We start from the raw sequence: 144,179 nt of genomic DNA, 5'->3' as shown, positions 1-144,179 counted from the left end.
CTCTTTAACAAGGAAACAGTGTCCATGCATCCTTAACAAAATTAAGAGTAAACCCCGGAATATTGGTGAGTCCTTATTTTTCAAACTTTTTAACTGTCGGCTGAACTATTGACTGGAGAATGACTACATCAGGAAGGAGTAGGGGAAAGACGCCTCACCAAGATGGAGGCGCTCCAAAACTGAAACAGATAGTTTGTTATCTGGGGTGAAGGGAACTTTTGTAGCCCCAGCTCTCTGAACATTCAAGCCCTGGCAAGTACAACTGAAGGCTTACCGGCTGGAGAGTGGCGAGACTGTGTGTGTGTGGGGGAGCAAGAGCGGAGGGCAGAGCATAGCTCTTTGGGTGCCGGGACTGGGCGTCGGGCAGGCACGGTTGTGGAGTCGGAAAATGGTGGGAGAGTGTGTCTGTTGGTGGGCAGGAATGGACACTGGAGTGGTGTTTATTGGGTCCTGGGACCGGGCGCCATGGAAGCTCACATATTATTAATACCAAAAGACGAACAGGACAGTTACTCCCCTCAAGCATACAGACCAATTTGGTTACTCATGTTGATTATAAAATCTTGGCGACAATTTTGATGGAAAAACTCAAGAGATGTATTCCAAAAATAATAGTTGAACGGAAAAAACCCGCCTTTGGAAAAAAAGGGGAAAAAACAGGGTTTCCCCCCAATTTTTCCGATGTTTTTTCCAGGCCTTCCCATCTCTACTCATAATACAAATTCTTGAAAAGAAACTAAAACAGTATTGCTAATATAACTAAAGTTCCCATAACAGTGAACCAAGCGATACTCTATCTAAAATCCACATGATTGTTACATCACTCCCTCTCTGCAATTTACACATTGTAGAGTTTTTTCCATCCTTGAAATGGTTAAATTCCAGAAATGTCCAATTCTGCCGCATTTTTGTCATTGTTATAATATGTCAACTTAATTAAAGTATAGGTTTCTTTAACCTTATCCAGCCAGTTATTTAAATCAGGGAATTTATTGTTTTTCCAATATCTTGCAAAATTTGTTCTAGCAACCTGTAGTATATGGAGAAACATAACTTGAATATCCTTTGATTTAGCTGGAAAATAATTTAATACAATTGTTTCCGGTCTTACTGGAATAACAATTTCAAGGCCACTGGATATTATTTCAATTACTTTCATCCAATATATTTGGGCTCTACTGCAACTCCACCACATGTGTAGAAAAATTGCGCCAGCTGAATCACAATGCCAACATTTACTAGAATTTTTATCACAGTTACACATTTTTTGAACTCTACTTGGGGAAAGATGCCACATATGTGTCATCTTAAATAAATTTTCTCTGAATGCAAGACTTATTGTAAAATTTAGACCTTTTGTGAGTATAAAGTTCCATTTTTTTCGTTCAACTCATAACCTAATTTTTATTCTATTTCTCTTGAAAAGGGGGGTTGTCCTATTCTTCTGTACTAATATTCCATATATCTTACAGAAATTTTATCTGATTTTAATAATTGGTTATATTAATTAAGAGTTCTGGGTATCAACTTATATTAATTAAGAGTTCTGGGTATCAACTTACCCTTCTTAATTAATTGTACTAAATAATTTTTTATTTGAAGATACTTAAAGGGGGGCAATACTTTTTTACTTCCTCTGGGATCTCTGTGTAAGAGATTATTTGTAAGTTTTTAAACCAATGTAAATACTTATCAAAATCTTTTAAGTATATTTAATCCATAAATGTTTGCCAATATTATCAGCTGTCTTATCTGCCATTATTGACGCTAATAATGATTTCCCTACTATTAATCTGTGCTTAACCTGATCCCACAGTCCAGTTAAGGTATTTATAACCCCAGTATCATAATCATAATAATTTCCTTTATTTTTTTTATCAATCCACAGCCATTTTCCAACCGAGAACTTTATAAAATCTTGTTCCAAAGCTACTGAGGAAATACTATTTTCTGGAGCCAACCAATCCTTTAAACTTTCTATTTTAGCGGCTAAGTAATACGAATAAAAATTCAGATATCCCATTCCTTCATTCTCTTTACAATCATATAAACTATTCCTTTTTTACTTGTGCTTTTTTGTTTTGACAAATAAACCTGTTACAGATTTGTTGCCATTCCATAATAATTTTCTTTGGAATTTCAATAAACAGATTTTTAAACAAAAAATTTAACTTGGTTAAAATTTTCATTTTGATTAAATTGTTTCTTCCAAAGAAGGATATATTTAATTTTGACCAGTTTTGAACTTGTTTTTTCATCTCACGCGTAACTGGGTCACATTTTAATTTTAGATTTTTCTTTGGGTCTCCATTAAACCATATGCCTAAATATTTAACTTGGTCCTGGTCCAGATCATGGCGGGGTTTGCTTGCCTCGGAATGCCACACTGTGGGCGCCATAGACAGTTGCCATATTCCCATAGAATCCCCGGTGAAAGATGGTCGAATACGGCAACCGGAAGAATGTCTCCACCTTTCTGTTGCAGGACACAGTTGACCATACTGGGAGACTCATAGATGCGGTTATGGGTTGATCTGGGAAAGCACACAACGCTTGCATGTTTGCCCAGTCAGAGCTCTGCAGATCCATGGATTGTGGAGTCTTTATCCCTGGCAACCTAACACTAACATTCAAAGGGTTGTCTGTGCCCGCCATTATGATTGCTGATGGGGCATACTCAATGAGGCGCTGGCTGATGAAGCTATTTGGGAGGGCAAGGGACTTCAGAGAACGGACATTTGATTATGCCTTATGCAGGTCATGAAATGTGGTGGAGCGAGCCTTTGGCCATCTGAAAGCATGCTAGCACTGCCTTTATGGGCCCCTTTGTGTTGTCGAGGTAAATGCCACCCCTATCATAACCGCGTGTCTTATTCTGCACAACACTGCGAGCAGAAGGGGTATGAGTGGAGAACTGGGGAAACCCAAGGACCGGAGCTTGCAGAGTGCAGTGATGCCCCACAAATTGTGGTGCACAGACAGCAGGATGAGAATTACAACCCCCATGAACAGCACCACTTAAACAAGAGCAAGGCAATTAGGGAGGTTGTGGCCAACTACATGCTAAAAGAAATGCCGTGTTGAGGGGATTAAAAAAAACCTGTATAACCTTGACTGAAATAAAGATTTCACAACTTCTACTAGCTGTTCTTCCACTGGGATATTTCTCCCCTTAGAAAACCCAAAGGAAGTCCTGTGTAGCACATGTCTGGTCTTAGAGCAGTGATGGCGAACCTTTTAGAGACCGAGTGCCCAAACTGCAACCCAAAACCCACTTATTTATTGCCAAGTGCCAACACAGCTAGAAGTCCACATGGGGCTAGGGGTTGCCAGGTCCCTCTTTGCCACCTTCGGGAGGTTTTTGGGGTGGAGCCTGAGGAGGGTGGGGTTTGGGAAGGGACTTCAATGCCATAGAGTCCAATTGCCAAAGCGGCCATTTTCTCCAGGTGAACTGAAATAGCAGATCTCCTGCTACTACCTGGAGGTTGGCAACCCTGCATGGGCGGCTGAGCGGGGGAAGGAAAGCAGCTGAAGCATAGCCCCCACCCCTTCAGTTTGGTTCTTTTTCCAACTGTTATCTTCATACGAATTTAAAAAGACTGTTATGCGGAGGGGCTGATGGTGGGAACAGCTCTCTGCACACGCTCAGAGGCACCTTCAGTTGCATGAACGAGTGGAAACCCGAGCTAAGCAAAGGGCTTGGCTCCAGCACAAACACCAGGCGGTCCCCCGTTCGGCCCTCACCAACAATCCCCTGTGCTGCAGTCACCAACCAGCCTGCCGCAGACGGCTGCCCAGGCGTCCCACTCCCGGTTCAGCCCCGTCCTGGCTCCACCTCTTCCAGTCCTCGGCAGAAGCTCATTGTTGTCTTCACTTCTGGAGCGCGCAGCCAGCGACTGCGGAGAAGGCGCTGGGAAGGATGACGCGGAAGCCAAGCGGATTAGCAGTCTTGTCCAGGATACCCATCAGAAAGTCCACGGCCACATAGAAAAAGTGTAGTTTATTAGTACAGTGCAGAAATATATACAGATACTCCTTTCACACTCTCCGCTCATAACATCCCGCATAGAACTGCGGTTTCACTTCAATATATACACCTGGTGGTTGCAGCCACCAATCACAGTAGATATCCAATTATCCTGGCATTGCTACTGCATTGCATCAGCCACCTGGCTATAGCTGGATCAGGCCAGCTTTCTCTAGCTCCCCAGGTACTTTCCAGGCTGATTACATCATCCTTAGATCTCACTGATCTATCCTGCACCTGTCAAACTAACTGACAGACTTGTAATCTTGACAAAGGAGCCTGGTGCTTCCCAGAGGAGCCGGGAAGGCACCGCTGGTCCCCAGCCTCCTCAGCCGGGGGAACGAACTCAGGCGAACTCTGTGCTGTGGCGACGGCGTGCGTGCCCACAGAGAGGGCTCTGAGTGCCATTGGCACCCGTGCCATAGGTTCGCCACCACTGTCTTAGAGCAATCAGAAACACTGGGAAACGGGAGAGTTGGAAGCCATTTGTCCTCTTTTGAAATGTGGTCTGTAACAAAATGGGGATGGAACAAAATGGAGGCAGGAAGAAAAACCATCTTAAAATTATTCTGGTACGGGGGGGGGGGGGGCGTGTGCAAAGTGTGTAAATTCCCCACAAGTCCTAACACCACACCACCTTGCAAGTTATTTGCACCCAATTCTGCCCATATTTTCGATGTCTAGAGAAATATAGTCACAATCAAGAGTGGGAGGCTAGCTTTCGATTCTTCCTCCTTGGGGAAGAAATAGCATTGCTCTCACTATGATTTGTCCCAAAATGGACTCTCCTGAAAACAATAACCACGTTTACCCTAATAATCTGCCCGAATAAAAATTTGAAACTTATCATGCATTGCAGCAATGGCCCGTTCGAGATGCCATATTCGGCTTAACGTTGAAAAATAACATTCCTGGTTGCTAGGGAAGAGGTCCTGCCTATCCAAGTGGCCATTTGTGGAGTTGGAGGTATGGGTAGTAGAGTGTCAGAGGGGAAAATGCCAAGGAAAGAACTGGCACTTTCTGGCAATAGGAAGAGGAGTGTCAGGATCAGGCGTCTGTCCCTAGCATCCTATAAGCAAACTCATCCAGGCAGGTATTCCTGAAGCAGTAATACTTTATTAGGAGCAAAAAGACAGATTAAAGGATTGACTGCCTAGAGGCAGGTGAGGCTAGTGATGAGGAAAACATAGGCAGGTTACATGTTTAAAAGCAATACAGGCTGTGAAAGTAAACATAGCCAAGCAGCCCCGCGATAAGCGGTTCCCAGGAAGGGAGACTAAACATCAGCACAGCTGTGGAAAACAGGATGGGTGAAACTGTACACAGACGCTTACAGGCATGAGAACCAGGACTTGACATGTAGCCAGAAACCGGCCTAACTCATGTCAAGAGCCTTTACCCCTGTGGCAGGGAGCAAGGCCTGACAAGGAGCAGCGGATGTTCTCCTTCATTGAGAGAAAGGGGTATGCTGGCCAACTTCTCCATGTATGTGAGTGTTGCCAAGCATCTGGCTGATGGGGGGGGTTTCCCCAAGACCCTGGAGCAGTGCTGCTCCAAGTTTAAGAGAATAAAGAATGCCTTCTTTGAGGTAATGGAGGCCTGGCAGGGGATCCCCAGGGTCAGTGGGTGCCCTCCCCACTTTAATATTATGCACCGGCTCTGGGAGGCTGGTGGCAAGCCTTGCTGGTGGGAAGACCACCGCCATGATGGTAAGTTGAGATGTGTCTACTGAAAGCAGAGTTGAAATGCCACTGCCCAAAACTACCCAAGGCCCTGCCTTTGTGTGTGGGGGGGGTTGCTCCCTCGCTGTGCACAAGGCTGATCATGTGTGTGTGTCCCCCCACCCAGCAATTGCATGTGAAAAGGGGATGAGCCCATCTGCATTTGCAATTTCTGCTTATCCAGTCTTCCATTTTGGGTTTGCCTTTTTTAGTCACCCCACACCTTAAGGAGGGCAAGGCAGTTAGGTGATACCTCCCCTTCCCAACTAAGGGAATAATTCAAATCATGCTTGGAATAAGGGAATAAGAGAAACCATGGTTGCCCATAGGGAGTAAGGCAAAGCACATTTGGCCATCGGGAATAAGGCAAAGCACGCTTGGCCATATGGAATAAAGGATACCACGCTGGCCCATAGGATTTTCATTATTCCCTATGGGCAACCATGGTTTCTGTTATTCCCTGTGAGCACCCATGAATTCTCTATGGGCAATTATGTATTGTGTATGGGCAATTGCTTTCTTTAATTTTAGTATGTCCCAGCATGACATTATAATGATCTTTGACCACTTCTGCAGGCAGCCTTCCACCACCCACCCAACCATCCCTTCAAAAATTCCTCCCTGAAGTACTTAAAGAGGATTTACAATGGCTCCAATATTGTCAGATTAAATCAGTTTTCACACAAGATTTGAGAAATGGATTTTCTAAAGAAAAATCGCTTTTTCATAAGATATTATTAGACAATGACACTCAACTAATATCTAAAATGTATAATCTTCTTTTAACAATATATTGTGAGCAGGAGACAATTAAACCAACAATGATTGATTGGGCTCAAAATGTGGGACATGATATTGTTTTAAATAAATGGGAAAGACTATGGTCGAAAGACCTGAAAGGAATAAATGCCCAGTCAGTTCGAGAAAATATCTATAAAATGATGTATAGATGGCATTTAACACCTAAGAAGATTGCAAGAATTTATAAAATGACGTCCCCTAAATGTTGGAAATGCAATAAGGAAGTTGGTTCCTTTTATCATATGTGGTGGACCTGTGACAAAGCCAAGGATTTTTGGGATATGATTTATAACGAACTAAGACTGATACTACAAAAAAATATACCCAAAATACCAGAAATGATGCTACTAAGTATGATACCTGATGACTTGTCAACACAAAGAAATTTCTTGATTTATGCTACAACAGCTGCAAGATTGCTCTATGCAGCAAAATGGAAAGGGGCAGATATTCCTGGGGAAAAAGACTGGATTACGAAAATGTTTGAACTGGTGGAAATAGCAAAACTTACAGCTATTATAAATCAAAAAGACAATGTTCGATTTATGGGGGAATGGGAGGTTTGGATGAAATATTGTGAAAATGAATTAAAACTGGGAAAAATGGAAGAATATCTTTTAATCTGATCTAGATGACACTATTAATACTAAGAAATATAACCATCTATATCAATAGAGTAAAGTTAAATGAAACTTAAATGAGTTTTAGATTAATTAAGATCAGATCATATCACGTTGGGATAAAAATACTTTATTAAGAGGCGGACAGAGGTGATGGGGAAGTCAAAGAAATTTCCTTTATCTTTTTTCTTTCTTTGTAATGTTTATATGTTCTTAGCTATTATGGAAAATTTCTATTATAAAAACCAATAAAATTTTAATAATAATAAAAAAAATTCCTCCCTGAAGTGGGAATAAATTGTCTGGGGTGAATCAGGTTGGGTTTTATTCCCCTTTTCCTTCCACTACTTCCCTCACCCACCTGCCATGTACACATATGTTCTCCTTTTGCAGTTTGCATGATTGGGAGCATTGTATCAACTTGTGGTTCCACTAATCTACCACTTAGGCTCCCCCACCCCAACAAGGATAGGAACATTTTCATTTGCCAGGGGAAAAGGCATGGAGTGATGGCTATCTCTCTGCTGGTCAAATGACTGTAAATAAATAAAACTGAACTGATGGCTATCTCTTGACCCAAACAAGAGAAATGATGGATATCCCAACCAAGTGATTGTTTCTGCCACAGCAACACCATGCAGACCGGTGGATGAACCCATGGAGAGACCAGCTGCGGCTGGAGGTGGCTGGACCTGGAGAGCAAAAGAAGGCAGAGGAAGTGGCTCATTCACCAGGGAAAACAGAGGAGGAAGAGGATACCGGCCAACCAGCACAGGATGAAGAGGAACTATCCTCCCCACTGACTGATAAGCTTGCATCTGGCAGTCTCACCCCTAAGATCCAAAGTATTACCAGACTGGAGATATAAAAGAGTGGAAGAGTAATTTGTCAAGCAGATATGCTGCTATTATCTCACCTCAGTTCACCCCCGCCCCAAAAAGTATTACGAAACTGGGGATATAAAAGGGTGGAAGAGTCATCTGTCAAGCAGATAAGCAGCTATTGGCTCACCCAGACCTCCAAAGGTTCCCTGATTTACTGTTTTTTATTCAAGGTTAATGGTTTTTTAAAGGTCAGGTGTTGATAGGGCCTCCACTGGCCCACTATGTCTTTTCTAGGACCATCCATGCAATGGGAACCTGCCCCCACAGAGCAAGGAGAAGGTGGAGGGGAGTCTGACATAGGGAACGAGGCAATTCTTGCTGCCATTATAGATGTGGATGGGCGTCAACGCGCAGCAAGTGGATGATCATATGCATGGCCAGTAAAGGCACACGCAGCAGTGCATTGACAATGATTCAGAACACTGAATCTTCCCCATAGTAAGATCAATGCACAGAAGACAGGACACCATGTGCCATCATCTCTCTCTTTTTTTTTTTATATATAAATTTTATTGGGTTTTATGATAGAAATTTTCCATTGCATTAAACAACATCTATAACAATATCGAATTTCAATTCTAACCTAAAGTTGTTATAATTCCATATCATATAATAAAAAGGAGAAAAGAAAAAAGAAAAAAAAAAGAAATGGAAAATTTTTTGACTTCCCCATCACCTCTATCTGCCTCTTAATAAAAAGTTCATCCCGTCATAGGTAATCTAATCTTGATAAAATATCAATACCATATATAAAAAACCATAATCTGTTAGTAAATATAATTATGCTTATTCAATATAAAAAAAAAATCAAAAATAATCCTCTGGATCAGATTAGAAAATATTCTTCCATTCTTCCCAATTTTAACTCATATTCACAATAATGCATCCACGCCCCCCATTCCCCCAAAAACCGAACGTCATTTTCTTCATTTAGAATAGCTGTGAGTTTTGCCATTTCTGCCACTTCAAACATTTTAACAATCCAGTCTTTTTTCTCTGGAGTTTCTAGCCCTTTCCATTTCGCTGCATAAAGCAGTCTCGCAGCTGTTGTGGCATAAATCAAAAAGGTTCTTTGTGTTGCTAAGTCGTCTGGAATCATACTCAATAACATGATTTCTGGTGTTTTGGATATATTCTTTTGTAGTATTAATCTCAGTTCGTTATAAATCATGTCCCAGAAGTCTTTGGCTTTGTCACAGGTCCACCACATGTGATAAAAGGAACCAATTTCTTTGTTACATTTCCAACAAGTAGGGGACATCGTTTTATAAATCTTTGCAATTTTCTTGGGTGTTAGATACCATCTATACATAATTTTATAGATGTTTTCTCGCACTGACTGTGCTTTTATTCCTTTTAAATCTTTAGACCATAATCTTTCCCATTTATTTAAAACAATATCATGTCCCACATTTTGAGCCCAATCGATCATAGTTGGTTTAATCGTGTCCTGCTCACAGTATATTGTTAAAAGGAGATTATACATTTTAGAAATCAGCTTTGTATTATTGTCTAGTAGAATCCTTTGAAAAGGAGATTTTTCTTTAGAGAAACCTTTTTTTGCATCTTGTACAAAAACTGATTTGATTTGGTAGTATTGAAGCCATTGTAAATCATCCTTAAGAAGTTGAAAGTCTTTTAGTGAGCATTTCTTTCCTTCCCAATTAATTAGATCTTGATAAGTAATAAATTTGTCTGGTCTAAGTGGGCGCAAAGTTAGCATTTCTTGGGGCGATATCCACATCGGTGTTTCTGGTTCCAAAATGTGTTTATATCTCATCCAAATACGAAGTAGAGAGGACCTGATTATATTTACGGAATGTTGCTTGTAATTTAATTTTATCATACCACAAATAACCATGCCATCCACTTAAGTTATTATAACCTTCCAAGTCTAGCAAACGTACATTTGACAAATTCATCCAGTCTTTTAGCCATACTAAAGCTACCGCTTCAGCATAGAGTTGAAAATTAGGCAGTGCTAAACCTCCTCTAGTTTTTAGATCCACCAAGTATTTATAAGCAGTCCTTGGTTTTTTTCCTTGCCAGATGAAGTTTGAAATGTCTTTCCTCCAAGTTTCAAAATATTTTGTTTGTGATATTATTGGTAAATTTTGGAATAAGAAGAGCATCCTCGGTAAGACATTCATTTGGATCGTTGAGATACGTCCCATTAATGACAATTTTTTGTTTGACCATATAATCATATCAGTTTTAATCTTACCCCATAACTTGAGGTAATTGTTGGTTAACAGATCTTTATTCTTTGCAGTGATCCAAATTCCCAGGTATTTAACTTTGTTAGCGTTCTCCCAGCCAGTATATGATATAAATTCCTGTTGTTGTATTTCCGATAAATTTTTAAATATTATCTTTGTTTTTTCTTGATTCACTTTAAAGCCTGATACTTTTCCAAAATCATCCAAAGTCTCCTGAAGTATATTCATTGACTGTGTTGGGTTTTCCAAAATTAGCAGTAGGTCATCCGCGAATGCTCTCAACTTAAATTCATGTTTTTTAATTCTTAGCCCGCGGATGTCCTCCATACTTCTTAGTTTCACACATAGCGGTTCCAACACCAACAAAAATAAAAGTGGAGACAAGGGACATCCCTGTCTAGTCCCTTTCGTGATTTGGCAGTTATCTGACATTGATTCATTAACCAAAATTTTAGCTTGTTGGGAGGTATAAATAGCCGATATACCTTTCTGAAAACGATCTCCAAAATTCAATTTATCCAAAATCCGTTTCAAAAAGTTCCAAGAGACCATATCAAAGGCTTTTTCTGCATCCAAAAATACAAAAGCCGCAGTTTGTTGAATATTATGGTCATAATATTCCAGTGAATCTAATAAAATTCTTACATTGTCTTTTATTTGCCTTCCTGGTATAAAACCTGCTTGGTCCTCATGTATAAGATCCTTAATAAATTGCTTTATCCTACATGCCAAAACCGAAGCAAAAATTTTGTAATCAACATTTAAGAGCGATATAGGTCTGTAATTAGATGTTTTTTCTGGATCTCTTCCTTCTTTGGGTATCTGTGATATAAATGCGTGTGACCAAGTCTCCGGGGATGTTCCCTCGTCCAAAATTGCATTGTAAAGTGAACCAAAAAATCCAACTAAATTGTCACTAAATGTTCTATAAAATAGTGCAGTAATTCCATCTGGTCCAGGTGTTTTATCCGTTTTTTGTCTCAGTATTGCTTCTTGTATTTCTTCCCTTGTTACTGGAGCTTCAATACATTCTCTCTGGGTCACTGACAAAGCTTTCATCTGTATTGAGTTTAGAAATTTATCTATTTTCTGTTTTGGAGTATTTTCTTTCTGATATAACTTAGAGTAAAATGAAACAAATTCTTTCTGAATTTCTGAAGTTGAATAAACTGGTCCTTTAGCAGTTTGGATTTTTGTTATAATCTTCTTTTGAAATGAATCCTTCAGTTGTGTTGCTAAAAATTTTCCTGGTTTATTTGCATATTCAAAATACTTTTGTTTAGCAAGTTTCAGATTTTTATTCATTTCCTCCATTATTACCAAATTTAATTGGTGTTTAGATGCAGAAATCTGTATTTGAATTTCTCTTCTCTCCTCTTCCTGTGTTACCATTACCAATTTCTGCTCCAAATTTTGTAAATTCCAAAGTATGTTGTTTGTAAATTGCAATTGAGTCTTCTTCCAGGCCGAGTGTTTCTGTATCATAAAACCTCTCAGAACAGCTTTGAATGCGTCCCAAACTGTATTTAAAGAAGTTTCCCCATTAAGGTTAATTTCAAAAAAGTCTTTCATTAAAACCTGTAATTCCATTTGTATCTTGTTGTCTTTTAAAAGTTTATCGTTCATTCGCCATCTAAATGCTTGTTTATTGTTCCAATCAAAGGTAACAGGATTGTGATCAGAAAAAGTTCTAGGTAAAATATGAATTTTACGTAGTTGCGTGAAAATTGATTTACTGGCCCATATCATATAGATTCTGGAGTGTGAATCATGTCTTGCTGAATAAAAGGTGTATTCTTTAGCTGTTGTATTCTTTGTTCTCCAAATGTCTTGTAATTCTAATTCTGAAGCCATGGCAAAGAAAGTTTTAGGCAAGCATCCATCATTGATATCTTTTGCTTTTGATTTTTTGTCCAGAGATGGGAGAATAATTCCATTGAAGTCGCCCATCAATAAAATTTGGTCTTGTGCGTACTGGGTTATCAGATCATGTAATTTTTCATAGAAGGATTTTTTCCCTTCATTGGGTGCATAGATTCCAACCACTATTGTCCTTTGTCCCAATATTTTAGTTCTGATAATTACAATTCTTCCTTCATTGTCTTTATATACTAGTTCTGGACAGAGACTGGGGTGGGCATAGATTACCACTCCCTTTGTTTTAGTTTTAGCAGAAGCAATAAATGCTTGTCCAAGCACCTGTTTCTCCAAGTATTTTTTATGCTTTGAAGCTATATGGGTTTCTTGTAGGCAAATTAGGGAGTATTTATATTTCTGTAGATATTTGAAGATTCTGGCCCTTTTAGTTTTCTCATTCAGTCCATTTACATTCCAAGAAATTGCTTTTGCCATAATGTAGTGTTTTTTAGCAAAATAAAAAGTCTATAGTTTGGTACCACCTTCTGCACCCTGTACCTCTTCTTCTTCCTCTTCTTCTTCCTCCTTCTCTCCAGGTAATTCTTTAAGGTGCATTTTATATTTTCTCAGAAATTTCCCCACATCTGCTTGGGATAGAATTGTCGTTTTCACTTCCTTATAGGTGAAAGCCAAACCTTGTGGCATAATCCAACGGTATTTGATGCCATTAGCTTTCAGTATAGACACAAAGTCTTTGTAGTTATTCCTCTGTGAAAGTAGATGCCTTGGAATATCCTTCAGTAGTATAAGAGAGGAATCTCCTGCTGACACTGGATTTTCATAATGAATCTTCATAATCTTGTCTTTAACTCTGGTGTCATAGAACACTATCATCAAATCTCTTGGCTTAGATCTTCTCATTCTAGCAGGTAGTGGTATCCTGTATATTCTATTAATGGCTTGTTTTAATTCTTGTTCATCTATCTGAAATAAGTAGGCCAAATTTGGTATTGCAGATTCTTTATTGTCTCCCATCATATCTGGAAAATTGCGTATACGAAGGTTGGTCTCTTTCACTCTCATCTCCATCATTGCCATTTGATTTTTTGCCGCCATCTGATCCGCTTGTATTGTTTCAATCTGTTTTTCTTGGCTTGTTAATTTTTTCTTTGTGTCCTTGTGCTCATCCATCACTTTCTTAATTGATACATCCATCGCTTGCATATCTGTCTTCATAACAATCATTTGAGTTTTTACTTCTTTCAAGTCTCCAGTGACCACATCCAACTTCTGATTAATAGCTTGGGATGCTTGACCAAGATTTGTCATCATAGAAGTCAACTGTGCCATCTGTGTAGACATCTGTTCAAACTGTTTATTTGTTGCCTCAGTTTGTTTAGTTAGCATATCCTGTAACTTTTTTTCCATGGTCGAGGTTTGTAAAGAGTCCCTTAGTTTAGTATAGGCAGGGCTGTGTAGTGAGCCAGAGCGGGGTCGAGACATTTACATTCAAAAAAAGCTGGTAAAATACATGTCCACCGACAGGGCCTTTAAGGTGCTGGTTAAAAGATGATAGTTCAAAGATCAGCCTAATAATTTTTTCGGGTTGAAAAGAGTCGAAATTGGCTTTAAAATTGCATTTTAAAGTTTTAAAATACCAGTGAGTTTTTTCGGTCGCTCTAGATCGGATTAATCAGGAAGTAAACAGGAAGTTACTAGTGCTGCAGACCTTCTATCGCCTCTTCTCGATGGTTATTCCTTCAGGAATGATTTGAAAGTAACTCGAGTGCGACGGATATTCAGTCCCGCGGCTACTTCCTGTTGTTTTAGTTCCAATGATAGAGAGGGTGTTATAGAGAGTCTTCCGTTCCAGGCACTCCCTTACTGCAAACGTGGCAGGAATTCGCCGGAAAATCAGGAAGAGAGATCACCCTCCCCTTCCTTCGGACCTTCTCATTGGTGATAATTCTTGTCAGTCTAAAAGGTATCCTTCCGACTCTTTGTTATGGTTTAGGCTGATCTATCCGATAAGGCTCCTGTCGCTAATCCCGATGACTAACTCAGATCAAACTTTTTCAGTTCGGATTATGGAGGGGTGGGGGTTCCAGAAATATTCTTATCAGCCCCCCGTCTGTTCAAATTTCTAGTAAGTAGACGAAGAGTTCTTTTGTACTCACTTGGGTGTCAAGAGGTGAGGTTCTTTTCTTTATGTAGTCCTTATGTTGGTATTAAGGCGGTGGAGGGTAGAGCTTGCTGCCAAAGTTGCGTTTTGGCGATGTCCTTCCCTAGTGCCCTCGCAGGACCGGCGTCTAGGACTCCGAGGGGCTTAAAAAAGCCCCCTCAGAGTACCTAGGAGGTCAAACCGCGTTTGCGGGCTGCAGGGAATTCCTGCTTTCCAACCCACTTGCAAGGGTCGGATTGGGGTATCTATGTACCCCAAAAATAACGCAAACTTGGATTTCTCCCAGGACAACCTGGGGAAATGGAGTGCTCTCTCCAACGGCACCACCGGAAGTCCACCATGTGCCATCATCTCAATAGCCTAGAGAATGATGTCCAGGCGATCAAGGCTGGGGACAGAATAGTGTTGTATTTGGATGTTCTTATATATTTGAAATCTTGTAAATAGTTTCTGTGGGGATGTTGACTGGGTGGGGGGTTGTGAATGTTTAATTTGAAAAGGGAAAAATAAAAGTTTACACATCAAAGCATGACTAACATCATAACACAACTCAAAAAGGCTTCCTTTTATTCCTAAGTAAAGATGTAATTGCAGACAAGTAGTGAGTACACGACAACTTTGCCTGCAAAGACAGCAGCATGAACACTTTCTTCAACATGGTTACCATCCAAGGAAGTGAAAAGTGGGGGGAATAACAGACTGAGCATATCCCTGACATAAGCCTGTGTAAACCAACACTTTTCCTGGCTGGAGAAAAAGGCAGCAGCCTGCCATGGAATTGCCCTTAAAGGTTGCCCTTAAAGGTTGTCCAGCACAGGAAAAACGTCAGGCAATGCTGCCGTTGTTGGTTGGCAGCTAAACCTACTGTAGTCCTCACATCTTTGGCATGGAGGGCAGGCAAACATGGAATTAATCATTTCCATGTATGGAAAATTGCACATTGCATGTGACATTTCAAGGGCAACCTTTGCATTCACCAACAAACAAAAGAAAGCAGAAAACTAAGTGCATGTCACTGTGTGGAGGCATTGCAAATTACTGGAGTGCCAAGGTGTAAACCAAACTTAGTAAACCTTAAAACAAAGTGCACTTTGCAGTGTTGTGGTACGCAACGAGGGAGACCATAATTCTGCTGTATGTCCATGTACTGCCTCTTTTTACCTACACAGGAATGTTTGTGATGCCCAGTCATATTCTCGTCAGCCTGTGAAAGAACCCTAACATTATCATTAGGCGTACAAGGAACCCTTAAATTCTCATCTGGCTCAGAAAAGAACCATTTAATTCTCATTATGCTGAGCAAAACCCTAACATTCTCAGCAGGCTAGGAATGGGCCTTAGTTGTGCAGGTGTTTCTGCCACTCTCAGCTCCCTAATTAAGGTTTCTCCAATAGTTTTTATGGAATTCACCATTGCAAGCATAACCTCAGCGCTCCTCTACATTGCTTCCCTGAATGCACTGCGATCCTCTCTGGCCTCGTCAAAAAACCGCTCACTGCGCCACTCCTCTGCCTGGAAACATCACTCCCATGCCTGGAAGAGACACTCATTGTCCATCATCAAGTCCACGTGGCAATGTGATGTACTGCCATCCTTCCTGTCACCTTGGCACAAAAGTTGATTGGCAACATCAGCCAGGACCGCAATACACCTCTTCCTGATCCTTGCATTGGCCAAGTGTCTGGCTGGAGACTGTACCCGAGCCATCTGCTCAAACTGGGAATCACTGGGTTCACCTGCAAATAAATCACCCCCATTAACAGTGGAGTGCAGAGGTTGTATTATCTAGCTATTACAGACACCACCAAAACAAGACACCAACAAACCTGGTTAATTTGTCAGCATCGCCGCATAAAATGTGTACTTTGGACTGGGTGGACACTTCCAGCCACCTGGTCTGTTTAGTCCATGTTGTCAAATGGGCATCACACCATGCTTCCATGTTGCTGCCATGTTTTGGCAGTAGGTTTGTTTCATTGATTGGCAACCACAGACATTACCAAACCCAAGACAGAGCATTGCATTGTGAAACACCTGGGAGTAGTCTTACCTCCGGTGTTCCATGGTGGGGAGAAGACTGAGCAGCTAGTCCCTGGAACATTGTCCTCTTAGGCATCAGTCACTGTCAGGGAAGGCATGCACAGGGAATAATGTTTGTGGAGAAGGAATTATCCACACGTGCCTACCTGCTTGTTAAAATTAAAAACTACCTGCTAAGATTGAACAGACCCCCACAATCTATGTTATTCTCTGGTTCTGCATTGTTCTATAAGGAGGGATATTAAAGATGGAGGAATACAAAAATGCCCTGCTGCTAGTGAGTTGTTAAAACCACCTACAATAATGAACAAACATCCACAGTCTGGGGATTATCAGGTTGTGTTTTGTTATCTTGGCAGAGGGAGTAAGGGTTACTAGCAAGGGACTAATGTCCAGTTGCTTGTGAAAGGTGAAAATTGCCTTCAAGAATGGACATATATCCACAACCATGCATAAAAAAATCTCAGTTTTTGTTGTCTTCTCTAAGAGTAGAGAAGCTTGCACAGCAAGTTCGAAACTTGGGGATTGCCATCACCTTAGCTGAGAATGAAAGATCTCATACCTGGTTTTGCAGTCCCAGGGGACTGAGGCTCAGCGTGGAAGGAAAGCACTGTGTCATCTTGGTCCCGGGGTGGTCCACCTGTGCTGCGGGGGTTGGGAACAGTCACGGATCCGAGCCCAGTTCCTTGCCGTGATGCTGTTGGAAAAAATGGTACAAAAGCAAAGCTGAGGGGGCCAGCATGCACTGCTTAGATGCCAGAGGACATAGTGAAGCAGCCAGACAAGGATCCCCTTCAAAGACTCCAAAACAAAGTTTTTTGTCTCAAAGAGGAAAGGGGAAAGTTCCACGGTGGATTTGCCCAGGGGTCTCTCTTCCAAAACAAGGAAATCCTCAAGAAAACACCATGGAGGAGGGAATGCCCATTTAGCAAGACCATGGCCAAGCTCCAAGCCAAATAGGGAAGACTACAGTTGAGGGGGGACATGTAGTTGGGAATTCACCACTGCGCACTGGGATACAGGAACGAATATGCGTAGGACCGATTGTTGCCAGATCATGAGGAAAAAATTCTTCTGATCTCTCAGCCACCACCGCAGTAGCAGTGGGGTAATCTGTAACCACTATCATGTTCATGCTGCTTGCGAGGGGCCTTGGTTGTATGCTTGGATCCTGTCCCGCTGCTTATAACACGGGCAATAGCGGTGGGAATTTCCTGTGATGCTGTTATGGCCCACTGATTTCTTATATTCCTTCCAAAGCAATTTAGATTTGGTTTGACACTCTACTTCTAATCTATTATAGCCCCTCTGCTTCATCTGATCCTCAGTTTTTTCAAAAACATCCATATCACGGACACCATTTTCAGTAACACAACATGTTGACTCACAATCTACCACATAAATTGTCCAAGCCACTTATTCCCCTTCCTACATTGTGAATGCACAACATGAAAGTGATAAACGCACACAACCTTCACAGCAGTCAGTGTGTTTATGCAAAGCTGAACACGAAACATTAAACATAAAATGGGATGCTGTAGACCAGGGACCTCATTCTACATTTCATTTTGATAATAAATCGATCTTAATAGATTTAAATAATAAAATAATAAACAGGAGGGGGAGGATGGAAAAGGGGACAACCGGGGGAGGGGGAGAAACCCTAAGTGATAGAAGATAGCATCATGTGTGGTGGGGTGGTTTAGCAGAAAGGTGGAGTGGCTGGAGAGGGTTGGGAGAGAAAGAAAAGCTTTTTTCTCATTTGATCAAATGGTTGATTTATCAAAAAAATGATTTTTTTAAAAACAGGAAATGCAGGACTAAGGTGCAGGCAAGGAATGGCAGACACAAAAGGGTGGAGATTCCCCCCGAAGGTCAGGCAGGAAGGGAAATGGGAGGAGGAGGAGGAGGAGGAGGAGGAGGAGGAGGAAAGGAGAATGGGGGCATGTTGGGATGTGGGAAGATCAACCCGTGGCTGAACCATGCACCTACCAATGTCTACGATGGGTGCAGAATGAAACTAAATAACATGATAAAACAGGAGTTGGAAAACTCAGGGAAGTCACAGGACGGAAGTAAGCTGGGCCCCCAGGGTGGAGAACATCATGCATAACCCCAACGGAGAACTGAAACAATCATGGGAGAATCATGAGACAAAGCAACCATGCATACAAGCCCTATCAGTTACTGGGCTGAAGTTAAAATATTGGCTATCACATTCAAACCCCTTCATATCTGTGAGACCATCTCTGCCCATATGTTATGCCACGACATCTTTACTCAACTGAGCAAGGCCTTCTGTAAGTGCCAACTTGCAAATGGGCAAAATCAACAACTGCCTGTACACATGCTTTCTCTGTTGTGGCCCCCACCTTGTGGAAATGCCTGCCTGAGGAGGTCAGGAAGGGTTTCACTCTCTTGGCTTTCTGCAAACTGCAAAACGGAATTATTCAAGAGGGCTTTGCTATGCAAGCAATGGCATATCACTGTACAAAAGACTTCACAAAGTTATTTGGATAAATTATTGGAAACTGTGGTCTGTACTACTGTGTATAGTTTGCTATGGGTTGGGTTCCATTGTATAATTTTGCATCATTTAATATGTCATACTAACACACTTTGCTTCAGTTCTGTTTTGTAGACTTCTGGTTGGTTCTACAATCCAAATCCTATTACATTGCTTATTGAATGGCCCATCTTGTTGATTGTATCACTCTATGTAATCCGTCTTGAGTCCCTGTGAGAAAGGCGGATTATAAATAATGTAAATCAAAATAAATAAATAAACAACTCTGTATGTGTTTACTGGGGGCTTGCAAATTTCAACAAAGGAGAAGCATTCTTGGGGCTTAGCTTCAAAATTTGAAGCTCAAAATAACTATGTTTAGAATAGTAACTGAAGAAAGCAATATATAGTAAAACAAAAACATCTATAGCTACAGTTCATTGTTTATGGCTTCTACTTATAGAGCTATTGCATCCAGTAACTCAGACATGTACACCACACTACACACTGCTATAGAGGGTAAAAATTCCCCAGTTCCCCTGACCTAGGGGGCAAATCATTTCTGATTTCAAATACAGAAAATTACTCAACTATAAGATGGACAATGAGGAAATTGAAATTGTTCAAGACTTTTTATTCCTTGGCTCCATCATCAACCAAAAGGGAGACTTCAACCAAGAAATCAGAAGGAGATGGAGACTGGGAAGAGCAGCAATGAAGGAGCTAGAAAATATTCTTAAATGTAAGGATGTGTCACTGGCGACCAAGATCAAGTTAATTCATGCCATAGCATTCCCTATTAGTATGTATGGGTGTGAGAGCTAAACAATGAAGAAAGCTGACTAGAAGAAAGTAGATTCCTTTGAAATGTGGTGTTGGAAGGGTGTGTTACAGATACCATGGACTGCCAAAATTAAATAAGTGGGTTCCAGACCTGAGCACTGCTATGAACAATAGGACGTTTTGGAGGACATTGATTCAGAAGTAGGGCTTAAGTCAGAAGTAGGATCGTGCAAAAAAAAAAATTGGTAAATTTTGGGTTTGGGTTTATTGGGCCCAATTTTTTCAGTAAACTCAAAATAAGTCAAATGCCCATACCAGTAAATATTGGCATTCAGTTGTTTCCTGGTTTACCGAAAAAGTTGAGTCCATTATAGTCTATGGGGATTTTTTCGAAGCTCCTGTGAGGGCATTTTTGAAGGTAGAGTCCCCAGATTTGCAGCGTGGCTGCGAGGAATGCTCCTTAGACACTCACCGAAGTTGGGTGAACTTTGGGACAGGGAGTCCAATTTTTTGGACCAGCAAAGGGGTTGCCCCCATCCTCCAGGCATTTGCGAGCCGCGATGTCCGTTGGTTTTCAGAGTTAGAGGTTCAGCATTGCTGAGGACTGGTGGAAAAAGCCACTTGGCAGGCTGCCTCAAAGTCTAGGGGCTCCGTTCGTATCTGGGGCACATAGCATGATGTCCATGCAAATTAGCTTCCAAACTGAGGGAAAAGGCTTAAATGCAAGAGAAATAAGGCACGGAAAACATTTTTTTTGGTGGCAAATGACATCCTGTGATCAGTCCTTTATTATGGTCATCAAAAATCTGATTTCAAGAGATGGTCACGGTGCGGGGAAACGAAGCCTCTATTTGGGGCAACCTTCAGTTTCAGAGCATTTTTTAGGAGGAGGGGTGATATAGGAGCCAGCCAAACTCTCGACCACTGGGGCTGTCTGAAGGAGATTGCTCATCCTTGCGGGTGAGGCAGTCTCCTTCGGAAGCCTGGTGGAGTGAGCAGCTGTTGAAGCCGGTTCTTTTTAGTTGGAACTGTGGGGCCCTAACAAAACCAGAAAAATGGGAGAAAGCATAGAGCCATGCCTCTGAGCAAAGGCAAATAGCCAAACCCGAAAAAGTTGGATTTTTATTCGGCTGTTTTGGGAATTGCCTATTCGGCATAAGGGAGATCCCTAAGTTTTGGCATTTGGTAAACCCTGATACCCGAATATTGCCGAAACAGCTAATTTCAGGTTTATTTTCGGTTCAGGTTTATCGATATGTACAACCCTAGTAGGAAGTGACTTGACGGTACTTAACATTCACGGTAAGTCAGAATTTAAGCACAAGGAAAGCCCCTCAGCTAAGAAATCCCTAAGGAGAAAAAACTTAAACCCAAGTCACAGCACCCACAGTCTCGTCTCTCATTGTGGCATTCTTTGAGCCCCTCTTTTCTCCTCCAAATATGGGATAAGGAAGATGGTTCCAAAATCGTATACTGAAAACATAATTTGTATAAGATGTGTTTCTTATCAGAAAGAGGACTGCAAGAACCTTGGATCTTTTTTGACACCATTCCTGGTCATCTTCATGGACCTTCACATCCTGACTAGAGCCAGGATGTGGTTAGAGTGTTGGGCTAGGATCTGGGAGGCCCAGTTTAGAAGCTTGCTGAGTGTTCTTGGGCCAGTCACTTCCTCTTAGTCTAACCTGCCTAACAGGTTGTTGTGAAATAGGGAGATGCCAAGTAACTGTCACCTAATTTAAAAAATTAAAGTAAGTGACAGTTATATATTGCTCTAGAATGTATTTCTTTCACAATCTGTTTTAATCCATAGCATTATTCTCATGGCCATAAGAATTGACGCCTAAGGCTGCTTATATTCTGTATTCTTGTGAATAAGTACTAGTGACTCAAGAGGAAGTATGAAATTGAATACAACCTATGATTCTAGTCCACATCACTGCAAGGGAAAGAATGTAGGTATAACCATGAAATGTTGTCTCCCTATCTTTCTGCAGGCCTTTGCCAGGCAAAAAAATAAAAAGTTATTCTCTTTCCGAGAACCTTTGTTTAAACAACAGTACTGTTGTTTTAAGATGACAAACTGGTTTTACAATTCCTACGTCAATTTAAAGATACTAATATTATACTGTTAAGGTACTATGTCAGCTGCTTTTATTATCAGTTTCTTATTTTAAAAATTTATTATGAGCTACTTGCAGTCTTGCTTTAATGATTAGTGTGACTTTGCTCTACATCCCTCTCAGAGAAAATAGTTTATGCCATTTTTAAAAACTTCTATTTGGAGAATTGTGAGGAGCAACCCACATTAAAGGTGTGAGGAATTAACCTGGAAATGCCTCAACGTCTCTTGTTCTTCACAGCCTTCTCCAACAGGCCTTCCTGAGCAGTAGCAGCCCTGTATTTCAGGAATGGCTCCCACATCTGGACTGGGTCTCTCTATCGTTGAAGGAAAGTTTTAGTGGAATGCAAGTGTGAGTACATAGGATTATTCACCCACACAAGGAGTGGTCCTTCTGCAGTGGCGGACCTACATTTCTGGGTCCCTGAAGCTTGAACTGTTATGGGGGCCCCTTTGCAACCAGCAACAATAGGGTAGCATAAAACAAGGTCCAAAGGGCCTTGCTGCCCTTGCAAATTTACTATTGCAGTAAACAATAACTTACTGTACATACAGTAATAATAATAATATAATAACAATAATAAAATAACAATATGGTAATAATATACATACATACAAACACACACATATAGATACAGGGGGAAATTGTAATGATTGATCAATGAAATATAAAATATACCCAAAGGTCAAAGCATTAATACATAAAAAAGAGATACAATTACAGCCTTAAAGTTGCTATTAGTTCACTTTAGTTTATTCCTTATCGAATATATATTTTATTCAAACAGTACTGTCCCAAAAAAATGCCCCAAACCAATCACATTCTGCAAAGTAAATATTGAATGGAGAAAATGTTGTAGAAGTGGAACAATAGTTATATAAAAACTCAGTAGATGGCACTGGGGAGGACCGAAGATGCCATGAGAAAGAATGACTCAGATAAACCATTGACATGACCCACATGAATGTTGAACTGTCTACAAAGAATTCCACCACTAGAAATACAGTAAATAAGAAATAAGCCAGGTCTGCCACTTCCAAAAAACTCAACTGAATAAGCAAAATATACAAATTTTACTCTAGAAAACGTAAATATCTCAGTAAATATGGGAACTGAAGCACTAGTTGCTGGTTAATGAAACCACTAGGAATATACACATAAATCTCCTGCTATTACAACTGATTTCCAGCCGATAGAAATCAGTTCACCTGGAGAAAATGGCCGCTTTGGCAATTGGACTCTATGGCATTGAAGTCCCTCCCCTCCCCAAACCCCGCCCTCCTCAGGCTCCACCCCAAAAACCTCCCACTGGTGGCAAACAGGGACCTGGCAACCCTACACATAAACGAAAAGTCACATCACCCAACATCAATTAGCAGGAAAAGTACTGGATCATTCTCTAAAAGTATGCGGTTGTCCTCAACAAGGGCCAGGGCTTTTTCGGCCCTGGCCCCAGCCTGATGGAATGTTCTTCCGAGTGACATCAGTGCCCTGCAGGACCTTCAGAAGTTCCGCAGGGCCTGTAAAACAGAGCTATTCCGCCAGGCCTACAATTGAGGTCAACCACAGGCTGTCATCATTACTGGCCTCCCTCCCCTCTCCTCCTCGGGGCTTTTGATATGAGGATTTGGCTGCGTGGCCTGTAATTATATGAGTATATATATATATAATTACGGCCCTGTAATTATATGAGTACCATCTTGTTAACTGTATTAATTGTATTGAATGGTTTTATGAATTTTATTGATTACTTATGAATTTTAGAAATATATGATTTTATTATGATTGTTGTTACCTGCTGTCGGGTAAGGGAGAGGAATGGGGATCTTCAGTAGCTGCCATCACTCTGGTGTGGGCCTAATTCAGGAGGGCCCAGAGCACCCTCCCTGCCCTTGGCTTCTTCTCCCAACAGGGTAATACTTTCTAGGTATGAGGCATGAGGACCCAGGCAGAGTAACGAACAGTTTATTAAAGAGGTCTAATAATGATAACTCAAGTCACAAGCCAGTAAAGGGAGGCAATCAAACAAATAAAAACCCTAACGTGTCTATCTTTACTGTCTCTAGCCATCTCCTGGCACTAGGCCTTAGTTAACTCACCTCTTCCTGGATGAAGAATCCCTCCATCTGCAGCAGCCTCTCCCCAGCCCTGCTCCTTAGGAGTGAACCCCCTTCCCTTTTCAGGCAAGGCCTTTTATTCCTTCTCCCCAAGCACCACTCCCTTACCCCCGATTGGCTCTAGCCTTCCCTCCAAATTTTCTTCCACCAATCACAAGGCCCAGAGGCCTCCTTAGGGTCATGACACCTGCCCTGAACCCGGCTTTGACTGGGAATGAGGGCGGGCTATAAATTTAACTAATAAATAAATAAATAATAATAATAATAATAATAATAATAATAATAATAGGTAGAAAGTCATCAGAGGGGGCTCGTTAGGATAAAGAGGTGAAAATCTGATTTTTGGTGTTAAAATGTACAAGCAAGACAAGTGTAGCCTGAATTGAGAATTCAGATGTCTTTTTATGGTCCCGATTGGCTCTAGCTGTGCACCAATTAAGGACTTGAGGATCCAGCTGCCAAAATGTAGGCTATGAATAGATTCAGAGAGCCCTTACAGCTAGGGGTTTGAGCGCTGTGCATAGGGTTGCCAGGTCCCTCTTCACCACTGGCGGAAGGTTTATGGGGCAGAGTCTGAGAAGTGTGGGGTTTGGGGAGGGGAGGGACTTCAATGCCATACAGTCCAATTGCCAAAGCGGCCATTTTCTCCAGGTGAACTGATCCCTATTGGCTGGAGATCAGTTGTAATAGCAGGAGATCTCCAGCTAGTACCTGGAGGTAGGGCTGTTGAAAAAAAAATTCGGTATAGTTCGGCTTCGGCAAAATTCAGCCCGTTTTTATTCGGGCCGTGCTGAAGTCCAAACTCCCCCGCTTTGGATCCCCGGAAATTCGGGGGGATCCGGAGTTCGGGGGGAAGGCGCGCGGGGGGGGGGCCTTTAAACAGATCTGCGCCTTCCAGCTGGGAGATCTGTTTAAAGGGGCCGAATTCGCTGAATTTATTCGGGAACACCCTGAACTCGGCGAATTCGGCTCCCCAGTTTCCCCCCTTTTTGAGTTCGATTCGTCCGAACCGAAAAACTGCCGAATTGCGGGAAATTCAGCTGTTTTTCGGTTAAGACCGAACCGAATCAACAGCCCTACCTGGAGGTTGGCAACCCTAGCTGTGCACCAAAATGTAGTCTATGAATAGATTCAGAGAGCCCTTATAGCTGGGGTTCGAGCGCTGCAAGCCCCCGAGAAAATTTTGAAATTTGACCAATTACAGGGCCATTTTGAGGCCATATGAAATGGGTATTAGAGCACATTCTAAAGTCAATATTAAGTACTTCAACCCATTGGCTTATGATTCTATCACTAAAAAAGTCCATCGATTTTGTTGAGAAATTCACTCATTAAAAAATAAGTTGCTTCAGGGGCCCCCTCTGGGATTAAGGGCCCTGAAGCTTAAGCTTCATTAGTTTCACAGTAGATCCGCCTCTGTCCTTCTGTCCAGACAAGTATTACATCTTTGTTCCTAACAAAAATGGCTGAAAGAGAGTGGTTGGGAAAGAAAGTTGCATTTGGGCTAAACTAGTATTCCACTTGTTTATAAAAGAATCCAGGGAAATCCATGTAGAAACAGCTGTTTGGTAACCTAAGCTACTACTATTACATGATGTTTTCCACTTGTAATTAAATAATTGTAACGATCTTTTTAGTAGCAGGAAGAAAGTGGAGCTACTGGGTTCCCTTTTCAGGCTAACCTGGCTGTGGGACCAGCCTGCCCAAGTTCAAGAGGAAATGAATATGATTTCTAGGCATGTGGCATTGCTAAGAAAACGTCAGATTGTTTCTTGCTGTGTTGTATTTTCTCTCCTCATTTCACTTATGTTTTGTACAATTCTTTTGTGTAACCACATTCTTCCAGCATTCCAGTCTCACACTGATTAAAACCCCCAAAGTACAACCCAGTGATTATCTTGTACCATAGCAAACTCAATACCTCCTTTTTCTAATTAGGCTAAACCAAATTCCAGGGGAAAGGGATTAGCATAAAGGTTGTTCATGCTTAAACTCTTATTAAAACACAAGATTCAAAGTAATATTTCTTAGTGGCACAGGTTAAAGATACTTCCAGGCTGTGAGGATCTTTCTCATTTCCTTTTGGTTTCATAGCCTTAGCCAAAACATAATTGCTAGCTTGGTTTTATTTGTGGTGCTCAGATAGTGATTTAGCATAATAGCTAAATTTTCTCCTTAGAGTCACATTGGAGGTTTGTCATGTAAAATAAGCAATCACTGCCTTTCTGAGTTTCTGACGCATATGTCAAACCACAAAACAGAGCTGGGTTCAAATAACCTCCCCAACATTCCTTTATACAAAATTAACCTAATGGAATAGTTTTTGGATATCGTTGTAGCTCCAAACAAATGACTTAGTTTGAAGTGAAAAGGCATATAAAACCAGTCATGAGGGTAGAAATCCAGCATGGCGAATGGGTGTTGCATGTATGACTGCCTGTCTGCCAGGAACAAGTTGTGAGGTGTGTGGTCATGCAATGAGCTCCAGGCTTTCAGGGATGACCCATATACATAAGTCAGGCCTGCTCAGAGGTCAAGAAGAAAGCTGGGCTACTTCAGTTTTTTGAGGCTCCTAGCTAGGGTTGCCAGGTGGTGGCTGGAGATCTCCCGCTATTACAACTGATCTCCAGATGACAGACATCAGTTCCCCTGGAGAAAATGGCCACTTTGACAATTGGATTCTATGGCATTGAAGTCCCTCCCCGCTCCAAACCCTGCCCTTCTCAGACTCCACCTCCAAAATCTCCAGGTATTTCCCAACCTGGTGCTGGCAACCCTACTCCTACCATAACAAAAATTAAAAGATGGCATATGTTGAGCATAAAAACAAACTTATCAAATGCAAAAAAAAAAAAGAGCAAGCGAGGCCCCCTTTGAGCTTGGGGCCCAGGACAAATTTCCAGCCCTCTTGCCCTTTCTACCCCTCCTGATTGGTCCTGCCTTGAGGCTAAGGTTGCTGACTCAGAGGAACTGAGGGATGTCCTGCTCCTACCATCCCTCCTCTCTACTATCAGGGAGAATTAGGGATTTGGGGTCAGGATGGGAGTAGGGATGCCAACAATGGGTTGGGAAATTCCTGGAAATTCCTGGAAGGAGTAGGGATGGCAGGGTTTGGGGACGGGTGGACCTCAGTGGGGTACAATACCTTAGGGTCCACCCTCCAAAGCAGCCATTTACTCAGAGGAACTGATCTCTGTAATCTGGAAATCAGTTGAAATACTGGGAGATCTCCAGGTCCCATCCGGAGGTTGACAACCCTAGAGTGGAGGCATCAGGCTGAGGAGTGAAGAAATTAAGGGGTGAATCAGTATCCTCTCATGCCCCTCTGGGGTTCTGATGAGGGGGGCTCTTGGTAGTGGGAGATTCTCCCCTTAGGGATGTACACAGTAAGGTCTCTGAAGAGCAATTTGACCACACAGTGGCATATGCCTGCCCAGGGTGAAGGTTGCAGTCTAGAAAGGCTGGTAGGTGCAGTGGAGGAGCCAGCTGTGGTTGTGACACGTCTGTACCAGTGATGCTAGGGAATGCAGTCTTGGAGTCCCAGAGGAAAATTTTAGTGTGCTAGGCTGGAATAGTGGTTAATGTTGGACTAGGATCTGGGTGTCCCAGGTTCAAATCTCTGCTCTGCCATGGAAGATAGCTGGGTGACCTCAGGCCAGTCATACACTTTCATCCTAACCTACCTCACAGGGCTGCTGTGAGGACAAAATGGAGGAGAGGAGAACAATGATAGCTACTTTGGTATTACACAAGTTATAAAGCCCACGATCTATAAGGCAGCACACCTAGGAGTCATTCACACATGCCAAATAATGCACTTTCAATCCACTTTCAGTACACTTTAATGATCATTTTCAAGTGGATTTTGCCAGTTCACATAGTAAAATCCAGCTTCAAAGTGCATTGAAAGTGGATTGAAAGTACATTATTTGGCATGTGTGAAAGCAATCTTAGAAATGCTGTCATCTAGACAGGCAGAAATTAGGAATTCCAAGTTATAGATGAGTCAGTTGTGCTGGGTGGAAGGATTTAAATTTGTTAGGCACTGGGGCACATTTTGTGAGACGTTGCCCAGAAATAATGGGATACACCTGAACTGAAATAGTACCAGACTTTTGGCACAATATCAAAAGGCTGCAGAGGATCTTTAAAACTAACTCCTGGGGGAAAGCCAACAGGAGTTGGATGACTAATCCCAGAGAAAATATAAATTAATTTGTTCAAGTAATCTAGATGGGAATAAGCTAGAATGTGATATGAGAGTGTGTTAGGGAAAACTGATAGCCATTTAAGGAGCCCCAATAGCCATAGAGAAAAAGCATACACTGAGGTTCCTTGGAGAGGAAAGTTATAAGTCTCTGCACTAATGTGGGAAAGCTGGAGTACTTGGTGTTAAATGAGCACATAGGTTTAGATTCATATTCTCAAGCCTACTATATTAATGAAACTAGGGAGAAGTGCCATTTGTTGTGTTGATGGGTTGTTAAGCACATGTTAAGTGTTCTATGTGACCACTAATGGAAGGAAGTCCTCATGGATGGATGTCAGACTCTTTACAGACTCTTCACACATTTCTCAGGGCAAACCTAGATTTGCTGCAATATCTACACTTAACAAGGTGATACAACCAACCCTAGCTCTCTGAGAGGTGGTGGAGTGGTGCTGTATGTGAGGAGAGGGAATGTTTGTCAAGAAATACTGGAGTAGGAGAATAACAGCCCAGTGGAAAGTATCTGGGTGAGGATAAGGGAATGAGGACAAACAGTATTGTGGTTGGAGTCTGCTGCATACCTCCATATCAGGGTGAGGAGGTGGATGCTGCCCTCTTTGAGCAGATTGACAGGGTATCCAACAACAAAAGCTGGTAGTTATGGGTGATTTCAACTTCCCTGATGTGTGCTGGGAGTCAAACTCTGCAAAGCGACCCCAGTCACGCACGTTCCTCACATGCCTGGCCAACAACTTCCTTCATCAAATGGTGGAGGTAGCTACAAGGGGCTCAGTCATACTCAACTTAATATTGACCAACAGGCAAGAGATGGTAGATGAGGTGAAGGTGGTGGGGACCTTAGGGGGAAGTGAGCATGTCCTCCTAGAATTCCTTTTGCTGTGGAGGACCAAGGAAGTTTGTAGCCACACATGTCTGTTAGATTTTGGTAGGGAAGATTTTAATAAACTCAGAGGCATGATGAGAATCATTTCATGGGAAGGGAAAGGAGCAAGTGAAGGGGGAGCTCTCCTTAAACAAAAGCTCTTGCAATCTCAAGCCCTCACTATTCCAACAAGAAGGAAACATAGTAGAGGATCCAAGAAGCCAATGTGGATGAATAAAGAACTCTTTGATGAGCTAAGAGAGAAAAAGGAAATGTTCAAGAAATGGAGGCAAGGATATACCTCTAAAGAAGAGTATCTGCGGGTTGCTTAGGCACTGTAGGTCAGCCATCAGAGAGGCCAAAGCTCACAGTGAGCTGATGCTGGCCAGGGAGGCTCGCTTCAACAAGAAAAGTTTCTTCAGATATGTGAAGAACAAGTGAAAGAGAAAAGAGGCCATAGGCCCACTGTCGTGTGAGAATGGAGAAACTCTGACAGAAGACAGAGACAAAGCAGAAAGGCTCAAACCTATTTTGCCTCAGTTTTCTCCCTGAAAAAGAGAATGGGCTCTTCTAGAGAAAATAGTAGGCAAGCCACAGCATGTGGGCTGCTGGTTGACATGAACAGGGAGGTAGCTGAGAAACACCTGGCTGCACTGGATGAGTACAAATCCCCCGGGCCAGATGGTATGCACCCGACAGTGCTCAAAGAACTTTGTAGAGAGCTTGCTGAGCCTTTGTCCATCATCTTCCAGACCTCTTGGGGGATGGAAGATATGCCATAAGATCGGAGGAGGGTGATCATTATCCCAATTTTCAAAAAAGGGAGGAAGGATGACCCAGGAAACTACAGGCCAGTCAGTTTGACCTCTATCCCAGGGAAGATACTGGAGCAGATATTAAAGAGATCAATAGGTGAGCATCCTTGAATCTTTGGATCACTTCTTAGTCTATTAGCGAGAACCTCCAGTGCCACATCAAACAAAAGTGGGGATAGTAAACAACCTTGTCTGGTTCCTTTCTTGATTTGAAATCCATTTGCTAATTTCCCATTCACCAATAGTTCAGCATGTTGCTTCTTCTATATACTGCAAATTCATTTGGGACATCTTGGGCCTATAGTTAATATCTTACATGTTTCCAAGACAAAAGTCAAAGAAATGTTATCAAACGCCTTCTCCGCATCCAGAAAAACAAGAGCTGCTTTTTGTTTCCTAAATTTACTATGTTCAATTGTGCCCAGCACAAACCATACCTCTCATCTGTCTCTTGGGAATAAATCCCATTTGATCTTGATGGACAATTTTTGTAACTTTCTTCTTAAGCCTCTCTGCTATTATTGATGCAAACAGTTTGTAACCCACATTTAGCAGTGAGATCGGTCTGTAAGACTGTGGCAATAATGGATCATTCCCTTCTTTATGTATCAGTGTAATATAAGCTTCTTCCCAGGACTGTGGAATTCTGTTGTGTTCCGTTATTTCATTCATCACTTTTTGTAGATTTAATGCTAGCTCCTCTTCAAAGCATTTATAATATTTGGCAGTAAGGCCGTACGGTCCTGGTGCTTTGTCCAATTTGAGTCTATTAATAGCTTGGGTTACTTCTTGCATTGAAATATTTTGATTCAAAAAGTCCCGATCTTCCTCTGAAACGGTGGAAGTGCTGCACCTTTTATATAGTTTTCCAGTCCTGTCTGTTGTAATGGTTTGGGTTATGTCGAAAAATACTCTTGAATACCTTTTTCTTGAAAGCTGAAACCCTTTTCGGATTTAACTCCAATTATTGTCTTTCTCTCCACTTCTTTTCTTAAGCAATGTGCAAGATATTTCCCATGCTTGTTAGCAAGTTCAAAAAACCTTTGCTTTGCGAATTTAATTTTGTTCTGTAAATCTTCTGTTACTGACAAGTCTATTTTGTTCCTCAATTTTTAAATTTCTTTTAACAATTTCTTCTTATGAGTTTTTGCATGTTGTTCCTCAAGCTTCTTCAATTCCTCCCTTAGTTTCTTTTCCTGTTCTTTGTTTTTTCAATTTTGCGTTTATTGTTATTATTAATTTACCCCCATGAAGGTGTTACTAGCATCCCAGACTGTAGCGCTTGACACCTCTGCTGTACTGTTTAGTTTGAAGAATTCTTGCAGCTCCTTTTTACATTGTTTTATCGTCTCTCTCAGTTGTAGTATAAGATCATTCAATCTCCATCTCTTCGCCCCTGTTCTGCCGAATTTCCAAACCAGCTCTATTGGATTATGATCTGCAAAAGTTCTGGGAAGTATTTCCTCACTCTCCAAATTATTTTTCAGGGTTCTTGAAATCCAGCATATGTCTGTCCTAGAATGTGAATTATGTCTGTCTGAATAAAATGTAAAATCCTTTCCCCCTTCATTCATGCTCCTCCAAGCATCTTTTAGTTGCAGCAAATCCACATATTTTTATACATGAGCCGGAAGCTTGCCACCTTTGTGATTTTTCAATCTATCTAATTTGGGGTCCAATACACCATTCATATCTCCGATTACATTTACTTCTCCCTCATGGAAATCAAGAATTTATTGAAACAGTTTTTAAAAAAATTGTTTCCTTGCATTGCTAGGTGTGTATACCACCTCAAGTGTATATATGTTCCCTTCTTCTGCTTGACATTTCAGCAATAAAAATCTCCCATTTGTGTCTTTTACTTCTTGGATAATCCTGATTTGGGGAGTCTTCACATATACTGCCACTCCTCTTTTTTTAACTGATGTCAACGAATGATATAGTTGGCCAAGATTTCTACATTTCAGTAAATGATCATGTGTGGTCTTAATGTGAGTTTCTTGAATGCAAATTATATCTGCATTGTATTTCTTCAGGTCATAAATGTCTTGGATCTTTTTGAAGGAGAATTCATACCATTAATGTTTAATGATGTTATCTTTAGCCTCTCCATCTTTTATCAATATGCAGCTGCTTCTCCCAATTTATCTTTTCCTTTCCCTTTTTCTTTCTGTTTCTCCCTCTTTCTCTGTTTCTCTCACTTGATCAGATAACATCTCTCCTTTTTTTTCTGATGCTTTCCCAGCCAAGTTTTTCAATTTTCTTTTTCCTCCTTGTCCTTCTGTTTTTCCACTTTCTCCCTTTCATCTTGTTTCTTCTTATCTATTAATTCTTGTGAGCTCAACTGTTTGGCAAGAAGATCAGCCTGATCCATATTTGAGATTATTTTTCTGCCCAAGGGTAGGAATACTTCTAACGCCAAAGGGCTCAACCACCGATATGTGATTTCCTTCCTAATAAGGATCTGTCTCAAAAAATTGAATTATTTTCTCTTCCTCACAACACTTGCTAGCAAATCTTGGAATATTTGAATCTCTTTGCTTTTGTAAGTCAGTGGGTTTTATCTTTGATATTGTAGTATCTTGTATCTCATATTTTTCTGGGAGAACCTCACCAGAATATCTCTTGGGAGGTTATTCCTTTTTGCAATGTAGGAGTTAATTCTATAAATCTTGTTTATTTCAGGAAAATTATCTTCCTTTTGCATAAAATCCTTACTTAGCTCCGTTCTTCCCAAATTCCTCCATCAGGCTACGAATTCTAAGATTTGATTATCTGTTTTCAATTTCCACCGTTTCCAATCTTCTTTCTGCACTGTCTTTCCAAATATCCTGTCTCTGAACCTGTGCCGCCACTGTCTGGTGTTGACCTTTTCAGTCTTTCAGCCCCTCTGTATTTTGATTAATTCTATCTTTTATCTCCGCATGAGACTCTTTCACCTCCGCTTTGAATGATTTTAGTTCTGCTCTGAAAGTTTGTTCCAAATCTGCATTTGAATCTTTTAGTTCTTTCGTTACTAGTCTTAACTCCAACTTGACTGATTCTCCCAAATTAGTTACTTGCATAGCCAGAGCCTGTAATTGATTTTCTAAAATTGGCTTTGAAGGACTAGCCATAACTTCTTCTTGCTCCTCTTCCCCAAGTTCTTCCTCACTTGCTGATTTTGGTACTGGAACACCTTTTCTCCTTCTGCCCATCTGTTGCTGTCTGCTTTTTTTCCTTCTCAACCACATTTGACTATACAATTTTTCCATAAAACATTCACCACTACATTTGCAACCTTGTTACATCAAAAAAGAATCACCAGCTCCCAAATCATTATTATTTTCATTAAAAAAGCCAAATCAATGATCAATTCAAGTCACCAAATGGTTATTATTTATTAATGGTTAGTTAATTATTGTTTTGTACAGAAAAATAGAAACAACAACAACAACAAACAGAAATTCCTTCTCTCAATTAATTAGGTAGATTAGTTATTATTAATTATTAGTCAGATGAGTTAAGTCCAGAAAAAAATTTATTTGAAGAAAGAAAGAAAAAATATATGGTACAAAATGTATCTACTATGCCCCAAAATCCAAAACATGAAGTGATATCCAAGAAAAGGGAAGAAAAAATGTATAATGCTCCGAAAGAAAGTACTTTTTGTAACTTGAGCCTTCATCACCTCCAAACACTCCATAAGGTATCCACCAAATTAAAAAAAGAAGAAAAAAGATAAAAGAAGCAATGTCCCAAAAAAATAATAAGAAAAGATTAACCCATTAATTCCAGTAATTTCGAGTTTTTCAGGGACAATCAGTATTACCCTGCAATCACAGAAGCTTCTGCCTACCAAATGGCATTAACCAAATTTCTGTATCTATTCAGTTACTGTTCAGGTTGTTTTCACCATTGGTATAAGAAAAAAAGACCAGAGTCCCTGTAATTTTACTACAATCCACTGGATGTCACTCTTGCATGAGAAATTCTATTAGTGTCCGGGTTGTCTCCACCAATATTAAATGAAGAAAAGCAATATTAAATGAAGAAAAGCAATATTAAATGAGTCCTGCATTCTTACTATTATCCACTGGGTGTCACTTTTGCTTAAGAAATTCTTCCTGACTGTTGCTTTCCTCAGCCTTGCCAGATAAACATGCCAGCTCCAGAATTTTCCCCAGCTTTTAAGACAATCAATGCATAGCCAGAAGATCCATTCCCAGATCCACTCAGCAGAATCTTATTGGGGGGATTAACCTCAGGCACCCTCCTCTTTTAGGCAGATCAACAAAACAACTGCAGAGTCCACCAAATAGTTTTGTTTTCCCAGTTAACTATGGCAAGCCAGATTATGCGGGGGGGGGGGCCTTCGCCCTTCCACCATGTTGCCTCCTCAAAGGAGTAAGTTCATCTATTTCTTTCTTCACCCCCTCTTCCCATGCCCCCAATGACTGGGCTCACAGCTAGGACCCTCCACCAAATAAAACTCAAAATTGAACTCTCCCCCCTCCTTTGTTTTCTTCTCACCCTTTCAGCTTCCATCTTCTGTTTTCTGCTGACCACAGTGAGGGAGGAGAGAGAAAAAACTCTTGCAAAGTCAATCACTCTGCTCTATTCCTGCTCTTTTTCTCTTTAGATCTTGTCAGCTTGTTTCAATTTGCCCCACACACCTTCAGTCACTCAGACTCTTATCCAAACCAATGTTAAGTCAAACAGGTATTCCACACAGACATATGAACAAAACACTCAGTGGGGGCAGGGCTGAATTGGGATCTCTCCTGTGACTCTCCCAAAAGATTCCGCCACGCTCAAACAGCAGCGATTGCTGGCAAACCAGGGCCTCCAAAAAAAGTGGGGGCTCTAGGAAATCTTTCCAAGCCCCACCAGTCCAGTACAGGATCAGGACCCCAATACCAGGGAGGCTTGTGCCAGGAGAGCTTGTCCAAGCACTGTTTCATCACCCACCATTCACTGAAAGTCATGTCAGACTAATCTTATCTTCTTTTTTTGAGAAAGTTACTGCCATGCTGGATCAGGGGAATGCTGTAGTTTATCTTGAGTTCAGTAAGGCTTTTGATAAGGTTCCACATAATATTATTGTTGACAAATTGGGAAAATGTGGTTTAGATCCTATTACTGTTAGGTGGATCTGTAACTGGTTGACAGATCGCACCCAAAGAGTGCTTGTTAATGGTTCCTCATCCACATGGAAAGAAGTGACTAGTGGAGTGCCTCAGGGATCTGTCCTGGGCCCTGTGTGTTCAACGTTTTTATAAACGATTTGGCAGGCACAGTTGGTGAGTCTCAATGCGTGGATGAGACGGTGGTGCAAGGAAGAGGGCTTTAGATTTGTAAGGAACTGGGCAACATTTTGGGACAAGCCGGGCCTATACAAAAGGGATGGGCTCCACTTGAATCAGGATGGAACCAGACTGCTGGCGCGTAATATAAAAAAGGTGGCAGAGCAGCTTTTAAACTGAACCTGGGGGGAAAGCAGACAGGAGCTGAGAAGCATCCGGTTCGGGCAGACTCAATGCACACGGACAAAGGGAAAATTGCTTCAGATTGCCCACATGGGAATTACTTGGACGTGAAAGGGAATGGGAAAAAAAATGATGGATAGCCACTTAAAGATGCCCAAAGGCACGTGCCAGGCAAGTCGAAAGAAAGAAACAGTGTGGAGGTGTCTCTATGCTAATGCTAGAAGCCTCCAAGCAATAATGGGGGAATTAGAGTACATGGTTTTAAGAGAAAACATATAGTGAGCATTACAGAAACCTGGTTGAGGGGAGAGAACCAGTGGGATACAGTCATCCCTGGTTACAAACTGTATAGAAATGACAGGGAAGGGCGTATTGCTATGTATATCAAGGAAGGCATAGTGTCTAATAAGCTAGAGACCATAAAAAGGGCAGACTCATCCACAGAATCCTTAGGGGTGACGATTCCAGGCCCCAAAGGAGATTTAGTACTGGGGACGTTCTACCGGCCCCCTGACCAAATGGCTCAGGGTGATCTTGAGATGGAGAATGAAATTAGGGAAGCATGTAAAGGTAATGAAGTAGTAATAATGGGAGACTTCAACTTCCCTCATATTGATTGGATAAATGTATGCTCCAGTCAAGCCAAAAAGATAAAAATTTTTAGACATCCTAAATGACTGTGCCCTCGAACACAGTCATAGACCCAACCAGAGGGGAGGCGATCCTGGATTTAATACTCTGTGGTGCTGCCAGTGATTTAGTGCGGATGTGGATGTAGTTGAGTCAGTTGGCAATAGTGATCACAATGGCATCAAATTTAATTTATATGCAAGTGGGAAAGTGACTGGGAAATCTCACACAATTACCTTTGACTTTAAAAGAGGAAACTTCTTTAAAATGAGAAAACTGGTAAAGAGGAAGTTGAAAGGAACAGTTAGGAGGGTTAAATCTCTTGTAAAGGCTTGGGGGTTACTCAAGTCCACATTACTAGAGGCTCAGCTAGCTTGCATACCACAGGTCAGAAAAGGTAGTAATAAGTCCAAGAGGTCACCACCGTGGCTAACGGGTAAGGTGAAGGAAGCAATTAGAGAAAAAAAGTCTTCCTTCAGAGACTGGAAGGTTTGCCCAAACGAGGCGAACAGAAGCAAACACAAACTTGCACAAAGGAAATGCAAGCAGATAATTAGAGATGCAAAAAAAAAAAGATTTTGAGGGACATATTGCTAAACACATCAAAACAAACAATAAGAAATTCTTTAAGTATATTAGGAGTAGGAAACCAGCTAGGGAAGCGGTTGGACCATTGGATGACAATGTGTCATGGGCCCTGCCTTCGGAGCTGAGGACCCGGAGGACTCTGAAGCTGAAGTGGAGGAACATGTTGCCTCTGGGCCTTCAGTACCTCCATTGCAGTCAGTAGTACAGGAGCCTGAAACAACTCAGCAGGAACCACAGCTAGGCAGAGAGATGGAACAAAGGCAGACAGAAGCTACTCGTCCCCCAACTCCTGCAGTGGAAGCTGAGAATGGCAGCCCTCCAAGCTCACCTGAACCTGATAGGCATATCAGGACTCGCCAGCGTATAGTTTTGCAGGGTAGGCGAAGGAGTGCTCACCTGGAAAGCCTAAGTAGACAGAGAACTGGTGCTGAGTCGTTGCAGGATGAAGCCTAGCTTGGAAGTGCACTGACTGATAAAGGCAGTGCAGGCACGCATTCACTTTGCGGAAACAACCGTGCAATTTCCCTGCCTTCTTGCTACTGCTATGATTGATCTTTCCGGCCGTTGACTCCTGCCTGTTTTGACGACGCCTCTGAATACTGACCTTGGGAGATAGCAGAATCTTTGTTGCCTGCTCCGAAAGGGGCTAGATACCCCCCCCACACGTCTGAGGACTGCAGGCACCGCCCAGCCCTTGACCTACGCCGGCACACAATGGGAGTAAAGGAATCTAAGGGAAGATAAAGCGATTGCTGAAAAACTAAATGAATTCTTCTCATCTGTCTTCACTGTTGAAGATACAGGGCAGATTCCTTCTCCTGGACAGAGATTTTGGAGAGGGGGAAATGAGGAACTGAGGCAAATAGTGGTAACAAGGCAGGAAGTCCTAGAACGTCTAGACAAACTGCAAACTAACAAGTCACAGGGACCAGATGGTATTCATCCTAGAGTTCTTCAAGAACTCAAATGGGAAATTGCTGAACTTCTAACAAAGATATGCAATATGTCCCTTCGATCAGCCTCTGTACCAGAGGACTGGAGAATGGCCAATGTAACACCCATTTATAAAAAAGGTTCCAGGGGGGACCCAGGAAATTACAGGCCAGTTAGCTTAACGTCTGTTCCGGGTAAATTAGTGGAAAGCATTATTAAAGATAAAATTGTCAAGCATATAGAAGGGCAAGGTCTGCTAGGCAAAACCCAACAAGGGTAGGTCCTGTCTCACTAACCTATTAGAGTTTTTTAAAAAGCGTCAATAAGCATGTGGACAGGAATGAGCCTGTGGATATTGTGTATTTGGATTTCCAAAAAGCTTTTGACAAAGTCCCCCACCAAAGACTGCTAAGCAAACTTCATAGTCATGGGATAAGAGGACAAGTCCTCTTATGGATTGAGAGCTGGCTGAAAGATAGAAAGCAGAGAGTAGGAATAAATGGTCAGTTCTCCCAATGCCGGAATGTGAGCAGTGGGGTGCCTCAGGGATCTGTGTTGGGACCGGTGCTTTTCAACCTGTTCATCAATGACCTGGAGTTGGGGTTAAACAGTAAAGCAGCCAAGTTTGCAGATGACACCAAATTATTTAGGGTGGTTAAAACAAAATCGGACTGTGAAGAGCTCCAGAAGGATCTCTGCATAGTGGAAGAATGGGCATTAAAATGGCAAATTAGATTCAATGTGAGTAAGTGTACAGTGATGCATATTGGGACAAAAAATCCCAACTTCACATATACACTGAAGGGATCTGTGCTGGCAGCAACAGACCAAGAAAGGGATCTTGGGGTGGTAGTGGATAGCTCGATGAAGATGTCAACCCAGTGTGCGGCTGCTGTAAAAAAAGGCAAATTCCATGCTGGCCATAATTAGACGAGGAATAGAGAATAAAAATGCTGACATCATACTGCTCTTGTACAAATCTATGGTGAGACCACACTTGGAATACTGTGTACAGTTCTGGTCACCACACCTAAAAAAGGATATTAGCTTGAGAAGGTGCAGAAAAGAGCAACCAAAATGATTAAGGGACTAGAGCCGTGTTGGCGAACCTATGGCACGCGTGCCACTTCCGGCACGCGTAGCCCTCTTTGCCGGCACACGTGGGTGAGCTCCAAAAGGCCTCCTGGCTCATCTGTGCCCCTCCCTCTCTCAGCTGAGCTCCCCCCCCACCGTGCGTGCTTCGGCGGGTCAGCTTCCTGCCTCGCACGCACGCGGCTGGCTTCTTCCTCTTCCCCCCCTCTTGGCCCGCAACAGCTGATAGGCGGCGGGGAGGCCAGCAGCAACGAGGCGGGGCCTCCTCCTCTAGGCTCCAGAAGCAGCTCCTCCTCACCGCCTTCCTCCTTGTCCCCCTCAGGTGGCTCCCAGCAGTCCAGCTCCAGGCTGCCGCCGCCATCGTCCTCCTCCTCAGGCGCCTCTCCCCCGGTCGTTTTCGCCCGCCTCCTCCTTCGGGCGGTCGTGGAGGGCCAGGCAGCCCCTCAACAGCCGCGCGTCCGCTGGAGAAAGGCCTGCCATCTCCCGCTGTCCTCCCCATCTCCCCCGTTCACGCTCGTCCCTGACTCCTGCGTTAAGCTTGTGGGGTAGCCGGAGCCATCCTCGAGTTCTCTGGCTTGGGCGTGGCTGCGTAGCCTCTGCCTTCTCCCTCCCCACCCCCTAAGGAGGCCTGCAGGCTGGTGGGGTCGCAAGTGTTGGCGCGCTCGCCCTCGCTCTCGCCGCCCTCTCCTCCCCTGCCCCCGACAGCAGGTGCCCAATGCCGCCGCGTCGGGGCCCAACGTCTCCGCCGTCCCTCGCCATCACCTCGCCGCCTCCCCAGAGCTGCCGGTAAGGGGGGGGGAGAACTTCGGGTGTGCATCCTGGAGCAAGTCCTGGGTGGGGCTTGAGGCCCGACCCTGGACACTTCCTTCCTTCCTTACATCCTTTCTTCCCCAGTTCCTTCCTTCTCTTTCCTTTTCCAGTTCCTTCCTCTTTCTTTTTCTTTCTTTCTTTCTTTCTTTCTTTCTTTCTTTCTTTCTTTCTTTCTTTCTTTCTTTCTTTCTTTCTTTCTTTCTTTCTTTCTTTTCTCTTTCTTTCTTTCTTTCTTTCTTTCCCTGTCCCTCCCCCCTTTCTTTCTTTCTTTCTTTCTTTCTTTCTTTCTTTCTTTCTTTCTTTCTTTCTTTCTTTCTTTCTTTCTTTCTTTCTTTCTTTCTTCTTCCTTCCTTCCTTCCTTCCTTCCTTCCTTCCTTCCTTCCTTCCTTCCTTCCTTCCTTCCCCAGTTCCTTCATTCTCTTTCCTCTCCCAGTTCCTTCCTTTCTCCATCCCTCCCCCTTCCCCTACTAGGGCTGCCAACCTCCAGGTGGTGGCTGGAGACCTGGCAACCCTAGCAATAATGTCCAGTATTCAGGTTAAATTGCTGTATTGGCACTTGGTGATAAATAAGTGGGTTTTGGGTTGCAGTTTGGGCACTCGGTCTCTAAAAGGTTCGCCATCACTGGACTAGAGCAACTGTCCTATGGGGAGCGGTTAGGACGCTTAGGGCTGTTTAGCTTGGAAAGAAGGCGGCTGAGGGGAGACATGATAGAGGTCTATAAAATTATGCATGGTTTGGAGAGAGTGGACAGGGAGACGTTTTTCTCCCTCTCCCATAATACTAGAACACAGGGTCATCTGCTAAAGCTGGAGGGTGAGAGATTCAAAACAGATAAAAGGAAGTATTTTTTCACACAACGCATAGTTAAATTGTGGAACTCCCTGCCCCAGGATGTGGTGATGGCTGCCAGCTTGGAGGGCTTTAAGAGGGGAGTGGACGTATTCATGGAGTAGAGGGGTATTAATGGCTGTTAGTTAGAATGGATACTAGTCATGCTGCATATCAGAGGAGTATGCCTATTATTTTGGGTGCGGTCGAACACAGGCAGGATGGTGCTGCTGCAGTCGTCTTGTTAGTGGCTTCCTGGAGGCACCTGGTTGGCCACTGTGTGAACAGACTGCTGGACCTGATGGGCCTTGGTCTGATCCAGCAGGGCCTTTCTTATGTTCTTATGGATGAAGGAATAGAGAGGATGCTTATTAAATTTGCAGATGTTATAAATTGGGAGGGGTAGCAAATACAGGAGAAGACAGAGCCAGGATACAGGATGATCTTGACAGGCTGGAGAATTGGGTTAAAACTAATAAAAAGTATTTTAACAGAGATAAATGTAAAGTTCTACATTTAGGTAGGAAAAATCAAATGCATAATTATAGGATGGGGGAGACTTGTCTTAGCAGTAGTGTGTGTGAAAAGGATCTAGGGGTTTTAGGAGACTAAACACTGAACATGAGTCCAGTGTGATGCAGTAGCTAAAAAGGCAAATGCGATCTTGGGCTGTATCAACAGAAGTATAGTGTCCAGATCACGTGAAGTGATGGTATCACTTTACTCTGCTCTAGTTAGACGTCACCTAGAGTACTGTGTTCAGTTTTGGACACCACAATTTAAAAAGTATGTAGACAAGCTGGAACGTGTCCAGAAGAGGGCAACAAAGATGGTGTGGGGTCTGGAAAACAAGTTCTATGAGGAAAGTTTGAAGGAGCTGCGTATGTTTAGCCTAGAGAGGAGATGACTGAGAGATGATATTAAATCAAAAGAGTTTCCGTCTAAACATTACGAAGAACTTTCTAACAGTTAGAGCGGTTCCTCAGTGGAACAGGCTCCCTCAGGAGGTGGTGGGCTCTCCTTCCCTGGAGGTTTTTAAGCAGAGGCTAGATGGCCATCTGTTGGCAATGCTGATTTTATGACCTGATTTTATGACAGCAGGGATGAGGTTGTTGTTTTCAGTGGCAACCTCACAGTCCACACACCATTTAGTTCCAACTTGTATAACAAAGGAGAGAAATGCATAGCAGATTCAACATATTAAGATGGGATTTGTAGTTTTGTTGTAAGTGGTGATCTTCAGACTACTGCAGATAATACTCTTGCACTTAAAAATGTACTAGCTACCTTGTGGATTTGAGCTGTGCTAAATGCAAGTGTGCTTTCCAAGTGGTTTGTGAGTAGCACTCCAAAATGAACTGCAGGAACAGCTTGCAAAACCTGCTGCACTTGAAAGACTGCCAAGCAATTCGTAATGCTTACCAGTACAAAGGGAATTGTGGATACTGCAATTAGCATCACTTCTCCAGGCATGACTAAGCTGAGCTAATAGGCTATTACATTCTCTCCACAGTAAGGAAGAACTAGAAATCAAATACAGAAACATGAGTGCATATCAGAGCTCTTTTCAGTAAACAAAGCCTGCTAAGCAATTATCAGCCATGCCCGCAAAGGGTCTATAATTAAAAGACAGATAAGGCAATTTAAAACAAAACTAAGTATCAGTGATTCACAAGAGGCATGTTTCCTGGCACAGGTGGAACTTTGTGCACTAAGAAAGGAAAAGTTACTGGTTCGGGCTGTGTCTCAGATGGAAAAGGCAGCTCTTTAGTTAATTAAGCAAAAGAAGGTACGCGTGATGAGTATTGTCATCCATAAAAGTTTCTTATCCTTTGGGTTTCTGTGCTTTGGATTCAATTTAAGGAAATTGACTCAAAATTCACATCCATGATATAAGTCAGCATATGGTATTTATGCCTGTGTCTGAGGTGGAATTAATTACATTTTTATTCTACCCTTTATTTCAAGAATCTCAGGTCAGCATCCATGATATTCCCTTCTTCCATGTTAACCTCACAGCAGTCTTGCAAAGTAGATTTGGCTAAGAAAGATTAACTAGCCCAAGGCCCCACAGTGAACTTCTCATCGGCATCGATGAGAATCCAGGAGCCGGGCTACTTCGTACTTCTCCCGGCCTTCCATAATTACCGGAGGGAGAGGTGTAGTTGGTGTGCGAAGCGGATGCAAGGGTGCTACGGGAATGAGAAGGGAGCAATGGAAAACTGGGTGAATTTGCATGGTCTAGACCAGTGGTTGGCAAACCACGGCTCGCAAGCCGCATGCGGCTCTTTGGCCCCTTGGGTGTGGCTCTGCTCCTGGGCGCCGTGCCTGCTGCTTAGTCTCCCCCGGGGCCCGGGCGGCCGTGGTTCCTGCCGGCGCTTCTCCTGTTGTTGCGACGGCTGGCAGGGGGCCGTCCCTCCCTCCTCCTCCTCCGAGATGCCTCTGCGCAGGCGCCGCCTCTCCCGCTCCCGCCTGGGGCTCTGCTCCCCCGTGCGTGCGCGGTCACAGCCCGCCTGGCCTTGGGCCGTCAAGCCCAACCCCAGTCCCAGCACCAACCCACAGGGGAGGGGGGAAGAGCCCTCGGACCCCCACTCGCCTGGAGAGAAGCCTGGAGAGGCGGCAAGCGGCAGCCAGCTAGAGCTGCCTCCCAGTGCCCGGGGGGGTGGGCTCGAGGTCCCCACAACCGCTGACTGGCCCGCTAGTCAGCTAGCGAGTGGGAGAACCAGTCCGGGCAGACCATGCCTGGTCGACGGGGCACTGCAGTGGCTGCGATGGCCCCCAGCCCCCAGGCTGGCCTGCCAGCCGGGTCCCCGGGGAGAGGCCGAACAGCCCGCCCATCAGCTGGCAGGCAGAGGGGGGAGTGTGATGGCAGAGGGAGGCGCCGAGGAGGCAGAGGGGTCGGCGTGGCTCCAGTCCCAGCTCCCGGGAAACGGTTGGCGGGACGGTGGGGGGTACAGGCGCGGAGAGGAGACGCCTGAAGGAAAGACCCACCCCACGCAAGACGGGCTGAGGGCGGACGGAAGAGCCAGGGGAGCGCAACAACGAGGCTCCCGCCCTCTGAGACAACTCTCCTGGCAAGGAGAGGAAGAGGTGTGGGGGAAGAGATCTTTATAGCCTCAGGTTGAGGGGAAAGGGGGCGAAGCCTAGGTGGCTCTCAAGGGAAATCTCAATCATTGTGCTGTTGATGGTTGGCTCTGTTGACTGGTGAGTTTGCAGACCACTGACAGAACACGACAGGGTTTATTCACTCCAGAATTCGGTATGGTCTAATGAATTGGTCGTATAACTTCTAAGATGGACGTTGACTGCAGATATACCTGGTGGATAGCCACACGGAATCTCCCACTTTGAGCACCACTTCGGCCTGCCTTTGTCTGTCAGTGACCTCTTTATATGTGTTTTTGGCATGGTCCAGTTGCTCTTTGAGAATTTGGTGCAGTGCTTGTAACTCTTGAACAAAGGTGTTCACAGAGGGAACAGGTGAGACTGGAGCGGTCTTTGGAAAACATCAGGGATGGCGCCCATATGACGCCAGGAATGGTGTCTGTAGCATAGAGGTATGTACCATGTTATTATAAGCAAATTCTGCCAGGGGTAATAGATTTACCCAGTCATCTTGTTGGTAACTGACATAGCAATGCAGGTACTGTTCTAACGTGGCATTGGTTCTTTCTGTTTGGCCATCCGACTGGGGATGATGAGCCGAAGATAGGTGTACCTCAGACCCTAAGAGTATCTGCAGGGCCCGCCAGAATTGGGAAGTGAATTGGATCCCATGATCTGATATCAGGTGCCGGGGAATTCCATGCAGCCGGAATACATGCTGCAGATACAAACTTGCCTTCTCTTTGGCCGAGGGAAGTGCGGGACAGGGTACGAAATGAGCAAGTTTGGTGAACAGATCTACAATGACCAACATACAGGTGTGCCCTTGGGAACAGGGTAGATCTGTAATGAAGTCCAGGGAGGCTGTTTCCCAAGGGCCCGTGGGTGTAGATAGTGGCTGCAGCAGTCCCACAGATTTTCAAGGTATATCCTTAGCTCATCTGCAGACCTCACAAGATTGCACATAGCAAAAGACATCTTGCATCCATGGCCACCAAAGCGCCTGGGTTTTACTGGACAAAATGCCCGGCACTTCCCCACGCAGTTCTCCCGGGGGTACATACAGCCGGCCCTCATAGGTCAACAGATCTTGTTGTTGAGCATAGCCTGGAGGGGTCTTCTGCCCTGGGTCATGTAAGGCTTGAACGATTTGTAGCACATGGGGGTCCCCTTGCTGCACTGTTCAGATTCAATCATGTAAAGATTTGCAGGGGAGCACCACAGCCATGGTTTCTGGAGCCAAAATCATAGGTGCTGGTACTTCTTCCCCTGGCTTTGGAGCAAATTCGAGCTTTCTGGAAAGGGCATCTGATTGTTTATTCTGGGAACCTGGGAGGTATTGGATGACAAAGTGAAAACGGGGAAAAAATAGTGACCATCGGATCTGCCGTTGATTTAAAGCCTGGGCAGTTTGAAGATACTCCAGGTTGCAGTGATCTGTGTGGATGGTCACTGGATGACGAGCTCCTTCAAGGTGGTGTCTCCATGTCTCAAAGGCAACTTTAATGGCCAATAGTTCTCTCTCCCATATAGTATAATTTCGTTCGGCAGCCATGAGCTGCCGGGAATAGTAGGCACAGGGCCGCAGGGGTCTGCCAGGTGCATGCTTCTGAGCCAACACAGCCCCTAATGCAGTATCCGAAGCAGCGGCTTCCATGATAAAGGGAAGGTCAGGATCAGGGTACACCAAAATCGGAGGTGTGGCAAAGCTTTTCTTCAGGGCCTGGAATGCATGCTAAGCTTCTGGGGACCACTGGAAGGGTTCTTTAGGCCAGAGCAGGCGGGTCAGAGGCATTGGAGGCAGGAGGGGGAAAGGTGAGGGACCCACCACCCACCCTTGGCTTCCAAGGTGGTGGCTGCAGTACTGGAGGCTGGCTGGCGGGGGAATGAGGAGCAAAAGCCCCCACTGGCCCCATCCCCCAATCACACAACACAGCTGAGGACACGGGAGTTGGGGCCACTGCCCACCACCACATGAGGCATGTGGTTGGGGTTGGGGTGGTGGGGCTTGCAAGTGGCCAGCTCACCAAGCCAGTGGGTAGGCAAGGATGGGGTTCCCTTCCCCCCCCCACAAGTGTCAGGGTACCCACTTGTTAAAACTCTGTTAAAGGGATAGGACATTTTTCTCCAGTCCAGTTGGCAACCCTAGTTCTGAGCAAGGTTAATGTCTGCATTGGGAGCAGTTGAATGATCCAATTGATCATGATACAGAGACACAACAATATTATCTGCCTGCAGGAAAGACTGATTGAAAGGAGGCAAGACAAAGTGCAATTACTTAAGCAGACAGGCAGCTGGCAGCCTCTTTGCAGTTGGGTAATTTATTACTGGAGCAAACTAGTTTGGGAATTACTGTCTGAAACTGGTGGGACAGTGCATTCTAAGACTTACCACTAGATGGTGGTGTTGCTATACTTTTAGTTACCACACAGTTCTCAATCCTTCCAAAAATGACTCGAGTTAGGTAAAAATCTATCTGAAGATTTCTGCTGTCTCATTTGCGTTATCCTGATGTGTGAGAAGCATCAAATGTCTTGACTAATTTTGTATGTGGTGCAACAGTTGAATGTTTGGAATGTGCTGCACCTTTTGTTTACTCAGCATAAAATCACTTAAAAGCACACAACAAGGGAAAGTATCACAAGCTGAGAGCTCTTTCTTTTTTCATGATTTCTTAATATGATGAGCATCAGTAGGGACAGCTTGAAAATAAAGTACTTCCTTGTCCTTTCACCACATTGCTAAATCAGTGGGAAAGTTTGTCAATTTGGGCAACAAATTCAAGAGAATCTTTCAGGTAATGCTTTGGGCTATACTTGTAATATAAAAACAGCATGATGTTAATTCCAGGAACTGGAGCTTCACTTGAAGGTGGAGCTTCATCAGGAGGGCTCAGCTAAAGAACTTGTTTTAATGCTCATCTGTGGACAGATCTAATAATTAGGAAGAGTGAATGCATTTCCCTTAACTCTAGGCAACTTTTAAAAATGTATTCATTTATTCAGAAAATTTCTATTCCGCCTCTCCAGCTTGAGGTATCTTACAAGTAAAACATGATAAAAACATAAAACATAATAAAATAACCCAAAATACAAGAATCTATTAAAAGCCCAACCTTAAAATCCCAGCCAGAGCATAAAACAGCAAAAACATTTAGCAGCTTAAACAAGTCTTATAACACAATTCTCAGGTTAAAGCTGATTTGGAAAGACAACCCCCTGAATTACAAGCCTGGGTAAAAAGGAATGTTTTGACCTGGCATCTCAAAGGGTAAGTGCCAGGCAAGCCCCAAGGGGAACAGCATTCTCCAGCAGCTGACTTTCATGCCTCCAGGGTTAGAAAGGAAGTATTCTAGGTCAGACACTGCAGATTGCCAGATAGGTATACTGCCCATTTTAAACCTTGAGAGCAAGCAGGATTGTGTTAAGGAAAACTTTGCAGGGCTAAAACTGGGGAAATGTGTGACTTGGGCGTTAATTTATCATGAGGCAGTTCGATTGTGACACAGGGTTACACTTACCATGACATTTGTTAAGTAGCCACAAAACCTCTCTTCTGAAGTTGAAATAGAAAGCTTTTATGTCCAAAAGAATTACCTGTGGCCATTGCTGAAGGTTGTCCCATCTCTTCCGAATAAAGGCAACACCTCACCAGTTGAAACTGCTTAACCATGTTATAATTTAACAAGAAGTTCCCGTAGTTAACAGGAACTGCTTCTGACATCTGGATGTGTTTCAATAAAGACTTTCCTTTGGGGGGAACTGTTGAACTTTGGTCCTGACTGCAGCACATGATAATCTAGATGTCATCAGCCCATCTATTATCCTGTATACATGCTAGACCGGATCACAGGTCCGTGAGAAGATATACTAAGTCAAAGTTCTACTATAAATGGTGACAAAAATTCCCACAACCTTAAACTTATCAGTTTTACTTCTTGAGCCAAAGCCTGATATTTACATTAAATTTAGGCTTTAGGAAGGGGGAATTAGAGAGATCTCTGGAACATCTTTGCTGTGGCTTTTATTCCTCAAGGATGAGTAATTAGTATAAAAATTAAGTGGGCATTGACTTAAGAACCCTCCCCCACACTCACACACACAAAAGCCCTTCTAACTGGTTTTAGACAACCTTAATGATTCCAGCAAGCATGGGCTTCCTGGTATCCACCTTAGACAGCTTTTCTAGCAAGGGTTTGTCTGGTTTTGTCTAAATTAGTAACCCTGAACAGAGATGGGAAAAGCAGATTATCTTGCTGGATTCAGTCATCTGCTTGTATTTTGGGCTTCTATTGCTTTGGAAATAGACTGGAGAGAGGTTTTCTGCTACACCCCTTCAAACTAAGCAGATCTTGGATTCATTGTAACTTGCAGTATTTGAGCAGTGGGATCATGCTAAAGGTGTTTCATAATGCTTTGTTGAAATATACAACAATCTCAGTGGAAACACAGTCCTGACCTCTCCGCCAGTCTGCAAATGGATGGTCCAACCTTATTTATAAACATAAAATTATTGATGCATAATGGCCATTTCTCTGAGCCATGAGAAGTTCCAGAGGCAGCACTCATCCGGATTAGTTCAATTTAAAGGAAAGAGAGAGAGGGAGCGCAAACTGGAGGTTTCTGTTATTTGTATACGATTTGCTTTATTTATAAAAATATGAGTGGTGCACAGGTGGAAGCAATGAGGCACTTCTACAAGGCCGCAGTTCTGCTACCCCACATCAAATCCCGGAGTGTGTGTGTGTGGGGGCGGGGGGGAATCCTTCATCTTAAAGTGCTCCAGCCAATTCCAGCAGTGCTCTTGGTCTCTTCCAGAATATACTTTCTTTATTCCCATAGCAACACACTTCTGCTCCCCATCATTTGCTGTAAATTCAAAATACCATGAATGTATTTAAAAAGTTTCCTTATTATTTGCATTTTATTTCTGTGTAGTTAGTGAATGAATGTAATGACCAAAAGATTAAAAAGGCCCTAGCATCTGAAAGTATGCAAAAATATAATATTGTCTTCTCGGGTTTGGAATTGGGCCCAGACCCTTTGAGCACTTATCAAAATCTAGTACAGGACCTTAAACCCTTTTTGATGTCCAATAATGGCGCAAATGCAAAAAAATAAAATAAAGGGGGGGCTTTTTCTGTAAATCATGGTTCGACAAGGAATGTCTAGAGGCCAAAAGGGCTGTAATTGTAGCCTGCCGCTTATATAAAACAGCTGACAGAGAGGAACGTCAAGCAGCTCAACACTCTTTTCTCGCACTGAAGAAAACCTATAAACAAATTGTCGCTCATAAAAAGAAAGAAAACATTCGGGCATTATGGAGGAGTGTTATACAGGCAGCCAAAGAGAGGAATTCCTCCCAGTACTGGAAGCTGATATCAAGACACTCATCCAAGGAGCTATCTCCCTTAGATTAGCACATTTATCCAGCTATATGGGCAACTTACTTTCAGGATATGTATAAGGATTCCTCTCTGGCCCCCTCCTTAGAGAGGAGAGAGGACCTGTCCGTCTGGCCCCCTGACTCCTTAAGGGAGGCTGAATCCCTGATTGACCAACTTAGACTAGGGAAAGCCCCAGGTGCTGATTTTATTCCACCCGAACTTCTGAAGAACAACAAAGACTGGTGGGTTCCTTTCCTGGCCTTATTTTTCACCTGTATAGATAGGACAGGACATATGCCAAAGAACTGGGGCAGGGTGATTGTGGTGCCATTTTTTAAGAAAGGAAAGAGGGACAATCCGGCCAACAATAGGCCTATTAGACTCCTCAGCATTATTAATAAATTGTATGCCAAGCACTTCCATGACAAATTTACCAACTGGCTAGATCAAGAGGACATAATTGTCGACGAACAAGCAGGTTTTAGAGAGGGCAGGTCTACTTTAGACCACTGCCTGATTTTACAACATTTAATTGAAAAATATTCTTCTAAGGGTCCAACAGCTTTGAATGGCAGCCTTTATAGACCTTAAAGCAGCATTTGACTCTATTTCTAGAAACAGACTCTGGGAAAAGTTAGAATGCTCTTCTATAGATCGAAGGCTTCTATACCTGATCCGTACTCTGTAAGATAACACCACCCTTCAGGTCAGATGCAGCAGACAAGGGCATCTTCACTACAAAGGAGTGAAGCAGGGCTGCATTCTGGCTCCTAAGCTGTTTAATTACTACATCAACAACTTAGTTAGCAACTTAAAAGACCCCGCTTTACACCCTCCAAAGCTAGCCCATCGTGATAGCTCTGTCTTACACTATGCTGACGACGCAGTCCTGCTTTCCAGGACCCCAGTGGAGTGGGCCTTAAAAGAGCCATGCAGAGGCTAACGCAGTATTATTCTGTTGAACAACTAGACATTAATTTCTCAAAGACAAAAGTTATGGCCTTTGGCAAGCGCCCTAAAGTACAAACATGGAGCATTGATGGTCACAAAGTAGACCAGGTACTCAAGTTTAAATACTTAGGAGTCGTCTTACAAGCCTCTGGTTCTAGAAAAGCTCACAGTGATTATGCAGCAGAGAAAGGGCAAAAATGTGCCTTAAACATCATTACATTTCTAAGAACTAAGGGAGGGCATTACTTTCCAGCCGCTCTTAAGCTTTACCAAGTGAAAACACTGGCACAACTGACATATGGGACCTTACTTGGGCCACCTTCATCTATTTTTGTCCCACTGGAGTGGGTTCAATCTAAATTCTTGAGAGCAGCCCTCCATTTACCTTGTTGCGTATCAAATGCTACTGCTAGACTGGAGGCCGGACTGGTGAGGGTGGAAGCAAAGGTTCCATTACTCTTTGGCTCAAATCAAATCTTATCCCTCAAGGAGTGCTACCCGTGCTTCTACAGGATAAGTTCCAGTCAACATGGCTAAAGACGGCCCTTAATAAAATGGCCTACCTGGGCCTTTCTCCACCTACCCTGTTAGCCATGGGCATAGACCAAGCATCAAGTCTCTTGAAGCAAAGGGTGGAAGACATTGAACGTCAGACAGACCTTGGAAAATCACCATTTTTCCTAGCACCTGATAAATCTAGATACCTGCGGCTTATTTTTTATCATCTTGAGTCTATTAATTATAGGAAGGCCTTGACCTTGCCAGCCAGGCCCTACCATCGGCTGTTTTAGAAGGGAAATATACGAAGATCCCTAGATCAGAGAGGTTATGTCCGTGTGGAACAGGGGACATTGAAACCATCGAACATTCACCGATATGTTGCCCATTCTACCACGAAGTTAGATCAAAGCTTATTTCCCCCCTACTTGGTAAAGTCCTTGAAGAGTCAGTTGAGTTTTCGGCAAAGAAGCTTTTATTAGGAGAAGACCCTCAGATTACGCTCCAAACTGCCAAGTTCTGCGCCGTTGCTATTAAAATACGTAGAACTTTCTTAGAATATGATTGTTAGAATATTTTACAGTTTTATCAATTTTAAGATGATAATTTTAACCAGGGGTTGCTTTTAATGATCTTATACCTTTATATGTACGGGCAGTCTGTGATTCTGTGGTGCAAAACTACTGAGTCTGGAATTTTTGATGTGTTGGCACATGACTGGTCAGTCGACCGTATTAATAAATTTTAATGAATGTAATGTGAAAATGAGATTATAATCTCTATTACAGAAATTGTATGATATACCACTGCCATAGTTCATATCTATGTTTTAATGTTATTTTGTAAATTCCTCTTGAAATGGATCAAACATTTCTGAGCTATGCCCAGAGGTAGTTAAAAGTCTTATAGGACACTGTGTTTCATTCAAAACAACTGAGGCTGATATCCATGTACACACTTACTAAAGAAATAAGTCCAAATGAATTCCATGGGTCTTTCTTCTGAAGACACATGCTTGGGATCAGGCAGCACCTCTTTAAAATACCTTTTATTTCATGTGCCATGCACATGATCTTAAGCACATATATTCAGAAGGAAGTCCCACTGAGATGAATGATTTATTCCCTACTAGGTGTGCTCAGTACCTCACTTTGGTTGAAGCAAAAGTGGACTCTTTCCATCAAATATAATAGAGAAATGAATTTTTAAAACACAGTAATAAAAATGACTGGTTTTCATGGGGGGGTGGGGAAACCCAAGTGGATCTATCTCCCACCACATGATCCAAGACACCCCTGATGTGGAAAACAACTTACTGTTTTGTTAAGACACTGAACATATTCCTAAACTGCTATTTTCATGGATGTCTATGGTATTGACTAAGAAACAGCCATTTTTGTTTTACAAGTTAGTACCCAATAATTGCGTAAAAAAATTAGTACCATCAAGTACACTTTTAATTTTCACATATGGACAGGCAAGACACCTGTCCAGGTTTACTCTTCCAAGAAAGCGTAGCTAATGATTCTATGCAATGCCCTAGAGGCCTGCACTCAAGTGCCATTCTCGAACTATGGCAACACTACAAGCATATTCCAGCCTCCCTAGTGATGTTGAAAGGGATTTAGGGCTCCTCCTAAATGCAGTGCAGCCCACTTGCAGAAATCAGATGTCTGACCAGAAGGAGCTGCACCCTCTGCCACAAGTTGAACCGGGGATTTAGCCACAGAACTTTTCAATGCTCACTCAAACATGTGAAGTGATAATTAAAAAGGCCAGGCCATTAAGCATATGCAAAACACACTTCCCAGAGCACTACCTATGTACAATACATCTCCCACATTTGGTTTTAGGAGGGTGTTATTTCCAGGTAGGCTGGAACCCTGGTGCCTGCCATTTTCAAAATCAAGCCATAGCCGCTGCTGTTTCCAAGCCTATGGACTCCTTTCTAGTAATTTTGATTAAACAGAATAGTTGGCACAAGGGCCAGGCAACAGTTTTAACGAAAGCATCACACTCAGTGAACTTCCTAACACATCACATATTGCATCATGATTGTGGACGTCAAACCCATAAAGCAGAACACCCATTGAGTTTGTTCCAAGCCAGGATTCCTAAAGAAAAACTGCTTCCCCGAGCATGTTCTGCGCTGTCTCTTTCTTTGACTAGCATCAACCTTTACACCTTATTAGTTAACCAGTTTCCTCCACCTGATCCTCATTAGGGATAATTCTCTTCCTTGTTTACAGTATGAGAATGTAGCCTGCTCACTCAGGAAAAATGTGCTTTGCCTAATGCAGAAGAGGAAATGGGCTGTCTTCAGATGGAACTCTTCTTTTCTTTGTTCTCTGCCAGTGTTAGCAAATAGTACTGATCCTAGCCTTCTTTCTGAAGAGCCTTAATGGAAAGCAATAGGGTTGTACAAAGAAAAAAAAAGGTAAATTTTGGATTCAAGTTTATTGGGCCCGATTTTTTCCAGTAAACCCGAAATAAGCTGAATACCCACACCAGTAAATATCAATATTGGGTTTATTACCAGGTTTATCAAAACTTTGGCTCCATTATAGTCTATGGGGATTTTTTCAACACTCCTGTGGGGGCATTTTTGGAGGCAGAGTCCCCAAATTTGCAGCATGGCTACAAGGGTCTCTCCTTGGATGGTCACTGAAGTTTGGTGAACTTTGGGACAGGGGGTCCAATTTTATGGGCTCACAAAGGAGTCACCCCCATCTTCCAGGCATTTGCGAGCTAAGCTGTCCATCGGTCTTCAGGTTAAGAAGTGCAGTGTTGCCGAGGACTGACAGAAAGAGCTGATTGGCAGGCTGGTGATTCAAAGTCTGGGGGCTCCGTTTATATCTGGGGCACATAGCATGATGTCCATGCAAATTACCTTCCAAACCGAGGAAAATGGCTTAAATGCAAGAAAAATAAGGCACGGAAAACATTTCTTTTGGTAGCAAATGACATCCTGTGAACAGTCCTTTATTGTGGTAATTAAAAATCTGATTTAAAGAGACAGTCCCAATGCAGGGAAACGAAGCCTCTACTTGGATCAACCTTCAGTCTGACAGCATGTTTTTTTTTTGGGGGGGGGTGATACTGGAGCCAGCTGAAGTCTCGACCACGGGTGCTGTCTGAAGGAGATTGCTCATCCGCACGGGTGAGGGAGGCTCCTTCGGAAGCCTGGTGGTGTGAGCAGCTGTTGAAGCTGGTTCTTTTTAGTTGGAGGGTACATCCCTCCGGATGGGACTTGGTGAACCCCATCTTTTAAAAAGCCCTTATGCTTCATTCATATCAACCCACTTAATGGTTGGTCAGACCAAGTTGTCTCCAATTACACGACTCCGACCTCAAAAGGGTCCCAACTATGGGGCCTTAACAAAACCAGTAAAAAAAAAAGATAGAAAAATGGGAGAAAGCACAGAGCCATGTCTCTGAAATAAGACGAATACCTGAACCTAGAAAAGCCTATTTGGTTTTGGGGCGATCCCCAGGTTTTGGCGTTTGGTAAACCCAAAGCACAAATATTGCCCAAACGGCTAATTTTGGGTTTATTTCTGGTTCAGGTTTATCAATATGCACAACCCTAGAAAGCAATATACCAACTCTTTTTTAATGTTGAATGGTTTAGATAAATTTCTTAATTCCAGAGATTTCATGTTCATCTCCTCCTATGGAAGGAGTGTGGTTGACTATTGTCTATGTACACCCAACTCTAGCCCTAGCATTACTTCTTTATGTATTGATACTCGCACTGAGAGTGATCACATGCCCCTGACCTTAATTTGGGAATATATTAAAGAAACCAATCATAATGTTAACCCTGAGCCTCAACCAGCAAGAAACGATCTCTGCTTGAAAAGAATTAGTTGGACCATAAAGACTGAGAAAGACTTATTATGTCTCTTTGAATCAAGCCCAGTGCTACAACTAAGAGGCTCTTATTACATCTACTTTGCATAGCGAAGCAATCAATTTATACTCCCTTTGTGTGACAACATTCTACACATCTGTCATTCAGCCAGTACAGCTTTCCCCAGCCTGTCTGCTGAGAGCCAACTCAGGTCTCCAAGCAAGGAGTCCCTCTGACCACTCCTTGTATAACCCTGCTCCAGCCCACACATCATATGAAAACAAATCAAATGACTTGCCCACCTCCATAGGCCTCTGGAGTGGCCCAGACCCTTTGAACTTTGTCTCCCCAGTGCCCTTTCTCAGTGGTCCTGTCATCAGCATGTCAGCACAGGGATGAAGTTAGACATAGCTGGGGAGAGAGATAGCAGCTCTATTCTTAGCTTTGCTTTTCATATGCTTATTGATTCTGCCAAAATGGAGGAGAGGAGAATCATGTAAACCATTTTGGGTCCCCACTATGGAGCAAAGTAAGGTATAAATGAAGTAAATAAATACATAAAGTGCCCTCAGCCTGACCTGCCTCACAAGATTGTTGTGAGGATCAAATGGGCAGGAGAGAACTGCATACACCACCTTGGAGTAATGGTAGTATGAATATGTGATAGATTAATAGATACTAAAAAGTAGTACTTGGGTTTCTTGATCTTCATTGGCTACTCTATTTCTTCTCTTATAGCCACTGGGTAGATGGTACATTGGATGGCCTGCAAGGTAAAAGTCAGCTACTGTTTTTTCCACTGGGCCATAATCCAATAAAGCGCACATGAGGCAGAAGTGTACATGCCTAGGGTGTTTCCTTCCACAGCAGCTGTTTGTACTGCTGAAGAGGCCAGTAAATTTTCTTCTTTGAATTTTAAAAAGTATGCCTCTGTTAGTAAAATCTCCAAATAAACCTTACCTCCAACCTATGACTGATGAGGACCAGCCAGCTCTTTCATGCTCATATAAGGGATTGCCCATCTTCAGTGGGACTTCTGTTTATGCTTCAGAGCAGCATCTCTCTCTCTCTCTCTCTCTCATTGTGCTGCAAACTGCTTTTAAGAAGGGGGGTTCATTTTTTAAAAGGAAAGTAACCTGCAATTTGGCCTATACTGCTGCTTTTACAGGAGAATGACCACAAACTTTCTGATCGACCAGATCTCTTTCTCCTGTTTGTCTGGATTTGAATTCATCCAAAGAAACAAGCTCACAAATGCCCCCAAGGAGGCAAGGAGAGAACAATGCAGGGCACTTCATTCCTAATAATTTTTCTGCACTTGCATGTAGGGATTTCATACACAACATCACATATTATACACTTACTACAGTGCTTATGTTCCTATCTCCCTCTTCTCAGGTTCCTTCTGATAGCATGACTTTGATTGGTCAGCTCATGAAGGAAAGTAACCCAGAAAGTCTCACAAACACACAGAACCAATTGTAAAAAAGCTAATATGTGAGAGCCTGTGTGGTCTCGTGGTTTGGGAAACCCAGGTTTGAATCGCCATTCTACCATGAAAGCTCGCTGGGTGAGCCAGTTACTCTCTCTCAGCCTAACCTACTTCACAGGGTTGTTGTGAGGATAAAATGGAGAAGGGGAGGATGATGTTGTAAGTCTCTTTTAGTCCCCAGTTTGTCCCCAGTTATTTATTTATTCACTTAATTTATACTCATTTATACCCCACCTTTCCCCCCCAGTGGAGCCCCAAAGTGTCATTGGGGGAAAAACTGGGGTATAAACATCTAAATAAATAAGCAGAAAAATCAAACAAACTGAAAACACAAAGGGAAAACACAAAGGGAAACATAGTTTGCTTGCTAAATAAACTTACAAGACCTCATAGATCTCCCCTTCTCCACGGCTGAGATTGGGCTTGGCAAATGTGAGACAGCCATTTATGCATGGGAATTTTACCTTGAGTTCGACAATCTCTTGACCCACGTTTTTCTGCTCCGAATTCTCAAAATCCTATGCATAGTGGTTGTTTGCCCCAAAGAAAGTCCTGGACTATCAGGAGTAAGTTTTTGTACTGCAGAATCACCAGCAAAAATCCAGAGAGTCTGAGTCCCTGCTCCTTGAAAATTCTGCATTGTAATTGGCTGTAGTGTTTATTGTTAAAAAATGTCACCACCACCCCGCCAGCTCCTTTCTGCCCCCAGCGAGTGGGAACTCTGAAATGCCTTCACAAAAGAAAAGAAAAAGCCAGCTCTGCAGCCTGGGGCTCAGCTGCTTATCCCCTATTGAATAACATGGGGCTTACTAACAAGTAGACCACTTCCAAGTCTTAACAGGGACTGGAGAAATAAGCACCCATATGGCTGCTTACTTCTCCAGTTGTCCTCCACCGTTTTGTTTTCCTTTGGAAATGCTAATTTATCACTAAAGCGCTAAATATATAAATTAAAAGAGAGAGGCAGCCAAGGGAAAGATCCGATGCTTTCTCCCCCCCATGGGCAACTCATCACTAGGCTGACCGTATTTCCTTGAGACAAAAACGGGACATTGGGATGGCAAAAATGGGACAGGGTTTATGTAATATTAGCGTAACCCGGAGCACTTTTTCTATGAGAATTTACTCAGCCATGCCTGCATGCAGCATAAGAAATGTCAGAACCGAAGGAAACAAATGTTGGAAGTGTAATGAGGTACAAAACGGGACAAAATTGACATTTTAATTAAATGTCGGGAAATATGATAAAAATGGGACTGTCCCATTGAAAATGGTACTTATGGTCAGCCTACTCATCACCCAAATGTGAGGGGCAAGGAAGCGTTGGATCTCTCCCTCGGTTGCCTCTCTCTTCATGTGCCTTCTTGACCTGTGCTCGTCCTGGCTGATGACGGCCAGCCTGGATTTGGTGCGGGGGGCCCTGGGAGAGATTGTTAATCCGTCCCTAAGTACTGGAACCTTCCCGGGGGGGGGGTTAAAAGAGGCCATGGTACGACTGCTCTTGAAGAAGCCTTCGATAGATCCTAAGGAACTTGCCAAGTACCACCCGGTTTCGAATCTTTCGTACCTGGGCAAGGTAGTTGAGAGCGGTTGTCGAGCAGCTGCAGAGATTCCTGGATGATACATTGGCGCTGGACCCATTCCAACTGGGCTTCGCCCTGGCCATGGGACAGAGACCGCTCTGGTCGCCCTCACAGACGATCTCCATTGACAGCTGGATCGAGGCTGCTGATACTCTTAGATCTGTAACATCGGCACCTGCCGTCAAGAGTCTGGGTGTGATCCTTGATGCCTCCTTATCTATGGAGACTCAGGTCACAGCCGAGGTCAAGGCGGCCTTTTTCCATCTCCGCCGAGCCCGGCAGCTTGCGCCTGATCTCTCCCGCCCCGACCTAGCCACAGTGATCCATGCAACAGTCAGCTCTAGACTGGATTACTGTAACTCGCTCTACATAGGGCTGCCCCTGAGACTGACCCGAAGGCTCCAGCTGGTGCAAAATGCCACAGCGAGGCTCCTTACGGGGTCTTCACTATGGGATCATATAACACCAGTGTTAAAACAGCTGCACTGGCTCCAGCTGGAGCATCGGATCAGGTTCAAGGTGCTGGTTTTGACCTTTAAAGCCTTACATGGTTTGGGACCATCGTACCTGCAGGACCGCCTCTCCTGGTATGCCCTCCAGAGAGCCTTACGCTCTACTAACAGTAATCTGCTGGTGGTCCCTGGCATGAAGAATGTGCGGCTGTCCTCAACAAGGGCCAGGGCTTTTTGGCCCTGGCCCCAGCCTGGTGGAATAGTCTTCCTGGTGACATCAGGGCCCTGCAGGATCTTAAGGAGTTCCACAGGGCATGCAAAATGGAGCTATTTTGCCAGGCCTATAACTTAGGACAGCCGCAAGTGGATCCATCTTTACTGGCCTCCTTATACCACCCCCCACTCTTGAAATCTGTGGGGGGCTGAACTGCTGATATTCTATTGCACTGGGCACTTAGGTATATTTATGACCATCTGCGTATAAGTGATTTATTGAGATTATGGTTTTAATGATGTTGATGATTTTATGTATTTTATATATTTTATGTTTGTTACCCGCCCTGAGCCTGGCTTGCTCGAGATGAGGGCAGGCTATATATTTGAAAAATAAATAAATAAATAAATAAATAAATAAATAAATAAATAAGTGTCTCCCCCCCCCCCCCCCCGGTCAGTTTCACAGCAGGAGTTGCCAGACATTGGGGCCACTCTGCTAATTACAAATTAAAGAATCCCACTGCAGGGGTGGCAGGGGCTGGTGACGCATTTAAAAAAAAACAATACAGCCAATTAAAAAACAGTGTTGTTAGGTTGGAGAGACTCAGAAGCTCCATATTTTGTTGGGAATGAATAACTGGGCACAAGGTACTCCTGGAATATCTTTGGGGCAAAAAAAACCCATGCATAGTGTTTTGAGAATTCGGATCAGAAAACTGCGTCTGCAGAGCAGCAAACCCAACACAAAATTCCAAAGCATAAATTGCCATAGGGATCTTTCCATAACAAAACTTATTTTTTGCAAGTGTGAGTTGTTCCCCTGCTAACAGTATTGGTCTGGTTTACTGTGCCCATAAACCCTGTCTTTCTACTGGGATATATATACACATGAGGAAAACCACATACATGTGACCTAATAAGTGTTTTATATGATTTCTTTTAAACACACACAGACTTCATGACTATGCAGGACAACCATCAAAAATGAAATGAAGTATGAAATTTAAAAAACTCTGAACACCAGCCTCTTCTCTTGTATTTTCAAAAGGTTCGCAAACTTGAGAACGAATAGAAAAAATATCACAGTATAACATACAGCATTGGTAGCCTACACCAGTTTACAATCTTCCTTTTGCATTTTACACTAATCAAACTGTCTTCAAGAGCTGCCTCACATAGAGCACATTGCAATAATGTAACCTAGAGGATCACTGTGGCCAGATCATGCTTCTTATGGAAGGATCACAGTCAGGAAACTAAAGATTAGTTGAAGTGAGCCAGCATGGTCTAGTGGTTGAGAACGTTGGACCAGAACCCAGGAGACCCAGGTCATGGAAGCTCATTCCATGGAAGCTCGCTGGGTGATCTTGGGCCAGTCACACTCTCTCTGCCTAACTTACCCGACAGGGTTTTTGTGAGGATAAAATGGAGGAAGGGAGAATGATGTCAGCTTCTTTGGCTTCCCACTGGGCAGAAAGATGGGGGTATTAATTAATTAATTAAATTGATAAAGGTGATATGTACTACTGATTAAATCTGAGTATCCAACTTCAGGTCTGGATCTAGCAGTATTCCCACACTGCAAACTTGCTTCTTCAGGAGGTGTACAATCACATCCAGGATAAACCATCTCCCAATTCCATAACCAGCACCAACTAACAATACCACAGTCTTATATTAAGCTTCAGTTTGTTGGTCTTCATCCAGCCCATTGCCATGTCTAGATACTGATTCAGAATATCAACAGTACCACCTGATTGAGGTGGAAAGGAGAGAGAAAAAGAGTGGCATATCATCCACATATTGATTACATTGAACTCCAAACCTCCAGATAACTTCTGCCAGCAGTTTCATGTAGACCTGGGATCCCCAACCTTGTTGAATCTGTGGGCACTTTTTGAATTTTGAGATCAGGTAGTGGGTGTCACAACAAAATGGCTGATACATGAGCTGCAATATCATCCACATATTGATTACATTGAACTCCAAATCTCCAGATAACTTCTGCCAGCAGTTTCATGTAGACCTGGGATCCCCAACCTTGTTGAATCTGTGGGCACTTTTTGAATTTTGAGATCAGGTAGTGGGTGTCACAACAAAATGGCTGATACATGAGCTGCAGTCACTCTCAAACTGCTGGAATGTTCCACAAAATTTATTTATTTATTTATTTATTTATTTATTTATTATTTCAATTTAACACCCCGCTCTAAGTTAAGCATCCTAGGAGGGAGGGAGAGTTTTCCAAATGGATGCCTCCATGGCTGTTCTGAAGTACCTCCTACTTCAGTGAATTGGACAAAAGTAAGGATTGGTTCTTTGTGTTGTGTGTGTGTGTGTTAAGTGCCGTCAAGTCGCTTCCGACTCATGGCGACCCTATGAATGAAAGTCCTCCAAAATGTCCTATCTTTGACAGCCTTGCTCAGATCTTGCAAATTGAAGGCTGTGGCTTCCTTTATTGAGTCAATCCATCTCTTGTTGGGTCTTCCTCTTTTCCTGCTGCCCTCAACTTTTCCTAGCATGACTGTCTTTTCCAGTGACTCTTGTCGTCTTATGACGTAACCAAAATACGATAGCCTCAGTTTAGTCATTTTAGCTTCTAGGGTCAGTTCAGGCTTGATTTGATCTATAACCCACTGATTTGTTTTTTTGGCAGTCCACGGAATCCGTAACACTCTTCTCCAACACCACATTTCAAAGGAATCTATTTTCTTCCTATCAGCTTTCTTCACTGTCCACTGTCCAGCTTTCACACCCATACATAGTAATAGGGAATACGATGGCATGAATTAACCTAGTCTTGGTGGCCAGAATCACATCCTTACACATCAAAATCTTTTCTAGCTCCTTCATGGCTGCCCTTCCCAGTCTCAATCTCCTTCTAATTTCTTGTCTGCACTCTCCCTTTTGGTTGATGGTGGAGCCAAGGAATAGAAAGTCTTGAACAATTTCAATTTCCTCATTGTCAACCTTAAAGTTGTGTAATTCTCCTGTAGTCATTACTTTTGTTTTCTTGATGTTCAGCTGTAGTCCTGCTTTGGCACTTTCTCTTTTAACTTTCAGCAGTAGTTTTCAAATCTTCACTATTTTCTGCCAATAATGTAGTGTCATCAGCATATCTCAAATTATTAATGTTCCTCCCTCCAATTTTCACTCCACCTTCATCTAAATCTAATCCAGCTTTCCTAATTATATGTTCTGCATATAGATTGAAGAGATAGGGAGATAAAATACATCCTTGTCTGACACCTTTGCCAATTGGAAACCATTCCGTTTCTCCATATTCTGTTCTAACTGAGGCCTCTTGTCCAGAGTACAGGTTGCGCATCAAAACGATCAGATGTAGTGGCACACCCATTTCCTTTAAAACCAGCAATAGCTTTTCATGATCCACACAGTCAAAAGCTTTGCTGTAATCTATGAAACACAAGCTGATTTTCTTCTGAAATTCTCTCGTACGCTCCAGTAACCAGCGTATATTTGCAATATGATCTCTAGTGCCTCTTCCTTTTCTGAAACCAGCTTGAACATCAGGCATTTCTCGTTCCATATATGGTAACAGCCTTTGCTGTAAGATTTTGAGCATCACTTTACTTGCATGAGAAATTAATGCAATGGTCCGATAGTTGTTGCAATAGTTGTCCCTTTCTTGGGAATTGGAATGTAAATGGATCGTTTCCAGTCTGTGGGCCATTGTTTTGTTTTCCATATCTGTTGGCATATTCTTGTCAAGATTTTGATGGACTCCGTTTCTGTGGCTTGGAATAGCTCTATTGATATCCCATCTGCTCCTGGTGATTTGTTTCTCCCGATTGCTCTCAATGCAGCTTTCACTTCACTTTCTAAAACTGTAGGTTCTTCTTCAAAAGATTCTTCTTGGAAAGAATCTTTTATCCTTTCATCTCTTCTGTATAGTTCTTCAGTGTATTGTTCCCACCTTTTCTTTATTTTGTCCTGTTCAGTTAATGTATTTCCATGCTGATCTTTCAGCATGCCTAACCGTGCTTTAAATTTCCCTTTGATTTCTTGGATCTTGTGGAACAGATCTCTTGTTCTTCCTTTTTTGTTGTTCTCTTCTATTTTTTTACACTGGTTATTATAATAGGTCTCTTTGTCTCTATGTGCTAGTCGCTGGAACGTTGCACTTAGACTTTTGATTCTATTTCTGTCACCTTCTTCTTTTGCTTCTCGTCTATCTCTGGCAATTTTAAGAGTTTCCTCAGACATCCATCGAGGTTTTTCTTTTCTTTTGGCTACAGGAATAGTCTTTGCACATTCTTCCTTGATAATATCTCTAGTTTCCACCCATAGTTCTTCAGGTTTACATTCACTTGAACTTAGTAATGCAAATCTGTTCCTTACATGGTCTTTAAACTCTTGCGGAATATTGCTTAGATTGTATTTTGGTGCTGTGAATGTTTTGGTGTTTTTCTTAAGCTTTATCTTGATTTTCGATATTACCAATTCGTGATCTGTACCGCAGTCGGCTCCTGGTCTTGTTTTGGCCGAGAGAATAGAGAATAGAGAGAGAGAGAGAATAGAGCTTCTCCATCTTCTGCTTCCAATTATATAAGCTATTTGATTTCTATACTGGCCGTCTGGTGATGTCCATGTATACAGTCGTCTATTTGGTTGCCTGAAACATGTGTTTACAATGAACAGATTGTTGTCTTCACAGAATTCTACGAGGCGTTCTCCTGCTTCATTCCGTGCTCCCAGCCCAAATCTGCCAACAACATTTGATTCTGCTTTGTTTCCTACTTTTACATTCCAATTACCTATGAATATCAGCATATCTTGTTTAGGTGTGTGATCAATTTCTTCCTGAACACTGGCATAAAAACTTTCAATTTCTTCCTCATCTGCCTCTGTAGTTGGGGCATAAACTTGAAGGATGCTTATGTTGATAGGCTTTCCCTGAAGTCTGATTGATATTATTCGGTCAGACTTTGCATTATAGCTCCTGACTGCCTTTGCTACATCTTGCCTCACTATTAAAGCAACTCCGTCGTTGTGTTAGGGAAGAAGAAAAGGAACACAGGAAACATATTGGTAGGCAATGTTAGGCACCATGTTGGGGATCACTGATGTAGATATTAAATAGCACTGGGGGAGAGAACTGTACCTTGTGAATGGAGTATTGGACTTCAGCCATATAGATTAAATCTCTACAGCCAAGAAAAACTCACCAAGTGACCTTAGGTCCACATTAACTCCCACCCTAACCGTACTCCCATGGTGAGGATGAAACGGATGGACAGACTGAATGCTACTTTGACTCCTTGACAGAAGAATGGGATATTCATGTATATACTAACAACAGTGTCGACCAATACAAACAGCCTCTTTCCACGTTGCTGAATACCCTAAGGAGGTCAACATGCAATTTATTACAGTGTTATGAATCAACCCTTTATTTGGAAAAAATCATTAAATTGCACTCCCATAGGACTTAACAACTTTCTATGCCATATCGGATATCACCCACAAACAGTGACAACACATTTTAGAAATCAATGCCATCACAACTTTTTGCTATCTAATCTCTGATGTTGGTGTGATGATTTCTGTTAAATGTTATGGCAGGCTAATAAAAGAAGTCAGTAAGTGCAACACCAATCCTTTCCCAAAAGTCAATGAGTGCAATGTGTGCTCAGCACCTTAATTATTGCTGCAGTTCACATGTGCAGAGGTCAACCAGGTCTGCAGATAATCTTACAGTAATCTTAATTACAGTCATCTCATCTTTTAGTAGAAGCTACAGCCTGTCAAATGTCCACATTCACCCATTGGCGCTATCAGCAAAACTGCAAGGAGTAAAAGACTGGGGAGAGTGAAAGTAACAGAAGAGGAAGAATGACACGGAGAAAATAAATAGGTTGGGCAACCCCTTGGTTGATAAAATAAATTGATGCATGGAGGGGGAGTGATCTAGGTACTTATGTATGTACAGCTTCTAACTGTTAAATATTCTGATAAAATATTCTGGCACATTGATGGGCTTTAGAGTGAAGCCTTCTGAGTCTGGGGCTAGACTGGGCCAGGAGATGAAACCTAAACATTTGGATTTGTAGCAGTCTACTGCAATATTTGCTGCTGCAAACTTTGTAAAATGATGAATCGAGAGGCTGAAATGTAGAACTAAATTAACTGTACTGAATACCGTTCATCCATGATTCTATGATCTTTTACAACTAATAAACTCAAAACAGCTGCTGCTTTTCCCTTTGAACAATTCTTTGCTGTTGCTCCCCAGAACTCCTTCCTCCATACCCTCATTCCTGAAAATGTTTTGGATCCTACCATTGTTCCACCCCCATGTGAAAAAATATCTGTTCTTCTAGAGTAGCTGAGGAGAGGCGGCTGATCTTCAGGGAACACAAGAGACTCACATGCCACAGCCTCCTCTGTGCACCACCTCAACCTGTCCCAACTGATTCAGAGGACCCTCTGCAACAGTGCAGCGATTTCTTCTTGCCCCCTTGAGATCTTCCAGCACTGATGAGCTAAAAGGAGTGTGAGGAAATCTCCTTCCAGCATGACTGCAATGTGAGGGAACGAGGGAGGACATTATTGGTGGGGAAGGCAGCTATGTTTGGTGGGGTAGAATGTAACCGCAGTGGGATGGGATGTGGCCATGACTGGAGGGGTAGATAAAGGAGCTGTGGTAACGGGGCCCATAAGACAGCCTTTTTCCAAGGACACATAAAAAACTTGCAACGAACAACAGGATTATCTAGCTAGAGAACAGATCATCCCATCTAATGGAAACAAAGGCTTTTGCAGTTATTTCACCACATCATGTTTTCCAGAATTCTAACAGATCTCTGTCCTGCCTCTGCAGTAATCTGGTTCTCACAGTACTCTGGATCTCTCAGACACATCTTTAAAAACCCACCTCCAATTATAATACCTGCTTGTGAGAGTCACCTCCATGCTGAATACTAAGAAAAAAGGGATTTGTGCATTCTGTGTTCTTTGATTGGCTGATCAGCACGCACACATGTCATCAATGTTCAGGGCGTTTTCATAATCAGATGGTAGAACACCTAGTACTTGGCAATGGTCCACTGGCCATCAAGGCCTCATCAGGAAACACAATTGCCTATGTTTGCTGCCTCATACTACTCCCAGATAGAGAAATTAGTTCAGCTTTATTGTGCATGATAAGGTAAATAACCTTGAAGCCTGTTCCTGGTGCTATGTTTTACTTCAAATATATTTTCATTTTTTTCATTAATTTAAATAGGTATAGCTATTACTTAATTAGCTTAATGCTGTGCTTTCACACTCTAAAACAGACTGTGAAAGATATTAGTAATAAATCATATTTTAAAAACACTCTATATAGACTAATTAAGCAAAAATAGGCAACTGATAACAAGTAAACAAGAAGCAGAATAAAGCTAGCAGACTCCAACAGCTGAATGAGACATCAAAGGCTTTCCTGGAAAGGAAGATTTTTGCAGTTTTTGTAAATGCTGAGAGGGAATGGCCAGGGATATCTTTCTTGGGAGGGAGGCCTCTTGGAAGCAAATTTATTTTGAGCTTCCCAGTGTTTTTTTTTTTTGGGGGGGGGGGTTGTTCTGGTACTTAAAAATGAGGTTGCCCCAGTCTCCGCCAGTTCCCCCCAAGGACTTGGGAAAGCAACTCCAAAGGTGCCAGTATCATGAGTACCACCACAAAAAAAGGGCCCTGGAGCTTCCAGGTCAGTGTGACAATGAAGTACAAAAAAGAGAACAAAGTATCCGTGCCTTTAATAATTATGAAGAAGAAGGGATTTCAGGCAACATGGCACTTCTCACCTATCAATTATAAAGTGCACCTGTTGAAATCCTCACTTGTGCACAACCCTTGAAAATTCAAGAGCCCCTTAGTTCATTGTGTGTGATTACCATGCCTCTCATAAAAGAGCTTCACTTTAGAAAAGGTTTGCCCTTTAGTAAGGGGCAACTGCTGTGTGTGTGTTAAGTGCCGTCAAGTCACATCTGACTCATGGTGACCCTATGAATCATTGTCCTCCAAAATGTCCTATCATAAACAGCCTTGCTCAGGTCTTTCAAACTGAGGGCAGTGGCTTCCTTTATAGAGTTAGTCCATCTCGTGTTGGCTCTTCCTCTTTTCCTGCTGCCTTTGACTTTTCCTAGCATTATTGGCTTTTCCAATGACTCTTTGTCTTCTCAGAATGTGAACAAAGTGTGATAGCCTCAGTTTAGTAATTTTAGCTTCTAGGGACAGTCCAGGCATGATTTGGTCTAGAGCCCACTTATTTGTCTTTTTGGCAGTCCACAGTATCTGTAAAACTCTCCTTGAACACACATTTCAAAGGAATCTATTTTCTTCATTGTCCAACTTTCACATCAATACAAAGTAACAGGGAATACTATAGCATGAATTAACTTGATCTTGGTTGCCAAGATATTGATATTCTTGCAGAAGATACCAGTCATAACTCCTGGCATGTATGTCTTTCCATGGCAGCATCAGAAGAAAGCCCTTGCAGACAGACTTCCCCAGGGACATGATTGGTTGTAGTGTGGGTTTGGGGCTTCTAGTACATTACATATTATCATAACTTAAACTTGACACACATACACATATTTAGATATAAAGTAAAAATATGGCCCTTATGAAACACACTTTGCTACAGTTTATTCAATTGTACATTGATTTTATTGTGACCTTCTCAGGTAAACTGCAGAATTATTTTATGACCATTTACACAGTATGTATAAGAATGAGTCAGAAGCTCACCGAGTTCATTCTTATCAGGGACTTAGAAAAATATCATGCTTTCCCAATAAACCAAATTCCCAGGTCAAATCTCAAGGTAATTAAAAAAAATAATTTCATGCAATGAAATAAACTCAGTGCCAAAAACAGATGGACCGTATCTTTGCATAGGAATTATGGGAGAATAAAATCATTGTATTGTACTTAACGTAGATCTAATATTCTATTTTAGCCTAAATGTCTTGTATATTTCTCAATTTTCTCAGTAAAAATACTGGACTGTCCAGGTCAACACTGGACATCTGGCAAAACGACTTATAAAAGGCTGAGGAGGAAGGAGGGGCTCAGTTCTGGGCCTGAGAAGAGCTGCTGTCCTGGAATAGAGAAGGAATCAGGTGAAGCAATCCCCTTCTCTCCCCATTATAAGGCTTGGGAGACCCACTGGCAGGACCCAGCAGGATGGCCAAGGGCTGGCCAACACAGCTAGAGAGGAAAGATCCTCACATATTGGCTCACTAGGAAAGCAGAGGTGGTGAACAGTAATGGCAGATTAAGGATGCCCCTTGCCCTCTGGCTTCTTAATGTGAATGAGGAGGGGGGGAAGAAGTGTTACTGGTTCTGCCACCACAGGCAGTGGTGTGGCACAGGCAAAGCCCTGGATGGGGTGGATCCACGGGTGCCCAATCCTGTTGCCACTATAGAGAAAACAGGTCAGGGACCAAGTCCAGACTGTTTCTAGAATGCCAATAAAAAGGGAATCGACCAAGCATCTACTGAGTTCCCAGCAATAAATGGTTAAATGGCGCAGGGTGCTGACCCATTCCTATTTCCCTGCCAAACCAATGGAAAATGAGGGGCAAACATTCTGTTTCCCATTCAACACTTATTTTTTTCTCCATCATGGACTCCGAGCTCCAAGTTCAGTGCTTTGGATTAATCCTCCAAAAAATAAATTTGTATTATTTTCTAGTGACATATCAGATCATGAACTAGATCAGGTAGACCTGAACAGCAAAGATGCATTGAAAAAGAAACACAGTCTCCATCTTTTCATCCAAGCTGCCCACATCTATTGCAGGTTAAGTGTAACCTTGACACCACAAGTGTGCATGAAGGTCACACTGACATTTTTTAAAAATTAAACACCAAAGTGAGATTTTGTTCAGTTTCCAAAATTCATCAGGTACATGATTGCTTTTTAATAGTAGTGCAGAGGAAAGAGAGAGATGTTTGCACGGGAATGATTAACACTTCCTCCAGTTGCCAGTTTTCTCTGCAAGCTCTCAGTATGCTTCCCCTTCCCACAGCTGGCTCATTTTTCATCTCAGAAATGGCTGCAACTGTGGAAAACACCCCAGTAGGACAGCACTGCATGAAAGAATTGGCAGGTGGGAGAGGGTCAAGCACCTGACTGCTGCTTTTCTCCAACAATTGTCTCCCTGCCCCTGAATAATAACATTATGAGGCAATGACAGTGTTGGAAATCCCATATGTCTCATAAAATGCAATTTTATTTTTAAAGGATTAAAATAATGAAAAACAACAACAAATAAATGGTTTGGATCCCATGGAACATTTCTGCATGCATAACATTTCATGAGTAAAAGAGCTAAAATAAACCTGGCAGACTACTTGTGCTAGGTGTAAAGTAGTGTACCTACATGCACAAGATATAGGGCAAAGTGTCATTCAGTAGGGTCAATACTGTATATTCCTTTCTATTGTTAGGGCATTTTCAGGAAGTCACAGATTCAATTTCCTGTTTCAAAAGACCCCCAAAGAGGTCACTTAAGAGAGGGCTCAGGTTGTAATTTTCTTTTTAAAAATTCTATATTATGAAAATGCTCTTGAGCACAGTAATTAATTGCTTATTAATTGTGATTAATTGTGATTAATTTGGATTAGCATCCAATTGAAAGTTGAATGAGGACATTCATTGTGTTCATGATCCATAAACTCAATAGTTAATGAAGCACTATGTGTTGGAGTAGCTGTTGAGCTATTGCTTGCGCAAGTAGAACTGCACTAAGTATATCTTCCTTTCTACTCACACATCATTGGATCCAGCCATATATCTAAACCTTAAAATACAGCATTTTAAAAAATTGGGTTGCATTCAGATGCCATGATAAACTGTGGCTTGATCAAACTCTGTTTAGTTGTAGTGTTTGAATGCAGATGGCTCAATACAGCTGGGATTTCAAACTAGGATTTATGGCTGATTTGCTAACCGCAGTTTATACTAATTGTGACCTCTGAAATCACAGACCTCAAGTTGTTGAGTAGAGCCATGCCTTACGGCTGCCTGACCACAGAGGCAACTTAGGAGTAGGGTTGCCAACCTCCAGGTGGTGGCTGGAGATCTCCCGCTGTTACAACTGATCTCCAGCCAATAGAGATCAGTTCACCTGGAGAAAATGTCCACTTTGGCAATTGGACTCTATGGCATTGAAGTCCCTCCCCTCTCCAAACCCCGCCCTCCTCAGGCTCCACCCCCAAAATATCCAGGTATTTCCCAACCTGGACCTGGCAACCTTACTTAGGAGGAGTATGTCTGGGTGGTAGAAGAGAAACAGACAAACTGAGGGTTACATGCAAATTGGGATTTGTAATTTATGTCTGCCCTGACCTGGATGGCCCAGGGTAGCTTGATCTCGTCAGATCTCAGAAGCTAAGCAGGGTCAGCCCTGGTTAGTATTTGGATGGGAGACCACCAAGGAATACCAGGGTTGCTGTGCAGAGGAAGGCACTGGCAAACCACCTCTGTTAGTCTCTTGCCATAAAAACCCCAAAAGGAGTTGCCATAAGTCGGCTGCGACTTGACGGCACTTTACACACACACACAATTTATGTCTGGCAACTTGCCAGAGTTTGTTGTACTAGGTATGATTTTTAGGGTTGCCAGGTCCCTCTTCACCACCAGCGGGAGGTTTTTGGTGCAGTACCTGAGGAGGGCGGAGTTTGGGGAGTCCAATTGCCAAAGCAGTCATTTTCTCCAGGTGAACTGCTCTCTATCGGCTTGAGATCAGTTGTAATAGCAGGAGATCTCCAGCTAGTACCTGGAGGTTGGCAACCCTAATGATTTTAACAGACCACATTTTATCATTGTGTCTGAATGCAGCCTTTATGTTTGTCGGCTGTAGCTATGAGATTTTTTAATTATTATTATTTGATCCAGGCTGTGTGGACGCTAGAAAGTTTTTCTCCTCTGACATCACTGAAGGCAATACTTCCTTGTGTACCTTTGTTACCGTTGTTATTGTTAAGCATCTAGCACATTCCAACATCCTTGGCAAGTTTACATGGAGAGACTCTGTGCCGTATAGGCAGATACAGCGAGGAATGACAACATTGAAGTTCACAGAGACTGAACTAGCACTGGGTTGATTTATAACAGATTTATGGTGTGACTGGGTGCCACCTTCTATTCAGTGACCTTGATTCCTTTACACATTTTCTTACATACAACATGGACATGTGCACTTCTCAGGCAGTGTGCATAATTACTTATTTGAAACAATAACCAAATTCACCATTAGTGATAACAATCTTGGAAGCAAGCTTTTCTGAAAACCCTGAGCACTGTTTAATATAGTTGAAATGTAACCTAATGCCAGGAAGAACAATGTTATTTTACTGGTTTCTAGGAAACTTTCATTTCTCCTCCCTTCCCCCCATTACTCTATAAGCCATTTCTGTCATTTTTTTCAGATCCCATCCCTATGGCATGAAAGGTGGATGGAAGCCAGAGAGAACACCCTCCTTCCTATCCCCAGGCCTTTATCCAGCCACCGCAAAAGCAGAATATGCCAAATCAGGAAAATCAAAGATGCAGGTTGCTTATGATGGAACTGGAGTTGGCTAAAAGGGAGGCAGAAGCAGGACTGCCAAGAGGGTTTTGATCAACCCCATTTTTTGGACTGTCTGCATTACAACACCATGCGATTCACTGGGGTTTCATCAAAACCACTATTTGCAACACATACTTTCCTGTGATGTCTGAATGCTTCCTGAGACTTGTAAGCAGACCTCATATAATTTTTATGTCAGCATCCAGCAGCTAGATAGACTTCACAGAGATCATCAAGATAATGAAATATTTCAATAGCCAAGAAGAAAAGAAAAAACTGCCCAACATACAACAAAGCTTTCTCCACCCATTTATGGAGAATTAAGAACAATTAACATTTCTTTTTTTAAAATGAACAAATGCAATGGTAGAACAGATTGTCCAAAGACTGGGAAGATCCTGCTTCTGCTGTTGCAATCCAAGCTTCCGTTTGCACGGCCGGTCATTCACATCCTTAGCAGGAAAAGTTTGCTGAGTTTATGCTGGCAGCAGAACAATACAAGGAAGCATTTGTTGTGCCTTCTTGAGCCATGTTTTGATTATAAATTAATCTCTCAGGATATTACAGCTGCTTCAAATGGTTAATGAGTATCTTAACAATACTTGCTACTTTTCCTTGTCCAAAGGCCAGTTGATGCCTGAACTTATAAAACCATCAAGGACTTAGGCAGGAAGCAGAGCAGGAGATCTAACCAGGCAAGACCAAATGCTGGGGCTAACTGCAAAGATGCCAAAGAAATTTTTATCATTTCTTCGCTTGTGCGTGCTCCTGCTCGGCTTTGCCATTATCTGCTTGGGAGCCTTTTGCATCTCAACAAGCTCCTCTGCCTGCAAATGCAATAATGTGCCTATTGCATATTTCCTACTGCCATTGGGGTTTTTCCTTCTCATCTCTGGGATTTTCTGGAGCACTTATCATGAAGCCAGCAAACACAAGAGCTTATTCCACAGAATTATCCAGCAAAATCCTAGATTTCGAGATAGTCATATCAATACCATAGACAGGTATGTCTGATGGGGTTCAGTGCATAACTTTGTCTTTTGATACTATCCCCACTTTTTTCTGTCCTGTGCAAGTCTTTTCAGATCCACAGATGCCTCCATCCTTTCCCTTTCATTTGCTTTATGTATCCAGGTCTTCCTTTTGATGTCTTTCTGTCCGGTTTCACTTGAGGAATACCTACTATGTGCCTTACTGCATTAGATGTGCCTTACTCTTTGCATCCACCCCCTTCCCATTTGTTCATTAATTTTCCTTTCTAACTAATTACCTTTACACATTCCTGCTATTGCCATAAAAACATCTCTCCCTGCTGGGAATTATTTCAGCACCATGAGTTAGATAAATTAGATTATTTAAAGTAGACATTCAGAGTTTTTATAATCTTTTATGTCTAAGGCTAAATTTATTTATTGTACTGTATTTTTAAACTATTCTTATTATGATGTTAGCTGCCCTGAGCCCTGCATTGCAGGGGTGGGGTGGGATATAAATAAAAAATATTATTATTTATTGTATTATTATTTGTGTTGTATGCTTCTTGTTCCTTTTCTTTCCATTTCACCAAAGATTCCTGTTTCACATCTTTGTTGAACTATATTCCATATATGTAAGAAATATACACATAAGAAATATACATTTCTTTCTCTCAGGCCTGCTAGCACAGTTTCTTATAAAATGGCTGTTTTGCCATACCAACTCTCCATTAATTCCTGGTCTTGATCTTCCATTTCAGTTATTTAGGTCCTGGATATTTGTTTCACATCAATCAATTTGTTAAATGTATGCCCTGGAAACACCTAGTCTAAATGAGCTTATAAGGCAGTATAATATTCTTCTGTCCTAATTATCTGTCCTGCCTTCTGTAGTTTAGTGAACATTTCATTCTACTGCAGGCTTTTGAGGGATTTTCTTGGTTCATTAATGTTATAAACGGGTCCCAATTTCTTGTCTTCTATCAAAATTGAATGGGAAGAATGCCTTTGATCCTGTTTGTTCCCTAAAATCAAACTGATTATAATTTTCTTCTTTGACTTGGACAAATATATATGGAAATATGACATGGTCCCACTGGGCATTGGGCTGGGAACATTATCTGTCTACCACACTCTGTTATGGACAGAAGCAGAGTAGTGATAGAATGTAGGGAACTAGGTAAAGTCATTATCCAGCTTCTCAGCTGATTAGGTATTTTTGGATATGTTATTACCTCTCAGGCTAGCCTGCTTCACAGAGCTGTTGTGAGCATGAAAGGCCAATCTATCCACCTTAGCAGGTCGGCTATGAATACAAATACATGAAGCTGCCTTATACGGAGTCAGACCATTGATCTATTAAGGTCAGTGTTTCCTGCGCTGGCTGGCAATTGATCTTTAAGGTCTCAGATTTAAATCTTTCACTACCTGAGGTTAACTGGAGACACTAGGTGCTGAATCTGGGAAATTCTGCATGGCAAGCAGATGCTCTGTACCACTGCCAAAGTCCCGCCCATACAACATGTTACAAGTACATAGCTAAATTACCAGGGTTTCTAGATTCTTGCCTGGTGCCATTTACTTTATCTCCAAGTGCTACTGGTATACAGAATTTCAGACTCAGTATATCTCAACATATCCTGGCAGCTGGAATGCAGCAGATGTGTGTGCATTTCTAGGAGCTAAATTGCAATTAATATAGAAACATTGTATGCATTAATAGATTAATATAAAATTATATATTTTGAAATCTGGGTCTTGTGGCTCAAACCCATAGGCACATTTGACTGCAGTATTTCTCTCTCCCAAATAGGTAACTCAAATGTTACACTTTGTGTGTGTATTGTGCAATGTGTCATCAAGTCACAGCCCACTTACGATGACCCCATAGGGCTTTCAAGGCAAGATACATACATTACCTGACTCTGTACAGCAACCCTGTACAGACTTCCTTGGTGGTCTCCTATCCATGTACTAACAGGGCTGACCCTACTTAGCTTCCAAGACCTGATGAGATTGGGCTGGCCATCAGGGCACACTTTGTATAGTTCAGTTTATTGCTTCAGTAATTCTCACAAAGGCTAAGGCTTTTCACAGCACAATCTGTGCCTGAGGTTCCTGTAAACATCTTTGTCTTTGTTGTACCTAAGCAAAGACTGGTGCTTTGACAATGAACTTAAGTCAAGCTAGGCTAGGGTTGCCAGGTCCCTCTTCGCCACCAGTGGGAGTTTTTGGGGGCAGAGCCTGAGGAGAGCGGGGTTTGGGGAGGGGAGGGGACTTCAATACCACAGAGTCCAATTGCCAAAGCGGCCATTTTCTCTAGGTGAACTGATCTCTATCAGCTGGAGATCAGTTGTAATAGCAGGAGATCTCCAGCTAGTGCCTGGAGGTTGGCAACACTAAGCTAGGCTGACTTGATGCCTGGCAGAGTTTGTTAATGGACCATGGATACAAATGTCACTTCCTATTCTGTTGTGGTAACAGCCGCATAAACAGTCACAATAGGCAAAGCAGCTGCTCTATAAATAGGACCAACTACATACACTGGTTAGATAAGCAGAGAAAGATTTAGCAGTTTGAAAGAGCTTGTGGCCCATGCAGCAAAATAAATTTCCCAGTGTAATCAGCTTAGAAAGAATAAGTATTTCCTTTTCAAGGGGCTCTCATAGAAGAAAAAGACTGGCAAAATCTTGTCAAAAATAAGGTTCCTTTTACTTTGACAAAGTCTTATTACAACTTCACTAGAAAATACATTAGTAACCTTACAAGGAGGCCTGACATGCAAAACTGTCAGCCACATTCTCTCTCTCCCCTCCCACTTTTGATAATGTTACTTAACATAGGCAGTTTTGGTTCTCATGGTCATGGAAATGGTTGTGAGAGCCTACCTCTGTTTAGCCTTTGAAAGAGGGGGCATTTCTAAGCTGATGAGCAGATGTGGTCTTTGAAGAGCAGGGTGGGTGCATGTTGGGGCGTGATGCTAACCCTCTCAAGACACCTACAGCCTGTTGCAATTCTACACAGAATTAACACAGCATGTGTTTGTCTTGACTGTTTCATGCAGGCCTGACTTCTACCCCCCATCTTATGAAGACAGCACTGATCCTGAAAAGAAGACATTCCCACTGCCAGACTGCCTACTGGAAGGAGAAAGGAATTCCTATAACATACCTCCCCCTCTATACACAGAGAGCAGTCTGGATTTCATTGAGGAGGCCAGCTCTCAGGAACAACAGCCACCATCATATGAAGTTTCTGTGCAGCAACAGCAAGCTACCAAACGTGACTCAGCACTTCAAGAGACTTCTAATGCACCGGCGTCACAGCCCTAATCAAACAGATGTCAAAGGACTTGCAGAAGAGATAAGCCATGTCTGCTGTTCAGGGATACAGGCAACAGTTAAAGCGGTGCAAAACCACATTGAGCAAACATAGGACTGCGGTTCCATCTGTGGATAATTCAGTAGAGTGCAAAGATAACCTTGCAATTGTAGCCTTTAATGGCTAGCTGTGTGGAATCGCAGAGTAACTTGGTACCTTAAGATTGGATATGAAAGATGTTGCTGAGTGAGACTCAGTATTAATGGTTGGTCTGTATGTTTACATATTATACTTTTATTCCACCCCTGGTAAAGAAACACCTGTAAGAACCAACGTTATCTTAAGAGAAGCAATAGAAGCAAGATGAGGTTTCAAAGCCAGGGCTGCATTAGAAAGAAAGCACAAGGGGAGAAAGAAATCCACCACAAACCAATGAATCTGGGGAGGTCCACTTATGTATATTGAGAGACTATTGCTAAAGAGCAAATGTATTCTAGCACTGGCATAAGAGGCTTTTTCCCCTCAGAGCTGACATTTCTTGGACCATCTTTGTGGTCCAAGGGATAGATTTATAAAGGGATAGATTTAACAGGTCTTATTGTAGAATGTTTGAACCAAATTTATATGGATTGTTTAATAAGATGTAATTCTATTGGACCACCCAGCCAAAGGAAAGGCTTGTGATTTATACTAAAGTAGTTCCACTGAAGTCATAAGAACATAAGAAAGGCCCTGCTGGATCAGACCAAGGCCCATCAAGTCCAGCAGTCTGTTCACACAGTGGCCAACCAGGTGCCTTTAGGAAGCCACAAACAAGACGACTGCAGCAGCGCCATCCTGCCTGTGTTCCACCGCACCCAAAATAATAGGCATACTCCTCTGATACTAGAGAGAATAGGTATGCAGCATGACCAGTATCCATTCTAACTAATCGCCATGAATACCCCTCTCCTCCATTAATATGTCCACTCCCCTCTTAAAGCCCTCCAAGCTGGCAGCCATCACCACATCCTGGGGCAGGGAGTTCCACAATTTAACTATGCGTTGTGTGAAAAAATATTTCCTTTTATCTGTTTTGAATCTCTCGCTCTCCAGCTTTAGCAGATGACCCCGTGTTCTAGTATTATGGGAGAGGGAAAAAAACATCTCCCTGTCCACTCTCTCCAAACCATGCATAATTTTATAGACCTCTATCATGTCTCCCCTTAGCCGCCTTCTTTCCAAGCTAAACAGCCCTAAGCATCCTAACCGCTCCCCATAGGACAGTTGCTCTAGTCCCTTAATCATTTTGGTTGCTCTTTTCTGCACCTTCTCAAGCTCTGTAATATCCTTTTTTAGGTGTGGTGACCAGAACTGTACACAGTATTCCAAGTGTGGTCTCACCATAGATTTGTACAAGGGCAGTATGATATCATCAGTTTTATTCTCTATTCCTCGTGTAATTATGGCCAGCATCGAATTTGCCTTTTTTACAGCAGCCGCACACTGGGTTGACATCTTAATTGAGCTATCCACTACCACCCCAAGATCCCTTTCTTGGTCTGTCGCTGCCAGCACAGATCCCATCAGTGTATATGTGAAGTTGGGATTTTTTGCCCCAATCTGCATCACTTTACACTTGCTCACATTGAATCTCATTTGCCATTTTAATGCCTATTCTTCCAGTACGCAGAGATCCTTCTGGAGCTCTTCACAGTCCGATTTTGTTTTAACCACCCTAAATAATTTGGTGTCATCTGCAAACTTGGCTACTTCACTGTTTAACCCCAACTCCAAGTCATTGATGAACAGGTTGAAAAGTCTATGCATGTTAAACACAGTAAATCTAAGTTTTCCATTTTAGATTGATCATGTAGCCTTTTCGAGCATTGTGGTACTCTTGTACAAGATCTGTGTCTAAGGAATTAGTTTACATACACTTTGCTCTAGCCACAAAGCCTGTGAATTAAGCATTTTGACTGACAGAAGACGCAATTGCACTGTTAAAACAGTATTTGTTCAGTCTCTCTTCTTTTGAAAAATAGCATTTTAAAAGCAGCAATAATCTAGCAGCTTGCCACTGTATCCCACCCCTGTTCCAAGTGCCTTTCAGATTTCCTATGAAAATGCCCTAGGCTTTAGACTGACCCACACCTTGATAAATGCCCAATAGGGGTATGGAAGCCATGAAGATCACCACTGCAAGCTTTAGGGGGAAATCCTAGGCAGATATACTCAGAAGAAAGTGCTGCTTTACTCAATGGAACCTGTTTTTAGGATTGCAGCCTTGGTGTTGTTAAGATTCCATATTTATTAACTTGTATATACTGTGGAGGTTTGGCATCAACTTTGTCTTCTGTTAGTGTTGGTTAATTTTGGGTTAGAAAATCTCCTGATTCATTACATAACAGTGGCATTTATTTGTTATTTTGTAAGGCCAATGCATTTGCAATGTGGCTGAAGCTATCTTGTTTACATACTGGTTAATATTGCATTGCATTAATTTTTTTTACAATAAAATTTTGTATTAAAAACAAAAAAGGCTCTGTAGAAAGTGGCATTTTCTTGAAGAATGGGGTAAACATCTGGTGACCAGCATGAAAGCGCAAACATAACTTGAAATATATTGTAATACATTTGTCATCAGAACTTCAAAGTTCCAATCAGTTGCTTCAAGGAAAGACGGCCTGCACAGTCTTTCAAGTTCAGTAATACACCTTCCTTGATAGCGCCTTACATTGGCCTCTGCATCTATAAGATCACATCAACTCATCCCTATGGCAACCCTCTCTTCTACAGCCACAGCAGTCAATGCAAAATATCCTATCCGTGTCCTATGGCTAAAAACAGTGTTGCACTTACCTGTAACTGTTGTTCATCGAGTGTCTTTGTGCAGGCACACAAGCGAAGAGCCAGCTGCAGAGATTTTTCTCTAAACAGCGCTCCCCTCCCCTTCAGCCAGTGCTCCAGTTTCCCACCCAAGGGGGAGGGGGCACTCTTCCCTCAGTTCTCCAACCTGCCGCTGTGGAGACAGATGTTAAAGAGGAAGAAAACGTGTCCCACAGCGGGGAAGGAGGGAGGGATGTGTGCCTGCACAAAGACACTCAATTAACAACATGAACCCTTACTTTTCCTGTGGGTGACCCTGTTGTGCTAATTTTGTTATCCAGTGGCCAGCCAGTTTTGCTCTCAAATATGATAGGGAACACAAAAAGCAGACTCGTTCAATTGTTAAAGACTGCACGTGTCTAGCAGCCAGTTCTGACCTCACGTTTACAGCCACTGAACAACTTCTAGTGATTTTTTTCTGGGTACACATGCCAATGGAACTTTGGTTGAATGATACATCAACTCATTTTGCTTGTAAATACTTGTGAGGACTGAAGCTCTCTAGGAAGCCAAGCAATTTACATGGATGGTTCATTCCTATGAGCATTTTCATGTGTAATGTGCCATAATTTGTTCTTGTAATGGTAAAATAAACCGGCTTGTAACTGTTTGAGCATTCTAGATAGTGGTATTCCTAAGGGTGTGTCCCTATAGGGGTTCTGTGGGACTGCTGGTTATGTGCTTTCATACGTAATCCTAAATGTGGGAAGCAGTGTAGAACAAGACCACATTTCCCTCTACGTAAAGCCTTTATTTGTAGTTTGGAAGTTGAGTGTAATCTTGAGGGAAAGAAAGGTTTTTAAAAAAGTACAATGCCATCCTAAGCAGAGGGAGAGGTGAAAAGGTCAACCATAAGTCAACTCCAAAGGACAACAAAAGGTATGCAACTGTTGAAAAACAGTGAAAGCCCTTCATGTTCCCCTCATGAAGATTGGATATTTTTCTAGGTGCAGAAATGCATCATGGATTTAAGAGCAGTATATGTCTGCAGCGTGCCGACCTTGTCTTTAAAAGAATTTCACTCATTCTAAAAGAGAAGATATTCATAGGAGTTTTTTTTCTAGTACTCCCCCAAATTTCCAATTTTTCCGTTGGAAAAACCGGGGGGGAAGGGAGGCCTTGGGAAAACATTTGTTTTTCCAAATTCTTCCCTTTTCCTCCCTGGGCCTTCACATCTCTACTATGGACCTCGAGTGATATGAAAGGAACCATGAAACTTCTTTCGATTTAAAAAAAAGATATTTAATAATACTGCAATAAATCATTGTGTTTTTAAAAGTGAGAAAACAGTCAATTAGCGCTTCAATAACACTGATGCAGCTACAAAACAGTCTGTGTTCTGCCAGGGTGGGCTGTACCCTATCATCAGCAATTTCATGCAAGGAAGAAATAAAGCATTCCACTTTATTAAATGTCATAGCAAGTTTTGACAAATATATATAAAAAAAGAAACCAAATCAATTCCCAAAAGCATTAGGCACTAAAATTGCACTATAAAGGAACCCCTTGGCCATCACAATGAATTGCACTATGCTATAAAAAGTGTCAAATTGCAGAAAATCCATCTCCACAAATGACATACAGCTACATCTCTGCTCCCAAGGAAGTAAAACATTCAAATTAGTCACATGCACAAAGAGTTCTTGACAGTTAAATGTTGTGTGCCTTAGATGGAGCAGTGCTATGCTTTTACACACAGAAGAACTATTTGTTATAGCCAAGTATTTCCTGAGCCATCCTCCCTCCTTTGCTCCATCTGTTCCTACAATTCTGATAAAGCACCTGGTAGGTTTTTAGACAGCTACATTAATTAGAAGAGTAGTTTGAAAACATTCAATTGTTGTTCAAGGGTAACCACAACTGTTATTTCATTAGGAGTAAAATCCTTCTGAGACCCACATTCCTGTCTATCATAGCATTCCTGTCTATCACAGCAGGCTATTGTGCTCTTTTGTTAAGCAAAATGGCAGCAGTGTGTTTACAGGTAAGGAAATAATCCAACACACTTAGTTCAATGAATTCCAATACACTTCAGATTAAGTAATTTTGTCTGTCTTTTCCAACCTCTCCTCCATTTAAAACATTGACACAACACAATAGTGTAAATTGTGTTGGAAACATTCAAAGAGACCATGTGGGAGTTTAAGTAGCTCCAACAGAGTTCTAACATCACAAGATTTTAAAAAGCCAAAATAACATTTTATTAATCTGAGTGAGCATTCCACTGTGCAAAGAGTAACTCTAAGGCAGTTGCGGTTCTTTGAGGGCCATTTCTGATGTAATGTTTCAAGCCTACTCATAATACTTTAAAGGGGGGGCACGAGAACACTAACAGGTTGGTAAGTTACATGAGGAATATGGGTCACTTCCAACATCACATGGTTTCTTTAAAAAGCTAGTGCAAAATGTAAGCACAATATATGGAATTGCTATTTGAGGGATATGACATTTATCAGATGAATCTGTGAATTAAAGATTTTTGGGTCCTATTCCTAGCTAAGTGACATTACTAGTAAAGGTAAAGGTAAGCACTGGATCATTACTGATCCATGGGGTGGTCACATCAGACGTTTACTAGGCAGGCTATGTTTATGGAGTGGTTTGTCATTGCCTTCTTCAGTTGTCTACACTTTACCCCCAGCAAGTTGGGTACTCATTTTACTGACCTTGGAAGGATGGAAGGCTGAGTTGACCTTGAGCTGGCTACCTGAAACCAACTTCCATCGGGATTGAACTCAGGTCATGAGCAGAACTTTGACTGCAGTACTGCAGTTTATCACTCTGCGCCCCGGGGCTCTTAAGTGACATTACTAACCTCTGCCCAATAGTTTCTACATGTATGAAATCCAAAGTTCAAAACAGAATGTCGGAAATGGTTTTGTTCAGATACCGTGTACTTATTTATTTAACCAGAGTGCAATGCCAGTCCAGCACTGCATTCTGGTTAAATCAGAGATAACTGAGCACTCACTGGGAGCGTGTCTGGCATATGCATTCAGACTCTCAAACTGGCTTTTTAAAGGGGTCATGTGTCCCTTCCAGTGTAAAAGGTTTACTGTGCCAATGGCCACTCATCCCTAAAGAGGTGGAACACAAGTTCATCTTGAGGGAAAGAAAGGATTTTAAATGAGTATATCCCAAGCAGAGCTACACTGAATGCATTTGGCTAAGAAGGGTATAACTGTGCTTAGGATGGCAATGTTAGGTACCAGTTCATAATATATCATTTATTCTTAAAAAGAAGGGGGGGACCGCAGAGCTTTCCTTCCCAAAACAGTGAAGTCTAACCAAAGACTCAGATCTTTTCCAAGGCAAGTGACTAAATAATAACCATTTTACTGACACTTCTTTTGATAGCCACTAAATGAAAATTTGGGGAAATGTACACAATTACCTTTGAATACAGAAGGGTTTAGAAGAGGGAGGGAATAGAGCAACTGTACTTTTTAATTATGAGCATGTAAATTATACATTCAAAACATTTGTGCTGATGGGGATGTGAAGAACATTGCAAAGAAGAGCAGAAAATGGAACCTGTCTGCATAGTGATTTCATTTTCCACCCTCTAAATTCAAATGTAATGTTTATAAAAGTATGCATGAATATGACTGATGCCAGGCTTCACTTGGTACAGAAGCTGTACTTATTTGTGCAACTTCACCTGTGACATCAAAACTGGCAGCTGTCAGTTTGTTTTGGAAAGGATATCAATTACATCAAATCTGAGTTTAAGGCTGCACTCCTATACACACAAGAGAATAAGTCCCACTGAACAAACTTGGACTTACTTCTGAACAAGCATGCATAGGATCTATAATGGGTAGGAATTTGAGAACCCACAACTGCGGTTTCTGAATATGAGCTTCACTGCTCTAACTTTGTGCCTTCTGTGGTGTTTCATAACGAGGAAACAATTCCTGGTATCTTAGGTAGTATGACTAGCCCTTCACAGCAGCTGAGTGTTCCAACCAAGAGCCCCGTTATCTCTAGTTCAAAGCATGAAGCAGTCAATCAAAACCATAAGATGAGTTTAGAAAACACATGAAATGTAGTCTGTCTAAACTTTTTGAAAAGTATTCCATTAAATTTCATACTTACCTTAGCTAACATAAGCTCTTTTAATTCCTTTTTTAGCTGAAGCCAAAATTTATCAAATAGTAATAAAAGGCTGTGCATTATACCAAAGACTATCAGAGGTTGGTTATATGTAGCCCACCTCTTCTTTGCAAGTACAAAACACAAAATGGAGATCATAATAATCTCGTATGTCATGCTAACATTTTGTAATAACTGAATCTAGATCAGATGGAGCTTTTTTTGGGGTTTTTTTTTTTTTTTGGTATAAGAGGATATTAAAGCCATAGGACAGAATTAAATGCACCAGTCTTAGCAGAACAATATGATCAGAAATGAACTTTTGTCCCCCCTCCCCTGCCCTCCCTATTGACCTCAAACCCTTAGCGCAATACAAAGGCACAAACAGCTGGCATGTTTGGGAAGAGCTTCCTCCTCCCTTGCTTTCCCATTTTTGGCCCTGGGTTAGTTATCCTTCCTTGGTTCAGGTGATGACAGTAGGACCCTTACGACCTGTCCTCTCGTGAATCTGAGATATTTTCAGTGCAATTGCTATGAGAGGACTCAGTACAGCCTAGAGGAAAAGAAAAGAGTGAAACAGTATTTAGAGGAAGGCTTGTGATAAAAAATGTAGCTCTTTTGTTAACACAATTTTAAATCAATAGAGGTTCTGTCGCAGTAGCAATGATCTCATCCCCAGTGTAGGACATTTGCACACCTGCTAGAATTATGTAATTCTTTGTTTTACAGTTTTAGGCCTGAGAAACTTATGGCCTTCTACTTTGTTATCATATTATGTTTAGAAACATCTGTTGACGTAAGCAGATGCACTTAGCAACATTTGTTGATGCAGGCAGATGTGTCTATTACTTTTCACAATAGAAGCATTCAGATACTAAGAAGTAGTCACATGATTGTAATTAGCAATTTCTAAAGTTGATCAAGATAGATGGATTTTCTCTATAAAATTACATGGAAAACTATAGCAAATTGGATTTCCATGGATTCAAGCTTTGGATACAGAGATTGGAGAAAGCAGCCTGCCTGGTAAAACAATTGGGTTCTTTTTGGCTTATTTGATAATCCTTGAGAGCAACAGACAAAAGACTGAAATGTAATTTGTTTTAAGTGTTATAATCAACTTTGACATGTGATTAGAACAATGTTAGGAATCTTGATTTTATTATTAGCCTGTTTAAACACAATCATTGTGGGTCTATTCATCATTCTGTTATACTGTACACTGTCTTGCTTAATAAAATGAATCTATTATCTTTTTCAATAAAAGATAAAAAAGATTCATACTGGTGTCTATTCAGTTGTTGGTTGCTTAAATAAGATAAAACAAAGGACTCACAATCCTAGATATTACATTGTATTATCAAAGTTGGAAAGGGTTTCAAACTTTTTCTGGCACGGTAAAGCAAGGATTGATATGAGGCTGTGAATTATATTCAAAGCAGAGCTTTGAAGAAATTTTCAGTTCATGTTCTTTCTAAATGTTGGGATTGGAATAACTGAACGCTACAGTTCAGCAGGAAGCTCATGGGCAAGCACGTACATGTAATTGAGTGTGTGTATAAATTCACCTTAAGGACAGACTTCCACAGCATAGAATATGCAATTCCATTCGTTCTTTTAATAAGGGACGGTGAGCATCACACTTGTTTAGAGAGTTTCAGCACTTGGCAAGCCCAGAAGCCCAATATTTGGAGTTTTCCACCTTCCTCTGGATTGTGCTCAAACTGTAGTTACAGATAAAAGCTACCAAATGCTTTCTACATTCACTTTTTAAATCAGCAAAGAAAACCGCCAGTAGCATCATGTGTATGGCACCAAACGTACTGCTTGAACTGGAAAAAACCCAACTGTGTTACTTGTTCCGGCTCTGTGCTGACCCCAAAATATTTTGCACACTTTCGTCTTGCCGCCCTTACTGCCAAAACCACAGCCCTTATATACAATATGCCAGGAGCCTTGGATGTAATCTCAAAATCCTAGCTGACATTACATGCATAGCAACTGGAGACGTAGCCTGCCGATACAAACAAGGGACAGGCTGAAAGGGCAGCCAGACTGTATTTGTTGCTATCTATAACAACATGGGATCCTGTGGTATCTGGGTAGAACCTCATACAAGCAACATCTTGTGAGTTTGATCATCCAAGGTTTTGTGCAAATGAACATCTTTGCAGTATGAAACTATGCTGCTATTTATTTCCCACGAATGGCAACCTACCAAGGCAACATGCAAAACATAAGCTGTACATAAATTTTGTTTATCTGAACAAACTCATAACCTCTATTCTCCAGAAAAGCATGAACACATGAAGCTGCCTTATACTGAATCAGACCATGGGTCGATCAAAGTCAGTATCGTCTGCTCAGACCGGCAGTGGCTCTCCAAGGTCTCAGGTCTTTCGCATCACCTACTTGCCCAGTCCCTTTAATTGGAGATACTGGGGATTGATCCTGGGACCTTCTGCATGCCAAGCAGATGCTCTACCATTGAGCCACAGCCTGTCCCCATGCGGGGACTGTGTGTGTGTGTGGGGAAGACTTGTGCGATTCTCTGCAGGCTCCCCTGCCCCGCCCTGCTTCCCCCCACCTCCTCCACGCTACAGTAGACGGAGCCCACCGCATGGAACAGGCATCAACCGGAACGTTGGAAAACATTTAAATACTGAGCATAAACTTTGGGAATTCTCACTGCTTCCTGCCACACAAACTATATTGTCTCCAGGGATTATTTCATTTCCCCCCATTATTTCTTGTCTGTCCCCTTAACCATTTTAGGATCATATGGTCATCACACCCACACATGCACAGCACATGCAACAGGCAATCACAGCCACATCTTGCTTTAGATGGGAAGACCTGGTGGCAACACCCAGTTTATTTACTCAAACTGCCACCTGTAAGACATTAGCACTGGTCTCATCTTTCATAAATATTTTCTTTTATCTGCTTTCACACACAAAATCAACACATCCAACAAAAAAGGTAAAGGTCCTCTGTGCAAGCACTGGGTCATTCCTGACCCATGGGGTGATGTCACATCCCGATGTTTACTAGGCAGACTTTGTTTATGGGGTGGTTTGCCAGTGCCTTCCCCAGTCATCTTCTCTTTTCCCCCAGCAAGCTGGGTACTCATTTTACTGACCTCGGAAGGATGGGAGGCTGAGTCAACCTTGAGCCGGCTACCTGAAACCGACTTCTGTCGGGATCGAACTCAGGTCGTGAGCAGAGTTTGGACTGCAGTACTGCAGCTTACCACTCTGCGCCACGGAGCTCCTCAACCAACAAAACCAACCTATTAATTCAATGTTACGATTATTAGTATGATTTGAGCTTCTAACTTACCCAGTGAAATAAGTATCTACTGCTTATCAACTGATCTTTGTATATAATTCAATATCACTAATAATCACCATAACTAACCTTAAAGAGCTTTCAGACCTTTGAGAAGTGTGTGTTTTTTTTGGGGGGGGAGCTGCAAAATTTTGGTCAGAGACACATGAAGCAGCTTTATACTGAATCAGACCATTGGTATATCAAAATCAGCTTTGTCTACTCAGACTGGCAGTGGCTCTCCAGGGTCTTAGGCAGAAATGTTCCACATCACCTACTCCCTGATTCTTTTAACTCGAGATTGGACTTGGGGATTGAACCTGGGATCTTCTGCATGCAAAGCAGATTCTTTGCCACTGAGCCATACCTCTTCAAGTGCCTGCAGTAGCTTATCAAAGACATGGGGCTGACATGTTGTCAAGCCTGAGCGCAACAGTGAAAATAATGCAGGGTAGAGAATGTGCTGCTAGTGATGTGTTAACACTTCAATTGTACATAAACAAAGCAATTCAACTATCAATTTGATGGCACAGGAAACTTAATCTACAAATGCCATTGTTATTCCAAAATTGTTACTTTTCAATGAAGCAGCCTGCATTATTTAAAAAGAATTCTTGATATAGGATGAGCGTAAAGCAAGGCAGGTAATGCATCTTTCTATTTGTTCTTAAGTACATCCTTGGTCATTCTATCTTGCAACGTTAGAACAAGACACTTGCTTCTAACAAATGTTTGTGGACTTCAGTAAAATGCTTCAGGGGGAGGCCCTTGCAGTTCAGGAAAGAAAAGAAAAACATATGGGTCCATCCATAATGAGGGATCCAGGAGGCATTCTGGTCCCAAAAGATAAGGAAGTCAGCCTCAGCAGCTGAAGGACCATCTTTCCCACTATGGGTCCCATGTAGCAGCTCCGGTCATCTCAGCAGTCTCTTCTGTCCATTTTTTCTTGCTGACAGGTGACGATGGCTGCTGCTCAGTCTCAGGCTTCCACTTCCCATGTAATAATGCAATAGATATCCTTTTCTTATGCACACCTGAACATCACCTCATCCTGCAATTGCAATGGCTCGGAGACCATTTTCAGTGAAGGAAACAGTGAAGGGCAATGAAGGGCACCCTCTTCCCAATGCCACAGATACTAATTGGGGGGACCCCATGGGTATCTTATAGGTTAAACACTACCTCTGCTGTTCTGGTGCAACAACTCTTTGCTTAAACAATTGAATTATTACCTGTAAGTAGATCCACTTGCAAGTAAGTACTGTAGCAAAGTCTGTGCTAACATCATGAGGAAAAGAGTAGATTACTTATTACATCTTTAATAGGGGTGTCATATGATTAAAGATTTTTGTGAAGGGTAAGACTTTTTTATTAATATAATAAATCATAAGTTTGCATATGAACAAAATATTCTGAAGGGAATACAGTGTTTTTTCTTAGGTTACCCATGCATAAATTGCCACATAAACTATCTTGGAAGAGTTTCACTAAGACAGTGAATGTTTTCTTCTTTTTCTGCTTGTGTTGGTTTTCCCTCTAATACTTACCATCCACAGTTTTAATAGTTATATATTTTTAAAAAAATACTGCTTGATTTATCAGGGGTGTATTTTTGATACATTCAAAAGTTTTTAGATTAATCGATTAACCAAATAATTAATACCACCACCATGTGGTTTGCCTGCTTATACTTATTATTTGACAACTCATCTTTCCAGAGCCTTTTGTTTAGCTAGACTGAATGCTAACCCCTCTATGGTTATGCAAGGCAGAATTCTGAACATACCATACCCAGAAAGGATCTGTCCTTGCTCTTCTGGCTCTATTGATTCATTAGCTCATGCCCTTTTGGAATGCCACTTTTATGAGGGACTTAGATCTCATTATATCTCTCCCCTTTTAATATATAAATCTAATGCCTGTGTCTGACATAATGCCTTTTTTACTAAGTGACAGGGATCCCAAGGCTACATTGTCAGTGGCAAGATTTATTTCAGTCCTTACATCCCTCAAACATTAGATTTAAAATTATGCTGCTCAAGATCAATGGATCAAGAAGCTTCTAAGGGACAAAGGAAAGGAAATAATTAACAAAACAAAGCCCTAGCTTTTGCAGACACAGGGTTGGAACCTATCAGCTATTCTACTGATGCAACAGGGAGACAGGGCCCCTTTCTGCATCCAGGAGTCCTATCCCAGGGACTGATGGACCCATGTAGGCACCCATGAAGATAGTAAGCCACACAGGATGCGACTGTGGTGAGGAGGGGAATCAGTCCAGATCAACCCTCCTCTCTCTTGCTTTCAGGGAAAACGGTAGCAGGATCAAATCTACATTCTCTTAGTTTAAAATTGACTGGTCTCTGGATCTATTTAGATATGTGAAAGGGCAGATAAACACTGCAAACTGTACAAAGAGCTAATGAGCTGAAATTGTACAATAAACTGCAGCTAAAATAGTCCAGACATTAAATAACATTGTACACTTTGCAAAAAGCTTATGAGCTGAAACTGTACAATAAAATGCAGCTAAAATAGTCCAGATGTTAATAAGATACATGACACCCATTTTATTGTCTTTTTCATCTAGATTAAATTTGATAATGCTGATGCAATTAGTGTAGTCATGGTTTCATTTGATAAAGACCCAAAATGAAATTAAGCCACTGCATTGAAGTCCAAGGTTCTGTTTATTATAATTAGCTAATAAATGGCATGCAGAGACTGTGACTTTTTATGAAAAGGAGCTGTTCATTCTGAGCTGATTAGTATGGACCACTAAGAGGGTTCCCAAAAACATAGGCTTGGTTCAGAGGATCCTTGAAACCGTGGCACAGAGGACTGGAAGCAAACCGCAGAACCAACTTGCATGTTCCTCGCCTCTCACACACAGTTCCCCTTTCAACTTTTTAATGCTAATTATAATTGGCCATGAGCCCCCACCATTTCATACTATCTTTTTCTTTCCAGTGCCCCCCAATAGTTCCAATTATTCCATTGGAAAACTGGGGGGTGTCCTGAGGGGAAGGAACCAAAGTACACATTTCCCCCCATGAATTTTTCAGGTCATCCCTCGGCCATCACATTTATTGTTTCAATATTGTTTATTCTACTGACAGTTCTTTTGTAAGTCAACTGGAGCTTTTTTTTTAGCGGAAAGGGAGGATATATACACTTTTAAAATAAACAAACTTTGCACAGAACACATGGTCACAAACTCTCTTTTTGTAATGCACTTAACAGTTAATTTCAGCTTTTCCCCATTACATCCATGTTGAGAAAGAAAATCACTACTTTTCACAGGCTTTGTTGGCTTCACAAACCTAGCACTCCAAAAGATGTGTCAAACATTAAAATTCAGCTGTGTTCCAGGACTGATTTCAGAGAGATTGGTATCCTCCACAGACACTGAAGATTACCCCTTGCATTTTTAATGAGGAGTTTTTATCTCAGAGTGGAATTATTTCCCCACTTTTGATAGAGGTGAACTTATGTTTATTATATAACTAATAATTTAATAACGTGCTAGAATGGATAGTTGATAACCAGATTAATTTGTCATCCTGTTAAAACTGCTGCTTAAGCAAGTATGAGGCCCTTACTAGCAGTGGAAAAAGTAGTGAGATAAGGCACCTATACCTCAGCAAGGAAAGGATCTAATTCTGCTTGCTCAGATAATATCTGGATAGTTCCATCAAATGCCACTGAAGTTGTGGTGTTCGTTTATGAATAGAGCAATTACTGGAAAACTTTATTTGAAACAATTTAACATTGCTATTCCAAAGTTGAAATTCTATGCACACTTACTTGGGAGTAAGCTCAAGTTAAAAAAATAGGGCTTGCTTCAGAATAATTATGCATAAGTCTGGTCTGAAATATATTAAATACTATAATGGTCTCCATGCAGATTTTAATTGCCTTTTAAGCTGAAGTACTGTTGGCGCTGCTCTCTGGGTTGTATTTGTGGAAATAGAGGGGTCCAGACATTATATGGAGAGCAACAGCACTGGAATTTCTCAACCCCAGCTGACTAGGCCTTCAAAAGAAGAAATCATACAACTCGTGAGTCATATACTACAGAAAGGGTTCTCAACTTTCTTCTATACTTTTAAAGCAGGTCTGAAGCAGCTAAAGCTTTACTTGCCTGGCGTGGAGATAACGAAACAGGAAAAGGCTCTTGGGGGGCTTAATTTCTGCATGCCTGCTGCTGTGAGGCAGAAGCAGACCTAGGGCCTAAATAATAAAATACAGAGTTTACTGCTGAATTTAAGCAGAGCACCCACTTTTAGGTTTATAAAAGAAACGAGACAAGAACACTGAATACTATGCCAGTGGTACCATACATCTTTCAAACAAAGCCCGAATTCAGCATGTATGACAGGACCTTCACTAGTGCTGTGAAAGAAATAATGCTGATTTTTACATGTGTTTTGGTTTTATCCAGTAAGACGTTTTTGGAAATAAATTCTGGAATTAATTAAAAAAGACTGCTTATATTCTACCTCCAAACTCTAAAGATGTACTGCTTGGATATCTGAAAGACATGGAGCCTGGATTCTGTTGGAACTGATGAATCACAGCTGCCAAAATGAGCATTGAAGCCCTTTTGGAAAAAAGCAGATCTACGTCCTACTGCCAAGTGAGTTAGAAGAACTCAGTCTATTTCTTTAATGTTTTAAGTGTACTTATTGTAGGTGAAATGACATCACTTCCCAAGCTAATAAATTCACTGAAAAATGAATACTGTTCAGCACATTCTGGAACAAAACGTTTCAAGACAATTTTTATCATTTTAACTTTCTTTTCTATGTTATAGCATTTTGAAAGCTAAGTATCTGTATTTTTCTTCTTGTATTCATTAATTATATGTGTGTTTGTATACTGCCATAAATAAAGACATAGAAGCAGTCCAGTGGGCGAAAAAACCTCATAGCAATTCTAGATGTAGCCTGCGTGGCTTGGTTTGACAGGTAATGTTTATTTGGACACAGCGAAACCAAATCTACCCCACTGCCACTTTGTTCACCTCTAACTCTCTGTAAGTTTTGCTTTAATCAGTTAATAGGAAAAGTCACTGTTTAGATGTTTTCACTTGTGCAAGGGTGCTTTCCCTAGTCTTAAGTAGATGGGTTAAAATGTTTTAAATAATTCAGTGTTTCCCATTGGTACAACATTCACCACTGTTTTTGGGTTCACCTCACAATGTTGGAGAAAATAAATCATTTGACAAAGCATGATCTCTACTGCCAGAGTTGTGCTGGACAGGAAACATATTTGGACTCTTATGTGTGTTTTACAGGCTGCCAAGCTATTAGAATGCAGCCTCTTCAAATGTGTCTGGAGTGGAAATCGGCAGTTAGCTCTGACATCCCATGACACAATTCCGTTTGATTTAGGCCCTCTCTAAGCAGAAAACAGTTCTGACTAGCAGTATGCTTAAAAACACAAGCTATGGCTTATGTTCTTTTATGGTGCAGATCTTGTATGTCAAGGCAAGAGTAATGTATCCACGCACATGAAAGGTTCCACAGAATTAAATGTGCATATTTAGACCATGTATATACCAATAGGGAACCAGTGGTCATCTGCACTGGCTGATCAAATAGTAATGTACTGAAGTCATTCCTGGAGAAAACACCTTATTATTCTAGCATATCCAAGACAGGCAAACATTACTCAGGAATGGTGACCTGGCCTGGTACTGTAGAACCAGGCCTCCTCCTTGCTACTACAAGGTTGAGCACAACACCAAACGTCAAGAATTATCATTGTCAAGCTGATGCTGTTAAAGCAGCAAATGCTAACTCCAGGTCAGAAGCTGGCAAGCCTGCTTTACAAACAGACAATGGAGTATCTGTGTAATGATCTTTCCTTCCTCAAGTACTTTAGTTTGTGCAATCTCGTAAATACACATAGCTAGCCATAGCCACAATCCTACAAAGACAGTGCCACTCTAAGCAGAGTTAAACCCTTCTAAGCTCATTGAGCTCAACAGATTTAGAAGGGTGTAACTCTGCTTAGGGTGGCACTGTTAAACTTTCAACCAAGTATAATGGATTAATCCAGGTCTAATATACTCATGTTAAGTTTACACCAGCAACCCCTACATTATATGAACTGCTAAAGGAAATGCCAGAGAAAAAATACCTAGCCACAAGTAGTGTGATTTCTGAAATAAACAATTAAATACTCTCCACAAAAAATAACTTTGGCTGCTTTAAAACCACATCAGAACATTTAGTTTTACCTGAAGACAAAGCAAAATTATTTGATACCCATGACCCAGCCAGTCTAGCATTCTGTGTTAAAAAACATTTATATAACGTTTTTGGTTATCTGATAATTCTCACAATAATCAAAACCACCATTATACACTTAAGACCAGAGAATAAATGTACATTCATGGTAGCCATTCTGGAGTTGAGGCTTAACCCAATTTCTAATTTTAAGTGTAGATTTAAGCACCCTGCAAAATTCCAAATACCATAATGTACTCTCATCCCCTGGGAAGGACTTCCTTGTAAAACCTCCCACTAATAAAGCAACACTATACAGCTAGAAGGATTCTGCAGATGTTGGCTGCATTCTGCTCCCTTGGCCTTTAGCTCCTCTGTAGAAAATATTTTTTTGTTTATAAATACAAAAGGACTTCTCAAGCAGCTCTCCATTTCTTCCTTACAAGGAATCTAGAACTTTGTTGTACTTTGGAATTTGTGTTTCCCAACCATAACATTATTATGACAAGTCACTGGGATACATTAGCTAAGTGATTTGCCAGGCAAATTGGCTTGACAGCAAGTTATTTTAAAAATGTTGAATTTAATATCAATTTATGTGCTGGCAAGAAGAGGAAACAAACACATTTTCAATGCAATCCTGAGGGAGGTTTCATGGGGCTACACCTCCTTTTTTGCTGGCACACATTCGCGGTGGCAAAAGGGGACGTTCCTGGGGTGAAAGGGCTCAGGGAGCTGACTAAAGTCAGTCCCACCCCCAGGAATGCCCCCTTCGGTGCCGGTGTGAGCCATTGCACCAGGGAAATGCTACCGCAATGGCTGTGCCGGCACCAATGTTTGGCACAGTCACGCTGCTTCCCAGTACCAGCGTAAGTGGCCCTACGCCGGTGGTAGTGCCAATTTAGCTTGCACAAGTAGCACTAACACTGGCATAGGATTCAAGCCAGCTTCAAAGACCTTCCAGCCCCCACCCATTTTACAGGATTTCTCTGCCTGGCTTTGCTTTAGAATATAAATTTTGATAAACAAATTTTCTCTCTCTCCATGCAAACAGTCACATATGAAGAGGTCCATTTTTGTCTCCAAAGTAAATATATAGGCATCTCAGCAAAAAAGGTAACCTGGTAATGACACAAATGTGTGTGTGTGTGTAAAGTCCAGTCAAGTCACAGCCAACTTATGGCGACCCCTCATGGGGTTTTCAAGGCAAGAGACTAACAGAGGTAGCTTGCTCGTGCCTTCCTCTGCATAGCAACCCTGGTATTCCTTGGTAGTCTCCCATCCAAATACTAACCACGGCTGACCCTGCTTCGCTTCGGCGATCTGACAAGATCGGACTATACTATGCTGCCTTCCCTCCTCAATTACACAAATAGTACAATCAAAAAGCAAAGACCCATCGGCTTCCAAAAGAGCTTGAAATCTTACATTAGCCTAAATTCCTTTTAAAAGATACCAGCAGCAGATTCTTGGTTCTGTTCCAGAATCCTCTTATACCAGTCAGTGATCTAACCAAAGTAGTTTCCGCACAGAGAAGCGCATTGCTGATGCAGTTGCAGATAAAGTGCAGCAGCAATGGGGCTTCCCCATGGCAGGTTGCCCTGTCCTGATCCCCCAGCAGTGACTCCCCCTCCTCCCCTGGACCACTGGGGCTTTGTCAATTGTTGCTTGATTTTTTAAATCAGCACTACAATATTGTATACTGCGACACCATTGTAACAACAGGTGTAACAGGTACTGTGAATTCCCAGCTTTCATTTTTTTAAGTAACTTTGTAGCTTCTTGTGTTGCAAAGACATCACATTCTCCTTATACCTCCACAAAGGAAGAGGCTAGACTAGCAGGGATGTCGAACTCAATTGTTACGAGGGCCAGATATGACATAAATGTCACTTGGTCGGGCCGGATCATGCCTTGCCAGCCCAGATTGAGAGTGGGGTGGTGGTGGCTGCCTCGAGGGCCGGATAAGAGCTCTCAAGTGGTTGGATCTGGCCCTCGGTCCTTATGTTTGACACCCCTGGGCTAGAGTCTTTCTATAAAATATATGAAAGCTGAGAATTCAGAGAACCCATTACAATTATATAAATCAATATGGTTATATTTTAGTGATGATTTACAACAAAATCCCCACGGTCAGGGAAAAAGCCGGGGATGGGCACAAAAATCCAAATTTTCCCATCTTAGATTTTCTGATTTAAATTGTTTAATTTACATAGTATTATAGATTTTTAATTATTTTATATTGTTCTATATTATTATGATGCAGACCTAATTGGATTATGTGTTTGTATGTTGGATGTAAGCTGCCCTGAGCCCTCCGGGAGGGTTAGGGCAGGATAAAAATCTAATAAAATAAAATAATAATCCAGTATTTTCTGTGATCTTTCCCACACTTTGGAAAAAAGCAGGTTGGAAAAAGACTGCAGAAAGGCCAGGAAAACTCTGAGAGGCACAGTAGGTGCTGTGGGGTAGCAGGAAAAAACAAACAAACTCTTTCCCGATATCACTGAACCCAGGGCAGATAACTTGTGTGGAAATTGCCCATGTTTACTTGGAAAGATGTCCAATTGAAACTAATTTATGAGAATGATTTTAGGTGCTAAATGTTTTATGTTATGTTTAGTCTCTGTCTAGGTTTTCAAAGGTTTGTTAATTCTAATGATTTTTATGCTATTTAACAATTTTATCACATTTTACTTTGGAAGCTGCCTTCAGCAGTTTCTTTGGAGAGGCAGAATATACATTTTCGAAATAAATAAATGTATTCACGTCCAAATAAGCACATTTAGGTTTGTAGCCTTATTTATGATTTTATGGTACTGTTTTTACCTTGAACCAGATCTGTAGTGAGGTGGCATGTAAATTCTTTAAATAAATAATACCTAGTTTAGAGCCAATCTACCCATGTTGGATTTCCTGACAATTCAGCAGCTCTAGGGCAGATTTACATTAGAAGTTTAACACCCCCTCCCTGGACAGCCCCAACTTAGTTCAGTTACTTTTTACCTTTAAGAAAACATTAGAAGACTGAACCAGAGATCTTTAATGTAATGTGTAGTTTGGCTTTTACCACTTAATTTGAACCTTGGATCACTGAATCTTGGATTAGCCTTGGTACCATTCTCTATTGCTAAGGCTCAGACTCAGAAATAGCAGTGAGTGCCCCTGAGCAGATGTGTGTGTGTGTAAAGTGTTGTCAAGTCACAGCTGACTTATGGCAACCAAATCAATGGGCTTTCAAGGCAAGCGAGAAGAAGAGGTGATTTGCCATTGACTTCCTCTGCAGAGTCTTCCTTAGTGGTTTCCCTTCCAAGTACTGACCCTGCTTAACTTCAGAGATCTGGCTATACCATGCCGCCTTCCCTCCATCCTGAGCACATACAGACTCTTAAATTCCTCAAGCAGTGAGAAGTCTAAAGGCAGTATTATCATCCTTTGGATAAGAAAGGGCTAGAATCTCAAGGTTTTTTCTTTTTAAGCCTAACAGATTTACTGTGTCATCAGCTTTCATGGACTGGAGCTCACTTTATAGCATCTGATTTAATGGACTCAAGTCTATAAAAATATGTGTCACAGCAAATCTCATAATAAATAATTGAGGTGCAAAAAGACTGTTATTTTGGTGCATCAGACTGGTTACCTCACCAAGATGCATGTTGTTTTGTAATCTACCATGGTCAATGACAGAAGTCAGAAAAACTGTCAATCCTGCACTGGATTCCTAAAGAGCGAGGCTCAGTTCAGACATTATACAAATCCATGTTTTAATTAAACAAACTATGGTTAGTGCCTGAATACAGACCATTCCACTCATTGTAGTTTAATGGTCTGAAAAAAACACCATCTGAAGCCACAACCTGAAAAGCTAAATTTGAGTCCTGTAGAACCGTAGAGACCAACAAAATTTTCGGGCTATGAGCTATGACTCTCAAAAGCTCATACCCTGAAAAACATGTTGGTCTCTTAAGGTGCTACTGGACTTTAACTCTTCTACTGCTACCCTCTGAAACCTGAAACTGGTTTATTAACCAGTTAGACTTAATCATGGTTTCATGTGATGTATGAATGCAGATATCCTGGCTTCCTGGCTTGTTTCTCGGTGGCATCTTCTCATGTTGCAGACAGAAACAGCTTTTGTCAAAGACAAACCAGGATTTGAGTGACCATTTGAGAGCTAGATCTTGGTTCCATGTCATGTCTGAACTGAGCCCAATTCTTACACCCTTGCAGTCCTAACCTCTCCATTTTGTTCCAGTACAGGTATACTCAGAGCCTCGTGCCACAGAGTGGTAAACTGCAGTACTGCAGTCAAAAGCTCTGCTCACAACCTGAGTTCGATGCTGACGGAAGGTACCTGGTTTAAGGTTGACTCAGACTTGCATCCTTCTGAGGCTGGTAAAATGAGTACCCACCTTGCTGGGGGTAAAGTGTAGATGACTGGGGAAGGCAATGGCAAACCACCCCATAAAAATAGTCTGCTTAGTAAACGTTGTGATGTGATATCACCCCATGGGCCGGGAAAAACCCGGTGCTTTCAAAGGGGACTACATTTACAGGTATATTCAACGCTCTCCATCTCCCACTTCATACTGCATCAATGCCACTAGTTTACTTTTACCAGGCCGAATGCAGTTTCCCTATGTGCTTACCTGCGGCTCCCTGTCATGTTTGCTGGGGTCCTTTTCATAGCTTTCTGCATAAATCCTGAGAGTGGCTCGCACATGACTAGAAGTGCTTAATCTGAAGATGAGCCTGGATGCATCTGAGAGGATTATCCTCAGCCCCTTGTAAAGAGAAACATTCAATGTATTGGTGGCAACAACTGTTTTCAAACTGATTACTTATTAATATCATTTAACATTACTCAACAAGCTAAACAGCTGTTTTGCAATATGCCCTTCCCTTCATTTGAACATTTTTCTATATTAGTGGTTTGCAACCTGGGGGCCAGAAACCCATGGGGGACTGCAGAGTTATTGCAAGGAGTCCACAAATGCACACTAAGCATTGCCATTTTGATCTTGTCTTTATGTATTTTCTCAATCAACAGATACTAATAGAGCAACTACTATCATGTGGGATGTCCACTTTTTTAATGTTAAAAAGAGGTCCTCATGCTTTATATCACTACAGGTCTGAACCAGTTTGCAACTTCCACAGTTGCTTTGGCTGTGAGCTGATTAAAGTAGAAAGAGTCTGAATGTCTGCTCCAATTTAATGTGCTCTTAATATGGAACAATTCTTCAAAGCAGAAACTTTATGAAAGTCTGAATGTCAAACTATCTATTTTCCCAAAACTGGTCCAGCCCTGTTGAGGTGAGAATTTTTAAAATGTCTTTGCCTTTCATACCTTTCTCCCTTCATACCTGTCTTTTGGTCACAGTGCCATCTACGGGATCCACATATTCAAAGCTACTTGCTTTTTGCACACTGTAGACATTGCTTCCAACAGCAAACTGCTGATTACTGAATGACTTGTCAGTGATCAAAGCTTCCAGGTCTCTCATTATAAAATATGCTGTTTTAGGATCCAGTGCTTCATAATCAAACCTTGTATTGAAGGAATCAAGAGAATAGAAGAAATATAGGAACACCAACTTCAGCAGTTTAATGCAAACATGAAAAAGGCAAGCTGAGTTTTAACATGTTTGGAAAACTGTATCTTAACAGCTTGGTCTTGGAGACCAAACTAGTGTCAGTAGAACTGGGATTCTAATACCAGAGATCACGCTGATACAGAAATAGCATCCTCTTCAAGAAACAAATTGCTAGTTTTCATAGCTACTCTTAAATTAGTTTGGCTAAGATTTTTTTGGAGCTCAATTCAATTGGCTTCAAATCAAACTCTTCACGGGCTGTAATTTGCAAAAGCATGCTTGCCAGATTAATGTCTCTGCATAAGAGGTCTTTACAGAGCGACCCATTCCCCTTACTAAATGACAACCACTATAAGTATGCACATCAAGTTTAAATAGTGATTTGTAGTTTAACATGAACACAGCCAGAAGAACATAGATAACTATTACTTCTATAATTATTTTAAAGTACAAAAATCTATTAGGTGCTGTGAAAAAAATACAGTTCCTTGTACAAAGTGGCTCTTCTGAAATTAGTTTCATTTCCTTTACAGAGAAATGTTTGTGTTAGCACTAAGCAGAGAACCAATCTTGGGTTTATATCACTCTGTAGTAGACTCTTCATTTTACCTGCATACTTGAAATGCTGCTGCCAGGTTAGCGGCAGACTGTCCTATGGTGTATTGATCATACATCTGGATATTGCTATTCTCACCTGCAGTAATAATGACGGCCAAATTTAGCCCAGTGTTCTCTGACAATCTCTTCCACACTCTGCTTCCTGGCTGCCATGATAGAGAGCCAAACTAGGACAGCCCAAAGCCCATCCTTCTCTCGGATGTGGTCAGAACCTAAGAGAAAAAATATCAATGTGTTTATTATGCATCACACAAATTCTGAAGAGAAAGAACAAAGACGCTAGAACACAGTGCCTCTTAACTGTTGTTAAGATCACTGTTCTGACTATATTTCCAGGAAAATATAAATTTGTCCAGACTAGGGTTCTGCATATCGATACACCGGAACTGAAAATAAACCTGAAATTAGCCATTTCGGCAATATTCAGGTTTTGGGTTGACCAAATACCAAAACCTGGGAATCTGCCCAAAGCTGAATAGGCGATTCCCAAAAAGCTGGATAATTATTACGCTTTTCCGGGTTCGGCTATTCGCCTTTGCTCAGTTGCATGGCTCTATGCTTTCTCCCATTTTTCTATCTATTTTTAACTGCTTTTGTTAGGGGTTGTGTAATTGGAGCCAACTTGGTCTGACCAACCAGGCTGATCTGCACTTTAAAGACGGGGCTCACCCAGGGATATACCCTCCAACTAAAAAACACAGTTGCCAGCTTCTACAGTTACTGACCACCAGGCTTCTGAAGACTCCTCACCCGCGTGGATGAGCATACTAATCTCCTTCACAAGAGCTGCCTTAGTCATGATTTTGGCTGGCTCCGATATCACCCCCACCCCGAAAACCTGCTCTCAAACTGAAGGTCGCCCCGAGTAGAGGCTTCAATTCCCCGCACCGTGACCATCTCTTGAAATCAGATTTTTCACGACTATAATAAAGGACTGTTCACAGGATGTCATTTGCCACCAAAAAAAATGTTTCCCATGCCTTATTTTTATTGCATTTAAGCCTTTCCCCTCAATTTGGAAGCTAATTTGCATGGACATAATGCTTTGTGCCCCAGACGCAAATGGAGCCTCCAGAATTTGAGGCACCAGCCTGCCAATCAGTTCTTTCCACCAGTCCTCGGCAACGCTGAACTTCTGAACTTGAAAACAGATGGACAGCTCGGCTCACAAATGCCTGGAGGGGGGACGGGACGGACCATTTTGCTGGTACATAAAATTGGACCCCCTGTACCAAACTTTACCAAACTTTGGTGGCCATCTAAGGAGAGTCCCTTGCAGCCACGCTGCCAATTTGGGGACTCCATAAATGCTCCCACAGGAGCTTCAAAAAAAATTCCCATAGATTATAATAGGCCTGAATTTTTTTTGTAAACCGTGAAATAAGCTGAATACTCATATTTACCAGTATGGGTATTCGGCTTATTTTGGGTTTATCAAAAAAAATCGGTTTTTTTTCCGAAGCTCCTGTGGGGGCATTTATGGAGGTATTTAAAAGTAGTGCTAATATATATGGTACATTTTCAAGAAACATGATCCAAAGATAGATGATAAGCAAGTAGGAAACCTTTGTGTTTATAATTCTACTCTAATTCAGAGGATTCAACTGTTTAGATTCTATATGTGTGTGCAAGTGCATGTGTGCATAATAAATCTGATTAGAGTATCATATTTCCAAGTACAGAATTAGAAACCACCATCCAGGGTATCTGAGCCAGTTGAAGCTGCAGTGATGGGGATATGCAGCCTGCTTGACAGAGTCCGAGTTGTCATTCCTTTCCTTCACTCCCATTCACGTGCCTGAGCAAACCATGATTCATGACTTGTTTGATTATCCAAAATGCGTTGTTAATTTACAAAATTACCTTTCTTTTTCTCTATAACTTTAAAGATTTACACACCACCTTTTGAGTAAATGATCCTCAAGTCAGCTTACAGACAACTAAAAAAAATATGATAGAATGAAAAAACTCAACAGTCCTTGGACCTCTGGTCAGTGGCACAGGTCACAGCAGCCTTCTCCTCACACCTGCAGTGTACAGACAAGAGTGCGTTACACAAAATGTTCTGTCAGGTAAGGGGAAAGAAAGCTCCTGTGGCTGTTTGCTGGGTCCAAGGCTGGTCCTCTCCAGGGAGGCTGTGCAACCTCCCTGCAGCCCTTGGACCTCTGGAGAAGGTCAGTGAGTCTTTCCCCTCACAGTTGTCATTTCAGATCTTCCTGTTCAAGTTACTGCACAGAGACCCAATAGTTGCTCATCTAAACTTGGGAGATGGAGTTTAAACAAAACAAAAAGTAAAATCCCTAAAAATTTATTCCTATTAAATCATGTGTGCAGCTCTCTCATTGGTGAAGAAAAGTTTGCAGATGAAGCCTGGAGTGTAATGGCTGCTGCTGCCCCTTTCTTTTTTAAAGCCCAATTTAATCTGACAAACTTTTTTCTGCTGCTACAAAAAAGGAATAAGTTACTATAGCATTGGTCGAACTCCAGGATCAGCTGCCAGGAAACAAGTGGGAGAACACAGAGCCCAATGAGAAATTTCCAAAAACCCTTTGTCCTTTTATAGCAGAAAGGATGCTTTCATTTACCAGGCAACACTTTGTTATAAATACAGGTTTTTACATTACTGAGAGATTATGGTCAAGATGTTATAACGAAGAACAGACCTTAAATGATGTCTGCTGAAATTATTATTTAGATGCAGGTTTGTGGAAGCATCTCTCTCTCTTCTTTAAGTCACAGAGAAAGGCAGTAATTTGGGGGCCAATTTGAATAAAGTTTCCAAGAACAAATCATAGAACTACCAAGCTCTGTTGTGAAATAGCTAAATGATTATTCTTGATACTGGCTCAGTTTCCAAATATGTGTGTGTGCGTGTGGGGGGATAATGCTAAAGTAAGGAGAGAGAAAAGTCACACTTATATTTCAAGTATTCGTCAATTAAACCATAATGGATTTATGTAGAACTGTTCTTTTGAACACCTGAGGAATCCTTCAAATAGCCTAAACACATGTTTACTATATGGCATATATACATGCTTACATTGTCTGGACTACTCCTTAATGAAAGAGAAAGAAAAAGTTTTCCACTGAGTTTACTAGGCTGTCATAGACAACCATGTTATTATAAACAGAATATGTCTATTACATCTGAATACACTGTAAAACACATGGAGAGATGGGAGACTCCCTCCCACTAGCTTGTGCTATTAAGATATCAGCTGCTTCCACACAGCTAAGATCTCTGTGCAGCTCTTGCTGCTGCTACAAATACAAACACATTTGTAGTGATAATGGAGTGTCCGCACAGCAGCTTCCCCTGCATGTTTCTGTCCCATAACCACTATTTTGCTGCACATTGCTGAAATATCAATTTTCTGGTTTTTAAAATTCAGCAATTGCTAGATCACTACAGCACTGTAACATTACAAGTGGAGACCCACATGATGGGGGGGGGGGAAATCCCATCCCACCCACCTGCAGCTCCACCACCTCTGCCAGCTTGGCTGATGTGGTAATGGCAGCTCCTGCTCCTTTTCACCAGCTGCCATCTTCCCGCAATGCCAGCAGCAGAGGGGGAAGTGGCGACAGATTCCCCCCCCCCCCCACACACACTGCAGTGCTGCTGTCTCAGCCTGACTGGCACACATGGTGGCAGGAGTGGGTGGGGGTGTGTGGTTTTCTGTTCTCCCTCTATTTCTGCCTTTTCCTCAAAAATCCATCTTGTGAATACTGTTAAATAAATTTCCCTGTTTTGATTGTTAACGTTAAGAAGCCCCTTGTGTCAAATTTTCCCTCTGAGGTAAAACAAGGTGTGGGACTGGAGAAGGAGAAAAATAATCTCCTCTCAAATACACTCAGGCTAACGCTTTCCCTCAGCATACACAGTCAGGTTGAGAGAGTGAGAACTAGAAGAGTGAAAGGGGGTGCGTCATAGGAGGGGGAAGGTGATGGAAGGCAGTTTGATTCTCCCTTAAGTGATAAAGTCAGCATATAAAAACAACTCCTCGTCATTATTTCACTCTGGTGCTCTCATTCATCGCAGTAGATTTATAAGTGGAGAGCACTGGTTTATTTGATTTTGCTGTGATCAGTTGACTGAACTGAGAATTGATAAACTAAAAAGTGGAAGAGCTACTTTTCTGTAGCCTTCTGGCCAGTACCAGTTCCTTAAAGGGATAATTTAGCTTGTTAAGAGCAGTTTATTGTTGTCTCCAATCCTTTGCAGTTTTTTCTAGGAGCCATGCCTTCAAGTCAGTCCAAAGCGCCCAAATGAAAGGGTGCACCCCCTGCTGCTGTGGGAAGGAAAGGGAAGACCCCCCCCACAAGCAAAAAGGCCAGGCCTGCAGAGGCAGCTACTTCAGGCGAACCTACTCGCACAGCACATGGGTCTGGGAAGCACGTACCTGTGCCATGAACCCTTAAGGGCTTTCTCAGCTGGGCATCTCATGGCAGATGTTTTAGGGGCTTATCCTAAACTCTGGCACATCTGGCTGAAAGGGTAGATATATTAGACCCTGCAGGCAACGTCCCCATCTAAAGCCAGGGAGTCAGGTATGCTCCCTCTACCAGCAAGGGGAAGAGGGGTGTTTGTTCTTCGGGAGGTCCCGTTACCCATCTCTTAGCCTGTCCGAGAGCTCGGCCGCATCAGGGGCAGAAACACCTAGGGCTCCCAAGAAGGGGCAGAGGAGTCATTGTAGGGAACATTGGTTGAGGGACCAATTCAGCGATGAGTCATCCACTGGTGAGTCTTCCTCAGATGAGGCATCTTCTCATGCTTCGGGGAGCTACTGGGTGGCTTTGGCCCATGTGCCTGATTTACCAGCATGGGCAGCAAGAAGTAGGGACAGGGGCGGCTATGGACATGAGGCAGCATGGGTTCCTAGTTGAGCCTCCACCTCAGGAACGGTGGCAATGGCCTAAACGGATGCTGACAATCCGTCTGGCATTCACCTTGCCCGGAAGGTGCAGGAATGCTTATTGGGATGATGGGAAGAGTGGGCCTTGCCCAAGTAAGAAAGGGGGTAAGGCCTTACCATACCTTTGTTAATTGGTTGTCAGGGTACACTGTCTTTATGTGGTTGGTTCAGGCCGTATACCCTGAAAGGGCATGGCACCTCATTAACCACATGGGCATTGTGCTGCGCGCCAGGGAACTGGCGGGTGACACGGCGGCCAAGGACTACGAGGAACCATTTAGAAAAAGGGGTTCACATATTTGTAAGCACTTGTGTTCACTGAAGTCCAACAGCCACATCAGGAGACAAAAGTCCAAAAGAGTTGGTTTATTGGTAACAGTTATGCAGAGCTTAGAGACCAAAAGGAAGGAACGGAGGGGGATGGGGGTGCACTTGGTTATATGGAGAATTACAGACACAAAACTACAGTCACATCATGATTACAGAAGCAGTCTGGAAATACCAAGCTCCCATGGAGTTCAGACCCTGGGAAGCTAAGCTAAGCAAAGCAATTGGCAGCTGCGCCCGCAAACAGCCTTGAAGTCAAGGCAAAGCGAGGTTTTTATAGACAGCCTGACACACCAGGTGGGACCTTATAAAAGATAAGCTATGGGTTTTGTGGGTTGCCTCACGGATCAAGGGCAATGTGGATGCTAGCAGACCTAGCAAGGATGGTTTTGGAGGCGAAACAGTAAGAGAGCATGCTTGGAATATAATTGGGGCAGGTGTCACCACGCTCATTGCAAGTACGAGCATGACTGTGATAATTGTTGTGTCCCCCACCCTAGGCCATCCTGTCCCTGAGCCTGCACCAACCAACAGCCCCTTTTTGGGGTGACTTCCCCCCTTCCGAGTAATAGAAAGAAGGAAGATCAGGCACCACTGCAGCCGGTAATGCCAGTTCCACTACACAGTTCTTTTGTGGCTGCAGCTGATCTTTCCCAAGGCCTCCCTCGTGCATCTTGAACTGACACCCCCCGTTTATCGTTTGAACTCAACAGATTGTGGTACATTAATAAGGCCATGCCTGTGGGCATCTCTGTATTCTGTGCTGCCTTGGAAGCTTTCAACATTTTCCTGAAGGGGCATTTAAAACACGGGTCATGCACCTCGGTGTGGCTTCAATTTTTGCTGGACTTATTCATGACATAACTTTTATAGGTAAGCATACCCCAGGCATCAATGATGAAATGACAGGCGCATTATGCGGCTTTCACCACCATGCACAGGGCAGCTTTGAAGGTGGATGACATGGCAACATAACTTATTCGGGTTCTCCTCCCCCTACATTGCCTAACTTTTGGGTATCCCCCATGGGTGTGTACCCTAAAGGCCCCAGGGGATTATGGATATATATCCCACCTGTCTTGCCCCTGGGGTTCCTCAGTCAACAACGCCATACCTGCTAATTTTGTACAGTATGTTCTGCATCCTTCAACCACACGATTAGCACACTATGGTCCTGCGCGAGGGTGCCCTGTTTGACACATGTGGCATTAAATCTGCCTTCCGGTTATGACTGTGAACCGAAGGGTTCATTGTTCACGAGCTTTAGGCTCAGCGGATTGTGGTACGTTACTAAGGAGATACCTATGGGCTGCTCGGTATCCTGTGCTGCCTTGAGGCTTTCACCACCTTTCACGGGCATTTAAGACACGCACACACACCCTCCCCCTCTTCATGTAATCTTATTATTTCCTTCCTGGCACTTTGTTCTGATGGATAGGTCCAGCTCAGTGTGGCTTCTTACCCGGGGGTGGGGCCCCATTCTGTCACGGTGAATGCTGCTGCCATGGTTGTAGCCTTTGCTTTGGCTCTCACTTTGACCATGGCCAGGTGTGCTCACTGTTCATGGGACACATTTCTAACCGTAGAAAGCACCTGTTAACCTGTCCTCTCGTTTCAGCTCAGAGGCGGAGAAGGGTCTGGACCCATGTGTGCAGCCTCAGGCTCTGGGGCTGTAAGGTGTGCAGTTTTACAGGCAGGTCCCAGTGATGTACTGATCATGTAGTGCTCCTTGCTCATATGCCCACGGTAGAACTGACTGCCGTTTCGGGGACCGTAAGGAATTTTCCCTCCAGGCCAGATTGGCCATTGGTCCTGTAGGTTTTTGCCTTCCTCTGGGCATGGAGCAGGGGTCACTGGGAGGTTTAAACCCAATATGTGGTTTGGGAGCTGGAGCTGACTTTATCAGGAAAAGTGTGCGGTGCGGTCAGTCATTGTGTGGAATCAGTGTGGAGGCAAGACTACCCGCCACTCGGACATTTCCCCATGGCAGTCTGAACTACCGTCCCGATGGTGGGACCTGGCTGACTGGGAGCAGGACTTCTGGCTCTGTGGAATTAAGAACTCTCTCCTTTGTTGGTCGCAGCAGTCGGAGCTTTGGTGGGAGCAGGGCGGTAGCTCTGCTCTTTGGCAGTTTTTGGCATTGGGATGGATCCAATTAGGGGAAGATGCGCCGGTGTGCCTGCCTTCCCCCGTTTGGGGACCCCGTTATGGGGTCTTGGGATAGAGAACATCATCGATGCCCAGCTCGGGGGCTGTTCATAGCTCCACTCCCAGGTGGCATAGGTTCTGTGGAGCCACTTAAACTCCACTCCGGTTGCTACCCCAACAGGCGTGTTGGGGTCGGTTTACCGATCTATGGATCTATCAGATGACAGGGTGGTCAGCCAATGTTGTGGATCCACTCCCTATGCCTTGCCAATGCTGCATTTGTTGTAATCAATAAAGCTGTGGCCTTTGTGAACCCAATAAATCTATGTCTGTGTATTTATTGACCTCCTTTCTGACAGGGCCACTTTGCCCATGGGGCTGCATATATATAGCTACTGGGCTACATTTGGCTTGGTTGGTCATAATATGAGTTAGTCTGCAATAAGATATCCAGCCCCCATACATGTCCAATTCTCATATAGGGCTTGATGCCATTATGTACATGTCCAATTCTCACATAGGGCTTGGTGCCATTATGTTTGACATATTGTTTGCCACACACAGTATATGATGTCTCACCAGTGCCAAAGCTTTCTTCTCCACAGAGTGAGCATCGCCCCGAATCCATCAGATTTGAGAAGAACCTCCAGCCTGATGGTGTTTCATACACAGGAACTTTCATGGATTTTGCCACCCTAAGAGAGATATCATGTAACAACACAACATCAGGTTCAGTTGTTTCATACTTGCTTGCAAATTTATTCTATCAAGAGGCTATGTTTGCTAACTGGGAAAAGATGTCTGCTATACAGGCAGCAGGCAAAACCTACTGTTACATCCAATGATAAAGACATGCCATCATTTAAGGATGCTACAAAGAAGTCTTGAAACTTTACAGTGTCCAAAGACCAGATTATTAAATTAGCATCCTGCCTTTTTTTCCATTGTGGAGATCAAACAGCACACACAGATTCTCAGAAGATCTATCCAGGCATTGATCTCACCTGCCTGGCACATAATGCAGCAGTCTTGATGAAATATTCAGACCACACTAGGGGTCCATTATGCAAAGATTATATATTTGGAATATAAAGTGGTAGTTTAAAAGTGGTTGATTTATGGTTAGAAAACCAAGTTAAACATCATTCACCATAAATATCCTAAGAAGGATCCAGACAAAGCTGAGCACATTTTCATTGAAAAACAATCACATATTTAAATCCTCCATTTAAATCAACTTTGGAAGGACCATGTATTTTGTGTATTTTCTCTGCCATTTTAATTCCCATTAGGCAAAATTATTTTCATAAAGAGCTACATGGCATATGAGAGAGGAAGTCCTCAAGAATTTGCTAGGAATTGTAAAAGCTTCAATTCCTGTTTTTCCCCCAAAGACATATGGAAAGAGACTCCTGAGATTTTTTGCTAAATCTAATAAGTTAGAAGATTTATTTTTGCTATATGACTAGAGCACAGAATGGATCAGATTACAAAACAACAAGAGAGGATTTTTAAAAGAACAACGGAGAAAGTATTCATAGCACATCTCTATTTCCCTTGGCCTTCCCATTTACCAGGTGTCAGCTGCACATTTTAAAAAATGCTGATGGCTGCATGGGAGAACTGCCTGAAACGTCTGCAATATGTACACTAGCACCTCACTGACCACAGTTCATTCCTGGGGAACGCAAGACACACACAATTAGTTAAGTGGCTTGCAAATACAAATTGGATGCTAAAAGATGGGCTTAGAAGATAGTTTGGGCTTAGAATGAAGAAAATAAGCATCCACACTATCCTCCCAGAACATAGGTCTGTTGTGAATAAATAAGAGTCAACTCAAACATTGCTGTAAAATCAAGGACACTGGTAATTAATAGCTAAAATACATGGAAGGATAAATTTTTAAAGACACATACTAACATACAAGTATGGAACCCGCTCCCTTGCACTACAAGAACCTTTCTAAAAAGAATAATTATTGGCCTAGTCACATGAAGCTGCCTTATACTGAATCAGACCCTCAGTCCATCAAGGTCAGTATTGTCTACTCAGACCAGCAGCGGCTCTCCAGGGTCTCAGGCTGAGGTCTTTCACATCACCTCCTTGCCTAGTCCCTTTAACTGGAGATGCCGGGGATTGAACCTGGGACCTTCTGCATGCCAAGCAGATGCTCTACCACTGAGCCACAACCGGAAGTCTAATGTTATTTATGTAGAAGATTTATACCTTTCCTCTCAACCCAAGAGTTTGAGGTAACTAACAAAAACAGTAAGTTAAAACAATACAGCAAAAACAAAATTATAAAGTTAACCCTAAAATTCAACACAAAACTCAGCAATACAAGAACATAATGAAAACAACCAATGGTCTACTTGAACAGTTTTTTAACTTGCCATTTAAAACAAGAGAAAGTATGCATCATATGAATTGTTACAATATCTCAAAGATCACTATTTCTATTTATTTTGTTAGTAATAACCTTTATGGCTAGACAAAAAATCCTGAATACAAGGCTAAGAAGCTTATCTCACCTATAACCATTTCAGATGCATTCTCCTGAAGCTAAGGACACATGATATTTCAAGAGAATGATATAACAGGAAGGAAGGAGACAGGCAGAGGAATCCTTAAGGGGGGGTGGCCTTTGCACCAGCTAAGTGGGCACCAACGCTGGCGCAGGACCAGTTACACCAGAGCCGGGGAGTGACGAGGCAGCACAAGGCAGGGGTGCTGGCGGAGCCTTACCAGCAGTATTTCTCCAGCACAAGGGCTCACACCAGTGCCAAAAAGGGTGTTCCCAGGGGTGGCGCTAACTTTAGTCAGCTCCCAAAGCCCTTTTGCCCCAAGAATGCTCCCTTTTGCCAGTGCGAACTTGCACCTGCAAAAAGGGAGGTGCAGCCCTATGATACTGCACCGAGCAGTTTCACAGGGTTTTCAATAAATTTACATTTTGCGCTTGCTGTACAAGCCTTGTATAAGATATGACAGTTAGGCTTTCCTGCTTCTTTTCAGCATAAATTTATCTCTAAATTTATATTACTTACGCACACAAAAGATTCACACACAACAGTTTGCACCAAGGACAGTATTAGTTTTAACTGCTACATACTGAATGGAATAAATTGTCTGATTTACTCTTAGAAGACTTGCGGAGTTCAATGGGCTGTACACAATTCAAACAGCTTTTTCACAGTATAATCTAAATACACAGTTCTTTAATGTCCACATTATAGAGATAATAAAATTAGTCAATTTTCTGTTGTTTTCTTGCTTTGTAATGAAAAATACTTTCAAAATACACCAACATCCCCCACAAAGATGGACTACAAGCTGTTAGGAACACCATCTCTGACAATACTATGGCTGACCTGGCTACCAAGCTCTGCCAATTTGTCCTAACCCACAAACTACTTCAGATTTGGTGAAGATTTATTCCTTCAGATCAATGGCAGAGCCATGGGTATTCGCATGGCACCACAATATGTCAATATTTTCATGGCTAACCTGGAGCAGCGCTTCCTCAGTTCCCATCTGTTATTACCTCTCTTGTACCTGAGATTTATTGATGAAACTGATTTATTGACTAAATTTTCATCATTTGGACACATGGGAAAGAAGGACTGGAGAAATTTCACCAGTACTTTAGCAACTTCCAGCCCACCATCAACCTGACCATGAACCAATCCACGCAGAAAATACACTTTCTAGACACCACTGCACAAATACATAATGGAAGAATAAAAACCATCTCATACTGGAAACCTACTGATCGTGAAACATATCTACATTCCTGCAGTCACCATCCTAAATACACCAAACAATCCATTGTCTAAGCTCTATGCTACAGCTGCATCTGTTCCGATCCCTCAGACACAGATTCTTACTTGTAGGATCCACAACATTCTTGGATTTACAATACTCACCTGATGTAGTAAAGAAACAGATCAGCAAAACCAGAATGATACCAAGGGATGACCTCCTACAAGATAGGCCCAAACAAAACAACATAACACCACTGGTGGTCACATACAACTCTTAGTTCAAACCCAGTTCAACATATCATTAACAACCTACAACTTATGCTGGACAATGATACTCCCTCTCACGGATATTGGCCTCCTAACCACAGACAGCCTCCTAACCTTAAACAACTTCTCACCCACAGCAATACCCTTCCTAAGATGGACACGGCCTCTGGGACCAGGACCTGCAACAAGCCAAGATGCCAACTCTGTCCCCATATCCACTCTGACAACACAACAAGTAGACCTAACACCACCAGCCATACCGTCTCAGGTTCATTCACTTGTTTATCTTCCAATGTTATATATGCCAAAAATGTTAGCAACGCCTTTCGACTCTACAATGAATAAACATGTGAGTCCCTAAGCAAAAGAATGGATATAAACCGACATTAAAAACCACAACACTCAAAAATCAGTGGGAGAACATTTTAATCTTCCAGGTCATTCCATTGCTCATCTAAGAGTAGCACAGAAACTTCAAGGGGAAATTACAATGCAAGATTGCTGAACTTGAGTTCATTTTTTCTCAAACTCTTCTCATTTTAGAAGACTTCTGAATTACACAAACAACTTGCTGAATCCCCCCCACCCCCAGCTCTAAGTGTTACACGCTGGTGTCTGTACTTCTCATCTGACCCCATTAAACACTAACACTGTAACAGTGGCAGCCCTGTGAAATAGAAGCTTGGCTTCTGGATATTTTCACTTTGTATGCACTGTGTTCCCTTAAAAGGCATCAAGTGTATATTCTGAGATCAAAACCAAACAACTGCCAATCGCCCATATATGGTAAAGTGTTACAGATGCTACTCCCACTGTCTTTAATTTACAACTGTAAAGTAGTAGAATGGTCAGCTTTAAATAGATAATCAGAGACGTTTCAGAGAGCTAAGATAAAAAATTTCAAATAGGTTTCTAGAAGCAGAAAGGATAAAATACAATGGAGCTGGAAGCAACAAAGACAATCTGGTCCAGCCCCTTTGTTTCAAGACAGATGTCACAGAGCAATCGGTTTTAGACATCTCACATAATAATTTCCAAGAACCCTGCCTGCCATTCTCAATGTTGTTTCCAGCTCTGAGTTTTATTTTATAAGTGCTCTCATTAAAAATCCAATAAAAAGGAATCCCTTTTTCTCCTAGAGTGATAGAGGTGGATATATTATCTTCTCCTACAAGCTCTAATATGAATCAAACTAGAATCCTCTTACTCCTTGTCTCCCCCCCTCAACCCCCCAAGCACTAGTTTCATATATCTTGGCTTTGCTCAAGCAGCAGGAAAGCATGCCTCCTACTGGTTGAGAGTAAGAAACAACAACTGCAATTGGTTAGTGCTTAGATCAAAGGGGAGCTTATGCATTGAACTAGACCCTATGGTGCCAGTTCCACATGCTTAGACACAGACCTGCCACAATGACATAAAAAGAGAATAGGGTAATGCCCAATTTTAAAAGTAAAGGCCAGAATGAGAGAAGGCCAGAGCCTTTCCTCTGCCTGTAGTATATCTCCCTGCATTCCTTCGCTACAGAAATCTGCCCCACCCCCAAGCTGGGGCTCTAACTCCAGAAGCAAACCTTACTGAGAGTAAGCCACTTGGGAAGAAAAGACGCAAGGAGTTTAAAAGTGCACACGACTACCACTGTCATATCAAGATTTGTACTGGATATCGTGACTTAGTTACTGCTTTCTAATAATGTACTTTCAAACTACGTTGTTATAGGCTTTGATATGTTGGAATAGATGAACTGTTATGCTATAATTGTACATAGACAGAATTTCCTTATTGTAGAATTATAAAGAGGCTTGTCTTCCCTTAACTGGACAAGCCGAGACATGCCTGGGCAAGACTCTTTTCTATTCAAGAAATAGGTCGATGTAGACTTTAGCTTACAGAGAAGCTGTTACTGCTGTCTTTGTGACTAAACACTGGAAAGACCTTGAGAATGGAATGTAAGCAAATAGTGTGCCAAGGTTGTTATCAGAGGAAGTGCTTCTTAGCTGCTGCTACCACTCTTATAGCTTATAGTGACTTCAAAGCATACCTCTAGCAGCTTATACCAACTTTATAGTTTAGTGTGACCTTAGAGTGTTTCTCTCGATCAGCTATAGAATACTCTATGGTGACTTGCCAAAACATTGATATTATATAATTATTATACTGGGTTTAAGATTTATACATTATAGGGTTTTCATAGAATGTTGAAAATACACTCATTTTTACCACATTCCTTAGGATATGAAGATGTTAGTAAAATTAAATATTATAGATGTATAACAAAGCTGAAGAAGCATGCAGTTGTCTTGCAGTTGTGTGCATCTCAGAGGGCAAACCAAGTCATATGTAGTTGATATTGGACAGTATAAATACAGGCAGGGAAAGGCTTGAAAATTAGATCTCTCTAAGTCTTTGACTAAGAGGGTCTCAGAAGATATTGGGCTTGGTATGTATGAACTATTTACTTATATGCTATTCTAGATAATGTGAATCAGATTCTTTTAACTAAATCAGACTTCTTTAACTGTTATATTTTAAGTATTGGAATTTAAGACTTCGTAGTATGTAGAACTTGCTTGTATTATTTAAGACTTTAAAGCAGGGGTCCTCAAACTACGGCCCGCTGGCCGGATCCGGCCCGTCAGGGTCCTGAACCCAGCCCCCTCCTCCCTCCAGAGCCGCCACCGCGCCCGTCCCTTCCCCAAACTAAGGCGGCCATTCGCCGTATAAAGTGTCGGCGGCAGCAGCGGAGTGGCAACACCCGCGCCGTCCCGGGAGCCGCCACCACCTCTGCGCCTTCCCCGCCGTGGCGGCCCTGAAGAGCCGTCGCCGCCTTCCTTTCCCCAGTCGGCGCGCGTGGCTCGGGGCACGGGAGGCACTGCCTCGGACTGCAATGTGCCCCTTGCCGCCGCTGCTGCTCCTACCACAGCAGCCGCCGCAGCCCTGAAGGAGCCATGCCAGGCTGGAAGAAGAACATCCCTGTCTGCCTGCAAGCTGAGCAGGAGCGAGGTGAGCGAGCGGGTGAGCGAGCGCAGGGGGCCCCAAGCGGGGGGCTTAGGTGGTGGCGCCTCCGGGGAGGGCTGAGAGACCCCCATCCCCGCGCCCTTCCCCCTTCTCCTCAGGTGCTCTTTGCCAACCAGGGGGCCAGCCCAGCCCGTCTCCCGCTCCAGGAGGCGGGAAAGGAGGGCGAGCGGCGGCTGGGGGGTCTCTCAGCCCAGCGAAGGGGGGAGTGTCAGCCATGGAGAGGCACCTGGGGGAGGGGCGGCACATCCTCCTGCCGCAAGTTAACTTTTTTTTGCCTGGGCGCCTGGCTGCCTTCCCGTTTGGGCGGCGGGGAGGGGGGCGGCTGGCCCCCAACAGTGATTGAGGGACAGTGAACTGGCCCCGTTTAAAAAGTTTGAGTACCCGTTTTAAAGACTTTACAATACACACATATATTACATTGAAGCTGTTCAATACAAAGACTTACTTTTGTGAGTAAATTAAGTTGTGTCCTGCTTAGGTGACTAACTGAATAAGATAACATACCACTTCTCAGGAAGGGGTCAATTCTAAGAGCATAGTCAACTGAAAGGCACTGATCTGCTTCAATGTCATTTTGTTAATAAGTTCCTAGAACAATTAATTAGTTCCTGGAACTAGTTCCTAGTTAATTAATTAACCATTAATTAGTTCCTGGAACAATATTCAAATGCTCTTTTGGCACATCAACAGTTTTCCATGACTTCAGGGTCTCAATTGAAGGAAAGCAAGTTTAGAGACCCTGAAGTCATGGAACACTATTGATGTGCCAAAAGAGCATTCGAATAGTGTCTCCTCCCTCTCCATTACAAGTTGGACTGTTCCTGTGTATTAAAGATTTCAAAGGCAAAAAAATAAAAGCAGTCCTGATGGACTAAAAAAAGCCACATAAAAATATGTACAACCTGCTCTGTTCAGAAAATATTCATTCAGAAAAACAATTACACTGTACCTAATATAAAGAAACAGTGGCTAGGCTCCAAAGCTGTATAGCTGCACCCTATTTTCCCCCCATGGCTACCTTTTCAAAAGTTGTTTCCTAAACCACCAAACTGCTATGTGAACTCTTCTTAAGACTTCTGCATGCAGTTGCTACTTCTCTAGAGAAAAATGAATACCTGAAAATAAGAGTTTGCTGACTGAAAAACCTTGAAGGGGTAGTGCACAGGGCTGCCATTTAGTCCTGAGAGCTAATGTTGCTTAGTGATCAGAGTGCTGGACTAGGGGGCTCAAATCCCTCATTCTGCCATGAGAACTTTGTGGGTAACCTTGGGCCTATCATATCCTCTCAGCCTAACCTACCTCATAAGTTTGTTGTTGTGACGATAAGATGGAGGTGGGAAAATGATCTGGTAAGTCACTCAGGATTCCAATTAAGGAGAAAAGCGGGATAGAAGCATTATCTCAGAAGAAAGGGGGTTAAACAGCACCCACCTTTCCTTTTCCCTCCTCTCTTTGCAGGCACAAAATAGAGCTTCAACAGAACCCTAGCCTAGCAGCCTCTACCTTAAATGCTGTCTCCCAGCCAATGACCACTTCCTGCTTCCTCCCTAGCTCCCTTGCAACTGCAATCTTTTGCAAGACAAGGGAATATCTATCATCCATTAGTCTCCAGGCCTCGCTCCAGACACCATCTACAACCAAATTATATTTTGAATTTTTGGCATTTAATTCTCCTTTTCTTCCCTCCTGTAGAGACAAATATGAAAAGCCTTATCCAAGGCAGAAACAATCATTTTTGTAATGAACTTCTGTAATGAAAGGAAAAGGCTTTACTGATGTACAGAAATAGATCCCCGAACACAGAAAATGCAATGCCAATTAATTAAATTTACTGAGAGTTTGTTTACCAATTTGACAGAAGCCTCAATTACATGATTCTTAAAGTTTGGCATTGTAAACATCACAATTTACCACAGAACTATTTGAACATGAAAGCTTATTCTATGGAGAGGGACACAGCACCTGTTTGTATTTGCAAAACATGTGGGAAGAAGTAATTTCTTAAACAGCTTGGTACTAAATAAAAAGCAGAACAGTGAGAACTGTGGGTCCTTCAGACCTCACCTTGGATAGAAAATCATGACAGAGACAGAAGAAGTCACAACCAAGCTTGGGATCAGCTACACTAGGTCCGTGGAAGGTGTTGGTAAAGAATGTGTCAGTTCAAGACTGACTGTTTTTGTATTCCATCAGAAGATGAATCTTTCCTTAGACCTAGTAGTTTCCATCTGCCAAAACTTACAGATCTTAAATGGCCAGCAAGCAGAGCATTGCGGTGGAAAGTACTGTCAAATCGCAGCCGACTTATGGTGACCCTGCAGGGTTTTCAAGCCAAAAGATGTTCAAAGGTCCTTTGCCATTGCTTGCATCTGTATAGTGACCCTGGATTTCCTTGGTGGTCTCCCATCCAAATACTGACCAGGGCTGACCTTGCTTAGTTTCAGAGATCTGATGAGATGATGCTAGCCTCGGCCATCCAAGACAGGCCGCAGAGCATTACCTTTAAACAGCTCAATTTCAGAACAACATGTTCTAGGGAAGCAGTTTCAGACATTTGCTCTTCTTTGGTTCCTACCTTTCCTCTAACTGCTAAATGACAAAATTCTTGAAGAGTCTTTGTTACAAAAGTAATTTAAAATGATGTGCAAAGGACAGTCCATCTAAAAATTAATCACATGCAGAACCACATCTGTTGCAGTAATGTACTACTGCTGTTCAGGTCTTAGTTAATAAATAAAACCACATTGCATTTCTATTTCTTCCTCCAAATAGCTTAGAAAAGCATAAACAGGGCTTATCTCCTTTTATCAACCAGTTTGAATTCCAATAGCAGAAGGTATGAGTGAGAGGCTTTTTCCACAATTCACCAGAAGTAAACCTTTAGAAGGAGATCTTTCTACACAGAAAGGCAGCTTATGCTCATATTTTCCTCCAAACACCCTTTGGAAATGCTCTAATAAAACCAACGAAAGCAGCTTGTGAAACATGCACTTAACTTCTTCAAATAAAGGTCAGACAGAGTGTATGCTGATATGGAGAAAAACACTAGAAAATTCAATCATTTCTGACAAAGGAAGAGACTTGTGATTGGGCAGCAGCTTTCTAATAACAAAAGTATTTGACTCCTAGCTCTTACTTCCTATTGTGTGAAACAGCACACACATGCACTGTACATCAACAATAATTCTGGTGCCTGAATTTTCCACTCTCCCCAGGAAACCCTGCAAAGTGCTGTGCAGCATGTAAGGTGTTCAACATTTTAAAAGGTTATCTTGATCCATCCAGGTCAATGGATTTGGAACATTTTTTTTCAGTTTGTAGATGAGAACAGAATATTTTTAACCCATCAATGCAAGGGACAACAGGGTGGGGACCCATGACTCATAAATTCCACTATTTACAATGGAATTATGTTCACGCACTCTACAGCAAGCCCATCAAGTATACTGGACCTGTTCCAGGACAATGTTGTGCTGACAGGCCCCTTCCCCTGCATTATGCAGCACAGACTGTTCCCATGTTCTGAAAAATTTTACCTCCTTTTCAACAACTATGCCAAGTCAGGTTTAGCAGCCACATAATGTCCTTCTCAATACTATATCTGGTGTAGTCCATAACTAACCAGCAGCCCTGCAATCAGGGGCAAGGGGTAACAATTCTGATATGGTGATCTTATTCTTTATAGTCACACATAGCCATAGGGACCCATCCTTTTCACAAAAACAAAACAAAACAAAACACAGTTGGTCCAGCTGGTGACATGGACTGCTTGGTGTTTTTCCAGGTTTTCCTAAATAGGCCCCCAATTCTGGCTCTGATATGAAGTAAATACCACTGTATGGGAGCCTTGCACAGGCACAGGGTCAATCATAGAGTTGGAAGGGACCACAAGGGTCATCTAATCTAATCTCCTGCACAATGCAGGAAATTCACAACCACCTCCCCCCCACACCCCCAGTGACCAAATTGCTTCCTGATCCCAAAGTGGCGATCAGAACTACCCTGGGCATGCAAGAAAGGGCCACGAGAGCTAAACACTGAAGCAAACCTTCCTGCTCTCCCGCTCACAATCTGCCTAAGATCTAACATGTCTATTCCATTTTTCTCAAACATGCCCCATAAATACCAGTACTTCTCAGACAGTCAAGGATCAGGGAGTCCTCAGGAAACTGAAGTGAGGCTAGAGTAGAGGAGACTGCAATAGACAGGTCACTGCTGCAGTTTCTCTTACTGAGAGAGTCTGAAAGCATACAGCCTTGCAATCTGGTGGGAAACATATGATCCTTTAGGACTACAAAATACAGGGGTTATGACAGGCAAGCTAGGCCATCTCCAAGATTACTGTAAAATGGGAGATTTGGCTACATTACAGTAGTCCATGGACTAATGACATGATTTGCTGAGTGAGATGCAAGAGGAGAGCCATGTACTGTTTCCACTAGGGTTGGGGCATTTGTTTTTGTTGGACTGCTATCCCTAACATTTGGACTGTGGCAAAGTCTATAAAACTGCCTCTGGTGTCATAATCAAAATCCACCGGGCTGGCAATGCTTGCTTGGTCTGGGCAGTATTACAGCTGAAGCAGGACCTGCAACTGGAGACCTCTATCAGGAGTTCCTGGAGGGGTTCCAGGTGCAACTTCAGCATGTTGCCCATATGGGGCACCCCCATCAGACCTCGTCATCCTTGTTTCATGTTCCCCTTATGCTCTATGTAGCGTTCATGAAGCTGTGCATCAATTTGGAAACACAAGCCAGCTCATTCTTCAGTATTTCACAGAGATCCAGTCAGAACTAGTGTGGGAGGATGCTGTTATTCCAGGAAGAATCCAGAGACAAACACCAGAACTATGCAATATGCATGGGGGGTGATCAAAAGGACTGGCTGGGCTTTCAAAGAGTAGTCATTGCAGCATCAGTTTTGTGGGAGGAATCTTCAAACAATTTGGTTAACACATTCAAAAATGAATTCCAACTGGCAATCCCGGGATGGGGCAGTACCTCAGACCAAAGCTTCTCTAGTGAGTGGGCTGAGAACTAATCCCACTGTCAATATGTCAGTAAGGTACACTTGGGGATGAAAGGTGAACAATGATTTATGCCAAGTGCCATCATATCATTCAGGTAGTTGAACAGTGTACCTGGATGGGACTGCGGGGGAGAGGCCTCATGCACCATGAGCTGAGTGACCACACGATCCTTTTCTACCTGCATGGCCAGATGTCACAGTTCTGGTTCTCTAGTTGCAGAATACCAATCCATCTTGGAGACATCTCCAACATATACCTGGTTCTGGTTCTGTTAGCCCAGATAAGACTAAGAGGAGTCTGAGCAAACTCGTGCTGAGGTACATAACTGATCAGGGAGGAAAGTCCAAAGTCAAGCCAAGTGCCAGAGGGTCAAAGAAAGGCTACAGGTCTGTGAGGCACAGCAGAATCAAAATCAGGCTAAAAGTTAGGATTCAGTGGGGATCCCAGACTAGGCAGAAGTGTAGCTGAGGTAAAGCCAGGAGCCAGAATTCACAAGATGATCCAGAACAAAGGCCAGGTAAGAGGTCAAACTAGCACATATCTGGAACCAGGATTACCAGAGTAAACAGTGTCTTCACATCACAGACACAATATTTCACTTGAATGCAGCAGTTTTATACCTCCAGGCTAGGTCTTATCAGACCCTTCAGTCAGCGGATCCCAGAAACCCTCATGCGATCCCTCCAGGTGGAGTGTGCTTCCTCAGCTGGCCACCTTTAGGAGGGAACTATGGTGTGGGGGAGATTGGCCCAGCTGCTTGTTCTGAAGGCAGGAAGCTCAGCTGGCACACATGGCTGCTGACCAGGTTTCTGGTTTGAGTCTCCATGGTACCTTACATTTTCTAATATTTTGCTACCCCATCCTGGTTTAATAGCACTTAGGCTATTCCTCCTTCAGTGGCCATGCATCCAGAGAAGAAGAAGAGTTGGTTTCTATATGCCGACTTTCTCTACCACTTAAGGGAGAATCAAACCTGCTTACAATCACCTTCCCTTCCCCTCCTCACAACAGACACCTTGTGAGGTAGGTGGGGCTGAGAGAGTTCGGAGAGAACTGTGACTAGCCCAAGGTCATCCAGCTGGCTTCATGTGGAAGAGTGGGGAATCAAACCCGGTTCTCCAGATTAGAGTCCACCGCTCCAAACCACCGCTCTTAACCACTACACCACACTGGATCTCAAGATCAGTGAAGTCACCAGAACCCTGAGGATAACTCTCAAGGTTATTCCCATTATCCTGGCACATGAGTATTTACAGCAAATTCATCCTATCGTGGTTTGAGAAAACTTACTTCTGAGACAGCTTAGAGTTATCAGTACTCTACAGATAATTTTTGGCAGCTTTGAATTAAAATTAAAACCAACATTAAGAAGTAGTGCTTGATCTTATATTGAAGAACAGCTTCAACTTCCAAATATTATCCCTTATCTCTGACACGTTATTCATTTGCAGCTGCTATCTACAAAGTGTTCTTGGCTCAAAGAGTATAGCCATTAATATACTCGGCTGAAAACTAACCAAAAGAAGAAAAGAAAATTCTGTACGCATAAGAAATATGTACTGTTGCAGTGATGGTGTGAAGGAATGTACTCATCATTACAAGCTGTGATAACAAGACTGCAGACAGGCTACCAAAAGTACTGTTGGCTTTTCCAGTTAGGTTTATAAATAAACATTGGATGAGACACCAAATCACCCCAAGTAAAGTGACATCTTTAGAATTCACAGCAAAGCTGCCTCAGATAAGAGAGACTGTTGGGGGGGGGGGAGAAAACTATCTTTTCCACTTAGGATGATGAGAATGAGATGGTGCTAACATTCTTGCTCGGTCACATATATACTACTGTGACTATAACTTTGACAAGTAGTAAGATTCATTCCCTCCCCCCAATAGCCAACATATTACTCAACAAAATTAAACGCCGCAGTCTAGTATCCCTAGATCTATCACTAGGAAATTGTCTATACTAATGAATCTTCTCCCCCTTTTACCTGTCCAGTGCAGTACTGGTTGGCATGCTTCTACCAAAGCCTCGCACAGGCATCTGACAGAAATACGGAATGCACTGGAGATTGGCAGCAATGACGGCCAGTGAATCAGAAGGGTTCACAAAAAATCCATTTTGACCCAAGATCATATAGCGGTCCTGGAATAGAAAAGAAAGCACAGGGGTGGGGGGATAAATTAAGTAGAGGAGTTCAGCCACAATACCACTGCAACAATAGATCATTTCCATATTGCACTTTCTCTCCCCATCAGCCCAGCAAAGGGAGACCATGATTGTTCTTGGCTCCAGCCTGTCTCAAGACACTAAGCTACATGTATGTGTATTTTCTGTAAAAATAAGCTTTTCACTAATTAGACCTGACCCAGAACTCATGGGGAATTATAACTGTCTCCTCCTCTCCCTTTCTTGACAGGGGTATTTTTTTATTGTGGCTCAGTTTCACTGCTGTGCTAGACCAGACTCAAAAGACTGATAAAGTATTTAAGACAAGATCTGTTGTTAATACATTTCAATCAGAGCCCATGAAATGAGATTGAGACCTAACCCCTTACTTCCCCTTAATAGCCATAAATGAGGCTGTCCACTGTTCCTTTTCTACCTGTTTTGAGTCCTGCACAGAAAGAGGAAACCCTGCCTGATATGTGGTATAATCCTAGGGCATGATTTGACAGGTAATAATTATTCCTTCACTTTACTGTTTTACAAAAGGAAGGCACAGAAGCTAGTTCAAAGGGGCATAATTTCATTTAACTAGCAGTACTAAATTATGATGGCAGTATTGGGTTCCCTGAAATGGAGCCAAGCCTAGAAGATCTGTATTACCCACAACAAGAATAAAGTGTACCCTGAAAAAAGTAACATATTTACAAGCTCCTGGTTTCTGAATAAAAAGAAATATGTGTGTAAAAGAGCTAGATTCGAGTCCAGTAGAACCTTAGAGACCAACAAGATTTTTGGGGTATAAACTTTCGAGAATCAAAGCTCAAAAGCTTATACCCTGAAAATCTTGTTGGTCTCTAAGGTGCTTCTGGACTCAAGTCTAGTTCTTCTCCTGCATACCAAAATGGTTATCCTCTGAAACTATACTTGTGTAAGCCCCTAACCTTTATTGATTTTTTTCCAATAAAAAAGGCTTCTAGCCATTACAGTTTCAAAGACTGTTTGAAACTTGCCTGTTTGAAACTTACCTATGAAGCATGAAAGAAGATGCTGAAGTTTCCACTGAATGGTTTTCCCCCTAAAATGTTTACGTGCCATTGCTCCTGTTATACAGCTTGTTTCTTTCCCTCCCCAAACTCCAATTTGATAATAACAAAACAGATGCATGGGCATTCAAATAACAGATACATGTGCAATTCCATATACACAATGCTTTAATAAGTTAATGCACAGTGAAGTGATGTCTGGAAAATATTATCCTATGTGAAACAAGCCTCATTTATGCAATACTAAGAGCTGATTGGTAGTTTTCACTTGTGGTTTCAAAAGCTTTAAGTTGGCCCTCTGAAATTTTAAATAACAATATTTAACAAATATTATTTAAAATTCAATATTGAGTAACAAATTCAATATTGAGTAATACTTGAAAAACTAGGTCAGTCATGAATAAAATATAGAGTTTACAAAAACACAAATGATAGCCTGACAATCCTTCTGAACATAAATGAAAGCTCGGTAGTCTTTTAAAAGCCTCCCTCTCAGTATCACAGCTGAACCAACTGAGGCACTTTTAACCTCCAGATCCACCCTTTCCCAAATACTTACTCCATCCGCATCAAAAGCAGCTCCAAATCTATACTCTCCTCCTTTCATTGCCTCTATTAAAGAAGCTGCATATGTCAGGTTTGGGTCGGGATATTGGCCTCCAAAATCCTCCAGAGGAACACAGTTTACTGCAGAATTAGCAGGAGCTCCTAATTCATCACACAGGATTCTTCGGACATAGGGACCCATCACTGTAAAAGGCATTTACCCTCCAGTTTCAAGACAGTGCATACACTTTGAATTGTTATATTCACATAATACATGGGAATTTTATGATCACCATTAGTAGCCAGGGAAAGTTCAGAACAAAGCATACAGACACCTATTGAATGAGATAAGGTCAGAAAGTTCAGAACAAAGCATACAGACACCTATTGAATGAGATAAAGTCAGAAAGTTCAGAACAAAGCAGACACCTATTGAATGAGATAAGGTCTCCATTTGAAAAAGGCTAATACCACAGGTATTATATGCCTAACTATAATAACTATATGCCTACATAATAACGATATGCCTACATAGTTAAAATAAATGGACACTCTCAGGCTTAATCAATGTCAATTCCTAAACAAAAACCATTTGCTCCTGTCTGTTAAGATAAAGAGAAGTCATACCACATGTACAGAGAGGTACACAGTACAATCTTTGCTGAATATGCAACACTGCATGTTTAGAAGTGTCTGTATGGCAGGTATGCTACACGTGGAAAGCTCCTGACATGCAGGCACTTCTAGAATGTATGTGACTGCACTCTTTTTTAAAAATGAAAGTGGATTCAAACACATTTGTATCTATTCTCACTGAAAACACACTGCAAACATTTACTTATGGTTGCAAGACTGGCCTTATTTTTAAGAGGGACCCCTTATTTTAAATTGCCCATACTTCAGAACATTGCAGGCCTATAAATACTATTGATGCCCCTTCTTGCATATACAGAAGAAAGACTTAGGCGCCCTTGAAGATTATATTTGAACAATAATCACACGACACATTTTGAAGACAGCTCTCCATCATGGTCAGATCAATGCAACCTTTCTAATGTCAACTTGAAAAGTTATCCTTCATCAGATATTTGAGTCAAGTTCACTTCACTCAAATAATTTCTCTGACAAACTCAATAGGAGGCCTTTGGCAAAGCAAACGCTCAGCCCCTCAGCCCATGGGAAATATCTAGATAATAATGCTGACCTACCCTAGATGGCTTACGTAAGGCCTATTTAGATAATGTGTACGAAATCTTAAATATAATTATTGTGTATTACTGTGTATATTTTCTGTTATATTAGCGTTTTTTCTGCCCCTTCAAGACTCAGTTTCCTTACCTCCATTCATAGCATCAATCCTTATCTTAAGTTGGTCTGACTCTGTTAGCAAACTTCTGATTGCACTGAAGTCAAACAATGTCCGCAGCAGGTTGAGGTACACTTCCACAGAATCGATTATCTCAACTAAATAAATAAGGTCAAAGAAATAATGTCTAGTTAGTCAATGCATTTTATCTCTGAATAGCTGAAATCTATTCCACAAACCATCACATACTTGGGACCCAATAATGTCATACTGGTTCATGCCTGATACAAGTATCAGCCATCAAATACATTTTTATTACTCTCAGGTAGCATAAGCTGCCAACTACTTCCAAGTTGCCAGAAATTCTGGAAGTAAGCAAATATGATATTTCATAAACTAAAAATATGTAAGAGTTCAGAGAAGGTGTTGATTGTTTCAAGCTTACTTGATAACTGCTGCACAAACAGATTATGGGGTTATATCCCTACAATGCAGAACATTACTTCCAGTCAACAAACTGGATATGTCATACTACACTAGTTGTCAAATGTCTAATTTGACAGTGTTGGAAAAACAAGTTCCCACTCTCTATACACTAGTGGTTGAAAGACCCGTGTGCCTGTCAAAATATACATTACTTGAATATCATCACTAGCACCAAACAGATACATATCAAGCTATTAGTACTGCCTATTTGTAAAAGTGCCCTGGAAGGGCTAGGCTAGCCTGATCTCATCAGATCTTGGAAGATAAGCTATGGTGGTTAGTACTTGTATGAGAGACCTCCAAGGAAGTCCAGTGTTGCTATGCAGGGAATGGCAAACCACTTCTGGTTGTCTTTTGCCTTGAAAACCCTATAAGTCAACTGCAACGTGACAGCACTTCCCACTACCATTTGGAAAAGTATACAGAAAGCAAGCTAACTACTTTATAGTAACCCCAATGGAAAGTCAAACAGTGCAGAATAATTTAATACCTCGGAAAGGTTTGAATTTGTTCTCCAAATCAAATTCTTGTCTTCCTAGCCGAGTTAAGTCAATTCTCAAATCAGGACAAATAGCATATTCTTCTAGGGTTTTGCTGATCTGGTAGATTTTATCAGAAACAACATCTGGAGCAGGTCCTGAAAGACACATGTTCAGTAAATATCTATCTTTAATAATCTAACAGACCATTCCTGAGTCTTGCGGCAGCCGGGGACAGCGTAGCTGAGGCACTGCCGTGATGCCTCCAAAGAGGTTCCCTGGCTGCCACAAGGCTTAAAAAAGCCTTTTTGAAAGGGTAAAAAAGAAAACGGGGCTTTCCCCACAATGAAAACAGCAATGCTGCATCAGGAAAAACCTTGTGCAGCAACACTGTTGTTAAAGGGGGCATTTCCGGGCTGGAGGGGCTTTGGAAGCTGACCACCATCAGCTCTGCCCCCACGACGACAACACATTTCTCTTCTGGGATTTAGGTCCTGGAGAGACTGCATCATCGGAGGAGCAGCGTGAAGTTCTATGGCACCCAGGCACTAATGGAACTGTCGTCGCCGCCAGCATAAGTGCCTCTTATTTCGTGATAAGAGGCCACTTACAGCGTGACTCCACCACCTCCAGACCACTTTCAGCCCCCCACCTCAGGAGGGGTGTAAGTATCCTAAATGCAGAAAAACTATCAGTGCCATACATCTGGAGCATCCCTACAACAGGAGAACAGTACTATAAAATGCAATCAGAAACACATCCAAAATCAACCACAGAAGTCTGATTCTGTGACCTCCATAGCGCTTTCCAACAAAATTCCACCATGCCAACTTCTTGTACCTCTGGCTTCAAATGACCTGAAAAGACAAATTAAACTGGTTGGGAGTGGGGGAGATGTCACACAGAAGAATAGGAGGTTTTCTCCCTAGAGTATAGAAGCTGTAACTCTCCTTAGGGCTGTGCTCTAGGGATTATGGAAGCCCTATTAAACTAGCTGGATGCTCCTTTTGATGAGAAGGAAGCTGTGCATCAAAACCTGGTACTACTGATTTTCATGCAATATTGCTGCCTACAGCTACTGCTGTCCTGAGGCTTAAGTTCCCTTACTATTTCCTGCAAGACTTTGATGATACTCTGCGAATCAGAGCAGTACTATGTATGGAAATGTGGAAGACCTCCATGTAGGAAAAAATGGGGCTTCATAATAATAAGTTCCACAGAATAAGCAAGAGAAATTAAATTAACATTTTATATCGGGCAACATGACGCGCACAGCTTAGCTGGAATGCAGGAGTACACCTGGCAGCAACTTCAGTCCACACCAGTTCTGCTATGTACAATTTATTTACAATATTTACACAGTCCACGTTGCAGTTCTGAGTATCAAACTGCTTCGCCATACATCAGCATTTCTCCTAGAACACTTCTGTGTGTAGTACATGAACCTATATACATTTACAGATACATTGTCAATCACATTCATTAGCTGAGTCATTCTGAGTCAGACTGAAAAATCCCTTTTCTGGCCATTCAAGACGGTTCAGGCTAGCTCAGTCACATGACCCTAGCTGTCAACTGGATCAGTTTGATCTAATGTCCAAACTTCTGACTAGTAAAGCATATTTACATGTCGTCACAACACGGGGTTTTTTGGGGGTTTTTTTTAAAGCAGCTGGCAATGTCTTTGGAGCCAAGAATACTTGTTGATTTCTCTGGAAAACCACCCAACCAAAGGGAAAAAAATCTCCTACAATGCTTTAAAATATGCAAATATGAAGCTATAGACATCGATAGAAAACAGATGGTTGTAGCCTAATTGCTTTTGATTACAACTTGTGGGGTTTTTTTACTCTTCTGCGTTTGCAATAATATGGTGTGTCATAAAAACTCTTACCTCCATTGGCAATATTAAACTTAATTCCAAATTCTCCTCCAGGTCCTCCAGGACTGTGACTAGCTGTCAGAATAATCCCACCGGTTGCTTTTATCTTCCGGATAATGCATGACACTGCAGGAGTAGACAAGATCCCATTCTGACCAATAACCAATCTTCCAATCTAGATTAAGCAGACAAAGGTGGTGATATCATATTTGATTAATATGATTTACTGAGTTAGGTAACTTTAATAAACAATCAAGTGAGAAAAATTTGCTGTCAGCTACCCTGGTCATTGAAGTACAGGTTGAGCATCCCTTATCTGGACTGCTTGGGACCAGAAGTGGTCTGTATATTGGATCTTTCCGTATTTTGGAATATTTTGGAATTTTGTCATGTGCATAATGAGATATCTTGGGAATGGCACCCAAGTCTAAACACGGAATTCATTTACATTTTGTATATGTTTTATGTATACTGTATACACACAGCTGGAATGTAATTTTAAACAAAATTTTTAATAATTTTGTGTATATTGAACCATCAATGGGACTGCTGAGGGCATATGAGTAATGCCTAAATGCCGACACAAAAGGTCTGGTTTTCGGGTCAGTCCGGATATCTGATGTCCAGATAAGGGATACTCAACCTGTAACTCTAACAAGAAAGAATCGATCCTGTGCAACCAACTATGTTGGTGCTACAATTAGGCTCATCACATTTTCAGATGCACAAAGGGATCTGAAGTACAAGTCCAGGTAGTACCCAACAGATATCAGCAAATACCAGTCCTCTGGGGATGTAGGAGGTATGGTGGTGGGAGCAGATGGTTTAAAGGAAGGAGTTGGAGATGTGGACAAGCTCGGACTCCTTCCAATCTGCATCCCATCCGAAGAAACAACGGTAGGAAGACTAAGAATTACTTATCTCCGACACTGCTGCTGTGCAATGCCAGGTCCATTAGCAATAAGACCGGCACCCTGCAAGACTATTTTGCCATGCAGGGTGTGGACCTGGCTTGCGTGACCAAGACCTGGATGCAAGAGGGCAAGACAGTCTCCCTGAAAGAACGGGCTCCCCCAGGTTTTTTGGTCCTCCCTCAGTCTCAGACAATGGGCCAGGGGGGGAGCAGCGTTGTGCGTCTGGGAGGTTTTCTCCTTCAGTGCCCTTCCCAACCCAGAGATTCCCAGCATTGAATGTATGGGCCTGGTGTGGGAAACCGAGGAGAGCTTGGCTATCTGGTTAGTGTACTGGCCGCCAAACGCACTGGCAGATACGTTGCCGAGCTTGTTAGAGGCTGTGGCTAGCTGGGCCTTGGAGTTTCCCAGTCTTGTGGGACTTCAATGTCTATGTGGATGCCACTCCATCGCATGCTCTAGTGTTGGCCATGGCGGCACCAGGGCTCTCCCAATTTGTTTCAGGTCCCACATACCAAGCAAGACACACGCTGGATCTGATCTTTGGGTCTGGGGTAGGTGTGGGTCTGGTGCCGAAAGAGATGGATCCATGGTCAGACCACCTAGTCCTGAAGGCCCGGATTGACTTCCCACTTTCTCCCTGTTTGGGCAGCGAGCTGATTTATGCTCGCCCGTGGAGACTTGTGGATCCGATTGGATTCCAGAGGGCTCTGGGGGATCCTGTTCCTCCTGGTGATTCTCTTGATGTGCTTGTGGAGGACTGGCATAGCTGACTCTCCACAGACATTGCTCCCCAACGCCCTCTTTGCCCTCGCAGAAACTTGGCCCCATGGTTTACTGTGGGACTCAGAAGTATGAAGTGAGAGCTTAGACGGCTGGAGCGAGTTTGGTGGCATGATCGTGATGAGGCTGCAAGAACACCGTATAGGATGCTTATGAAAGCCTATGAGGTGGCAGTGAAAGCTGCTAAAAAGGAATACTATGCAGCTGAAATTGCATCAGCTAGCTCTCTCCCGGCACAGTTAGAGTTATTAGTTTGTTAACGTCCCTAACGTCCGTATTAGTTCATCAACGTCCCTAACAGAGAGACAACCAAATTTAAATTTAAATTCAACCCACAGCTGTGAGGCTTTCCCAAGCTTTTTTGCGGATAAAGTCTTGTCGCTCTGCCATGACCTCCCAGCCAACTTTGATACAGTAAGGGAACTGGAGGCCCCTTGCCCGTCTTCTGGTCCAATACTGGACCATTTCAGCCAGCTTTCTCCGATGTTGACAGAGTTCTGACAACTGTAAGGCCCACCACATGCCCCTTGGAACCATGTCCCCCCTGGTTGGTCAAGGCATCCCAGGTGATGATCTGGGGGCCCCTGGGAGAGAATATTAACGTGTCCTTTGACACTGGGACCTTCCCAGGGGGTTTAAAGGAGGCAGTGGTGTGCCCATCTTTAAAAAAGCCCTCATTAGACCCTAGGGACCTTGTCAACTAACGCCCAGTGTCCAACCTTTTGTTCCTGGGAAAGGTAGTTAAGAGAGTGGCAGCCGAGCAGTTTCGGGCTTTTCTCAATGAAGCATCAGTCCTGGACCAATGGCTTCCACCCCGGCCGTGGGACAGAGACAGCTCTGGTCGCCCTCACAGATGATCTCCTTCAACAGCTGGATCTGGGCAGGTCAAGGCTGCTAATATTATTGGACCTGTCAGCAGCCTTCAACATGGTTGATCATGACCTTCTAGACTACCGCCACGCCGACATTGGGATTTGGGGCTCAGCCCTTCAATGGCTGGGTTCTTTTCTCTGTGGCCAGGGACAGAGAGTGACGCTTGGGGAAGAGGTGTCGCAGAGGCGCCCTTTGGTGTGTGGGGTGCTGCAAGGGGCGATTCTCTCCCCTATGTTGTTTAACATCTATGCGCGTACTCTTGCCCAGCTTGTCTGGAGTTTCGGGCTGGGATGTCATCAGTACACTGATGACACCCAGCTTTATCTGTTGATAGACGGCCATCCAGACTCTGCCCCGAACACAATGGCAAGGTGCTTGGATACTGTGACTAGGTGGTTGAAGCAAAGCAGGCTGAAGCTTAATCCAACGAAGACAGAGGACCTGTGGCTTACCCGGGGTGGCCTTGGGGTGGGGTACTGACTCTCAGCTCTTGACGGCATGCAGTTGACACCTACGCCTGTCCGTCAGGAGCGAGTGTGACCTTTGCTGCCTCCTTGTCAATGGAGAATTGGGTCACAGCCACAGCCCGGACAGCTTTTTTCCATCTCTGACGGGCCTGGCAGTTGGTGCCTTACCTCTCCCACCCCAACTTAGCTACAGTGATCCACACAATGGTCACCTCCAAGCTAGATTACTGTAACTCACCCTATGTGAGGCTGACACAGAAGCTCCAGCTGGTACAACATGCCGCAGCGAGACTTCTTACGGGGACTTCTTATATTACATTAGTACTTCACCAGCTGCACTGGCTCCAGCTGGAGTATTGGGTCAGATTCAAGGTGCTAGTTTTGACCTTTAAAGCCTTACACAGTCTGGGACCTTCATATCTGCGGAACCACCTCTCCTGGTATGTTCCCAAGAGGATTCTTCGTTAATCTAATACCAACCTTTTGGTGGCCCCCGCCCTGAGGAGTGTCCGGCTGGCCTTGACCAGGACCAGGCCTTTTTCAGCCCTGGCCCCTGCCTGGTGGAATAGCCTCTCTAGTGAGACCAGGGCCCTGTGGGACCTTGGAGAGTTCCGCAGGGCCTGTAAAACAGAGCTATTCTATCAGGCCTATGGTTGAGGCTACTTACAGTTCCTTTATATATAAATGCTGGCCTCCCCTAACCTCCACTGCTATTTCTCCCCCCGACCCTCCCCATATCCAACTTGAGATCTTATATAGCTTTATGTCTCACCTCAGAGGTGCCTTAGATAACTTAGATAAGTTAGGACATTTCTGTTTTGTATGACTGTTTTATAAAGCTATTTTTAATATTGTTTTTAAGGTTTTTATCTAATTAATTGGGATGTTACCCCTTTGTAAGATGCTCTGAGCCCAACCTTGGCCGGTGAGAGCAGGGTAGAAAGTTGAAATAATAAAAACAAACAAATTCCCATGAAGATGCAAGAATCTAAAACATGCAAGTTTAGATCTTTAATTGGCATGACAGAGAAAACAGACAGCAACTGCCTTTCACAGTGGCCTTTCAGCTGGATCAAAGAGTTGACTGATTGCTATGACCTGTAGCTGTCTCGAGTCAGATTTCTGAGTTAAAAATAAAAGCCAGGAGTACAGTGCATTTCAGAACACTTGACTTGCAAGGATGCACTTGCCAAATGTAGTGTGAATGGAGGCTGAGAAGGGTTCAAACATAGGAAGTCCCACCCCATTTTTATAACATGACAAAATTTCAGTATGTTGTTATTAAATACTGACCGAATGTGTTTATCATTAATGGCCATATTTTCACAGTTTCACAACTATTGTTCAGGACTCTAGTGCTATTCACTTATTCACCATTCATTATATGCAAACTTAAAACACAGCAAATAATAAATGTAAATGTTTACACCCTCAAAACAGGGAGGTATTTAAAATTCTTAGAGAAGATTACTGAAGAATGGGACATATTCCTACAGAACATTAAAGAGTCACTGGAAAGTTGATTTTCCTCCTTTAAGTACCAAGAGATCATTAGGGAAATGTTATTTCCGACTGTCTCCTTCTTCTGGACGAGATACAGATACCAACGGGATTCCTCTTATCACTGGCTGGTATGCAGTGAAGGTTTTGGAAACACAATTCTGCAGAAGGAATGGGGAGGCTTGTTATGGCCTCAGTTTTCAAACTGACCCAACAACAGCATCATTTCATAAGCCAACAGCAGCATCATTTAAAAGCAAACAAGAGACGTATGGCTGTCCCCAGAACTCTTGGATGTAAAAGGAATGGGTGATATGTAGGCCAGGCTGAATGTTAGAGTGAGTGAATGAGGCCTGCCAGACTCTGCTTCAGTTCTCAAAGCGACAGGTGGTGGCAGCTGCCTGGAGAGTGTGTGTGGGTTATTGTAGGGGCAAGCAATATACAAACAGGCCCCAGAGAGGCTGGGGTAGTAGGACTCTCTATCTCTGGTTTCTCCACTGCTTTTCTAGAGGGGCCTGCTGTGACACCCCCCATAGGTGCTTTTCTCGTTAGCTGGGCTCTAATATCAGAACTGAGCTTGGCAGAGCAAAACAATACAGGAAGAGAGGTACTGGACATGGAGAGGGTTCAATTCCCCTTTATCTGTGCATCCCTCTTGGCAATCAGGTATGATTCACCACTTGATATGTGATGGTGGCATACCCAAATTTGAACAAACGTATCTCCCACGTATTAGCAGAGCCTCAGTCTATGGCAAAGGCCATATCTGAAGCCAATTCCCCCATATTTAAATGCAACTAACCATTTGTAGGACCATATAGACTCTTGATAGACTGCAATACACAGAAGCATGTCTATGAACTAGACAAATGCATAAAAAGCTGTTGTAGGGTACTTGTAACTAGTGTATGTATGTTTGTGGAAGTTGTCTGCTCCAGTTTCAGCTGACAAAACAAAAATCTCATAACTAAACATATTATTTTAAGTGTCCATAACTTTTAGTTAACTGGGTTCTATTGCTGTGACATTTATCTTAGTTAATACATTCATTCAAATTGTGTACAAATTGCATATATATCCATGAACTTGCTAATGAAAGTAGGTACGTCATTCTCTTAACACCAGGAGACTTACAGATATATGGGAATGAAAGCAATTCTCACAGGTATAATTTTGGAGGTCATATGAAAACTTTGGCTGTGGTGTTTGATCTAGGATGGCTCATTCACACATGCAAACAACAATCTGTTCTTTTCACCAAGTGATGAGTATACATGTGAGTAGTACTTATACACCCCCTTTTTTAAACTCAGCTCTCTTATCAGATTGCATTTTTGACAGGTCAACGTTCAGCTCTCCGCCGAGAGGGGAGCCATTTGGATTAAGCTTTTCATATCACTTGATATAAGCTTGATATGAACATCAAAAGGGATTGAATGAGCATTTTCTTAGCAGAGAGTTCTGTCTCTCAATGGTAGTTTTGGGTGTGCCATTTTATGAGCATGTGTGGTCAGCTGATAAACACACAGGGACGTGGGGGGGCTTTTTGTGAGGGAGGGGCGAGATATGCTTGGTGGAATGTATTGCTCAGTGTGTTTAGGCAGAACTTAAAGAGGCCCGCTTCCCGCTGCTACATCCTGCTTCCTACCAAGGCAGGCTGGAGATTGACTGACAGACAAGGGTCTTAGAAAAACAACTGGTCATAGTTCTATCGCTCCCTTCCTTCACTCAAAATGTGAGGCAGAGAGAGAGAGACATAGTGATTTAAATTGCTGTTTCTAGTCCTGTTTCCCCTTTCTAACTCAGTGCAGCAAGGAGAGAGAGAAAACATTTTAATCAGCCCGGATAACCTAAAAGAACTGATTTTAATCAGCAGTTAACCAGTTTTACAGGCCTTTTTCATTTCTCGTTTTGGAAGTGGCAAAAAGGGGCGAAACTTGATGTATCTTGGAAGAAATCACAGGAGTCCTTCAAAGCAGGGGAGAGTGAGCTTTTCATAGAATCCAACATCGTCCTAACAGTTGAGTTCCCAGCTAGAGTCATAGGTACATTCCGTTCAGCCAGAGCTCTCAAAAACACATTCATACCTTTTGGCAGGTTGGCAGCAGGCAGCGCATGCATCTGGGTAATGCTCTTTATAAGGTCAAACAGGTTGGTGCCAGCAACGGGTGTGCTTTGATAAACAAAAGTTCCTTTTTGGTCCCAAGAGGCTATTTTTCTATTCTGCCCCAATTTCTTAAGCAGGACATTTGCTCCAGCTCTGAATCGTGCAGGGAGATCCTCAAACAGTTCTTCTGAAATGCTGTCGGCCTTTTTTTGCTCAGGCTGGGGGTCAGGGTATAACTCGGGTGCAGAGAAATACAGGTTCAGCAAAGTTTTTTCTTCTTCCCCCCTTGTGACGTTAGATATTTCTGGAGAAGTGATCCATAGAACCTAGCATTTTCATGTTCCAAAAACTCCTGCCTTTCAAGAATAGCTTTCATCTCTTTATCCAAAGAATGAACAATAGTGCTTCTAATGTTCTCCTCATCCCAGGGGCTCCATGCATTTAAACATTGTGGCTGGGGACTAAGTACATTTTCTCAGCATGCTCCATCAGTTGTGCAATAAAAGTCTGGTAATCAGAGGCAGTGCAACCCCCAGCAGAGATCCGATATAACCAAAACATATTTGGTAAAAGCATTTTCAATTTCAAAGCTATCAGAAGCAGCAGCCATCAGATTGTCCAAAATAACTAGGTTTATTTTATTTGGAGGCAGCAGATCATCATCATTCAAGCTTGAGGGAAGTCCCTCCACAAATCTGATACACGGAAACTTTTCTTGTAATTCGTCATACAAGGGTTGATAACAAGAAAAATACCACACGATATTCTCAGTTAACTCCCCATAGCGGTGTCATACCCCTCTGGGAATGCTTCCCCTAGGTTCCTCTCGTGGAGATGAGTATGTAGGCACCTCACAAGCCCTGGCAGGGCTGACTTTACGCACCCCATGTACCCCCTACCCCCCACTCCCTGAAGCAACGTAGGACCCCTCTGGGAATGTTTCCTCCAGATCCCCCTCATCAAGACGAGTTCGAGGATATGTCACACTATACCCCAAAAGAAAACACATGTTCGCAACACGCGTGTGGACAGTGCACCCAAAACATGTGCGGACCTCCTCCTGCCCGGGTAGGCTCATCTCTAGCCGTTCCTGAACCTCGGCGGGAAATCCTGGCGCTCCGTTGGCAATAGAGGGCCTGCTGAAATGCCGGGCAAAGATGCCATGTTGGGTCACAGGGGAGGCCGAGATGTGGAGAGAGGTGGGAAACCTGAAGAGGGGGCTAGCCGCTCACCTGAAGCTGCCTCCCCGCCCCACCAGAGAAGCGGCCCCCAAGGAGGCCAGGCTGGCAGGGAAGGAAAAGGAGAGGGCTAGGCAGCAGAGGGAAGGACGTCGCTGCTTCTGCCTGGGTTGGGGAATTAGGGTGGGACAGGTGTTTGAGGGATTGACAATCAGGTAAAGGAGGGATAAAAAGGGGAAGGGAAAGCAGGTCGAGGAGGAAGCATGGGGGAAAGGGGCACGAGCATCTGGCAAGGCCCTGTATCTGAAGGGTGAATGCTCTCCAACCCAGGAGTCCAACCCATTCTGAGGCCAAGCCGCTTCCCCAGCGAAACATGAGAGGGCAGCAAGGGTGCCTTGATCACGGTAGGGTAAAGGGAGGGAGTGATGATGTAACAGGCTTCCCGAAATATCAGCCTGTCAGGAACCTTTCCCCACCCACCCCCTTGCAGGAACAAGGAAGTGAAAATCTAGAGAGGCAGCCATAACAAGTTTTTTCACTAGCTCTCTCTCTCTCTCCTTGCTGCACTGAGTTAGAAAGGGGAAATAGGACTCGAAATAGCATTTTAAAACACTGTGTCTCTCTCTGTCTGCCTGTTTCATTGAAGGAAGGGAGCGATATAACTGTGACCAGTTGTTTTTCTAAGACCCTTGTCTGTCAGTCAATCTCCAGCCTGCCTCAGCAGGAAGCAAAAGGTGTGGGAGGAGGGGAAGGGTCCTTTGTGCAGCAGAGACTCAAACTAATATTTTACAGAAGACTAAAGCAGTTTTTAAAAAAGGGGTTCTCTGTCTGACTGCTAGAATTCACGGAAGTGGTCAGGTCAGTTTACTTTTCCTCCCTGAAAGAAACCTCCAACATTTGTGGAGGATAAGGGAGGGTTTTTTGCTAATTTAACTAATTTAAATTTAAGAAAAGTTTGGGTCTCTGCTAATTTCCTCTTTTTGCAGGAAAAAGTGTGCTTTAGCCCCTACAAAAGAGCCTTCTTGCAGTAAAATATTCTAGCTTTGCAAAAAGGGAACCCTCTTAAAAATCCTCTGTCTCTCTGCCTCAGCAAAGTGTATTCACTGCTAAAATTAAAAAAAAAAAGCTATTGTCCCTCTGTCTGCTTTTACGCCTTTATGCCAGCCTTTTTCTTCTGTGAAAAGTGCTGGAGAGGAGAGGAGGGGGATTGGAGAGGGAAGTGTGGGGAAGTACCCATTTGCTGATATAGACCTTAAAAGGAGTAAAAACTCTTCGTCTGCTGATGTGCACAAAGCATACTTCTCTATATTCTGTAATTTAGGCAGCCTCTTTGAGTTCTGCATAAACACACTGAGCAATACGTCCCACCAAGCATATCTCGCCCCTCCCTCACAAAACCCCCCATGCCCGTGTTTATCAGTTAACCACACATGTTCATAAAATGGCACACCCAAAACTGCCGTTGAGAGAACTCTCTGCTAAGAAAATGCTCATTCAGTCCCTTTTGATAGATGTTTATATCAAGCTTATATCGAGCGATATGAAAAGCCTAATCAAAATGGCTCCCCTCTCAGTGGAGAGCTGAACATCGACCTGTAAAAAATGCAATCTGATAAGAGAGCTGAGTTAAAAAGAAGGGGGTGATTAAGTACTACTCATGTGTAAACACAGCCATATATATGTTTGCACATAGGTCTACCACTTTTGAACATATCAAAAAAGGGAGGAGGGATAACCCAGAAAACTACAGGCCAGTCAATTTGATCTCTGTCCCAGGGAAGATACTGGAGCAGATATTAAAGAGATCAATCTGCAAACATCTGAAAGACAACTTGGTGAACAGGGAAGTCAGCATGGATTTGTCCCCAACAGGTCCTGCCAGACCAATCTTTTTTCCTTCTTTGACCTAGTGATGAGCTTACTGGATCTAGGGAATACAGTTGATGTTGTTTACCTGGATTTCAGTAAGGCTTTTGACAGGGTTCCCCATGATGTTCTGATAAGGGCTGTCGATTTGGTTCGTCCTGAACCGAAAACAGCCGAATTTCCCGATTCGGCGGTTTTTAGTTTGGATGGAACCGAACTCAAAAAAAGGCAGGAAAACGGGGAGCCGAATTCAGCGAATAAATTAGGCAAATTCGGGGTTCGCGCAGCCAATCGGTGGCCAAGTTGGGTCTTCTTCTGGTCAATCAGTCGCGATTGAGTGTATGAGCCCAGCTGCTGTGCAGCCCAGGAAGAGAAAGAGAGTGTATCTGTTTGTGTGAGAGAGAGAGATCCCCCTTGGGGGGTGTGTGTGCATATTTGTGCCATTCCGTGGCTGCAGGGGGCGCATTTTTTGGGGTAGAGCCTCCAAACTTTTAGCATAGCTTTAGAGGACCCTTCTTGCAAGAACCCCCAAGTTTTGTAAAGATTGGATCAGGGCCCCCCAAAATATGGGGCCGGGAAGGGGTCCCCCACCCTTAATGTGCATCTCTGACAATGGGGGTTTGCAATTAGCAGAGCTTGCCTCCCACGCCCAAAGCTCCCAGCCCCGACAAACAGCTGAGCTGCGGGAAGCAAGGGCGGGGCAGGTGCGAAGAAGATGGAACAGAAGACATCCACAGTAAGACCCATTTTGGGGCTTTTCTCTATAATTTTTCTCCTGTGTGTGTGTGGGGGGAGCAGAATCTGTGTGTGTGTGTGGGGAGGGAGCAGTTTCTGTCGGTGGGGGGGAAGCCAAAGGGGGCTTTCGGCCGTTCTGCCTGGGGTGTGTGTGCCCCCTCGAATCTCTCTCTCTCTCTGGTTTGAGGGGGGGGTTTCAGTTATGTGTCCTTAGGTTTTCCCTTATTCATAAGATCGGTTAGGTCTATTTTTAAGCTTGCTCAAAACTGGTTTTCAAATTGTGACTTAAAGCATGCATTTTCCTGGTCTTGAGTCTGATGCAAAAGGGGAAATTCCACCCCTCCTGCTCCTTATGCATAGCTAGCATGTCTCTGTCCCTTTCCATGGTTTACAAACTCCCAGGCGTCACGTGTTGCTTTGCATGGTTGGCATGGTTGCAAACGTGTTGCTTTGCATGGTTTGCAAACTTCTTCGCACCTGCCCGGCTTTTGCTCCCCCCAGCTCAGCTGTTTGTCGGGGCTGGGAGCTTAGGGAGTGGGCGGCAAGCTCTGCTAATTGCAAACCTCCATTGTCAGAAATGCACATTAAGGAGGGGGGCCCAATTTCGGGGCCCATATCTTAGCCCCCCCCCGACCCAATCTTCACAAAACTTGAGGGTTCTTGCAAGAAGGGTCCACTCAAGCTACGCTCTACCCCCAAAATACCCCCCCGGAGCCGCAGAAAGGCGCGATTGTGTTTTAATAGCTTTATTCGGCCAAATTTTTCCCCGAACTCCGGATCTCATGCCGAATTGCACGGATCCGAAGCGGGGGAGTTCGGACTTCGGCATTTCCCAAATAAAAACGGGCCGAATTTTGCCAAATCTGAATTTTACCGATTTTTTTTTCAACAGCCTTAGTTCTGATGGGTAAACTAGATGACTGAGGACTGGACCATAGGATAGTTAGGTGGATAGGGAAATTGTTGGAGAACCGCACTGAAAGAGTAGTTGGAAATGGCATTTCATCTGAATGGAGGGAGGTACCCAGTACGATGCTACATGGTTCGGTTCTGGGCCCAGTACTTTTCAATATTTTTATACATTATCTGGATGAGGGCGTGGAGGGACCATTAATTAAATTTGCAAATGACACCAAATGGGGAGGAGCAGCAAACACACCAGAAGACAGAGATAGAATTCAAAGAGATCTGAACTCACTGGAGAAATGATTAGACATGAACAAGATGCGATTTAACAAGGATACCTGCCGAGTTCTACATCTGGGTAACAAAAATGAGGGACATGCATACTGGATGGGGGATACACTTCCAGGTAACAGCGTGTGCGTGAACAAGTTCTTGGGGTATGGATGGGACCGTAAATTCAACAAGGATAAGTGCCGAGGTCTACATCTGGGTAACAAAAATGAGGGACATGCATACTGGATGGGGGATACACTTCCAGGTAACAGCGTGTGCGTGAACAAGTTCTTGGGGTATGGATGGGACCGTAAATTCAACAAGGATAAGTGCCGAGGTCTACATCTGGGTAACAAAAATGAGGGACATGCATACTGGATGGGGGATACACTTCCAGGTAACAGTGTGTGTACGAACAAGATCTTGGGGTATGGCTGGGACCGTAAGTTAAATATGAGCAGCCAGGGTGATGCAGCGACAAAATAAGCTAACGCGATCTTGGGGTGCATCAACAGAGGCGTAACATCCAAATCCCAAGATGTCATAGTTCCACTGTATTCAGCATTGGTCAGGCCTCACCTGAAGTATTGTGTGCAGTTCTGGAGGCCTCACTTCAAAAAGGATGTGGACAGAATGGAGCAGCTGCAGAGGAGAGCGAAGAGGATGATCAGGGGCCTGGAGACCAAGCCTTACGAGGAAAGGCTGAGGGAGATGGGAATGTTTAGTCTGGAGAAGAGGTGGCTGAGGGGGGACATGATTGCTCTCTTTAAGTATTTGAAGGGCTGTCACTTAGAGGAGGGCAGGGAGCTGTTCCTATTGGCAGCAGAGGATAGGACTCGCAATAATGGGTTTAAATTGTGGGTGGAGAGGATAAAAAAAATTACAGTAAGAGTTGTTCGACAGTGGAATCAGCTACATAGGGAGGTGGTGAGCTCCCCCTCACTGGCAGTCTTTAAGCAGAGACTGGACAAACACTTGTCAGGGATGCTCTAGGCTGATCCTGCATTGAACAGGGGGTTGAACTAGATGGCCTGTATGGCCCCTTCCAGCTCTATGATTGTATTGGGTTACATGATTCAACAGTGTTAGAGATATACTGCTTACTGAAAAGCATGCTTGTCAGAGAGAAGGGCTTTAGTTCACAAGATGGAGCAGCATTTATTCACATGATCCTGCATTGCATCCTGAAGTGGCATACTCCCAGAAGAGCTGCAACCTGTCCTTTTAATAACCATGTTACTTAGAATCATATAATCATAGGACAGAGGTCAAACTGACTGGCCTGTAGTTTCCTGGGTCATCCCTCCTGCCATTTTTGAAAATTGGGATAATGTTTGCCCTCCTCCAGTCTTGTGGCACATCTCCCGTCCTCCAAGAGGTCTGGAAGATGATGGACAAAGGCTTTGCAAGCTCTCTGGAAAGTTCTTTGAGCACTCTCAGGTGCATACTATCTGGCCCAGGGGATTTGTACTCATCCAATGGAGCCAGGTGCTTCTTAACTACCTCTCTGTTCATGTCAACCAGCAGCCCGGATGCTGTGCCTTGCCTACTATTATCTCTAGATGAGCCCGTTCTTTTTTTCAGAGGAAACTCTGAGGCAAAATAAGCACTGAGCCTTTCTGCTTTCTCTCTGTCTTCTGTCAGAGTCTCTCCACTTTCATACAACAGTGGGCTTATGGCCTCTTTTCCCTTGCTCCTCACATATCTGAAGACAACTTTCTTGTTGTAGCGAGTCTCCCTGGCCAGCATCAGCTCACTGTGAGCTTTGGCCTCTCTGATGGCTGACCTACAGTGCCTAGCAACCCACAACTACTCTTCGTTAGAGGTATTTCCTTGCCTCCATTTCTTGAACATTTCTTTTTTCTCCCTTAGCTCATCATGGAGTTCTCTGTTCATCCACATTGGCTTCTTGAATCCTCTACCAGGTTTCCTTCTTGTTGGAATAATGAGGGCTTGAGCTTGCAAGAGCTGTTGTTTTAGGAGAGCCCACCCTTCACTTGCTCCTTTCCCTTCCAGGAGTCTTGTCCATGGAATGATTCTCATCATGCCTCTGAGTTTATTAAAATCTGCCCTACCAAAATCTAACAGACACGTATGGCTACGAACTTGACGTGCCCAGAAGGGAACGCCTGCGCCAGTGTTGGAGGAGGGGGCATGTCCAGGGCGTTCCAAGGGACACAGGTGATGTTCGCTTCCTAGCCCCTTTTGTCCTGGGAACACCCCCTTGAGTGGCAGCAGGGTGGCAGGGTCTTTTTTGGTGGAGCAGTCTCATGTTTACTATGAAACATTTCCCCCTTTTTTCTTTTTTAACTTTTAAAAAAGGGTTTTCCCCCTCCCCAGCAGCCAGAAAGCCTCTGAGAAGGCAGCATGGCTGCACCGCTCCTGGCCACCGCAGATCCACCCCCCCACCCCCAGGATTGGGCTGTGCATCTGTTTTGGAAACTAAAAGGGATCCTGTTGGCATTTCGAGCACCAACAAAACAATAGCAACTACTCTAAAGGGATGAAAAATACATCATACTGATTATTATTATATTCCATTGATCACTTTGTATTTTATAATAGCCTTAGGACAAAAAAGGTATTTTGCCAAACATTTCAAGCATAGCTACTCCAGGCTTCTGTGCATTTTCAGATCATTCTCTAGATTACCATTGAGTTGCTTAATTTTTTGTATGTGAAAAAAATCAACTTCATAATCTCTCAAATGTTTCAGTCCATTAAGCTTTACAATCATGCAAATAAGTAGATAATAAGTCAAGCACTGCCCCATCTTTGCTTTCTCATCCTTAACACAGACATCATCAGAACTGAGTGGCACAATGCAATGAAGCAGAAACAAGATACAAGCAAGCACAAGAAATAAGCTAGATACAGGAAATAAACATTCTGAAAATTACCAATTATTACATCTAATAGCCAAATGTGGTCCCATGAAGATCAAATAATCCACACAACAGGACCACCTGGGGGTTAGGGAAACCCCAGGTTTGCAGAAAAATCCAACATGCTAAAAAAATTGGGGTGACAAAACCCCCAGAATGTTAGGGATGATATCTGTGCTTACGTATGGGTTTACATATACACAGACATCACCAGTTTTAAAAAACAAAAACAATTTGTCACAGCAACCCAAAATGTCACACAAAACCACAGTGGTCATGGTAAAAAGGGAAAGCTAAAGCCAGCTCCAGTTTTCCTCCTCCACCCATTTCCTTCTCCCTCCTCTATGCAGGGCAGGGTTGGAGAGGTGAATGGAAGAGGATGGGGGTGGATTAAGAAAAGCAGGCAGGCACAGATAGGGAAGAGCACAGAAGCAGGCAAATAAAGGGAAGGAAGACCAAGGGAGCTGGGGTAGAGATGAGATTTCTCTTCCCTTGAGAGTCCTCATGAGTCTCTTTCCTGTCAACTCAAACAAGGAAATTTTGGTCAATTCTGTAACAGCAGCATAGCCCCCATTTGTGAAGAGCATCAGTACTCATGAAACCCATGCATCACTATGAATTGTGTTTACAGGCAGAGTTACTTTCCTATTAGACAAATCAAGGCAGTTCCTTGTAGATGTGCAATAGTTTTACTGTTCCAGCTTGTTATATGGAGGTTCTCCACTTAGCACTGTCTTGACACACTTGCATCTGGTGTAAAACAGTGTGGTATGAATAAAAGACTGAGGGTCTGAGAGAAGAAATGAAGGGTTAAGGCCCAAAAGGGAACAGGGAAGTGATCTCTTGATCCCAGGGCCAAGAATACTGTGTGGGTCAGCAGCTCAATCATACCCCAGGCTCTCAAGTAGTGTTCCAAACATAAAGTCTAGGGAACAATAAAATGAATTCCCATCTTTCTCTCCAAAGCACTGTCAGGATCTCACTGGTTCCCAACCCAGCCTTTTCATAACAGCCCTATATAAAACTTAATGCTTGCACCTTCCTCTCTGCAACAGACTGTTTCCCATACTAACTTCAGTTTATTCCTATTTAAACAGACTGTCATCCTGTAAACTGAAACCAGATGTACCTTAATCAACCAAACACAGTTTGATTCAGGTGGGCTCAGACTTCTGGGATGAGAAGAAGAATTCTTGGGACTCTGGCCGTAAGCAGCCAGCTGGTACAGCTGAGGTCACTGGGAACAAGGTTTGGCAGAAGGTCAAGTTTCTGGGAAGGGGGAATGGATAAGAGATCACCCAGAATCCAAATCAGTGCAAAGTAGGAAAGGATGCTACTTTTAAATTTTACTGGGGTAGTTCAATCTGCCTACAGGAATCTATCACAAACACGCCCTGACCATTATGCATTATTTTAACTGAGTAGCAAGGAATGATGAAATTCCTTAACTAGTTTGTGCCAGATAAAAACACACTTTAATAAAAATAGGAGGACCAAGCTCTTTAGATTTTATTCTCTAAACTGTTCATTCCCAAGATATACACCACCAAATCTAGTTTCTTGGTTTTTTTAGCAAGTACATATGACCATTAGGCAGTCATCTCTCAGAACAAGATGAGGAATCGCCCACACTACTGCAGTCTGAAGATATCACCATCTGAGTGGAACACACTTTGGAGCCAACAGTATATATTTCCTTTCCAATGCACATTTGTCTCCAGACTATTAACTTTAATTTGTTTTGAAATCCAAGCACAGAATCAGGCAAATTTGATATTCCCACACAAAAAACTATGGTTTCCAGAATGATTATGAGATGGAAGTCAGCCTTGGGTACTCCTTGGAGGGATACTAAATAAATAAATATAAATAAATGAAAAACCATGATAAATACGTACTTGACATATGAATCTGTTTGCCTGCCTTGTTCTCCTGAACTGCTTTTTGGATGTGGGTGGGAGAGAGATACCATCAGAAAACAGAAATGCAAGTGAAGGCGTTAGGAACCAACAACTTTTCATGGGAGAGAAACCTCCCAAATACCCATTGTTTCGGGTAAGAAATCATGGGGATATAAGTTGAGAAATGTAGCTAATGGCATACTTGGGGATACACTTGCAACCTATATGATAGAACTGTAGAATTCAATTATTGAGGCTAATAAATTACAGAAATATAGTGGATAAGGTGTGTAAAGAATGCAAATGTGGGTCAATGTGCAAGAAGACAAATCAATTCAAATTAAACCTAATGAACAGTGTGAATTATCCATTCCAACTGATCAAGGTATGGCAATGCAATAGCTAAAGAAAAGACGTGAACAGGAATACAGCATCTCAGCATGTGAGAGTAAGAGAATAACTATATAGTAGATTTACAGTGCAATCCTATGCAGTTACTCCAATCTAAGCCTACTGATTTTACCTCTGCACTGTTAGTGGATACAGCAAGTAAAAAATCAGAAAAACAATAATAAAGCATATGGAACAAGTAGTTAGAGGAAATTAGAGAGATTAAAAAGCATAACTGCGCCTTCCCTTATACAGAAGTTTCATAGAATCATAGAGTTGGAAGGGACCACCAGGGTCATCTAGTTTCATTTTTCTCACATATATCCTAACTTTGCTGGTGAACGCACTATATTTATATTTAATATTGGAACATTTCAAACTACATTCTGCTGGCAGAATACCTGTCTTTTTTTCTAGCAACTGTTCTTGTTTAATTAAACATGACACAATAAGATAGACAGAGATTCTGAAATCCAAATATTATTTTAACACTGGTTTTTAGATAGTGTGTGTGTGTGTGTGTGTGTGGGGAAATCTACATTTTGAAGATAGTTAGGTGGATAGTAGGGTAGATTTATACTCTGCCCTCCCTGGCACAGACTTTTTGAGCTTCGTTTTATTGTAATTTTTTTCCCATTTTAACAGCTATGTTTGGAAACCACATTGGGAATTGTTATTGAGAATGTGATATATAAATATATTAATAATGTGCACAGCAGATGGTGCTTGATGAATTGGTGGAATAAGGTTATAATATGGGATACATCAGGGATCAGCTTGGAGAAGCTGCATGTATGCACAAGATGAGCTAGCATAGTTAGGTAAAGGTCCCCTGTGCAAGCACCGGGTCATTCCTGACCCATGGGGTGACGTCCTAGGCAGACTTTGTTTGCGGGGTGGTTTGCCAGTGCCTTCCCCAGTCATCTTCCCTTTACCCCCAGCAAGCTGGGTACTCATTTGACCGACCTCAGAAGGATGGAAGGCTGAGTCAGCCTTGAGCCGGCTACCGTCGGGATCGAACTCAGGTCGTGAGCAGAGCTTTTGACTGCAGTACTGCAGCTTAACACTGCGCCACGGGGCTCCAGCAGAGTTAACACTGGTTCAAATCCCAGTTCAGCCCCAAAATGTACTGAACGTCCTCAGGCTAACCACAATCTCTTAGCACCTAAGAGGAGAAAGATTTGTGGTTCCCTAAACTCCTCGGAAGGTCAAGATTAAAAAAAAAACAATTTTTTTAAAAAAAGTTTTGCTTGACTCACAGGGCCATCCTAAACACCGTTAAACTCTTCTAAACCCACCAACTTCAATGGACTGTGTAACGGTGTTTAGGATTGCACTGTTGTTCCAGATTAACGATCATCCCTGGTTCTGTACAATTAATTAATTAATAATTAATTAATTGTACAGAACCAGGGATGATTAATTAATAATTAATTAACAATTAATTGTACAGAATTATTAATTAATTATTAATTGATTATTGATTGGTTGATTGGACTGGACCCCCACCGCATCACCTACCACAACCAGAACCAGAGCAACGGTCAAATCAAACCGCCGCCCCGCGAGGGAGCCGCCCCAGCGCGCCGCCTGCTGCCCCCTTACCCCGTTGGCCGCCGCCATCTGCACCACCACCTCGATGGCCGTCTTGCTGAAGTACCGGCCGTCGCTGCCCACCACCATGGTACAGCCCTGGCGGTCGCGCAGGTCAATGGAGGACAGCACGCTTTGGACGAAGTTGGGCAGGTAGTTCCGCTGGCTCTCGAAGGCCGCCGTGGGCCTCCTCAGCCCCCCGCCGCCCGCCGGCCTCTGGTCCTCGTACGGCGCCGTCTGCACGGTGAGCACAGGGATAGGACTCCCCTCCATGGCGCCGCGGCGGCTTCTCCCCGCGCGCCTGGAGCCCGGCCTCGGCCACCCCCAAGGAACCGACCGCTCTGCGCGCCTCACATGGGAGGAAGGGGACGAGGGCCGGGCCCCGCCCTGCCCCGCGCTCACGGGAGCCTCAGCCCGACGGCTCCTCTTTCCCGCCCAAACGGCTTCTAAGGGCTCCGCGCCATGCCCGGACTGTCGACCGAGGGAAGGAGCCAAGGGGAAAGGGCGCGTTGCTGCTGGGGAACCGCCGCAGCTGCTCTCTTGCTGGCCTCGCTGCAGCGCTCTGCAGAGCAACCCCGCCGGCCCCTTTTTGAACAAGGGCACGAGGGGGCTGCTAAACCTCCACGGCCATCACCCAGCCCCAGCCTCTCTCCCTCCACCCGCTCGGCCAATAATAACCCTGGAAAGAGAAGCCGAGGATTGCTGTCTGCTGCCAGAGATGTAACTGGAAGCGGAGGGGCCTGCCTTTCTCTCTCTCTCTCTCTCTCTCTCTCTGTGTGTGTTCAAACACATTTGTTCCAGGGGATCATGTCCTGTCAGCTCTCCAGCTTTCTATTTTGTACAAAACTGCCGAGCCCGTTCTAGAGCTTTACAGTCCGCCTGCTGGGATACCCATTGGATAATTGGAAAGAGGTGTTTGAACCACACAGGCACACACATTCGTGTGTGTGTGTGTGTGTGTGTGTGTATAGAGAGAGGGGGGTAACCTTTTCTCAGCCACCACTCAAACTATTTGTAACTAAAAACCTGACTGACCTCACACAAGAGAACAACAACAATATTTGATTTTGCAAGAGTAGTAAATAGGCCACCTTCCACCACAGGACGGACAGGAGACTTGTGGCACCTCAACTACT

General features: G+C 42.8%; 2 protein-coding genes across 2 annotated transcripts; one reads left to right on the top strand and one right to left on the bottom strand.

Annotated features, from left to right (window-relative positions):
* Nucleotides 1-70,963: 70,963 nt before the first annotated feature.
* TMEM252 (transmembrane protein 252) lies at nucleotides 70,964-74,564 on the top strand. Its single transcript, XM_056848977.1, has 2 exons — nucleotides 70,964-71,262; nucleotides 74,297-74,564. Exons 1-2 carry the CDS (start codon nucleotides 70,964-70,966, stop codon nucleotides 74,562-74,564), a joined length of 567 nt encoding a protein of 188 aa, XP_056704955.1.
* A 7,215-nt stretch (nucleotides 74,565-81,779) lies between these two features.
* PGM5 (phosphoglucomutase 5) lies at nucleotides 81,780-143,316 on the bottom strand. The gene is made up of 11 exons (XM_056847997.1): nucleotides 143,056-143,316; nucleotides 124,688-124,850; nucleotides 122,805-122,951; nucleotides 121,861-121,986; nucleotides 120,536-120,726; nucleotides 118,755-118,909; nucleotides 105,268-105,383; nucleotides 97,374-97,509; nucleotides 96,449-96,632; nucleotides 95,732-95,866; nucleotides 81,780-82,069 (listed from the first exon to the last, which is right to left on the bottom strand). Exons 1-11 carry the CDS (start codon nucleotides 143,314-143,316, stop codon nucleotides 81,980-81,982), a joined length of 1,704 nt encoding a protein of 567 aa, XP_056703975.1. The 3' UTR covers nucleotides 81,780-81,979.
* Nucleotides 143,317-144,179: the final 863 nt, after the last annotated feature.

Source organism: Euleptes europaea, chromosome 4 (genome assembly GCF_029931775.1).
Source record: "Euleptes europaea isolate rEulEur1 chromosome 4, rEulEur1.hap1, whole genome shotgun sequence".
Classification (NCBI taxonomy): Eukaryota; Metazoa; Chordata; class Lepidosauria; order Squamata; family Sphaerodactylidae; genus Euleptes; species Euleptes europaea.
This window is presented reverse-complemented; position numbering and strand designations above follow the sequence as displayed.

Excerpts from the sequence above, each read along its gene's own strand:
- TMEM252 (XM_056848977.1), top strand. The coding sequence starts at position 70,964 with ATGCTGGGGCTAACTGCAAAGATGCCAAAGAAATTTTTATCATTTCTT. Across the intron at positions 71,263-74,296 it reads CATATCAATACCATAGACAG|GCCTGACTTCTACCCCCCAT; the intron begins GTATGTCTGATG and ends TGTTTCATGCAG.
- PGM5 (XM_056847997.1), bottom strand. The coding sequence starts at position 143,316 with ATGGAGGGGAGTCCTATCCCTGTGCTCACCGTGCAGACGGCGCCGTAC. Across the intron at positions 122,952-124,687 it reads GTTTAATATTGCCAATGGAG|GACCTGCTCCAGATGTTGTT; the intron begins GTAAGAGTTTTT and ends TGTGTCTTTCAG. Across the intron at positions 118,910-120,535 it reads CTGCTTTTGATGCGGATGGA|GACCGCTATATGATCTTGGG; the intron begins GTAAGTATTTGG and ends TTTCTATTCCAG.